This window comes from Telmatherina bonti, assembly GCF_933228915.1.
Source record: "Telmatherina bonti genome assembly, chromosome: 2".
NCBI classification, from domain to species: Eukaryota; Metazoa; Chordata; class Actinopteri; order Atheriniformes; family Telmatherinidae; genus Telmatherina; species Telmatherina bonti.
Genome location: NC_136620.1, coordinates 7460464 through 7603663, shown reverse-complemented (window position 1 = coordinate 7603663; position 143200 = coordinate 7460464). Strand labels below are relative to the sequence as shown.

General features: G+C 44.0%; 7 protein-coding genes across 11 annotated transcripts; 3 read left to right on the top strand and 4 right to left on the bottom strand.

Moving 5' to 3' along the window:
* Window positions 1-23991: 23991 nt before the first annotated feature.
* Window positions 23992-34033, top strand: actr6 (actin related protein 6). The gene is made up of 11 exons (XM_079247722.1): window positions 23992-24131; window positions 25146-25263; window positions 25333-25401; window positions 25485-25608; window positions 27149-27284; window positions 27367-27423; window positions 27502-27600; window positions 28230-28308; window positions 30811-30982; window positions 31327-31465; window positions 33768-34033. Exons 1-11 carry the CDS (start codon window positions 24064-24066, stop codon window positions 33895-33897), a joined length of 1191 nt encoding a protein of 396 aa, XP_079103848.1. The 5' UTR covers window positions 23992-24063; the 3' UTR covers window positions 33898-34033.
* A 21644-nt stretch (window positions 34034-55677) lies between these two features.
* fcsk (fucose kinase) lies at window positions 55678-75291 on the bottom strand (the record flags this gene model as incomplete). Its single annotated transcript, XM_079251980.1, has 23 exons — window positions 75158-75291; window positions 73908-74059; window positions 73751-73801; window positions 73560-73685; window positions 73384-73456; window positions 73198-73295; window positions 73037-73117; window positions 71955-72074; window positions 71036-71207; window positions 70760-70866; window positions 68833-68934; window positions 64252-64425; window positions 62983-63056; window positions 62038-62393; window positions 61733-61967; window positions 61490-61656; window positions 59455-59682; window positions 59201-59344; window positions 58975-59094; window positions 58716-58903; window positions 58473-58572; window positions 55877-56100; window positions 55678-55755 (listed from the first exon to the last, which is right to left on the bottom strand). The coding sequence occupies exons 1-23, from the start codon at window positions 75240-75242 to the stop codon at window positions 55678-55680; spliced, it is 3255 nt and encodes a 1084-aa protein (XP_079108106.1). The 5' UTR covers window positions 75243-75291.
* A 1097-nt stretch (window positions 75292-76388) lies between these two features.
* pclaf (PCNA clamp associated factor) lies at window positions 76389-78319 on the bottom strand (the record flags this gene model as incomplete). Its single annotated transcript, XM_079249710.1, has 4 exons — window positions 76389-76431; window positions 77097-77277; window positions 77358-77441; window positions 78274-78319. The coding sequence occupies 4 exons, from the start codon at window positions 78317-78319 to the stop codon at window positions 76389-76391; spliced, it is 354 nt and encodes a 117-aa protein (XP_079105836.1).
* A 4120-nt stretch (window positions 78320-82439) lies between these two features.
* nedd1 (NEDD1 gamma-tubulin ring complex targeting factor) lies at window positions 82440-103642 on the top strand. Of its 2 annotated transcripts, none has more exons than XM_079254914.1 (16): window positions 82440-82521; window positions 85915-86058; window positions 87502-87596; window positions 87785-87901; window positions 88895-89035; window positions 90617-90846; window positions 92105-92306; window positions 92402-92525; window positions 92607-92735; window positions 95507-95560; window positions 99893-99982; window positions 100216-100379; window positions 100460-100640; window positions 100713-100854; window positions 101152-101218; window positions 102877-103642. In XM_079254914.1, the coding sequence occupies exons 2-16, from the start codon at window positions 85923-85925 to the stop codon at window positions 102979-102981; spliced, it is 1977 nt and encodes a 658-aa protein (XP_079111040.1). In that variant the 5' UTR covers window positions 82440-82521; window positions 85915-85922; the 3' UTR covers window positions 102982-103642. The 2 variants fall into 2 exon arrangements, with proteins under 2 accessions (XP_079111040.1, XP_079111039.1); XM_079254913.1 differs by having other exon boundaries at window positions 92604-92735.
* A 2045-nt stretch (window positions 103643-105687) lies between these two features.
* On the top strand, window positions 105688-108365 carry lyrm5b (LYR motif containing 5b). Of its 3 annotated transcripts, none has more exons than XM_079248342.1 (3): window positions 105688-105869; window positions 106748-106804; window positions 108025-108359. In XM_079248342.1, exons 2-3 carry the CDS (start codon window positions 106760-106762, stop codon window positions 108229-108231), a joined length of 252 nt encoding a protein of 83 aa, XP_079104468.1. In that variant the 5' UTR covers window positions 105688-105869; window positions 106748-106759; the 3' UTR covers window positions 108232-108359. The 3 variants fall into 3 exon arrangements, with proteins under 3 accessions (XP_079104468.1, XP_079104469.1, XP_079104470.1); XM_079248343.1 differs by having other exon boundaries at window positions 105839-105869; window positions 106733-106804; window positions 108025-108362; XM_079248344.1 differs by having other exon boundaries at window positions 105853-105920; window positions 108025-108365.
* On the bottom strand, window positions 108256-114009 carry LOC306761984 (uncharacterized protein). 2 transcript variants are annotated; one of them, XR_013771488.1, is made up of 11 exons: window positions 113933-114009; window positions 113420-113635; window positions 111801-111858; window positions 111393-111723; window positions 111217-111314; window positions 111038-111133; window positions 109145-109214; window positions 108973-109058; window positions 108782-108900; window positions 108589-108681; window positions 108256-108470 (listed from the first exon to the last, which is right to left on the bottom strand). XR_013771488.1 is itself a non-coding variant. In XM_079248327.1 (11 exons), the coding sequence occupies exons 2-11, from the start codon at window positions 113551-113553 to the stop codon at window positions 108399-108401; spliced, it is 1164 nt and encodes a 387-aa protein (XP_079104453.1). In that variant the 5' UTR covers window positions 113554-113635; window positions 113933-114009; the 3' UTR covers window positions 108269-108398. The 2 variants fall into 2 exon arrangements, 1 of the variants encoding a protein (XP_079104453.1); XM_079248327.1 differs by having other exon boundaries at window positions 108269-108470; window positions 108589-108688.
* A 1347-nt stretch (window positions 114010-115356) lies between these two features.
* sycp3 (synaptonemal complex protein 3) lies at window positions 115357-119958 on the bottom strand (the record flags this gene model as incomplete). The annotated part of the gene is made up of 8 exons (XM_079247522.1): window positions 115357-115410; window positions 115486-115590; window positions 115973-116071; window positions 116216-116315; window positions 116451-116568; window positions 117692-117726; window positions 118198-118279; window positions 119832-119958. The coding sequence occupies 8 exons, from the start codon at window positions 119956-119958 to the stop codon at window positions 115357-115359; spliced, it is 720 nt and encodes a 239-aa protein (XP_079103648.1).
* Window positions 119959-143200: the final 23242 nt, after the last annotated feature.

Sequence of the window (143200 nt, the reverse complement as noted above, 5' to 3'; positions counted from 1 at the left end):
TGACAAGCTGCAGTTCCTGGCTGCAACCTGAAACGATCCCAAGCATTAATCCTGGACCCGCCCAGAACACGTCAAACAACCATGAAAACAGGCAATAAAAGAGTGAAAGTACATGCAATAAATCCAGTCCAGGTTAAAATTCTACCCGGTCGCCAGGCAGAGGTAACGGTGTGCAGCAGGAGAGCTCTAAAGAAAACAGATAAAACAGTTCCTGTGTAAAAATACTAGAACAAGTTAGACATTAAGTCACAATAAATACACAGAAAGGAAACCTCTGCAGGAGCAACCAGGGTGACTGACTGGACGTCGAGCTCTTCTTGTCACTTCCACCGTGCTTGCTCTCAGATCAGCCCCCCATCCAGGTAAACTGGACTGTCCTTTATAATGCTGCTGGTCCTGGTACAGGCTACAGGCTCGGCAGGAGGTCCAGGTAGAGCAGAGCAGGGGCAGACCAGCTCAGACCCGGTGTTACAGCTGTACATGGCAGAGTCCTCCTGTTCCCTGAAACAGATCTAAACTGCCTGCAGACTTTCTGACTCTGTGGGCCCAGCAGGGTTCCCTCCACTGGCTGCTTCTCTCTGCTGCAGTTCTGATGGCTGGCTTCAGGCTCTGGACCCGGACTCCCGGACTTCTCTCAGCAGGTTGGTGGTTGATGTTGCTACAAACCCCCCTCATCCAACCTCCTCTGGGTGGACTTCCATTTTCCAGCCATGCTGTTGCGCTTCAGCAGCTTTTCTTCATGTGCTTCAGTCCTCCAGGGTACTGGGGACCACCAGCTGTTTGCCAAGCAGTTTCCATTCGCACCAGCTGACCTCTCTCTCCACTGGTAAAGGTCCTGTTTGCTGTGGAACTTTTACTGGGATGATTTGAATAAATTCTTGGCTAATTTACCATCGAGAGCTGCATCAGGAATCTGTCCCTTAAACAGGAAGAACAGGCCCAGATCGCTCCCAGGTATGAGGGCAGGGCTGCCTTGTCATGTCACGCATGACTCTTATTTGGCAGTTGACATGACAGATAACAGAGCAGCGTTTATTACCGCTGCCTTAAACAGGATGTTTACAGAGATCATGGTTACATTCAAGCACTGAAAACTCCTTTTTATTTCCTTGATATTATTTTTCATACAGTGTAATGCTGAGGTCTTAACCTGCCCTTTTGTCCTGATGCGCTGTTTGGCTAATAGATTAAAAACAACAACAAAGATTAGTTACTTTTAACAAGGTTAGGAAGAGGGTGTAGGAAGATTCAAAAGGGCCTCTGACTTGATAGGGGCCCCTATAAGGTACATAAAATATATGAGAACAATGTTAAACCTAAATTATCCTGGCGCCTCAGGTATGCAGGTTTCCACCTAGCAGCTCTTTGGGAATCACCTTGTTGCTGCTAAAATCTGGTTTTCTGTCAGTGAAACTGTCTCACCTGCGCTGTTTTCCATGTATTGAGCTAAAACGTAGGAAATAAGTCCCAGCTGGACTAATCAGAAAGAATATTAGCTCTGGTCACACTGGTTGATGTTTCATCTCTTTCTTTTTCATGCTGGTGTTCAGAGAGGATCTGAAAGGTCTAAGAACTACAAAATCCTTCTCTTTATGGACACTTTCCCTCATTTTCATTTCATTCATCCATTCATTCATTCATCATCCTAACCACTTAGTCCGATGAAGGCTATCCCAGCAGTCTTTGGGCGAAGGCAGGGTACACCCTGGACAACTCGCCAGTCCATTGCAGGGCCACACAGAGATAAACAACCACTCACACTCACTCCTGTGGGCAATTTAGAGAAACCAGTCAACTTAACATGCATGTCTTTGGATGGTGGGAGGAAGCCAGAGAACCCGGAGAGAACCCACGTATACACAGGGAGAACATGCAAACACAGAAAAGCCACTGTCCAAGCCTTGCCCCAGCCGAGGATCGAACCAGTGACCTGTGCTGTGAGGCCACAGTGCAGCCCATAATCATTACATGTCCTTCTGATTTATCTCAGGCCTGGACACGGTAGTATCCAGAATGTTGTTCCTGTTCTGGATGGTAGTATCCAGAATGTTGTTCCTGTTCTGGATGGTAGTATCCAGACTGTTGTTCCTGTTCTGGATGGTAGTATCCAGACTGTTGTTCCTGTTCTGGATGGTAGTATCCAGAATGATTGTTCCTGTTCTGGATGGTAGTATCCAGAATGTTGTTCCTGTTCTGGATGGTAGTATCCAGAATGTTGTTCCTGTTCTGGATGGTGGTATCCAGACTGTTGTTCCTGTTCTGGATGGTAGTATCCAGAATGTTGTTCCTGTTCTGGATGGTAGTATCCAGACTGTTGTTCCTGTTCTGGATGGTAGTATCCAGAATGTTGTTCCTGTTCTGGATGGTGGTATCCAGACTGTTGTTCCTGTTCTGGATGGTAGTATCCAGACTGTTGTTCCTGTTCTGGATGGTAGTATCCAGACTGTTGTTCCTGTTCTGGATGATAGTATCCAGACTGTTGTTCCTGTTCTGGATGGTAGTATCCAGACTGTTGTTCCTGTTCTGGATGGTGGTATCCAGAATGTTGTTCCTGTTCTGGATGGTAGTATCCAGAATGTTGTTCCTGTTCTGGATGGTAGTATCCAGACTGTTGTTCCTGTTCTGGATGGTGGTATCCAGAACGTTGTTCCTGTTCTGGATGGTAGTATCCAGAATGTTGTTCCTGTTCTGGATGGTAGTATCCAGAATGGTGTTCCTGTTCTGAATGGTAGAATCCAGATTGTTGTTCCTGTTCTGGATGGTAGTATCCAGAATGTTGTTCCTGTTCTGGATGGTAGTATCCAGAATGTTGTTTCTGTTCTGGATGGTAGTATCCAGACTGTTGTTCCTGTTCTGGATGGTAGTATCCAGACTGTTGTTCCTGTTCTGGATGGTAGTATCCAGACTGTTGTTCCTGTTCTGGATGGTAGTATCCAGAATGGTGTTCCTGTTCTGGATGGTAGTATCCAGAATGTTGTTCCTGTTCTGGATGGTAGTATCCAGACTGTTGTTCCTGTTCTGGATGGTAGTATCCAGAATGGTGTTCCTGTTCTGGATGGTAGTATCCAGAATGTTGTTCCTGTTCTGGATGGTAGTATCCAGAATGGTGTTCCTGTTCTGGATGGTAGTATCCAGAATGGTGTTCCTGTTCTGGATGGTAGTATCCAGAATGTTGTTTCTGTTCTGGATGGTAGTATCCAGAACATTGCCGGGATCCACATCTATCTTTGATATCATGGAAAACTTGTTGGGAACTTTTTCCCAACCATTTATTGTGGAGTTTTATGCAGATATACGGAAAATGGTTTTATCTCACAATGAAGAAGAATTCCTCACAACATTCCTGCATCCAGATGTTGATCCGGATCACTGCCAACATTTACTGGATCTAAGTTAGACCAAGATTCGTTCTCTGAATCACATGATGGAAATCCCTACAGGAGTTTTTGTGTGAGGTTGCCAACAGACAGACAGACAGACAGACAGACAGACAGGAGAAGGTATTAGATACAGGTATGATGACCCTCACCACCTTCTCAACGGAGGTCACGATTTATCGGTAAAGAAGGTGAAAAAAATCACCAAAAAAGAGATTATAAGTGAAAGGTCTCTGATTCTTAGCTTGGCCGTAGAGCTGAAACCAAACCTGGGATTGTTCTGTTTGATCTGTGTGATTATCATACATTAATACATTTATTTATTTGCATATAGATCTATAATATTTATTCTACGCATTCCATGATGGATAGGCTTTTCTGTCCCAGAGGGCTTTCTGTTATCCAGCTTTCTTTTCAGACTGAAGGAAACACCCAAGAGGTCCTGCCTGCAGACCTCAGGCAGGTGCCTCTCGAAACACCTGCATGTCCGTTTCAGTCCCTCCCTCAGTGATGTCACTCAGCTTTCTGCTGCTGATTGGCTGCCTGGCAGCAGGCAGCAGAACAGGATCTGCCATGTTCACCATCAGAGTCGGTCAGTTTTTTCACATTTTATTACTTTAGATACTTGCTGAGCTCTTTTGGCGTCCAGCAGTCTGCTTACCTGTTCAGGTGTAACTCAGGTGGATGTTTACGTTGCTGTTGAAGGAGCTGCACTGCACAGGTAGTGTTTCTTTGCTCCTTTCCAGGCATTTTCTCTCTTTACATTCCAAACTTTTGCAGCAGCTTTGTGGCGTGTGCAGGTCTGTTGATTTTCTAACGTTTTATGTGAGATTTGAGGACTTTGTGTTTGAATGTGAGTTTCAGTTCCTGGAGACTTGCATGTGATTTGCTTTTACATGATAGTAAATTATTAGCTAATGTTCCTCGGGTGTCAAGTTTCGTTTTACAACTAACCAGCAGACCTCTTCTCTGCTTTTTCTGAAGAAAACTCAGCATTTGAGACGTTATTTTCCTCTTTCTGATGAAGCTGAAACATTTTGGAGACAACCAGCTGCTCTTCAGCATCAGTCACAAGTTAAGCTGAGAAGCTCAGCGTGGCTTTAAACATATGTCTGTGTTGGAAGGAGATAAACTTTGAGCACAACATATTTTGTCTCAGTGTCCTTGATGTGTTTTCCCCGCCAAGGTAAAAAAAAAAATAGTCTAAATATCAAAAACACATCATGGCAGAGGTCCAGGAGCTGAGAGGGAGAGCCATCCTCATCCCGTTTGCACCATTTTCACTGATTAAACTCACAGGCTTCCTCTTCTGTCTCAATAAGCCGTCTTAGAGTTGGCTTTCTGCAGGATTTAAGGCCTCTGTGAGTTTAGACACATCCCATCAGCATGGCCAGCCCGGGCACCAACGCTGAAGATGCTCAGCTGAAACAGCAAGTCATCACGCAGAGAGGAAATGGGTCACACATGCAGGACCCACGCTTGATAAACCAAACTGAGATGGATCACAGGTTGGAGTCTGCGTGTTACCGGTCCTGATGGTCCACGTTAAAACCACCTGAGTCCACCCTGGTCTGATGGGTGGTGAGTAAGAGCCAACCTCTTAGACGCCAAGCCTGGCAGCTTGAGTTACCTGCACAGTCCACACCTTTTCTTAGTAATTACCTTCCTTTCATGGGTTCAACCCTCGGGTTTTCTTTCTTTGTCACGCCACACAGTTTCTCTGACATGCACTTGAGCTTTTGTTTCGTGCTTTGTGTTCATGTGTTTCTGGTTCTGCCAGAAACAAAAAATCCTGAGTATTACATCAGCTGAGCTTTACCATTCAGTGAACTCATCTACATCTCCTGACCCTGCATCTGTAGCATTTGTTGGTGATTCAGCTCCGATGAAAAGAGTTTAGTCTCAGCAACAACTCTGATTAAAGTTGAACTGGTTTGGTTACATCTATGGAAAACATATTGACATACTATAAATCCAACCTGTTCTAATGAAAAGACTTGTGTTCTTAAGCTGGCTGCCAGATATAAAGTCCAGTTTCAGTGAAATATACATCTCACTGTAAACAGATGGAGAAAGGAAACTGTCCTGTGGCCATAGCACACACGCAACACGGGCAGTTTTCTGTCTAGAGGCGGTGGAAGTGTGGACCCAAATGCAGGACTGGAGGCAGGAATGCAGAATCAAGATGTTTAATTAAACTAAATGGAAATTCAGAAAGTGAAACTGAAGGCAAACTGACGCATAGACGCAAACAGGAGGAAAACAACTCAATGGACCAGCAAACTCAAGACAAAAACTGAGGGGTATAAATACACAGAACACAACAAGACACAGGTGAAACAAATGAACTGAATGAACCCAGGTGAACTAATGAACGCAGACAAAGGCAAAACAAGGCAAGCTTATTTCTATAGCGCCTTTCATGTACAAGACAATTCAAGGTCCTTTACATGAAACGTTAAAAGCATAAAAGAAAACACAAATAGAAAAATCACAATAAAATCATAAATTATGTTAAAATAATTAAAAGCAGAATTAAAAGTTACTGCAGATGTCATGCAGGTGCATGAGAAAAGAAATGTTTTTAACCTGGATTTGAAAGTTTCTACATTTGATGAAAGTTTAATCTCCACTGGCAGATAAATACTGCTTCTCCGTGTTTAGTCTGGTCTCTGGTCTGGACTCTGGTCTGGTCTCTGGTCTGGTCTCTGGTCTGGATTCTGGTCTGGTCTCTGGTCTGGTCTCTGGTCTGGACTCTGGTCTGGTCTCTGGTCTGGTCTCTGGTCTGGTCTCTGGTCTGGACTCTGGTCTGGTCTCTGGTCTGGTCTCTGGTCTGGACTCTGGTCTGGTCTCTGGTCTGGTCTCTGGCCTGGACTCTGGTCTGGACTAGTTGACTCGAGTCTTTGGACCGAAGAGCTCTGTTTGGTTTATATTCTCTGAGCACATCTGTAATCTGGTCCAGAACCATTCTGGGATTTGTAAACAATCAGCAGGGTTTTGAAATCTATCCTGTGATTGACTGGGAACCAGTATAAACTGGAAACCAGTGTAAAGATGTTAAAACTGGTGTGATGTGTTCAGACCTCTTAGTTGTAGTTAAAGCTTGAGCAGCAGCATCTGGATGAGCTGCAGATGTTTAATGCTCTTTTTAGGAAGTCCTGTTAAAAGACCGTTACAGTAATCCAGTCTGCTGCAGATGAACGTATGGATGAGTTTCTCCTGATCTTTCTGGGAGACTAAACTTTTAATTCTGTTGATGTTTCTCGGTTGGTAAATAGCGTCTTAGTGACAGCTTTGATGTGGCTGCTGAAAGTCAGATCTGAATCTATCAACACTCCAAGGTTACAGACTTGATTGGTGGTTTTAAGAGCTCGAGTCTCCAGGTGTTTACCAATGCTGACCCTCTTTTCTTTGCTACCAAACAGAATAATCTCAGTTTTGTCTTCATTTAATTGAAGAAAATTCTCTCTCATCCAGGTGTTTACTTGCTCCAAACACTGGCACAGGAAGTCTATTGGACTGTGGTCATCTGGTGACACAGACACATAAACCTGTGTGTCATCTGCATAGCTGTGATAATTAATGTTAAAGTTCTCTATTATTTGACCCAAAGGAAGAATATACAAGTTGAACAGAAGAGGTCCAAGGACTGACCCCTGAGGTACTCCTGAGGTTGATTGGACATTCTGGGTGGTCAGTAAGTTAAACAAGATACAGAGATGGTCTGACAAGGCCAAATGAGAAACTGCAGCAGAGGAAATATCAACACTTTTAGAAATAACCAGGTCCACTATGTGACCTCGAATGTGGGACAAAACACACGACTCAGCTGTTGGTTCAGGCTCTGGTCATCTCACGCATCGATTACTGCAATCCTTATTGGCAGGTCTGCCTGTATGCTCTGTTAAACCTCTGCAGATGATCCAGAACGCTACAGCAAGTCTGGTCTTTAACCAAACGAGCTCATGTCACTCCGCTGCTAATCGCTCTTCACTGGCTTCCGGTCGCAGCACGCATCAAATTCAAAGCTTTGCTTCTGGTTTACAAAACAATAACTCAAACGGCTCCGGTCTACCATCACTCCCTAATCCAGACCTACACTCCCTCTCCACAGCTACGTTCCACCAGTGAAAGCCGTCTCGTGTTACCACCAATACGTGGGACTAAATCACCAGCCAGACTCTTTTCCTCTGTTGTTCCACGATGGTGGAATGATCTCCCAAACTCTGTCCGCTCTGCAGAGTCCCTGTCTACTTTTAACAGCAAGCTGAAGACTCAGCTCTTCAAGAAGCACTTCAACACTTAGTACAGCTGTATTAATTGGAAAGTTGGAGAACTTAGCCCAGTTCTTTGCAACAAACTTTATGGGATTAATTCTTTGTATTATAACATAGGTGATATTATGGGGTGGGAAGGGAGTACAAAAAAAACAAAAGAAAAAAAAAGCCTGTAGCACTTCATGTAAGTACCTGCGTCCAAATGGACAGTCCACTTCCTATGATGTCCTCTACTGTTTGATTTCATGCTTGTGTTCTCACTCATATGTAAGTCGCTTTGGATAAAAGCGTCTGCTAAATGACTATAGTATAGAATAGAATAGAATAGAATAGAATAGAATAGAATAGAATAGAATAGAATAGAATAGAATAGAACAACAGCCAGTTTCTTATTATACCGTGAAGCAAAACATCACGTCGCGTCCCGGATGTAAAAGTTGTATAGTGTTGGTTTCTCAGCCTCGTGAAGAGCCAGAAATGCACATGATAGATGTCACTGTTTCATCGAACACGTCCAGAACGCAGAGTTATAAGGTCAGAAAGTTACGTAATGCCTCTTGAATGACACACTGTTTACACAACATTCACATATCACACTCTGCAGCTACGTCTCCTCTAAGTCAAAGTGACAAAATATGAGATGTCATGTGTAGTTTTCCAGATATTTTAGTTTGTTTGGCACAACTCGCTCTAAAAATATCAGTATCAGTTGATATCTGTACCTGAACTCAAGAGTCAGATGAAATTGGTAAGTGGGATATCGGTTATAAAGCCAATATTCCTAAATAAGACTTTAGATTCTTAATATAAATATATGACCAGCAATAAAGTTACTGGCTATACATAGCTACTTAATTAATTATTTATATAAGTGTGTAAATATAGGAAATAGATAAAATACTATTTATATATATTCTTGTCATTTGCATTTTATGTTATTTGCAAATAAAGATGCATTTGAAATGAGAAAACATGGAAAGCTTCTTTTCTCTGCTTTAGATTTATATTTATATGTTTATTGTTGTTTATTGTTGTTTATTGGACAGCTGCGTTAAAGATTCCTGCTTGTAATGGAAGCTGTACTGCTGCTGTCTGTCAGAACTGGTTATAAAACACATTTCATAACCTCACTGGGACTTAATTGCTAAAATAAGTATATATTCCTGTCTACCTCATGTAATACATAAATATATTTATCAATATTAGAATTTAAAGTGACCTAAATATACTGTATATAATCAGAGCAAACATAATAAAACAACAACAGCAAAAGTGACTGATATTAATAATGTGATATATCCAGCTGTTAAATCAAACTCACATCTGAGGAAGTTTCTTCTTCATTCGTTTCATGTTTTAAAAGCAAAATTAATTTAGAACACAGAAAAAGACATTTTAGGCTTGTTGTCGCTGAAAGAAGTTTTCTGTCCATCTCTCTTGTTTGGGAGCTGAACGAGCAGCTCTGCAGCCAAACGGGCAGCTCTGCAGCCGAAAGGGCAGCTCTGCATCCGAAAGGGCAGCTCTGCATCCGAAAGGGCAGCTCTGCATCCGAACGGGCAGCTCTGCAGCCGAAAGGGCAGCTCTGCATCCGAACGTGCAGCTCTGCAGCCGAAAGGGCAGCTCTGCAGCCGAACGGGCAGCTCTGCATCCGAAAGGGCAGCTCTGCAGCCGAACAAGCAGCTCTGCAGCCGAACGGGCGGCTCTGCAGCCGAAAGGGCGGCTCTGCAGCCGAACGTGCAGTTCTGCAGTCGAAAGGCCAGCTCTGCAGCCGAACGGGCAGCTTTGCATCCGAACGTGCAGTTCTGCAGCCGAAAGGCCAGCTCTGCAGCCGAACGGGCAGCTCTGCATCCGAAAGGGCAGCTCTGCAGCCGAACGGGCAGCTCTGCAGCCGAACAAGCAGCTCTGCAGCCGAACGGGCGGCTCTGCAGCCGAAAGGGCGGCTCTGCAGCCGAACGTGCAGTTCTGCAGTCGAAAGGCCAGCTCTGCAGCCGAACGGGCAGCTTTGCATCCGAACGTGCAGTTCTGCAGCCGAAAGGCCAGCTCTGCAGCCGAACGGGCAGCTCTGCATCCGAACGGGCAGTTCTGCAGTCGAAAGGCCAGCTCTGCAGCCGAACGGGCAGCTTTGCATCCGAACGTGCAGTTCTGCAGCCGAAAGGCCAGCTCTGCAGCCGAACGGGCAGCTCTGCATCCGAACGGGCAGCTCTGCAGCCGAAAGGCCAGCTCTGCAGCCGAACGGGCAGCTCTGCAGCCGAACAAGCAGCTCTGCATCCGAAACGGCAGCTGTGCATCCGAACAAGCAGCCCTGCAGCCGAACGGGCGGCTCTGCAGCCGAAAGGGCGGCTCTGCAGCCGAAAGGGCAGCTCTGCAGCTGAACTTCCCTGTTTGTCTTTATTACAGGAAAATCCAACATGGGGAGACGACCACATCTCAACAGCTGTAAGTTACCTGACACGCTCATTTTAACACAATGACCACTTTGTTCTGGGAAACGTCTGAAAATCCAATCCCCCTCCAGGGTGTATGAAGATCTGGATCCTGATGGTTCTGGTCTTGGTTCTTGTTCTAGTTTGCCTACAGCTGGAAATGGATCCTTTCAGAGGTTAGAATATTAATCTGTCCAGACAGCATCACATAGTACAGTACATAGTAGTACAGCGTAGTACAACATAGTACAGCCTAGTACAGCGTAGTACAGCGTAGTACAGCATAGTACAGCCTAGTACAGCATAGTACAACATAGTACAGCGTAGTACAGCATAGTACAGCATAGTACAGCGTAGTACAACATAGTACAGCATAGTACAGCGTAGTACAGCGTAGTACAGCATAGTACAGCATAGTACAACATAGTTCAGCGTAGTACAACATAGTACAGCGTAGTACAGCATAGTACAGCATAGTACAGCATAGTACAGCATAGTACAACATAGTACAGCGTAGTACAGCATAGTACAACATAGTACAGCATAGTACAACATAGTACAGCGTAGTACAGCCTAGTACAGCGTAGTACAGCATAGTACAGCGTAGTACAGCGTAGTACAGCATAGTACAGCATAGTACAGCGTAGTACAACATAGTACAGCGTAGTACAGCATAGTACAGCATAGTACAGCGTAGTACAGCATAGTACAGCATAGTACAGCGTAGTACAGCGTAGTACAGCATAGTACAGCATAGTACAACATGGTACAGCATAGTACAGCGTAGTACAGCGTAGTACAGCATAGTACAGCATAGTACAGCCTAGTACAGCGTAGTACAGCCTAGTACAGCGTAGTACAGCGTAGTACAGCGTAGTACAACATAGTACAGTATAGTACAGTATAGTACAGCATAGTACAGCGTAGTACAGCATAGTACAGCGTAGTACAGCGTAGTACAGCATAGTACAGCGAAGTACAACATAGTACAGCCTAGTACAGCGTAGTACAGCATAGTACAGCATAGTACAGCATAGTACAACATAGTACAGCATAGTACAGCGTAGTACAGCGTAGTACAGCCTAGTACAGCCTAGTACAGCGTAGTACAACATAGTACAGCGTAGTACAGCATAGTACAACATAGTACAGCCTAGTACAACATAGTATAGCATAGTACAGCATAGTACAGCATAGTACAGCGTAGTACAGCGAAGTACAGCATAGTACAGCATAGTACAACGTAGTACAGCGTAGTACAACATAGTACAGCCTAGTACAGCGCAGTACAGCGTAGTACAGCATAGTACAGCGTAGTACAGTATAGTACACCATAGTACAGCGTAGTACAGCATAGTACAGCGTAGTACAGCGTAGTACAGCATAGTACAGCGTAGTACAGCGTAGTACAGCATAGTACAGCGAAGTACAACATAGTATAGCCTAGTACAGCGTAGTACAGTGTAGTACAGCATAGTACAGCATAGTACAACATGGTACAGCATAGTACAGCGTAGTACAGCGTAGTACAGCATAGTACAGCGTAGTACAGCGTAGTACAGCATAGTACAGCCTAGTACAGCGTAGTACAGCCTAGTACAGCGTAGTACAGCGTAGTACAGCGTAGTACAACATAGTACAGTATAGTACAGTATAGTACAGCATAGTACAGCGTAGTACAGCATAGTACAGCGTAGTACAGCGTAGTACAGCATAGTACAGCGTAGTACAGCATAGTACAGCGTAGTACAGCGTAGTACAGCATAGTACAGCAAAGTACAACATAGTACAGCCTAGTACAGCGTAGTACAGCGTAGTACAGCATAGTACAGCATAGTACAACATAGTACAGCATAGTACAGCGTAGTACAGCGTAGTACAGCATAGTACAGCATAGTACAGCGTAGTACAGCGAAGTACAGCATAGTACAGCATAGTACAACGTAGTACAGCGTAGTACAACATAGTACAGCCCAGTACAGCGCAGTACAGCGCAGTACAGCGTAGTACAGCATAGTACAGCCTAGTACAGCATAGTACAGCGTAGTACAGCATAGTACCGCGTAGTACAGCATAGTACAGCATAGTACAGTATAGTACAGCATAGTACAGTATAGTACAGCGTAGTACAGTATAGTACAGCGTAGTACAGCGTAGTACAGCATAGTACAGCGAAGTACAACATAGTACAGCCTAGTACAGCGTAGTACAGCATAGTACAGCGTAGTACAGCATAGTACAGCATAGTACAACGTAGCACAGCATAGTACAACATAGTACAGCATAGTACAACATAGTACAGCGTAGTACAGCATAGTACAACATAGTACAGCCTAGTACAACATAGTACAGCGTAGTACAGCATAGTACAACATAGTACAGCCTAGTACAACATAGTACAGTGTAGTACAGCATAGTACAGCATAGTACAGCGTAGTACAGCATAGTACAGCGAAGTACAGCATAGTACAGCATAGTACAACGTAGTACAGCGTAGTACAACATAGTACAGCCTAGTACAGCGCAGTACAGCGTAGTACAGCATAGTACAGCGTAGTACAGTATAGTACACCATAGTACAGCGTAGTACAGCATAGTACAGCGTAGTACAGCGTAGTACAGTATAGTACAGCATAGTACAGTATAGTACAGCGTAGTACAGTATAGTACAGCGTAGTACAGTATAGTACAGTATAGTACAGCGAGGTACAGCGTAGTACAGTATAGTACAGCATAGTACACCATAGTACAGCGTAGTACAGTATAGTACAGCGTAGTACAGTATAGTACAGTATAGTACAGCGTAGTACACCATAGTACAGCGTAGTACAGTATAGTACAGCGTAGTATAGCGTAGTACAGCATAGTACAGTATAGTACAGCGTAGTACAGTATAGTACAGCGTAGTACAGTATAGTACAGCGTAGTACAGCGTAGTACAGTATAGTACAGCGTAGTACAGTATAGTACAGCGTAGTACAGCGTAGTACAGTATAGTACAGCGTAGTACAGTATAGTACAGCGTAGTACAGTATTGTACAGCGTAGTACAGTGAAGTAATTAATTTTGTTGGTTTTATCTCTTCTTGACTTCTATGAAACGTTTTGTTTGCCAGAAATATTCCTTTTATTTACATTTCGATGAGAAGTTCTCAGATCATGTCTGTTTACATACAAACATCTCTTTGTCCATATTGATATTTTTTAAACAATAAGAACAAATTAATTCTAAATAAATCAGTCGTTTCTGACTCTTGGTGTGGGAGTGGGATTCTTTCAGTTTGTTGAACTTTGAGACATTAATGGCACAATGTTGAACTTCCAACAGATTTTTAATCAGTTATTTAATTGTCACAGTCAAGGCGTTAAAGTTTAAAGAGAACCGAAACAAAAACAGCAGGAAATGAACGTGAAGAAACAGAGTTTTACTCTTCTTCAGCTGGTTTGTTGGGTCAAATATTTATGATCATCTTCTGTCTTCATTTGATTGATCCAGCTTTAACCAAGGACTCATCTGCGTCCAGTAAGACCTCCGACATGGACAGACCACTCAAGAAGCCTGGTTAGTGATCAGTAGAGCTGATGAGGAATTAGAGGCCATCTGATGGAGCTGTGGGAAGTAATCAATACTTTCTCCTGCAGCTGGATCGTGTTCGACAAAGAAAACCTGCCCCGAGGATCAGTTCAGTTTCTACATGAGGAGTGGAGCCGCGAACGCTGTGGCTCCGATCATCTGTGTCCACAACAAACTGTAGGTTCCTCTGCCCCTTATCGACATCTTTTATCATCATCATCATCATCATTATTATTTAGTTGTAGCCTGGGAGAGGGGAGGTTTCTGTAAACCTCAGATGTCCAACTGCAAGTGAATGCAGCATGTAAAGTACCTCACTGTGGAAATAAGATAAAAATATTCCAGCAGCTGGAAAAGTGAGAAAAACACGAACAAACTGCAACATCACAGTAAAACTTCATAATTAAAATACATTTTATAATTTTGCTTTGCAGTTTTAATGTTTATCAAAAGAAATTAGCAGATAAAAAGAATAAAAGTGATTAAGTTTCTTTATATATATACATTAATATCTCTTTTTTTTTTCTGCTCATTTGGCTTGTTTGTCCTTTCTGTCCTTCCATGTCATTCATTTAGTCTGTTTTCAGGTCGTGTATATTTTTGTTGTTGATTTTCATGCCTGTGCTGCTCTCATCAGGGTTCTTGGAACCGTCCTGAACAACGCTGGAACTGGAATAAACATCGTGCTGCTAAATGGTGAGTGTTGAAATGTCAACTGGTGCCAGTAAACCAGACCAGTCTGTTGATGTTTGTTGGGATTTTCTTGCAGCTTTTAGGACTTTTATCAAGGTTTTTATTGTGGTTCTTTTTTAAAAAAAAAACATTTTGTAAATGGTGACTGAAAATGAAATCAATAATTATAATGACTACAGGAGGATTTACTTTCGCTAAGATTTAAAAAAAAAAAAAAAAAAAAAAAAAAGAAATACAATATATTTTCCATAGGTTTTTCTTTATTAATTGAATAATTTAAAAAAAAAAAATCTGAATTTATGAAATAATTTTCCCCAAAACAAAATTCTTTCTGTTTTTCTAAATTTCCTGCAAATTTAGGCAAAAAAAATTTTTTTTCAAGAAAACTTACAAAAAGTTCTCTGAATAAATTAGTCGGAAAAAGGAAATTGCTGATTTTGCAAGATGGCGGTTTTCCTTCATGTCCTATTTGTTGACTTTGTGGTAATTTCTCAGCTCTGCAGTGAGACTAAAAGGATTTTTATCCTCCTCATTTTCATATTAATTTATATTTATGTTAAAGCAATGATTTATTAATAATAAAAGAGTTGGAACTGATCTGAAAGGAGAGTAAGATGCTCCAGTGCTAAAAGTTGATGATATTCTCCAGATCCCAGCCTGACTGCAGCTGAGGCTGGTTTACGCTGCAGTCTGATTCAGGTGGATGTTAGTTTAAACTACTCAGCTGTTCTCATGCATGCACAGTGCACGTGTCCTGTTCCCACAGGGATTGGCTGAGACGTGTGGGCATTGGAGGGTTTTGGATAAATTAAACACAGATAGAGGAAAATAAATGGTAAAGATCTGCAGCAGACTCTTCGACTCAGTCTGACATGTTTTCCTGCCGTTTTCCTTTTATTTATGTAAGAAATGACATAAAAGATGATTACAGTTTCATGGATTTATTCCTCACTGAAGGTTTTATGAAGGATTTCCACCACAAAGTCCATCCTGCAGGATTACATGCAATCACTGGGATTATTAGTCGCTTTTCATTTCTTGCAAATGGCAGAAGGTTTTCTTTACCTTTATAGTAAAACTACCTGATTATTTCAGAAAAACCAGAAGAAAATATTCTGTTTGCAAAACTATAATGTTAATTCAGGTAAACTCACTTATTGGTCAAATTTTGAGTTAAAATAACAACAATACTGTATTTATTTTGCCCTTCCTAACAACGCTCAGGTCACCAAAGTGCTTTGCAGAAGATAAAGCATCACTAAAATTAACCACAAAAAAAACAGTTACACTAAAAACAAGAAATGAGGAATAAAAAAAACATTAAAAAGTAAACAGAAAACTAAAAAATAAGATAAGAGTGTTGCCACAAACTGCTCAACAGGCTGGAAAAATAATCCAATCAATCAATAAATGTCCTCTTCGTCATCCTGGTAGCATGTAGACATCAGACCAGTAACAGTCACAGTCTGGTCTCCACACCACTGCTGGGTTTTTGTCTGACATGAAGGACATGACATAATTCCTCTGAAATGTCCTTCAGTCATGATGCAGCGCCAGTGTAGCTTCAGCTTTTTGTGTTTTCTGTAAATTCTGCCTGAAAGCTGAATATCCTCACCTGGTTATGAAACACAAAACTAGAGACAGAAGCAGGAAGGAATGAAGAAGAGGAGGAATAAAAGCTGAAAAGACACCGTGGCAGCGCAGACCTCCAGCAAGCAGCTCATATCCATACATAAACATCTGGATATGTGGGTATAATAACATCACGTTTCTCCATCTCGCAGAATGTTTTAAATATTCCTGTTTCCTTACGTCTTTCCGGACTGCTCCCAAAATATAATGGAATAAGATGAACCGAGACCGTTCTCAGATAAAACACCAAATTCCATCCTGCAGTTTCATGTAAAGTTGTTAAAAAACACCAGACGAACAAATAAACACAAGCTGCTTGGAGGAGGTCCCAATGAAGCAGCCAGAAGCTCTTCTTCCTCATCTTTCTAAGCAGATTAGAGGACTAAAAGCAGCCAGAAGCTCTTCTTCCTCATCTTTCTAAGCGGATTAGAGGAATAAAAGCAGCCAGAAGCTCTTCTTCCTCATCTTTCTAAGCGGATTAGAGGACTAAAAGCAGCCAGAAGCTCTTCTTCCTCATCTTTCTAAGCGGATTAGAGGACTAAAAGCAGCCAGAAGCTCTTCTTCCTCATCTTTCTAAGCGGATTAGAGGACTAAAAGCAGCCAGAAGCTCTTCTTCCTCATCTTTCTAAGCGGATTAGAGGACTAAAAGCAGCCAGAAGCTCTTCTTCCTCATCTTTCTAAGCGGATTAGAGGAATAAAAGCAGCCAGAAGCTCTTCTTCCTCATCTTTCTAAGCGGATTAGAGGACTAAAAGCAGCCAGAAGCTCTTCTTCCTCATCTTTCTAAGCGGATTAGAGGACTAAAAGCAGCCAGAAGCTCTTCTTCCTCATCTTTCTAAGCGGATTAGAGGACTAAAAGCAGCCAGAAGCTCTTCTTCCTCATCTTTCTAAGCGGATTAGAGGACTAAAAGCAGCCAGAAGCTCTTCTTCCTCATCTTTCTAAGCGGATTAGAGGACTAAAAGCAGCCAGAAGCTCTTCTTCCTCATCTTTCTAAGCAGATTAGAGGACTAAAAGCAGCCAGAAGCTCTTCTTCCTCATCTTTCTAAGCAGATTAGAGGACTAAAAGCAGCCAGAAGCTCTTCTTCCTCATCTTTCTAAGCAGATTAGAGGAATAAAAGCAGCCAGAAGCTCTTCTCCCTCATCTTTCTAAGCAGATTAGAGGAATAAAAGCAGCCAGAAGCTCTTCTTCCTCATCTTTCTAAGCAGATTAGAGGACTAAAAGCAGCCAGAAGCTCTTCTTCCTCATCTTTCTAAGCGGATTAGAGGAATAAAAGCAGCCAGAAGCTCTTCTTCCTCATCTTTCTAAGCGGATTAGAGGACTAAAAGCAGCCAGAAGCTCTTCTTCCTCATCTTTCTAAGCGGATTAGAGGACTAAAAGCAGCCAGAAGCTCTTCTTCCTCATCTTTCTAAGCGGATTAGAGGACTAAAAGCAGCCAGAAGCTCTTCTTCCTCATCTTTCTAAGCAGATTAGAGGACTAAAAGCAGCCAGAAGCTCTTCTTCCTCATCTTTCTAAGCAGATTAGAGGAATAAAAGCAGCCAGAAGCTCTTCTCCCTCATCTTTCTAAGCAGATTAGAGGAATAAAAGCAGCCAGAAGCTCTTCTTCCTCATCTTTCTAAGCGGATTAGAGGACTAAAAGCAGCCAGAAGCTCTTCTTCCTCATCTTTCTAAGCGGATTAGAGGACTAAAAGCAGCCAGAAGCTCTTCTTCCTCATCTTTCTAAGCGGATTAGAGGACTAAAAGCAGCCAGAAGCTCTTCTTCCTCATCTTTCTAAGCGGATTAGAGGACTAAAAGCAGCCAGAAGCTCTTCTCCCTCATCTTTCTAAGCGGATTAGAGGAATAAAAGCAGCCAGAAGCTCTTCTTCCTCATCTTTCTAAGCGGATTAGAGGAATAAAAGCAGCCAGAAGCTCCTCTTCCTCATCTTTCTAAGCGGATTAGAGGACTAAAAGCAGCCAGAAGCTCTTCTTCCTCATCTTTCTAAGCGGATTAGAGGACTAAAAGCAGCCAGAAGCTCTTCTCCCTCATCTTTCTAAGCGGATTAGAGGACTAAAAGCAGCCAGAAGCTCTTCTTCCTCATCTTTCTAAGCAGATTAGAGGACTAAAAGCAGCCAGAAGCTCTTCTTCCTCATCTTTCTAAGCGGATTAGAGGACTAAAAGCAGCCAGAAGCTCTTCTTCCTCATCTTTCTAAGCGGATTAGAGGACTAAAAGCAGCCAGAAGCTCTTCTTCCTCATCTTTCTAAGCGGATTAGAGGAATAAAAGCAGCCAGAAGCTCTTCTCCCTCATCTTTCTAAGCGGATTAGAGGACTAAAAGCAGCCAGAAGCTCTTCTTCCTCATCTTTCTAAGCAGATTAGAGGAATAAAAGCAGCCAGAAGCTCTTCTTCCTCATCTTTCTAAGCGGATTAGAGGAATAAAAGCAGCCAGAAGCTCTTCTTCCTCATCTTTCTAAGCGGATTAGAGGACTAAAAGCAGCCAGAAGCTCTTCTTCCTCATCTTTCTAAGCGGATTAGAGGACTAAAAGCAGCCAGAAGCTCTTCTTCCTCATCTTTCTAAGCGGATTAGAGGACTAAAAGCAGCCAGAAGCTCTTCTTCCTCATCTTTCTAAGCGGATTAGAGGACTAAAAGCAGCCAGAAGCTCTTCTTCCTCATCTTTCTAAGCGGATTAGAGGAATAAAAGCAGCCAGAAGCTCTTCTTCCTCATCTTTCTAAGCAGATTAGAGGAATAAAAGCAGCCAGAAGCTCTTCTTCCTCATCTTTCTAAGCGGATTAGAGGAATAAAAGCAGCCAGAAGCTCTTCTTCCTCATCTTTCTAAGCGGATTAGAGGAATAAAAGCAGCCAGAAGCTCTTCTTCCTCATCTTTTTAAGCAGATTAGAGGACTAAAAGCAGCCAGAAGCTCTTCTTCCTCATCTTTCTAAGCGGATTAGAGGAATAAAAGCAGCCAGAAGCTCTTCTTCCTCATCTTTCTAAGCGGATTAGAGGAATAAAAGCAGCCAGAAGCTCTTCTTCCTCATCTTTCTAAGCGGATTAGAGGAATAAAAGCAGCCAGAAGCTCTTCTTCCTCATCTTTCTAAGCGGATTTGTTGGCAGGTAAAACGGGAGCTGTTCTGAAGACGGACCACTTCGACATGTACAGTGGCGGTAAGAGCCGACAGCATCCCGCCCACTCTGAGTGGACGTGATGGGAAGTCTGAGACGTGTTTGTGTTGCAGAAGTAGAACCTCTTATCGCGTTCCTGAAGGACATCCAGGATGCTTCTGTGGTTCTGATCGCAACCTTCGATGAGCCTGCATCAAAGTAAACGTTTCTTCTTAAACACTTTGTACCACGATGAATCATTTCACCAGTTTTCAGCCAGTTGAACCATGAAAAGTTCCATTTGAAACCTCTGGTTTAGTATAAACACTAAACATGGTGTAGTCAGTCAGAAGGACTAGCATGTTGTGAAGGTGCAGTTTGTTTCTGGTGGTTTTCCTGCCAACAGACCCAGAGAGAGGCCGTCCTGAGAGTATAAATGTGTTCCAACAGGTTAAACGAAGAAGCCAGGAAGCTGATGGCGGCTCTGGGAAGCTCTTCGGTTAACCTGCTGAGTTATCGAGACAACTGGTTGTTCGTTGGCGGGAAAGGAACGGATATGAAGACTAACTTTGAGAAGGTGAATTCACCGCTGGCAGTTTTCACAAACAGCATCGCTTCTGCTGGTCATGAAACACTTTTATTCAGATTTTTCTCAGTAAAGATAAGGAATATTCCTGAGCAGGTCTCGCTTCTTCTCTGCCAAACCAAATTCTCTCCTTTATCTGTTTCAGTACATGAAGAACGATCAAGCCACAAATAAGTATGAGAACTGGCCGGAGCTGATTGAGCTGGAGGGCTGCATCCCCAAGTTCCTGGGCTGACCCTGCAGCTTCGTCCTGCAACCCGGAACCCGGAACCAGGAACCTGGAACCAGGAACCTGGAACCTGGAACCAGGAACCTGGAACCTGGAACCAGGAACCTGGAACCTGGAACCTGGAACCTGGAACCAGGAACCAGGAACCTGGAACCTGGAACCTGGAACCAGGAACCTGGAACCTGGAACCAGGAACCAGGAACCTGGAACCTGGAACCAGGAACCTGGAACCTGGAACCTGGAACCTGGAACCAGGAACCAGGAACCTGGAACCTGGAACCTGGAACCAGGAGCTGCAGGAACTGGACTTATTTTCACAACTTTTTATTGGACGATGTGTGAAAACTGTGCTGGACTGGGACACTTAGCACACCATTAAACCGGTTCAAGTGGACCTTCTTCCTGTGTGACTGGATGGAAGCTGATGCCACCAAGAGGGAATTAAGTGGCATTTTTCTCCATCAGGGTTTGAAGCGGGTTAAAAAGGACAACATCAGAGCCGTATCTGAGCTAACACATCTATTAAATCTAACTGTTTTTGTTTCTGTGTTGAAAAGTTGCCTTCAGATTAGTTTTGTTGGAGAAAGCTGACCCTGCTTACCCTGCTGACGAGCAGGACGGAGGCTCTGCAGCCCCTCTGCTCTGACTCTACATGGACATACTGTGATTCTACGTGGACATTTACCTTCAAAGACAACTTCATTCGCTCCTTCCACACGGGCGATCCACGGGAAACTCTTGGTGCTTGACAGTTCTTTTAGCTTCCATCAGCAGGTCAGCTTGTGAAAAGACATTTTCCTTCTTTTGAGGCAAGATCTAGAAAAGTGTCTGGTTTCATCACTGCAGCATCCTGCCTCATGGCCCCTATCCGTCCTGATCCGTCCTCCCAATGCAGCTTCTCCACGGCTTACAGAGGACAGGACGTGATCACATGATCACTCTGCACTGGCTTCCTGTTAGTTTCAGGAATCAACACAAAGTTTTTCTTGTTTTAAAGCCTTTTGTGGAACGACTCTGTTGTACGAGCCAGAGCAGCTGGACCAGCATGAGGTCTTCCTCCAGGCTCATCGTGCCGCTCCCAGTCTGTCTCTGGCTTTAAGTCCCTGCTTCAGACCCACTTCTTCACACTGTTTTTTGAGCATATTGAGCTTGAGCTTATTTTTATTGTCTTCATTTTATTGCTTTTGGTTTTTATTCTGGTCTCGTGTCATTTTAATGGATTTTATGGTTTTATTGTGGAGGTTTTATTGTGGGGTTGTAGCTAAACTGCTGTAGAAATAAAATGCAATTTGTGCTGAGAAATGAGCAAACATAACAATGTGGTATCGAAAGATATTTTCAGAACACACACACACACACGCACACACACAGAGACAACTACTAACCTAGAGGTGAGTGATAAAATGCCCAGCTTGTTGTAGCGCGAGGTGTCCGAGTGCGGTCCTGGAGATCAGCCATCGTACAGCTTTTAGATCAGGGGTGTCCAGCTCCGGCCCTCAAGGGCCAGAGTCCTGCAGGTTTTCCATGTATCCCTGCTCCAACACACCTGAAATTTCTGAAATGAATCAGTCATTGTGCAGAACGTCTTTGGCTGTTGGATCAGATTAAAGTGAGTCAGAAAAGCCATTCATTGGAAACCTGCAGGACCTCGAGGACCAACTGTGGTCACCCCTAGTTTCGATTTGTTCCTTCTTCAGTCGGGATTCAGGTGTGTTGGAGCAGAGATCCATCTAAAAGCTGCAGGATGGTAGATCTCCAGGACCGGACTTGGGCACCCCTGTTTTAGAGGTAACTCTACTTTAACAAACCTGAATGAAATAAATTACTCGCTAACAAGCTTTAAAGAACTTGTTGAGTTAAATAATAAGAATCAGGTGTGTTGGAGTAGGAACACATCTAAAACTTGCAGGGCATCGAGTCCCCAAATTCAACCTCTCCTGCAGGTGTTCTTCCAACATAAGAGATGATGAGGTGACAAAAGTCACAAATGGAGAATTCACACAAGATGTTACGGCTAGGTCTCGCTGTCCCGTTAAAGGACTCAGATGCAGACAATTTAGACAACTGGAGGAAAAAACAGTTTATTTTGAGAGACTGAAGCAGGATGGACGAGCTGGATGCTCGAGAGATGGTTACAGGAAGTTCCAGTAGGAAAAATGTCTCAGTTTGTCTGTTTCTTTCTGACTGGAGCCATGTTTAGTCCAGGGAGGGGGTGTTAGTATCAGGCTGTACCTCGTACCTACAGCTCTGAGACAAACCGCAGTGTTCATTGTCCATCATTCGTTGTCCAAACCGCTTTGTCCAGTTCAGGGTCGGAGGCTGAAGCTCGTTCCTATTAGCTGGCAAGACAAACCACAGCAACCATCACAACACCAGTAAGGCATCAGAGCTTCGCTGCTTGGACTTAAATGTGAATAAGATGAGATTCTCTGCAAAGACAAGACCTTTAAAATGAAACGTCACAACTGCAACGGATTCAGCTGCAGCAGATCAGCCTGTGATGTGATGTTGATGTACGGAGCAGACAGCGCCGTTGCTTAGATACAACCTCCCTTCCAAAGAGGTTGGGACGCTGTGAGAAATGTAGATAAAAATGCAACTCACAAATCCTGAACCTACATTCAATGTAATTCACTACAAAGGCCAGATATTTATTTATTTTATTTGTTTGTTTGTTTATATTTCAAATATTGACTCATTTTGAATGTAATACTTGCAACATGTTCCAGTAAAGCAAAGACAGGGTGGTCTTCACCGCTGTGTTGCATCACCTCTCCTTTTAACAACACTCAGGAGGCTTTAGGGACCTGCAGCTGGTAAAGCTGGTAAAGTTAATTCGTTCAGCAAAATTCAACAAAACAGTGATTCAAAGACTTCACAGAGACACTAAAACCGCAGAAAATAAGAAGCATCATTTACAACTAAAACAAGAAAGAAAAGGAAATAACAGATAAAACTATTAAAGTTATGATCAGTTCCTGCTGGGAGAAACATGGACTTTTAGATAAACCTGTTTCCATGCAGAGAACAGGAGGGTCTTTAATCTGGAAGATACAGCTGATCTGAGAAACATCTTCTGACAACGTTAAAACGCTGCATTTATCCCTGTATGAATAAAAACCAACACAGTTTGCATTTCTGTGTGTAACTGTGGTTATGGCACGTTCTTTTTGTTAGCTGAACAAACAGAGGATTTTATGCCTCATATCCTTCATTCACATCCTGCACACACTTCACTGCTCCTGTTCATTGTTTGGTTTAATTAAACACGATCCTGCACTTCACTGGAATACCACAATGCAAGTTCAGAAACGGATTTTCCCAAAAGGAAAATCAGTTTGTCCAGTTTTTTACCGAAGTAATAGATTACAGGGTCCCGGGGGAATTTTAGTCACTAAACATAGTTATTGAAACATAACATGACATGGCTTAAATTCTTACTGATTTAATATTTCCAGTATTTGTTTTTCTTATTTAGATTGTGGAAACAGTTTATAGTAACTAGTTTCCCTCAGTGAGAGAAAAGCTAAACATAAGTTTGTGTTTTGTAAAATAATGTTGCTTGTAAAATTTTTGTCTACAAGTAAATGTGGTATTAATTGATGAATTCATGTATTAATGATATATTCTTTTAAAATTCTTCAACTCATGTTTAGGTAAACATAACTTCTGCAGGATGTTGTCAAACTGCCACTAACCATACATTCTGCTTTTCTTTTTAATGCATCATTTTATATTTTATATGGTTGTTGTTTACATTAAATAGGATTCAAATATGCAATAACTTATAAACCAAGTTAATAACAATAAAGCAAATTTTTTTCTTTTTCTATAAAAAACCTGATAATTTAACTACAGTTTAACGTTGTTTGAATAAAACATTTTCATTTTATTTTGTCGTTATTTAGTGTTTAATCATTTAAAGAAAGAATTTTTATTTACATTTTATTTTTTTAGTATTTACAGAAAGGTGGAACAAAGAAACACACTTTGTTTCTACCGGAACCACTCTGTGAAAGGTCCCAGCTCTCGTATCTGATTGGCTAAACAAGTTAAAACGTGACCGTAAACAAAACTCTGATTGGTTCTTCATTCGCAGACTCTAAATAATGGTGACAGGGAAAGTCTAAAATGTGTTTTGTTAATAGTGAAATAAAATAATTTATTACTTTCATGTAATTAATTTGGGCTATAAAATGGCAACGTTAGTTTTGGACAATGGAGCTTACACAGCAAAGATCGGTTACAACCAGGAGAAAGTCAGGTAGGACGTGTTAGCATGGTGGCTAACGTTCCTGCTAGCTCTACTCTGCAAACTGTCCACTTATTTTTTTTTCTATTTTCTTTATATAAAGAACGGCAACCATAACTATTTATAAAACAAAACGATTTCGCGTTACTCTAGTGGAAAGTAAATTAGTCTTGCAAAAAAAGTATCCAGAATGTAAACTAAAATAGTTATGTAGTAAACGTGTTTAGTTTGATAAAAACCAAATTACTGAAGGAGAGGAGAGGAGAAAAGAGGAGGAAGGAGAGGAGAGGAGAAAGGAGGAGAAGAGAGAAGAAAGGAGGAGAGGAGAAATTTTATATTTGGGCAAAGATGTTTTTAAAATGACGTTTTTCAGACATATCTGTGTCGTTTCAGTACCTAAAATAGTATCATATTGTTTAGATTTTACACACACTTATCTATGTTTTCTGTTTGTTCTCTTGCATTTTTTTTTTATCTGTATAAGTTCATATTCATTATTGGAGCTAATTTAAGAAGATTCTTATTTATTTATTCATATTTATTTACCCATTTTATTTACACATATGTTGTTTTAATTTGTTTTAATGCTATTTTTATCATGTCTAATGTAAGGCGACCTTGAGTGTCTAGAAAGGCGCCAAACAAATAAAATGTTTTATTATCATTATTATTATTATTATAATTATTATTATTATTATTATTTTATTCTATATGGATTTAGTTCTGTTCTGCATTTTCTTAATGTAGAGTTTTTAAGCTTTGTGGCTAGAGGTGTGTTCTGTTTAGACAACAACTTCTCAGATCATTTAGTCAGTTTCCAGTAAAGGCCTGCCGTGTGCGGGAAATGTGCAGTCCAACGTCTTACACAATCTTTGGACTACTGTCATAATGCTGCTGCAGGTGAAAGGGTAAAATGCTACTTTGCTCTCTGTTAATCCACCTGTTTGTTCCACTGTTTAATCTGTTACTATCTGCATCGAAATGGCTTCTGTCTCTTATTGTCTAAATTTGTTCTTTCTCCTGCAGCGTCATCCCGAACTGCCAGTTTCGCTCAAAGACATCCAGACTAAAGACCTTTACTGCTAATCAGCTGGATGAGATAAAGGACCCTTCAGGTCTCTTCTACATCCTCCCCTTCCAGAAGGTGAGTCGGCATCAGCGGGTGAAAGCTCATCCAGCTGCAGCTCCTCCCTCATTTGTTCTCCCTGTGCAGGGCTACCTGGTAAACTGGGACGTCCAAAGGAAAGTGTGGGATCACCTGTTTGGAAAGGAGATGTTTAAGGTGTTGAACTTCTTCATTTTGTCAGTAAATGTTTAAATGTTTTTATTCCCCAATACCTTCGACTAACAGTTTTCTCTGTGCAGGTGGATTTTGCAGACACCAGCATCATCATCACGGAGCCGTACTTCAACTTCTCCTCCATCCAGGAGTCCATGAATGAGATTCTGTTTGAGGAATACCAGTTCCAGTCTGCTCTCAGGATCAATGGTGAGTCAGCTTTTGTTAGAAGACTGATCAGTACTTTTCCAGAAACGATAGTGTGTAACTCTGTTGGATAAATTGTGATGGATATGTGACCCTCCAGCTGGTCTACGGAGGTTTTCCAGCGTTTCTATCTGTCCAGGAGGTTTACAGTCCAGACACAACATGTAGTGTTTATTCAGACTCTAGACTAGGCCTGTTCAAACGGCGGCCCGTGGGCCACATGCGGTCCAGAACCAACCTCTATGTGGCCCAGCTCATGTAAAAGAATAAAGATATTAATCAAAAACCTTCAGTCATTCCTTCGCTGATTCAGTAGCCTACAATAGTTATGTAGACAATGAATGCAACACTTGGTTGCCTAGCAACATTAACCCCAGCATGTGTTGTTGAGAAGTTTAGTTTGATATGAACTTTTTCTGTTTAAAGTTAGGAGAAAAATTGGCTCTGACTGGAATCTTCATTATTTTATTTTGTGCATTTGCTTTTGTCATTGAATTTAAAATAGAAAAATTAATAAATGTAAATGTGTCTTTTCTCTAATTTTACTGATTTATTCTCCCTTACTTTATTTACTGGCTCTGATAATTTTTTTTAATTGTGAAAATCTGGCCCACGTGAATATCTAACTGAGTAGCCCTGCTCTAGATGATCCATCATAACACCACTATTTATCACATTTTCATCACCAGCACTACTAGGTTGCTCAGACACCTCCGAAATTGTGATGAAGTCTCTTCCTGTCAGACTTTCCACCAATCAGAGAGCTTAAACTGACGGTAACGTCCAATCAGGAGCAGCCAAAGATCAACAAGTGATGAAAAAAGCAGGAATAGTTGCAGAAATAAGGAAGAAATGGAAACTCTGTGTGTGTGTGTGTGTGTGTGTGTGTGTGTGTCTGTGTGTGTGTGTGTGTGTGTGTGTGTGTGTGTGTGTGTGTGTGTGTGTGTGTGTGTGTTTTAGACGTGAGAGAATGATGTGCAGAGGAGAAAAGGCTTGGTCATTGCTGATCTATGTGTTATTTCTACAAACTGTTCTCTTCTTCTTCATGCTGCTTTATCTGTTCATACATTCATTTTACATCATTGTAGCCCGAGAATCTGACAGCTGAGGCTGAAACAGTGGTTTGGAAACTGCTCTCTTCTCATTTCACACTTCAGTTTAATCCTTAGACATCATTTCTACGGCTCATTTATTTCCCTCTGTGTTTAACAAACTAAATGCAAAATAAAGTCACAATAAAAGCAAAACCAAAAGAATCAGAGCTGGTCTGCTTCTCATCAAACCGTTTTGTACGTTTCTGCTTCTTGAGTTTTGAGTCATGCAGGTGCTTCTGGTCTTCTGCTTATTCCTGGAAATTTGTCCCAGAAATGTGACAGCTGATATGACTCATACTTTAAATAATTGATCAAATCCAGTAATGGATGTAGAGAAGGTGCAAATTATTTGGACATCCAGGTTCCTCCGGTGTTTGTGACGTTTTCGCTGTTTTTCAGTACACTGGGATCAGATATCATCTCTTTCATACTTGTTGATGTTTCTCCAGCCGGCTCTCTTGGTGCTCATCACTACTTCCACACCAATCCCTCGGAGATCTGCTGCCTGGTGATGGACTCCGGGTTCTCCTTCACACACATCGCCCCCTACTGCCGCAGCAAGAAACTGAAGGAGGGCATCCGCAGGTCAGAAGAGCTCCTCCTGCTCCTCCTGCTCCTCCTGCAGCAGCAACATGTTAACAGCCTGTTGGTTAATTCTGCCTTTCAGGATCAATGTCGGAGGAAAACTGCTGACCAATCACCTGAAGGAGATCATCTCTTACCGGTAAACTACTGGTGTAACTTTGTTGCTCAAATAAAATGAAATAAGTCAAATGAATTAGAATTTGCTTGAATTTTCCAGCCAGTTACATGTGATGGATGAAACTCATGTGATCAACCAGGTGAAGGAAGATGTCTGCTATGTGTCGCAGCAGTTCTACAAGGACATGGAGATCGCACAGTAAGACAATCTGTTCTACGACAAACTGTTGAATTGTCTGGTTTGCTTCAGATTAATTTGACTTTTAGGTCAAAGAGCCATTTTCCCGCCATGTGCCCCTCATTAACGGCTAACTCAGCATCCATCTGGCTTCCTACCTGACCTGTTGGCTCTGTCCAGCCAGCAGGAGACGATCTTACTAAGACTCTTGTTTTGTCTCTTCCTCTCTCTTAATTTTCTTGCATTTCTTTGCTGAATCAGCGACGTTGTGTGTTCCGAGCAGCCGGTTTATTTTACCGTGAAGTGAAACGTCACGTCGCGTCCCGGATGTAAACGTTGTATCGTGTCGGTTTCTCTGCATCGGGGCGCTGCTGGGCAGCAGCGGCTCTAGGAATCCACATGATAGACGTCACTGTGTCATCGAACAAGTCCGGAAGGCGGAGCTTTAAGATCAGAAACCTGCGTAATACGTCTCTAATGTGTCTCTGAGAGTTTAATGCTGTACCAGGAATCTGTTGGACCAATAATATCACATGAATGAGTCCTTCCCCTCCCTCTCTACACCGTCATGTCCAGTTAACGTAACCAGTTTCTAAAATAAGAAGCAAAGAGCTTCTGGTCAGTGTGTGACGTCTCTTCTTCGTCTTCAGGATGAAGGGGGAGGAAAACACGCTGATGAGGGACTATGTTCTTCCAGATTTCAGCTCCATCAAAAAAGGCTTCTGCAAGGTGAGACATCTTCTGTCTTTATGTTGTTTCTTTCCACGTCTGATAAATGTTGTGACGGATTTAATCTACAAGTTATTCCTGACTTTATTCAGATGACCACATACACCACTCACACAAAGGGAGGCGATTGGGCTTTTTATATGATGTCAGAATGAATCTAAAATGCAGAATTACCTTTAGAGAATATTTTTATTGTCATTTTTTAATATAAATGTTGAAGTTAACTGGCTGATAAACACAGGATTTGGTGTAAAGTTTCACTATAATTATTTCTGCAGCAATAATTAAGGCGAAATGGTGAAAAACTTGATGAAAAAAAAAGATCTTTTATAAAATTTTCTTAATAATTTATATCTTTAATTGCAGGAGTCAAATATTCTTCAAATGCATTTTTTTCCGCATTTATTTTTTGTTTTTAAAAGTCATAATTTAATTTAAGTTTTCACTCCAGTCTGATTTCAAGACCCGTTTCTCCCCCCTACATCCACACCCTCGTACATCTGTGCAACTTTTACGTTGCCATGGTGAAGCCAGTTCATCCATCAGACTGCTGAGTGCAGTTTACTTGCATGTTTTGGCACCTGTTGGTGGCAGTAACACACGGCTGGAAAGTTGTTTCCAACCATCTGAAACACCAGGAGGAGTTTGAAATCTTCTGGTTCTTCTTACTGGGAGGCTTTCTTTCTTTCTTTCTTTCTTTTCATTCATTCATTCATTTTCTGAATCCTGCTACCCTGAATCCAATTCAGGGTTGCGGGGAAGCTGGAGCCTATCCCAGCTGGCTTTGGGCAACAGGCAGGGTACACCCTGGACAGCTCGCCGGTCCATCGCAGGGCCACACAGAGATGAAGAGTAACCAATTAACCTATCATGCATGTCTTTGGATGGTGGGAGGAAGCCGGAGAACCCGGAGAGAACCCACACATACACGGAGAGAACATGCAGACTCCACACAGAAAAGGCCACTGACCAAACCCCTCCCCAGCCGAGGATTGAACCAGTGACCCTCTTGCTGTGAGGCCACAGTGCTGACTACTGTGCCACCGTGCCGCTTCTTTCTTTTTTTCTTTCTTTTTGTGTTTGTTTGTTTCTTTGTTTGTTTGTTTGTCTGTTTCTTTCTTTCTTTCTTCCTTTGTTTGTTTGTTTATTTCTTTCTTTGTTTGTTTATTTCTTTGTTTGTTTGTTTGTTTCTTTCTTTCTTTCTTTCTATTATCATCCTTGGAATGCCAGGAATGTAAGATATAAGATTTAAGTAAAAGAAAACTTGAATTATTGAGCCAATGAACACAGAATAAAATGAGAAAGCAACTTCAGCTCCCTCCCTTCTAGTTTCCCTCCATATATTTTAGTGGTTATTTAAGTGGTTTTAACTTCATAATCTCTTTGTTTATGGTTGTGACGCTTCATTTGCCGATAATGTTTCCTTTTACCTGTTCTTCTCTGACCCCGTTTGATCTTGTTTTGTCTGTTTATCTTTGTTTAAATTGTTGGGTCCTCCTGCCAGTCATGAGAAGTTGTTCTCAACTGATTTTATTTGGTTAAAGTTTGAATAAAAATAAAAAAAAAGCTTAGCTCCTTGAAAACAGGCAAAATTACGCTTGTAACTGACACAGAAGACAGACGACTCTGTCTGTCCGTCTACGTATCCGTCCTCTGTGTTGAGCGTAACTGAGCTCTCAGTCCATCCAGCTAATGGCTTCGTCCAAACAATTTCAGAATTAAGTCAAGAGAAAGTCCAGTCAGAACAAAAACAAGCCATTTTCTTCCAGATCCATTGAACATGGGATATGATGAAGTGGCTGTAATATTAGTCATGAACGTAAGCGGGGAATACTGGAAGTTTTTCCAGATAAAACCACAGCAGTGAAGCATAAACTTTTTACATTTTCTATCAGTTTCATGCTGAAGCTGAATATCCCAGACTTTCTGTGACTGGTGCACATTATATCTGATTAATATTATAAATAAATTAAACAACCATTTGATCAATCTCTCTTAGGTACTAATTAAGGCTGTGACGATATGCTTTTGTCCCAATTCGATTCTGATTTTTTTGGGTGCCGATTCGATTTAAATTGCGATTCTCACAATTCTTCCATATTGCTGATTTTTGTAGATTAAAATAAAAAATATGCAAAACTTTTTTGCTCGTCATTTTTCTTAATTTCAATGAGGAGAAAACAAGACAGAAGCCAGACCATCATTCTGCTTCTATAATGCCCAGTGATACAAGTAAAAAGATCAATAAATACAATTAAAATGACAAAAAAATTTTAAAGGATTATTTTTATTCATTTGAAGAAAAAAAAATTTTTTTTAAACAAAAATTTGATTTTAAAATTGTGAAGCAAAAAAATCCAGATATTCAATTTTTGATTCGATTTCCCACCCCGAGTAATAATGTTGAAGATATTTAAAGATGAAGATCTTGTTGTATTTTGTTGGCAGTCTGTTGCATCAGCTCAAGTCTGAGCATCTTCTTGTCTGGTCTCTGTCCATCAGCCCCGAGAGGAGATGGTCTTCAGTGGCAAGTATAAGACGGGCGAGCAGATCCTGAGGTTGGCCAACGAACGCTTTGCCGTTCCTGAGATGCTCTTCCACCCATCAGACATCGGCATCCAGGAGATGGGCATCCCAGAGGCCATCGTTGACTCTGTCCAGTCACTGCCACAGGGTTCGTTCTGCAGCAGTGGCAAAGAAAAAACCAAAACCCAAATACTGATGACAGGATTTTATTAAACAGGATGACAGGGAAGAATGAGCTGGAAATTCTGTCGCTAATCGGCCACATCAGTCCTGTTTCAGAGCTGGGTTTCATGGTGTTCAGTGATTTACAGAAATACATTCATATTAACGGTGTTTTAGTTTTAAAGTGGTGCTCAGATTGCAGAAAATATAAAGCTGTATTTTAGTTAAAAAGTCTAATGAGAATCATAAGGATAGACATAAACATAAAGAATTCTTTTCCTGGTTTGTTGTGTGTTCATCTGACAGCTAACACTTCCTTCTGTCCATCAGATATGCAGCCTCACTTTTACCAGAACATCGTCCTGACAGGAGGGAACACGCTCTTTCCAGGCTTCAGGGAGCGACTGGAGGCGGAGCTACGATCCCTCGTCCCCGCCCACCTCCCTGTAAAGGTGCTTCTACCTGCAAAGTAAGAACCTTTTTCCACCACAGAGGAGCGGTCTCACATCACTAAAGACGTCTGTTCCAGCAGCATTCGTGAGGTTTCAAGCTTCTTGTAGTCGTAGCAGAATCATAGTTGCTGATTTTTACGAGGATGTTGTGTGTGGTGTTGTCTTTTATGCTGGGGGGGCTGTGGGACAGACTGGGGGGGAGGGTTGGAGCTGTGGTGGGCACAGCTTACCTGCTCCAGAAACGCGTTGAACTCTGTCCCCCATGTCCAGTAGACTGCACAGCTCTTCAGAGGGTGGCTGGGGAGGGTGTGTTCAGGTTCATCCCAGGGCTCTTCGCACACAAACGCTTGGTTATTTGTCACATTCACATAGAAGTAAAACACATTCGTACATCTTCCAGAGGGTGTGCACAACCATTTCACACCAAAGACAACACAAAAATAAACTGAAAAGATACAAAGTAAACAGCACTGCAATGGTTGTGCAGTAATGTGCATGCTGCACACAGAGTGAGTAGTGCATGTTAAAGTGACATGATTAAATGGCATGACTGACTGCATCATACCATTCATACTGCTTTGCACTATTAATACTAACCTGCTTTTAACCTACCTTTTTCTGAGTACAGGAATTTCCCTCAGGATGAATATTTTCTAATAATCAAACCATGAAAATGCATCATAAATGGTAGATGTGAATGTTGCTGTGAGCAGAACATATAGAATTCTTTAAGCCAGCTTATTTTTTACCTCTATTGGCTGGTGTAACCCCAAAGAGTCACAGTGGAAAGAAAAAGAAACCAGTGTTAAGCCTTGATCAGAGAGCCTTCATTATTGTGTCCCGCAGGAGAGAATTAAAAAAACCTGAGAGGGAGGGGCTGAAACCTTTGAAAGGCTTGCATATGACTGTAAAGTAGACATGATTCATGTTTAGTTTTTGGAGATAAAGCTTGCAGGACCTGATGGACAAAATTAATCGACAGAATCAGCGTGACATCATTTACTGACTTTATGGACCAAAAGATGGTATGTCTCAACTGGGAAAGAAACAGTTGTTTTTCTTGTTTTTTTTATAGCATAGAAAGAGAAAATTATTTAAAATTGTTTCCAACGTGAATGTGCTGTATTAAATTCAAGTAGTTTGATAGTTTTTTTTTTTGTTTTTTTTTTTTTACCTTGAATCTAAAGCTTCTGACTTGTTTCAATGGTGTCCTGTGGCTGAAAAACCACACCTCCAAACATTTATTTTTGAGGCGATGCATCTTTTTTGCAGCAGCTGTTTCTCAAAAAACCAAAGAAGACATTATCACAGGAAGTGTGTGGGGTGGGGGGACAGAGGAAGATATGAATCATGCTGACCTTTTCTAACTGGTGAGATCTCAGAGAAGAGACTGGATGAAGATGGATGATGGATTAGCGCAACGTTTCTCAGTTCTGGTCCTCAGGCCCCCCTGCCCTGCCTGTTTGAGACATGATCCTCCTCCAAAGCACCTGAGTCAGATTCTTGAACTTCCTCATGAAATTTTTGCAGCCTGTTGATGAGCCCTTTATGTCATTCAGGTGTGTTAAGGTAGGGTTGCCTATAAAACATGCAGGGCAGGGGGGGCTGTTGGGGAAAATTGTTATGACTTTGGTTTGTATTAAGTATTAGACATATATGCATTGATTTGCTGTGATCCTGCTGTGTTTTGTGTCTATGCACAAAGCTTTCTTTAAGTCATATGATCCTTGTCTGGAATGTGCAGACAAAGTCTGAGACAGGAAGAGTTTCCTGCAGGGCATCTGTTTTTGTCAACTGCTTGGTTGACCAGTTGTCTAAAGGTTAGAGGTTAAAGGTAATAAAGTAATATAGTGAGTGATTGATGCTTAGTGAGTTCAGTTTAGTCTTAAATAAGAGATAATGATTGTTTCATATGGTCTGCCCAGCAACTAGGAGGAGTTAAGCATGGTTTATAATTGGGTGTTACTTCAGCATCTGCAGAGAGAGTTCTCTCTCCAAGCTCCAGCGTGTGCTTGTATTAGTTTATAATAAAATGTTCATTGTAAGAAGACAGTTGACTCTTAGATGTATTACAACTTCTCAAGACCAGAGTATTTTCCACCACAGGGCCTGAGGACCGGATTTGAGAAACACTGGATACGGGAGGCATTAGGGAGTGCTTCAATGAGAAAATGTGCTAAAGTTTAGAAGTGGGACTTGATAATATAAAAATAACTCCAGAAGAATGGGACAGGCTATGTAAACAATGGTTTGATTAAAAAATATATATATATATGTATTTGACTTCTCCACTCCTGGTAACTTTTTTCTTTTTTACAGTCCAGTCTGCTATTCATGGGAAGGAGGGAAGCTACTGGCTCGCGCCCCCGACTACGATGAGATGGTGGTGACGAGGGATGACTATGAAGAGAATGGACACTGTATTTGTGAGGACAAGTTTGATATTTGACTCAATGGGACATTTTTTGATGTAGGTTCTCTTAATCACCAACATGCTGAGATGATCATTAACAAACCTGCTGATGGTTTCCTGGAGAAACGACGCAACAAAGGTGTTTCACAATTTATAAAATAAACTTTGTGTTGTTGTCTTTTTTTATTGCTTTTATATGAACTTCTCCTGGAGAAGAACTTCCACATGACTTCAGTATTACAGCCGTTAAGAATGCAAACGGATGATGAAAATAAAAAAAAAAAAGTAAACTTTGCATCTTTGTTGTTTTGTGGCTTTTAGTGTTCATCATACCAAATGAGGACGATGATAGATATCAAAATATTTTCACAGTGAGTGGCAAAAGGTACAAACACAGCAATGTGTGTTTCATTAAATCAATGGACGATAATGACTCAGTTATCAACAATACAAGCTGGGAGCTGAAGAGGACCCTCCCACTTGGAGCAGTATAGCAAAAAATCGGAAAGTTACAGCTTCTTGATGACAACCATTGTTAAAAACTTTCACATTACCCCGGTTCTCAGAGTAGCATGAGTGAGATGTCTCACGATCCCTGCGTGTGTAGCACCTATCTTATTAAGCCAATCCTGATTAGCAGGTGAGTGTCAGGCTACCGATAAGTAACCTGCACTACACCGAGGTATAATCCCTCCAGCATGAAATTAAATGAAAAATACTTTATTAATCCCCAAAGGGAAATTCAACATTGTAGTATATAATAATAATAATTAACTAGAGGAGGTCTTGTTCCGGAGGCTGATGGCTGCTGGCAGGACTGATCTTCTGTGTCTTTCAGTCTTAGATCAGACCTGAAGAAGCCTCTCAATGAACACACTTTGTTGTTTCATCACTTCATTCCTTGTGGAGAGGGTGTGAAGAATCCTCCATCATCTTCATCAGCTTGTGCAGCATTCTTCTTTGGACAATCAGCTCCAGCGGCTCCAGAGTTACTCCAAGCACAGAAGCAGCTTTCTGGATCAGTTTGTTGATTCTCTTCAAGTCTCTGGTTCTGATGCTACTACCCCAGCAGATGCTGCAAAGCTGACTGCACTCTCCACAACAGACTTATAGAAGATATGCAACATCTTGGTGCAGATGTTAAACCATCTCAGCTTCCTTAAGAAGTACAGTCTGCTCTGACCTTTCTTGTAGATGTAGTCAGTGTTGCATTTCCAGTCCAGTTTGTTGTCCAGCTGAACTCCAAGATACTTGTATTCCTCCACCACCTCCACCTCCTCTCCCAGGATGGAAACAGTGCTTTGTTTATTCTTGTTCCTCCTGAAGTCAACAATCATCTCTTTTGTTTTGCTGCTATTTAATATGAGATGATTGTCACCGCACCATTTAACAAACTGACTGACCAGTTCTCTGTACTCTGCTTCTTGTCCATCCCTGATACACCCCACAACTGCAGAGTCATCAGAGTATTTCTGCAGATGACAGGACTCAGAGTTGTACTGGAAGTCTGAGGTGTACAGAGTGAAGAGGAATGGCCAGAGTACAGTTCCTTGTGGTGCACCAGTGCTGCTGACCTCCATCTCAGACACACAACCTTTCAGTCTCACAAACTGGGGTCTGTTTGTGAGGTAGTCATAGATCCAGGTGGTTGTGGAGGTATCCACCTGGAATTTATGGAGCTTCTCACATAACAAAGCAGGCTGAATGGTATTAAAAGCACTGAGAAATGAAAGAACATGACCCTCAGAGTGCTGCCTGAATGGTCCAGATGAGAGTGTGCTCTCTGGAGCAGGTATATGATGGCATCTTCAACCCCAAGTCCATTACGATATGCAAACTGGAATGGGTCCTGAAAGGTGTTTACTTGCTTGTTGAGGTGAGCCAGTAAGAGTCTCTCCAGGACTTTCATGATGTGAGATGTCAGGGCAACTGGTCTGTAGTCACTTGGTTCAGCTGGTTGTGTTTTTTTAGGCACTGGAACAAGGCAGGAGGTTTTCCACAGCACTGGGACTCTATTTTGTCTCAGACTGGTGTTGAAAAGGTGCTGGAGAATCGGACATAGTTGTTTTGAGCAGGTCTTGAGAACTCTGGGACTGACACCATCTGGACCTGCAGCTTTGTTCTGGTTCAGTTTCTCAAGTTGCTTCTTAACCTGATTGCAGGACAAACAAGGTGGAGGTCTCAGGATGTCCTGATGTGGAGGGAGATGAAGCTGTGTTCTGGTCCATGACTGAGCTGCAGGGTGACAGATTGGAGGCGTGACAGGAAAGCAGTGGGCTTATGGAGGGTGTGTGGTCTGTTGGGCTGGAGGTAGGGGGTGAACTGAACCTGTTGAAGAATATGTTCAGCTCATTAGCTCTGTCCAGACCTCCATCAGGCTGGTCCCCCTTTAACTTGAAGCCAGTGATCTTCTTCATTCCAGACCACACATCCCTCAGGTTATTCTGCTGGAGCTGACTTTCTAACTTCCTCCTGTAGTCCTCCTTGCACTTCTTAGTTTGTGTTTTAAGTTGTTTTTGTGTTGCCCTCAATAACTCCCTGTCTCCATCCCGGAAGGCTTTCTTTTTGATGTTCAGCAGCTTTTTCAGGTCACTGGTGATCCAGGGTTTGTTATTGGGGAAGCACCTCACTGTTCTTGTTGGGACGATGCTGTCCACACAGAAGTTTATGTAATCTGTCACACACTCAGTCATGGCGTTGATGTCGTCTCCATGAGGTTCACAGAGGACGTTCCAGTCTGTAGCCTCAAAGCCTCCTCTAAGAGCATCTTCAGCTTCAGCAGACCAGATTTTGATAGTCTTTGTGATGACTGGTTGCTGCTGAACGATGGGCTTGTAGGTGGAGGTGAGAAGAACCAGATTATGGTCAGATCTTCCTAAAGGAGGCAGGGCAGAACAACTGGATCCATTATTCATATTTGCATAAAATAAGTCCAACATCTTATTTTCTCTGGTGGAGCAGCTGACAAACTGCTGGAATGTTGGTAGAGTTGCAGAGAGGGAGACGTTGTTGAAGTCTCCGGAGATCGCCATGAATGAGTTTGGATGCTGTGTTTGTAGCCGAGCAACGACGGAGCTGATGACGTCACAGGCTGTGTCTGGTGCGGTACCAGGTATTATATAAACCACTACCAGAATAACACAGGTAAACTCTCTGGGTAAATAATATGGATGGAAGCTCACAGCTAACAGTTCCATGTCCCTTGTCCATATCTTCTCCTTGACAGTAACATGTCCAGGATGACACCAATGCTGGTTAACCAGCACTGCAATTCTGCCACCCTTTAGCTTTCCGCTGTGTTGTCTACTGCGGTCGGCACGGACTATTTTAAAGCCCGGTACAGACACATTACAGTCAGGGATGTGTTCATGCAGCCATGTCTCGGTGGCGCACATAATACTGCGCTCTTTCTGATACCTTGTTAGCATCTCAAGCTCGTCCATTTTGTTAGCTAGCGATCTCACATTACCCGTTAAGACGGTTGGGAGAAATGGTTTAAATCTCCATCACTTTGTCCTCTGTCTCACTCCAGCTCTGCAACCTCTTCTCTTTCTTTTCAACTCTATGGGGATTTGATGTGTTGTTTTGCTAATAATCCTGATTTGGGAGAGGTTAATCAGTTGATCCCGATTGTAAGCAAGTCTTTCTTTACCATGGAGACTCATCATAACAAATCTTGAAAGAGCCAAAAATATGCAGAAAAATCTTCCTTGCAGCACACCCTCCGAACCAGCATGAAATCCTCAGAAAAAAATACCTAACTTGAGGTCATATCTATGTGAGAAGAGTTTGTACTTTAAAAAAATCAAGATAGCAAGTCAGTGCTACTACAATTTGCTGCCAACAGACGGCGCAATCTATAATGGAATGATACGTACAAATACAAGAAGTTAAATCTGAAATACAGCAGATTACCTGTGGGGTTATCCAGTGGTCAGTGCTGGGGCCTTTCCTGTTTATCTTGTACATAAATAACTTAAACAAATCATGTTACAACCTGAAACTCATATTATTTACAGATTACACTAATTTATTTTGCAGTGGGGAAAATCTGCAAATACTCCTAGAGACAGTGAAGAGAGCACCTTAACTTTAAAGAGATAGTTTGATGACAATAAACTGACATTGAATTTAAATCAAACTAAATATATTATTTTTGGAATATTGTCAAACTCTTACTAACAAAAAATTGAAAATAAACAAAATGGAAACAGAATAACTACTATTTGGTCACATTTTAAACCTACATTTTTCCAACTAAAATTTTAGCTTAGAAATGCTAACCACTATGTCACAAGTTCCTATATCATTTATTGTTATAAAATAAAAGCCTAAGACTCATAATAAATAATAATACAGTTTATTTATAATACACTTTACATTTGAAAACAAACCTCAAAAGTACTACAATGAGTAGCATTAAAATGACAATAAATAAAAAGAAACAATAAAAAGTAAAAACAGCAACAATTTCATCAGTAATAAAAATAAAGAATGCTAGCTATAAAACACAGTAGGTGGTTACTGGTGGGTAGCTAGCTAGCTAGCTAGCTGGCTAGCTAGTTAATCATTGTGGTGGAATGAGATTCCTCCCTCCCACATTGCACCTCCAAGCTGCAGCGTGTCAGCAATAATTACTGAGCGGTGCAGGATGCCTTCATATCCAGCCAGGTGGTTTCTCCTTGAGCGCATCTTTCCTGCCTGGATTGAGACAGACTGGTAGCTGTTGCCAGCGTTTTGCTGCACACTTGACAAGGGTGACTTGACTAGTGTGGTTTTTCATGAGCTTTTAGTGAAACGATTCTCCGCTGTAAGTAGACGTAGCACCAAGTTACATGTCTGTCTGGGTGTATACGTCCTCTAACTCACCCAGGCAGTTAAGTGTTTTTTTGGTGGTACTAACACCAAGAATCATAAACAAATAACATGTGATCTCATTTCCAACTCATATCCCCATGATAACAGATAAGCATGAATGCAACACACTCCTTATTGCGCCACAATATCCCCGTGAGGTCTCTACGTTTCTTTGCAAAAAAACGTAGCTTTTGCAAACTAACTAAATATCGGTAAGCGGCCAACTCCCACATTTCTCCTGAATCTTGTGACTAATATATCACACTTAAGTGTTGCTTTTGATCCACAGCTTACCTGTAAGTAGACATAGCACAAAGTTACACGTCTGTTTGGGTGTATACGTCCTCTAACTCAGGGATCCCAAACCCTGGTCCTTGAGGACCGGTGTCCTGCAGGTTTTTCCAAGTGTCCCTGGTGAAACACGCCTGACTCAGACTCAGACAAGCTCTGCACATGTCTGCTAAATACACATTGATTTGAATCAGGTGTGTTGCAGCAGGGACATTTGGAAAACCTGCAGGATACCGGTCCTTGAGGACCAGGACTGGGGATCCCTGCTCTAACTTACCCAGGCAGTTAGCAGTGTTTTAACCATCTCACCTTAGGGAACACTCGCTCTGGTGATGAGGCATAGAAACAACGCATGCTTTTCAGTGATGTCTATGGGGCTGGGATTACAGTTTTGAACTAACATTTTATAACAAAGAAACACAGTCACAGAACAATAAAATATTAAGAAGGGGGAGGGGGTAGCTGGCTCATCTTCTTCTTACACTAGCCTGAATTTCAATCCCACTGCTCTGCATTCCACTGGCAGCTTAATTGTGCATCAGTAGAGTTGGGCAGCTTCACTTTTGAGGTTTATGGACGGCTGATTTAGAGCTGGTGCCGGGACAGCGGTATTCCTGGTTCTCTACCCTTTTCCTCCTTGTGGGAGAGGCAACATTGGGTAAGGGCATGTTTTTCCTTATAATGAACCTGTGGCGAAGCCATCATTTTAAAAGTGAGGGGGACAAATTGCTAAGATCTATAGAATGATTTATCATCCTCTCGCATTCAATCAATCAATCAAAACCTTATTCGTGGAGCACTTTCACATACCACAAGGTAACCAAAGTGCTGTACAGGTAAAATGAAATAAAATCAACATTAATAGCATAAAAATAAAAACAGTTGAAAGACAATGAAATAGTTCAGAAGACAAACAAAGAAAAGACCTGGTGGTCCTGATCTCTGGAGTTAAAAGTCAACATAAAAAGATGAGTTTTTAAAGGCAGAGTATGTAAGATTTCAAGGCGATTCTTTCCACCACCAGGTTGTGAGCAAAACCACAAAACTGCTACCTCCACAAACGACCACAGATTGGCAGTAATGAGCAAAACTCCCCCCTCACCCCTCCTCCTTGCCAGCTCCAATGAGGGCAGGAATCGCTTGTGAGCTGTAGCTGAGAGCCGCTCTGCAATAAATGGGCTTACACTCCCCCTACTGGTGGAAAAAAGTACTTTTCTTTTTATTGGTCAGAAAACAGTCAAGAAGGGTCTTTGTCATTATTTAAACTTGTAATTTAATAACGCATCAAATATGGACAGACTGGAACCTACATGTTTAAAAAACTATCTAATTATGATTGTTGTTATTTTTTTAGTTAATTTATTTTGAAAATATTGAAAATCTTACATACTCTACCTTTAAAAGAGACTTCAATTGCATCTATCCTTAGCGGCTACAGAACCACATGAATACAAACAGCACAGGACCCGGAAACCAACTTTAGTTCTTTAAAATGATAAACTATCAAACTCTAAAGTCAAAATCTAAAATCTAAGGCTGCTAAACTGGTTGAGTTGACAGAGAAGGACCCTGAAGCGTCTACAGGGAGAGTAGGCAGATTATTATGAGCCAAATGACGACACTGAAAACAAAAAGTTTGGTAAAACATCTTTCTTGTTTAAATATTCATTCATTCATTTTCTAAACCGCTTAATCCAATTCAGGGTTGCGGGAAGCTGGAGCCTATCCCAGCAGGCTTCGGGTGAAAGGCAGGGTACACCCTGGACAGCTCGCCAGTCCATCGCAGGGACACATTCTTTAAATATATCAGTGTAAAATTAATCACTTAAACAGAATATTATGACCAATGCCTGCTGCCTGATACAGCAGTCAAATTGTATTTGCAAATAAATGACTAATAAACAAGTATTGTCTTTGAGATGACAGTTAAACTGCATCTGTGTAAGTATTTCCTTATTGAACTAAGGGAAGCAAAGACAACAGGCTCTCCTAAATAACTATATTCCAAAATAATATCATGAGCTCTAAATTTCATTTTACACTCAAGCAGAAACAGTAATATAATCAAAATAAATAACATTTTATGTTAATGTTTGAGTGGGGGCTATCCATAAATAAATTAAAAATTAATTGTTGTAGAATTTAATCCCAAAATCTCTTTGATGCTAAAAATATGATAAATATTTCCTCTTAGTCAGTTATAACAGAGATGTTCTATGGCAGGACTTTAGTTATAATTTCTCCTGCTGTGAAGAACGTCCATGTCCATCCCTGCTGCTGGTCTCTGGACCACTGTCTCCACCATGCTGGTCTCTGGACTACTGTCTCCACCCTGCTGGTCTGTGGACTACTGTCTCCACCCTGCTGGTCTCTGGACCACTGTCTCCACCCTCATCCTGCTCTTTCTGTTGGATAAAGATAAAAAAAAGAGATATTCTGTGTAGAAATGAAGAAGGAATGGGTTCATTCCTGGGGGGTAAATTAGCAAAAATTCAACAATGGTATTGCTTCTTTAGAACAATGTTGCTTCCATAGAAGTAAAAAGTACCCATCCAAATAATTACCTGAGTAAGAGTAAAAAATGATCTAGAAAAAAAACTAACGAAATGCTGTGTAGCCTGACATCTGATTTTATTATCAAATAACATTATTCCAATTATTCAGTCAAAATATTAACCAGCAGTCATAAAACTCATTTCCTTTAAACTTTAACTACCACAAAACTTAATTAAATCTTTTCACAAATATAACAGTCAAAAGGAAGACAAATAAATTTATATTATTTTATACCCAGAAGTGAGTCATCTCAGAGCTGCCTAAATAGTAGGGGTTGGAAAATCGAATCGAAAAATCGAAAATCGGGATTTTTTTTTGTTTCACAATTTTAAAATCGATTTTTTTGTTGAAAAGAAATTTTTTTTTTCAAACAAATGAAAATAATCAATTATAAAAAATGTTGTCATTTTTATTGTTTTTATTGATCTTTTTACTTCTTCTGGGGCGTTATAGCAGCAGCATGATGATCTGGATTCTGTGTCATTTTTTTCTTATTGAAATCATGAAATATTACGAGCAAAAAAATAAGTTTTAGACATTTATTTTGTTTTTAATCTACAAAAATCAGCAATATCAAAGAATTGTGAGAATCACAATTTAAATCGAATCGGTACCCAAAAAATCAGAATCGAATCGAATCGGGACAAAAGCATATCGTCACAGCCCTACTAAATAGTAGCCTGACTTTACTTGAGTAATAGCAGCTTATTATTTTAGAATAATTATTTATTTTAGAATAATAATACTCAAGTAAAAACATTTTTCCAACAAAATAACTCCCAAGAGTACTATTTATCCAAAACGTTATTAAAGTAAGAAGGTGAAACTCTATTAGAGTTCTCCCTGTCATTAATGGCCCTGATGGAGCAGGTTAAGCAGTGTGCTCCTGATGGCTGTCTGAATACTGAAGTATTGCTTGGGGACCAGTTTGTCGAACATGTGTTGGACAACTCCCTCCGTTGGGAAATAAAGCAGTATGTTTGAGGTCATCCCTCAAACATACTGCGTACGTCGACAGTCCAGTCATTTTGCCAGGGAGTGTCAGGATCAACGGGTTCGTGGGCATGTCAGCCCTGCGGCTGAACAGTCCCCTGTGTCTGGGCTCGCTAATGTTTACCAGCCAGGAAACTAGGACCCACTGAATTGCAGAGCCACAGCTCAGAGGGGGAAGTTCCAGGCTCACAGAAACTGGTGGCCACTAAGCTAATGGCACCCTGTCCACACATTAAGGTTCTTATGGGTGGTCTTACAGTTCCCTGCTTGGTCAACACTGGGTCTATGGTGTCAACTGTTACAGAGAGCTTCTTTAAAGAGCAGTTTGCTCCTTGAGGCCATGATCGCCTCCAGTCATGTCATTGGTTACAGCTTCAAGCTGCCAATGGTCTCGCTATTCCTTACATTGGGTATCGAGAGTTGGATGGGGTCCTTTGTGATAAGGTCATCCCAAGTTGTGGCATTCTGGTTGTAAAAAGATCCCCCAGGCTCTGAAACTAGGGTCCCTGTTATTCTGGGAATGAACGTCCTCAGGCGTTGTTATCACGCCCTCTTTAGTGCCCATGGCACCACTCTTTTTGACCTACCTTCTGTGGTAGAGTCTCCTGGTCAAGTCCTTACTGCCTTACAGCACTGCCATCAGGTAGTCCCTCAGCACCCAGGAAAATTTACTGGCTCAGTGAGGGTTCGAGGCCCTAAGGTGGTGCGGATACCAGGAGGTGCTATGAAGCTGGTGGCTACCACCTGCACCCAACAGCTTGCAAATCAGACAGTGCTCTTTGAGCCTTCAGAGGCTGGTTTGCCAGCTGGGTTATTGACCTCACCATGTTTGGTTAAGGTTGATAGAGGCACAGCTTATGTTCCTGTTGTAAATGTTGGAACCACAGCAGCTGTCGTTTATCCACGCACTTGCCTTGGTTGCTTAAGCACTGTAAGCATGATTAGCCTTCCTCCAGGGGTCAAAGAAGTCAGACCTTTTGCAGCAATTACTATTCAAGAGCCGAGGGGAGGTTGATGTTGACTTGGGTGCTTTAGCAGAGTCAGAGCAGAGGGAAGTCCAGTCTCTGAAGAGATTCAGTTCTATCTTTGCTGCAGGGGATGGTGATTTGGGGTTCACTAACCTCATTTCCCATGACATCCCCCTGACCGATGAGGTCCCAGTCCGACAAAGGTATCGGCATATTCCACCCTCGGAATATGAGGAAGTAAAAGCTCATCTTAATCAGCTCCTTGAGACGTTGGTAATAAGGGAAAGCACAAGCCCTCATACCTCACCAATTGTCCTGGTCAGGAAGAAGGATGGCAGTTTGTTCTTATATGTCAGTCGTTAGGAACATTGCAGATCTTGTTCTGATAGAAGTCTATCTTGGCAGCTTTTAGGCTGGATGTGAAGAGTGAGAGCTGATGTCTGTACTCTGACAACTCAGTGAGTTTATTAGATTTTCGCCACTTTCTTTCTGCTGACCTGAGACCTACTCTGTGACGTCTTAGAACCTCAGTAAGCCATGGACTGGGTGGATTTTTTCTGGCTGGTTTAGACAGCAGAGGACAGAGTTTGTCGAGAGAGGAGGCCATAGAGGAGCAGAGTGTTTTTGTAGCCTCATTAACAGACAGTAAGGAGAAGTCTGAATCCTTCAGATCCTCCTACCTGTAGTTCTAAGCAGGAAATATTGCAACAGCTTTATCAGGAACATGGGCACCAGGGTACTGAACGCACCACAGAGTTAGTGAGACAACGCTGCTACTGGCCTGGGATGTCGTCAGACATAAAGCAGTGGGTCCAGCAGTGCGAGCATTGCCTGGTGGCCAAAGATCATGGCATGGCACCCAAAAGCTACATGGGTCATCTTTTGGGACACATGTAGCTATAGATTTCACAATGTTAGAGCCATCCCGGAATGGGCTGAAGAACATTTTGGTGATGACAGAAGTGTTCAGCAAGTATACAGTTGCTGTCCCAACCTGGGACCAGAGGGCGCCTACTGTTGCCCAAATCTTGCTGACAGAGTGGTTCTTTAAATTCGGTGTTCCAAGCCGAATTCATTCCGATCAAGGCAAGAGTTTTGAAAATGCCTTAATCCAACAGCTTTGCACTCTGTATTGGGTTTCAAAGTCATAGACCACCCCATATCATCCAGAAGGCAATGGACAGTGTGAGGGGTTTAACCGCACCCTCCACAACCTCCTGCATACATTGCCAGTAACCCGTAAATGGGACTGGGTGGGTTACCCTTGAGCGCTTGCAGGCAACTGCAGAGTGTCATGAGCAACACAATGATCAGCAGGTCCGGGATGACCCTCTGCAGGTGGGCCAACTGGTTTTCCTGTGTGATCATAGTGTAAGGGGTCGTCATAAAATCCAAGACATCTGAAGCCCTATACTGTACCAGGTGCTGAGGATACCATCTGCGTGAGGGGCAGTTTATTCTATTGCTCCACTGGACGATCTACAAAAGGTGAGGAATGTGCATCGGGGAATGCTGAAGGCCCAAATTGGACCACAGACTGCTCTGCATTCTATCACTCCTCATCATTTGGCCTCACTGACTGATTGAGGTGAGAGTGATCTTGTGTTTATGGTCCCTGATACCCCTATGCCATTAACTCGTGCAATGCCATGCACCTTAGTCCAGCCACAGCCTCCCACAGGGTCTTTACAGGACCCGAGAGTGGTGCATGAAACGCCTACAGCACGGACTTAGATCCTGCAGGTAGTCCTTTTTCACCAAGGGAAGCCTCTGAAGTTGGTTTGGTGACACTGTTGCGTACATCTTGCTCTAACGCAGGTCACCATTCCAACGTTCACCATCTTCCATAATCTGTAAATGGTAGGGCATCAACAAATTCCATAGATATATACATACATATTATATATATATATATATATATATATATATATATATATATATATATATATATATATATATATATATATGCTTTTTTTCTGCTGTGTAGTTGGTCTTTTTAACATGGGAGTCTAAATGGATTTGCTCAGTTTTGGAGCCCCTAGTGGTTGAGGGGAGACCTGCAATTTTTTGCACTTCTGCATAGACTTCACTTTTCACCACCCGAGGTTGCTGCTTGGTTTTGACACCTCCATCCCTAAAACCTGTGTTAAGGTGCCATCTCGGGGCAGAATGGGGTCACGACAGCTTGTCAACACTGTACATGCATGACACATCCGTGAGCCGGCACAGTAGATGTTTGTCCCTCCCAAGAGGGGTTCTCTCACTTTTCACTTATGAGTGTGTGCTTGTGCAATTCAGATATGGAGCAGAGCCCTCTGTCCCAACAACAAAGCCTTGGATCCCTCTGGTTGGCGGAGGTTTGCGCTGCTCCAGGACCACATGCAGCGATGAGGATTCGGGGAAAACAATTCCCGACAGCACATTCAGAACAGGCGAACAAGAAACAAGAAACATCCAGCTGACTTGTCGTTAGGAAGAGCAAGGGCTGTAAGGCTGCCCTTTTCTCCTTCCTGGCCTGCTGACTGATAGTCTGCACAGGTTGTCCTGGCGGGGTTGCTGTCAGTGTCGTGGCTTTGTTAGACCAACAGGGCCTGGCCTCCTGTCTCAGCGGAGCAACAGGGGCGGACTCGAGTTTTGTCGCAATGTCCTTGCAGAGCTCCTCTTGGTAAGCCGAGAGCATGGAGGTGACATGGCCTTGAGGGCTCTCTCAGTCATAGCAGATGGAAAACGGTCAGCTTTTGACAGTGTGAGGGTCCTGGAAGACACAGTTGACAGCAATGGATGCAGATGGGCTGCAACTAACGGTTCCATAGGAGGCATGTGGTGCATGCAATGTTTTTCCATGTTTTCAAAGTCCAGGGTGGAAGCCCCTTGAATTGGACTCTTGTCAGTGAAGGGATGGTCTTTCCACGGGACCGAGACCTCTTCCGACACCTCTGGTAAAACAGGGAATAGCTGTTTTGCTGTTCTCCTACCTTGGGGCAATCTCTTTCCCTCATAAAGTGACCAAGTGGTCTCTGTTCCAACAGTAGGCCAGGGGATGTTCAGGCTGGACGCAGTGCATCTGCACAGTGCATGCATGTCCAAGCTCCTCAAATGATCATTCATACACGAGGTTTGACTACTGTTCACCTATTCATAGCCTATTCACAGCCTATTCACCTGCCTTAACAAGAAAGCTTTGGCTCATCTTCAGACAGTCCAAAACTCTGTAGCAAGGCTTTTGAACAGCACCAGCAGGAGAGCCCATATAAAACCAGTGTTGCAGTCTCTTCACCAGCATCCGGCTGAGTATCGTATTTGATTCAAAATCTCTTTCCTAGCCCTATATAGACAGGGCCCTAGTAACATCAAGGACTTAATAAAGCTCTACAGCTCCGTTCAAAGCCTGAGGTCATCCATGCCACACCTGTTGATGGTCTCACAAACCTGCTTTAAAACTCTGGGAGACCGATCTTTTAAAGCTGTCGCAACCCGTCTTTGGAATGAGCTTCCCCAGGATCTGCGCTGTCTGGACTCAGTATACGCTTTTAAAAAGCTCTTAAAAACCTATTTGTCCAAGCAAGCATTTTAGTTCCAAATAGACTCAGTGCTGCTACTCTTCTGTATCTATATTGTTATGTTTTTCTGTATGTTGTATGCTTTAATGTTGTGAAGCACTGTGTGACCTTGTGTCTGTGAAAAGTGCTGTGTAAATAAAGTTTACTTACTTACTCCTGCTTATCATCGCGGGTGGCGGGCAACCCAACAGCAGACAAGCAGAGGTCTTGGCCCGACAAGCTAGCCTGGTGTACTAACCGTCGTCAGAGACTCTTCATGGTGTAACAAGCACAGTGCGTGCATGAACCACCAGGGGCTTGGACAGCCACCTGGACGTGTTCCAGCACAAAGCAGTTCAAGCAGACCTGATGTGGATCCTGGCTCAAGATTTTATTCCCATAGATGCAGGAACGAGCCCCAGAGTCCCCATCCCCTCTGGTGTGAAGGAGGTTGTCATCCATTTCGAGCTTGCAGGAGTGCTAGTCAAAATGAATGTTTAGCTGGTGTAGGAGCCAATTCACACTGGGTCATAGCTGCCTTTTATATTTTGCCTTTTATATGTATTTTAATATTACAATTAGACTCTGTTTTAGGTCCTGCAGTTTAGCATATTTAGTAACAAAATGTTGCTATGTTCTTATTTTTATTGATATGTTCAACTCTTACATTTATGGATATAGACAGGCTGATTAAAAATGTAGTTTGTGTTAAATGAGAGTCAGGAAGATGATTTATTTTACTCATGACATTCGAACATTTAGTGCAGCTGTCCCTTTAAGAAAGTGGCAGATTTCCGACAGCTAGGGGGCTCCAACGTGAAGTTGAAGTTGTGTTGGTGGAGAGTGAGCGCCTGAAGCTATATAGTTTCCTTACCGTAGCTGTATCAAATATGGTAATATTAACAAATTGTATTTGTGGTGTCATCCTATCATCACTCCTGTAAGAGGACTGCCTTAACAAAAAATAAAGACTGGTTTGTATCTCGTTACATCGGAGTACTGTGGAAGTTTACATTGTACGTAAAGAAAACAACCTGTGGACTGTCAGCCCTCACAGCTGGAATATTAAACAATAACATGGTGTTAGCTAGTTTGCCAAAGCCGAGCAAATATAATCTTACAGTAAAACGTCTCCGTATATGGAGAAGACAGTGCAACTAGCGCAATGGAAAACCTGGAGGAATTCATCCATGGACAGTTAAGCTAGCTAACAACTGAGACAGAGTAGCACAGGCTACTTAAAGGTAGCGTGAAATGAGCGTCACGCTTGCCAGCCAATCAGGATTGATGTAATGAGATAGGTGCTTCTGAGGAACATGCAGGGAGGAGTTTCCCCATTGTGAGACATCCAAACGAATGTTATAATTGAGAACTAAAACATAGGACTGTGTTTTGGTGTTTAACATGTGGCATGGTGAGAGGTATATCGGCTCTCACAATGCCACCCTGGGAATTTCACCCAGGGAAATATTTCAAACAAGGCACTAAAGTTTCTTTAATAATACGGGAAACTTGTTCCAATTTTAAGAAGTTTTGACATTTAAAATATGTTAAGACTAAAACAAAGCACCAGTTAAAAACTTGCAGGTGAGTCTGTGGAGAAGGGGGCGGGGAGGGGGACATCTCAGACAAGCTAAAAATCCCCCCACAACACATGGACAACTCACACAGTGCCACCCCAACCGCAAGGTGCAGAAGACAACACACAGAAGGAGATGTCACCACCTGGTGGACCCGACCACCATCAGCTCTCGTCTGCTGAAAAGAAAAATACAAAAAATATAAAAAGCTCCACAAATACAGTCACACTGAGAGAAACAGTGATCAAAAGCCTCCCTCAGTGGTGAGTTAAAAAGATAAGTTAAAATGTTCTAAAAAGACAAACAAAAAAAAACCCACATTAACATGGTGGCTTCTCCGCAAAAATGACAAAGCAGAGGGAAAGAATCGTTCTCTTGCGACTGGACAGGGCAGACAATGCACCAGTCAATTTCTTCCACGCAGGTGATAGCCTGCAGATTCCTCTTGATCCAGTCTCAGGTGTAAAACAGGGGAAAAGCAGCAGCCACGTTCCAGCGGCCCACCTTAGAGCCACTGCACAGGAACTCACTTGCTAGGCCATGATCAGCCAGGCCTTCAGTCCCGATCAGACATTTTCCCCAGTCACCCAGAGAGCAGAGCAAAAAGCTTGATGCTTTTTCCCCACGATGAATTGACCAGCAATGATCTGGTCATCAAGGGTGAAGGAGATCCACAAGGGCTTTATCTGCAGGAGCAAGGTCGGCCAGCAGAAGTGTGCACTAAGGTGTGTTCAGCATGACACTGCTGTTTGCAGCACTGCCTTTATTCCACAGTAGATCAGCCAGGTGCAAATCACAGGTTGATCACCAATTGCTAACACCTGGAGAGGCGTCCTCTCACCACAATCTACACCCCCCCCCTTTTGCATCGTTGGCCCAACGATGAGTCAGAGAATAAATCTATTCCATTACCAAGGCCAAAAGAAAGCTGAGACGGAGCTTGACACACTGTGCATCCCTGCACCTTTAACGAGAGGAACCTCCAAAAAATTGCCCACAGGCGAGGGCGTTTTAGACCGGTTTGGCACAGTGGGAACCAGATCACTAGGCAAGGGAACAGATTGAGTCTGTGGAGCTATTACTGTTGGGGCCTCTGACCGAACAGGTGAGGCCACCAAAACTCGCAGAGGAGTATCCTGTCTTAAACACAAATTGTCATCATATGATAACTCTGATTGTGAACGAAAGTCTCAAGTTGAAAGTATACACTGTGCCGGGCTTTATGGCTTTAGGACTTTATGCACTAGAGGGTTCCACATATCTTGTGTCTTATGAGGCCCTCTTGCACTAAAGTCACAAACCAGCACCAACTGCCCCTCAGCCAATGGTGCATCTCTGACATGTTGATCATGATTTCTCTTTCTGCGGTCAGCAGCCACCTGTAGCAGCTGTCTGGCCCCACTAAATGCCAGCTGCAGACGAGCTTGATGCTTGTGAATCCAGTCATGAACACTCCCAGCAACAGGCTCTTGCACTCTACCCAGCAGAAAGTCAACTGGTAGTCTTGGCTCCTGACCAAACAGGAGAAAGAATGGTGACACCCCAGTCACTAAAAGTTTTCTTTTAGCTTTTATTATGTCTTAAGTTAAACTGCTAATTCTGTCCAGCTCACAGTATGGCTTAAGGAAAAAAGAGCTTGATCTGTACGGATACTTCTAGACCTTACTGAAGAGATTAATGGCGCAGTTGAACAAAGAAATTATGCCAGGAAGGTAGGCTGGTGTAGCTGTAAAAACTATGATTAAAGTTGTTTTAAATGGCTTCTATGGCAAGTTAGAATAACATCTGACAATCTCAAATAATTGTCTTTTCTTAAGCGTCTTTAAATCAGCTTCTATATGAGCCATTCTGCTGTAATTAAAAACAAAACTATTTTCAATGTGAAAATACAACGCAAATAAACTCTTTTGGCTGCCTTATACTTACAAGCATCCGTGAGTGACGTAAGCCTATGCGTGAATTACCATCTCAGAGACACACATTAATTACTGTAATGTGATTTTTATCTGAAAAGATTATTCAAATTGTTTCATGGGTCGAATACAACGCCCTCTCTCCTTCAGTTCGGTCATCCATAAAACTAATTCTGTAGTGTAGGCTACAAACTTATTCTGGTATGTCCCCATTTGTCCCTTCTTGCAGTGAAGCATGGGTATGATACCAAAATAAATCTATGTACTGGTAAAAAATAGGAAAAGAAAAAAGATAATTTAAAAGTACCAGCTTGTCCTTTGCATGCAGAGATCTGAAACAAGCTCCGTGAGAGTTTGAAAGTGGTGAAGTCCCACTTGCCTTTCAAGAAAAAACCTAAAAATGTTTTCATTTCATCAGTTTAATTCTTATATAGAGAGACAATCAATAGTAAACTGAATGTAAATTTTATTGCTAGCTGTCTCAATGATTAGTGAAATTAGTAAGTAGTGTCAGTGACGATGAAAAGAACTCTTATTTGGTCTCTACATATACTTAACTGCAATATTTTGCCATAAAGTAATGCCTGACGCTTAACGTGTTCTAAGTAAGTTCTGTTGGTGTGTATGGGGATCCTGACTGTTTCTGGTCTGGAACCTGCAGCTTCAGAGCCGCAAGTGGCTCTTTGAACCTTCCATTATTTGTAGCTCTAAAAGAGTTTTATTTAGCTGGACTGACGGCGAAAAGTTGCTCTTTGGATTGTAAAGGTCTCAGAGCCCAGGTCTAGTGTCTGTCAGTGTTTAATGTAGTGTTAGCTCACACACAGGTATATGAATCCACTTCAGTTTAATGATGACCGTTTTTATATGTCAGTGTGTGTGTGTGTGTGTGTGTGTGTGTGTGTGTGTGTGTGTGTGTGTGTGTGTGTGTGTAAATAAACTAATTAGAAATCCCAGTTTTTTATTCCATAGCCAGGGCTATTTCTGGAGCGATACTGTTGTAATTTTCCCAGGCCTCGCTAATTACATTCCTTAAAGATTTCCAAAACCCTGGTTTTTCTTCTTCATTTATGTGCTTTCTGAACGTATCCATGATGATGACATCACATATGGGCTGATTGATATTCATCACTGCAAGGAAGATAGCGCACGGACAGGCCAAGCGCTTAACAAGGTCGTTGTAGATGATCCTGTCGAGCTTTTTAAACTTTCCTGGTGAAACTTGAAAATCTTTAGACTGGACTTCAGCCCTAATTTTATCAAACAGCCGTCTATGGAGGGCTTTGGTGTCTATTTGGACACATTTTATGGGACCTCTTCTGAGGTAATTGTTTACTAAACTGTTTACAAGAGCGCCTACAGCCTCTATTCTTTCTCTTTCCTGACATTTATTGCTTTCATCGTACTTTAAGGAGGTCTTTGTGTTTTGGGACGTTGAATTGGAGCCAAATTCGGACCTACAAAACTCAACATGGGCCAAGGACACATCATGAATACAGTTTTCTGATCTCAAATGGAGAGGTACACAAATATATTTGCAGGCACTTTTGGCTTTTTTAAACATATCTGATAACTTTGTGAAAAAGGAGGGTTTTTTTGTTACATGCTTTCTGAAAGACCATGCAATTATTTCATCTGCGAGTGGCTTCTGTGAGCCCATAAATATGTCCTTAACAACTTGTGAAAAGGACATGCTTTTGCAAAGGTCACTGTAAATGTCTTTTTCAAGCTTCTTAAACTTCTCTGGAGGGATACCGAAGTCCAGCTTTTCAGCTTCAGTCCAAAGTCTGTCAAAGAGACGTTTCTTTAGGGATTTAGCCTTGTGCTGGAAGGATGACATGGTTGCTTTTCTAAACACAAGATAAATAAGATTGTCCACCAGTTCCTGCAGCAATAATTTGCACATTTTTTGTTTTTCATACTGGTCCTCGTCATATTTTTCATCCAGTATAGAATCTGACTCCAGTCCATTTGAAGATGCCTTTGACTTGTTGATGGTAACTACTGAAAGCTTTTCCACCGCAGATAAAGAGTCTTTGTTGTTGATAGATGGAGGTTCATTCCAAGGAAACTCTTTGTTGCCTGAAACGATTTTCTTCCCCTCATTCCTTCCTCTTTTTGAAGTCGTTTTTTCTTGGTCATTGATTAGAGAAGCCGTCTCTTCCACACTTGTGATAACTTGAACTTTTTCTGTCTGCATAGAGGATGCAGGTTCTTGCTTCACCTCTGTAGATGATTTATAAGCAGATTTAACTAATTCACCGTGTTTCTGGTCAGCCATCTTGTTTTGGATCGTGTCCCTGTCTTCTTTGTGGACAGAAAACAAGTTGTCCACATCCACACATACATGCTGATTTAAGTATTCCTGCACTTTGTCGCGTGACAATATTTCCTCAAACATTTGTGCTCTTCTTTTAACCCTTTTTGTTTTGTCTTCATTGAATAGAGAAGCGGTTCCTTCCAAGCTTGTGATACCTGGAACAGCTGCCTGCAGAGAGGAGGCAGGATCCTGCTTTACCTCTATCGCAGATTTATCAGGAGATCTTGCTAATTCACCACATGTCAGGTCAGCTGTCTTCTCTTCATCCTCTTCATCAGAGGTCTTGGCCTTGGTCCGATTAAAAATATTTGGCATGGGGCAGCAGGTGCTCCCTGACCCCATTTCCCTGAGAGCTCTCCTGTGACTTTCAAGTTTCTCAGTAATCACTGATGCGGTAACTGAAACCAATTTAGTTATCATTTCTGCTCCAACCCTTTTTGTTTTTTCATCTGGGTTACCGAACCACAGTTGCAAGCACTGGCTCTCAGTAATCCTAGAAAAACAGGAACTGATCACTGGTCGAAACCAATCTGCTAAATTTGACTCTTGGGATTCTGTAGTCTCTAAATGGTTCATTTTTTCCATGGCGAATGGTATTCCTGCAATGTAATAGTAAAAAAAACGTGTGTAAAAACTGGTTTAGTGTATTTGTAAATGCTAAGAAATGCTCACGAGTGCAAACAGAAGCTCTCAGCAGAAGTGACGAGTGAATGACGAAAGGTTCTCTTTACACTACAAAGCTACTATGACATCACAAAGATTAAAGGCAGTTTTTGTTAAGCCCCGCCCTCTGAATATTGACGTCTGTGTTGCTAAGTGATGCCACCACATCAAAGCAATCTCATGTTCTATAAGCCCCACCCCCACCAGGTTACCGTTGCCATGGTAGCGACACGTTCCTTATTTGAATGTGATGAACAGGGTGTGTAACTAAGATATTTAAAGCAGCTCTGTAGAAGAATTACTCCTATCTAACGATGAAATCGTGTATCACATTCAAATAAAAAGCCTTGACTACACTTTCTTTATCGTTTCAATTTTTATTAAGTTTTCAGTTTACATTGTTAACACATTTGTTTGTTGTACAGGGTTGCTGACATATGCATCAGTTTGTTACATCATAAAATAATGAGTCACTGGGTCAGAGGGGTTAAGATAAAGGTGACTGAATATTTAGTCCACAATGGAACAATGTCTTGTCATCTAAATCTGATTTATGATATGAAGGACTATCCTAGGCTGGTCCAGCTTACAGCTGGCTTTATCCCCTAAAATATGTCCAGCTTGTCACAGAACAGACATGTTATCCGACCACGACGTTGGTGTGAGTGTTTAGCTTCTTTGGACTTTTAAGCCAGGGGGGTCCAATAGATATATATGTATATGTTATGCATAAATATATATTATATTATATATTAATATATTACATTTATATATTTTATATACATTTTTCATTATATTATATTATATTATATTATTGAATTTCTCTTTATTGAATTTCCCTTTGGGGATTAATAAAGTGTTTTTTTATTTCATTTCCTTTAATTTCATTCAGACATGTTTTTGTAAATTCTTTCCGAAACAACTCGTTGCAATGAGACCCATAAAGTTTGGCTTGTCACCTGAAACAGAAAGGACGTCTAAAATTTCACTGTTCCTCCACTGGTTGAATCCATCATCTCCTTTTCTTCTTACTTTTCTGCATGAGACGAGTGTTTTACTGATCAGGTGCGCCTATTGTGAAGCTCTGCAGGAGGAATTCCAAACCTTACACCTTCTGCAGGGAAAGTTCTCTCCATCCCAGCGTCCAACACAGCCAGAGAGAGATTTTTCTGCTGATTCAGGATGAGAGGACGTCTGGAACCAGGAACTGATGATCTGGTTTACGCAGCATTCAATTATGAAAAAGTGAAGCCCACACAGCAAAAACTGCTCTGAAACTGTTTTAACAACGATGTTTCAGGCATGCCCAGGGATGGACAGAGGTTTAAATAACTGCTGGGCGTTTTTCCTCTACCTTTTCCTGTCGAGCCACACCCACGTTTACTGCTTGTAATAAAAGCTTCATCTTCGATTGTGCCTGAATGGATCTAAGACTTGTGGATTTACATTCAAGCTGATGCTTTAATGCCGTTTGTATCATCACAGTTTCTGAGACCATTTGCATCTCTTTGTGGTAAAAACGTTGTCAAAACCCTGTTTAACAGATCACACATTTACCTTCTGCCTGCAGAAAACTGCACATTTCTGACATATCCGATGGTTAAAAACTAAATAAACAATTAAATAATAAATAAAATAATAAATATCCAAAAAGAATATTTTTAAATTTTGTTTTAAATTTTGTTAAAGACCAAATAAATTCTAGAGATGAAAGTTTTGCTGACCTGAGATCTTCCTCCTCTAAAATATGAACTGGTTTATGGGAACTGGGCTGTAAAAATAAGTTTGAAAGTGGTCCGTAAACTATTTCTGGCTTTAGTAAGGATCCACATGGTTTAGTACCAAACAAATAAAACTGTTGGACACAAACACACTTCAAACATTAAAGTTTTTACTTGATCATATCATAACAGATTAACACACCTGATCACAAACTGGACAAAATAATTCAGGGAAAATCTTTTATTATTATTATCAAAAATAGAAAAATGAGAAAAAAGCAACCGCGTCAAGTAAAAAGAAAACGGAAATCCTTTTTTCATCATTTCTACAGTTAGCATCACCATGATTACGTCCCTCATTAATCTCTGTGAAACCAGTTTATTCCATCAGGAGTTTCCAGCTTCTTCTCTGTTTCTGTCAGGTGAAGGATGGCGGCAGGACTGTGATCCCGTCCATGTCCAGCTCCACAGAGTGAACGCTGAAGTCTCCCAGACCCTGAAACAAACCAAAAGCATGATGGGACATCGCCTGAACAAAGTATTACCATCCTGATGGGACAACGTTAGACCAGAAAACGTCTTTCATGACAAAGTAAGGAGTTTGTGTTTTCTCTTACCGGCGTGTTGCTGAGGACCTGCAGAACCGCCTCCTGTCCTCGGGGTTCCCGGGTCAGCAGGTAGAGGAAGCCGCCCCCTCCAGCTCCAGCCAGACTCTGACCCAGAACCAGGGGGCTCAGGGCCTGCATCATCGCCCTCACTGAGGCAGGTTCACAGCCGGGAGCCATCAGCTTCTTCTGCTGCCACGAGCGGTCCAGACACCGACCCAGTCTGGAGAGAGACCCTGTAGACAGCAGCTCTGTTAGTCTGAAAACCCGTCTGAAGGGCTGCAGCTGGCAGTAGCTGACAGGAGCGACTGCACGGATGAACCTGGAACAGAATCCACCAATCACAACCTCTGAAAAGAACTGATTAGTGTGTTATCAGCTGCACTTATCACTTTCTACCCGGCTGTGTCTGAAATGGAGGTTTTATGTCCAGTTTGTCTTTTATTGTCTCTGAGAGCCACACTTCTGTTGATGTTCTGTCAATAAAGATAAGTTAGTCTTTCTTATTCTGATTTATCTGTTATAGACTAGACTAGTGGTTCCCAACCTAGTTCCCCTGTAGCCGTAGACTCCCTGCTGAAAGGTTTATGCCTCTTTTCTTTGCCAGATTTTCACCATTTTCTGGCTGAATCCGGTCCTGTAATGAAGCTACAGATAAATAAATCAAGATATAATCTTATTTTTTAAAAAATAGGGACAAATCATCTGCTCTGTGGTGTCCAGGTTATCAGGACAGACATTAAATGCTCCACTACTGTCCCCCCACCTGCCTCCCTAAACCACTGTACACGGACGGAAATGGACTGGATGCAGAAGTTGTAGCCTCATGAGGGGCTTTTATGTTGCTGCTTACAGAGTATTAAAATATTGTACTGCAGATTCTGTCCTCTTCCCCCCACACAGCAGAGGCAGATGGCTGCCTGTCCTTGAGCCGGATTCTGCCGGAGGTTTCCTTCCTGTTAAAAGGGAGTTTTTTCCTTCCCACTGTCACCATGTGCTTGCTCAGGATGGGAGATTGAGTTGGACTCAACTCAATCTGTTGGTTTCCTTATATAGGCTGTTATGAATTGACTTTCATTATGTTTTCTTCTCTGTCTGTAAAACATCTTGAGATGGCATTGCTGTGATTTGACGCTATATAAATAAAGTTGAATTGAATTGAATTTTGATAAACTCCTTTTATTCACTTTGGGAACTGGTTTAGAATGTTTGGGTTTTTCTGGCTCCCAAAACACCAGTTTCATGTGAACAAAGTGTCCAAAAGATTAAAAAACTTGTCTCACAGTCTTCATTTGTAATCCCAATGGTTCTGACTGGTCAAAGCCTCTTTGGGGGGTTCCCAGGTTAGGAACCACTGGACCAGTCTACTGTAATGCTGTCCTTACTGGTTTCCATCAGACAGCTGCAGATAGTCCAGAACGCTGCTGATCCAGTCCTCTCTAAGTCTAGAAAGTCCAGTTCCCAGATCTCAGATGTAAGTCGCTTTGGATGAAAGCATCTGACATCAGAGCCCAGGTTGGGAACCACTGGACCAGTCTACTGTAAAAGCATCTGACAAATGACTGTAGATAGAATAGAATAGAATAGAATAGAATAGAATAGAATAGAATAGAATAGAATAAAATATAATATAATAGAATAGAATAGACACCTAAATGCTGCTGATAGTTTATAAATCGCTGAATGGTTCAGGACCAACATCCGTTCAGGACCTACTGGTTGGTCGTGAACCAACCAGCTGCTTCTGGTCATCGGGGGGGAAGTTCCTCCATCACAAACTCGCTCCGCCATGTCCCATACTTTTGACAATATGATGCATTTCAGCTCATTTCACAGTGTGATTCAGTGAGATACAGATTATTGTTTACAGCCTGGTTCAAAAATCCATTTTAGGTTTAATAGGTCAGGTTTACCTTCATGACAACTGTGGGGGGAGTGAATTTTTTTCTAACTCGCTCGTTTTAAAGTAATTTAATCTCGAAGTTCGGCATATTTAGGGGCGTGTCCTTTTGATTGACAGGTACCCGATCTCCCGCTTCAAGTGAGCAGAACGTAGAACAACCGCAGTTTTTAGCCGGTTAACAACATGACTTAGCTTTAGCCTGCTTACCTCCGTTAGCTGGTTAGCTCCTGTTATCTCGGGATTAGCTCCGTTAGCTCTTAGCTACAGAAAGCTTGGAGTTCGCTCGATGTCAATCATCCGCCATGACGCTCACAGCCCCCCTCTCAGCTCCACCTCTTTGCCCATATTTGTATTTTCTGGGCGAGACGACACGCATGTCCCTGCCAAGATGGTGATGGTAGGAACCGCCCACCGAGCTTCAATTCAGCTCTTCAGAAACCTACGGGTGACGTCACGGAGGCTCCGCCCATCTTTTATATACAGTCTATGGTTTGAACCAGTAATTCTGTCTGCTAAACTACAAAGTTTTCTCCTGAACCTTAATTTGTTTTAACTTTACAAGTAACTGCAGTGAGATGCAGCAGGATCCAAGTGAAAGCACCAAACGCCATGAGAGAAACCCAAACGCCTGTTGGTTCCTTTCCTCCATCCTGTCATGAGGCGAGGACACCTGACTGGACTACAAGCTGCAGCCCTTCTTCTCACCGTCTGAGCAGGCTTGGGCGCACTCCTCCGAGTTGGCGACCAGCTGCTGAGCGTTGAGGACCATGGACGGCAGGCGGCTGTACCAGCTGCGGACCACGTCCTGCAGACACCATCGTCATCATCGTTGTTTTCAGCTCTGAACGTCACTCATCAGCTTTACTGTCTCAAAGGTAAAATCTCCAGCTTTTGATCAGGAGTGGAGCGTCTTCTCGTAGAGAAATCTCTGAACGTGACGGTACCAACCTGCAGCAGGTTTCGGGCCAACCGGGTCTTCCCGGTGTAAACCAGCAGGAGGTGCTGCTCCAGAGACGCCAGGAAGTCCTCTGGCAGACGGAGACGCTCCACTTCCACCTGCAGGGGCAGAGACGCTCCAGAACGACCCACCTTGACTCCGCCCACCAGGCCTCCCACCTGATCCTGCCAGCCCCCACCTGGAGGAGGATGAAAGGCGATGAAGAAGCGGAGGAAGAGGAAGAGGAAGATGTTCAGTGTGGAGGAAAACCTGTGGTGAGAATCTGCTCCAGGTACAGGACGGCGTGGATCAGGGAGTCTGTGTCGTAGGTTCGACCGGTGCACCTGTAGACTGCCGCCAACAGCGCCCCCGCCAGGATACTGCTGGTACCTGCAGGAGGAAGACGAATCATCCTCTGAAGCTCTCCCATCATCGTCAGCTGATTCTGTCACACGTAGAGCTATGTGACGTAGAAATCATCACGTAAAACTCTCACCCAGTCCGGATCCGGTGGGAAGCTCCGACCAGCTGTGAAGCTCCACCCCTCCCCCCCACCGCTGCATCAGCTGATCGTCCAGAGGATGCTGGGAGGCCAGCGACACCAGACCGCTGCACACACACACCACCTTCAGTAGGGCTCCTGCAGCATAAACACACACACACACACACACACACACACACACACAAGCAGACCTGAGACATCAAGCTTCCCAGTTCTCCCAGTTAAGCCAGAAACCGCCGCTGCACTACCAGGAGCGTGAGGCTGACAGTAGTCCTTCAGGTCCTCCAAGGTGTCGCATATGGTCTCCGTGGAAACGCCACTGTCTCGCCCTCCAGCGTAGCTGACCAGCCGGAGGCGGGGCTCCCTGATGCGGCGTGCCCTGGCTCCGATGGGACGCTTCCCATCAACCTTCACTGCGACGTTGGTTACGGAGCCGCCGTGCTCGAAGGCGATCGGTGGGGTGTCGCTCCAGCCGCCTGAAAAACAAAGACATGTTCAGTTCAAGTCTTATTTTTCCAGAGTTTAAACCTGCACATGAACGCACCACGTCAGCCTGTCGGGAGTCTCGTTACGAATGTTGGAAGATGTTTCAAGTCCAACAAGACAAACGGGACAAATTTACAACCTTTCAGGTCATTCGGCACTAAAACATGACAGACTAATGGATTTACATTTAAATCAATCAACTTTGCTCAATAAAAAGTATCAATTTTTAAATTATTTCAATATTAAAATGATTAAATGACTATGTAATCAGATGAAACAGCAATTATGAGAAAAAATCCATTTATGAAATTAGTTGTTTTTTTCCATGTGTACTTCAGAAAGATGGGAATAATATTTAAACTAATTTTATTTTTAGTACATTTAACACCTGTAAAATATCAATATTTACTAAAAAAAAGTTAAATTGTTTTATAAATGATAATTATAAAGGATTAAAAAAATTATTTTTATAATATAAAAATTATTATTATAATTTATAAATTCTTATAATTTTTTAGAGGCTTCTTGTCCCACAATGACCTTAAAGTGTAAAAAAAACAATATAAAAGACAAAAAAAGAACAACTTAAAATACATAAATAGCAAATTAGTTTCTAATTTCTAATCCAAAATATAAATTTATTAAATACATAATTTTATTCAGTATTTTTTTAAACTGGAATTAAAAAAGTGAAATAATTAGAATAACTCCATATTTGGTCGTTTGATTGAGACTAATTGATTGAAAGATTCAAGGAAGAAAATTAAAAGATATGTAAAGTTTTATAGCAGGTTTTGTGGAAGAACTTTTTTGTCCTGACAAGAACTAAAAGTGTATTAAAATATAAATCTGACACTTGAAATTTTATTTAAATGGAAGACTAAATAATATAATAGACACAGATTTAATAGTAAACTCCAGCTCTATTAATGTCTGGAAAATACATTTAATTTAATTTTATTCAATCCAGTAGAGAAAATATAAAATATCCCAGGTCCAATTGGAAGAGACCTAAAATTAAAATGTCATTTAACAGCTCCAGTCTCCACCATGTTCCAGTACTTTTAACTTTTCAGTGTTTGGTCCGCATTAACATTAACGCTTCGTTAACAGACATGAACATGTGACCGTGTGGCTTCAGTCTAGTCCTGCAGGAGGAGGTCATCACCTCCTGCTCTGCTCTGGAAGCTGCAGGAGGTCAGAGCTCCGGGTTCTTCCAGGCGGGGAGGGGTTTACGCAGCAGCTGCTGCTGACACAGTTACATGCTTTCACGTTACCAAACATCTTCAGTAACACCAGAAAACGTCTTCAGACCTTTTCTTTGTCACTTCTTCTTTAATTCCAGTTACTGGAGGCGTCTGAAAATCCCTCCATACAGCTGATACTGATATAACTGCTAGCAGAAGAGTACGGTGTGTCAGGAAATTTAACACTGAGAAGCGTTGTGTAATTATATGCGTTAATTTATTTGTAAATAAATTGTAATTAACATGTAAAAGTCCCACTTCTACTTTTACATAAAATCCCAGGAAGTCATATTTAAGGAAAATAAATACATTTTGTTGTATCCAGAAAACAGCAGCGTTGTGTTATTGAATTAGCATTAAAATGATAAAATAATGAAATAATTACATATTGGGTCATTTTAATACAGACTGATTGAATGATTACAGAAAAAAGTGTGAAGGATTGTTTATCTGTGATGTTTTATAACAGAATTTTTTCTCCTCTGATGACTTAAAGGGGTTAAAGATGCATTCAGGGACCATCCGAACAAAACCTGAAGCTCTTTTTTACCTGCCAGGTCCAGCCGTGCCGGACACTGCACCTCCTGCCACTGCTCCATGGGCGGGGCTTCCCCCTGTCCAATAGAAATGAACCTCTGCGATGACATCACAGCCTGGCGGAGCAGCACCTGTCCAGCGCCCTCATAGTGCCGCGCCGCTCGCACCAGCAGGTCCGGCCTGTAGGGGGCAGCAACACGGTTCATGAAAGCTCCACCGCGGCGGCTCGACGTCAGACACGGAGCGCGACGCCAACCTGCTGAGCCAGAGCCGCCGCTGCATGGCGAGGGCGTGGACCCCTGCCCTCAGGTTACTGTCCTCCAACAGAAGGTAGGCGGAGCTCCAGGCCTCGTTAGCAGCCGGTCCACTTCTCAGACCGCCCTTCCCCCCCGCCATGCACACCAACACGTCGGCGACGCAGGAGAGGCAGCGAGCGGCCACGCCCAGCTCCGCTCCAGGCTCCGCCCCCTGCTCTGGACTTCCAGCTGCGACTGGAAACAGATTTTATAAACACCGTCAACCTGAAATCCTCTGAGGAGCCCGAACCGGATCCAGACTTACTGGCGTCCAGAGTCTCCAGCAGCGCCCCCTGCTGGCCCCCCAGCACTGCAGCCCTGAAGCAAGGCAGCAGGCAGACGTTGGTGCGACTCCGCAGGGCGTCGCTCACTCTCCTCCTCCCCGCCAGCAACAGCAGCTCCTCCCTCCACTGGAGCTCCGCCTCCTGGTGAGTGAGTGACAGCACCTCCTTCAGAGAGAGTCTCCACGCTTCCCTCCACCTCTGCAGACATCCGCGGCCCCCCAGCAGCCAGCCAGTGCCCCCCTCCAGACCCACAGCACCTCCTCTGGGGTGGAGGACGGGGAAAAGACGAGCCTCCAGGAGGGAGCGCTGCTCTCCTCGCACCCACAACTCCTCCGGCCTGACGGCAGAGGAGGAGAAATGAGAGGAGAAATAAGAGGAGAAACGAATGAAATGATGGTAAAACATCAGAAAAATAAAGAAACTAATCGACCAAGTCAAACGGAAGAGACAGAAGGACGTAAAACAGAAAGAAAAGAGACGAATCCTTCAGAGTTGATGAGATGAAAGAAAACGGAAGAACGAAAAGAAAAGAAATGAAATAAAAAGGATTCTAGAAAACTGTAGAATTTGTGTTTTATCTTGCATTACATCCTCCAACCTGCAGGATTCCAGTGTCTCCCTGCTCCAACACACCTGACATGTTGGAGCAGGGAGACACCTACGCTGCCCTTTACTCTGCATGTCAGTTCCCCGTCATCATGCAGTAAAGCAGCCAAAGCACATCAGATGAAAATTAGCCTCTATGCTAACCGTAGAACAGATTTTATGTGTATTAGTTGTTAAATGTCCATTTGTCCCTTTTAAATCAAATTAAAAAATAAATAAATAAATGATAATCTGGGTTCTTGTAGTTTGCGTAAGCAGCAGATAACAGTCACACGAGGCCTGATTGCAGTGATGGATGAGCGTTAGCGTTGTTGTCCTACTGTATTCCTGTTCTGCTGTAGAAGTCGCTCCAGCTCCCGTTGAGGAAGGAGGCGCTGCTGCCATCAGAGGAAACCTGAGGAGGAGGAGTTTGTTTAATTTGGGATGTTTCACATTAAATATCATTATTTTGACATTTGAACCTCAAACTTACAAACTAATTCAGGACAGGTTCTTAATATTACTGAGTTTTAATTTAAAATCCTCATTTTTTACTGACACTAACCCTTAAATGTAGTTTTTTTTCTTTTGAAAGGAGCCACATTGTTTTATACACAATATTTGACTCCTACACAGATGTACAATAATGTTTTTTATTTATCAATCATATTTTACTTGTTACATTTATTTATTTTTATCAATTTAATAAATTATTTATGACACATGATCTTTATGTGATAAAATATTCTCCAAAATATAACCATGCTATTTATTTTTACTTATCACAAATTCAAAGTTCAACAATTATAAAACAATTATGGATACAGCTGTGTTCATATTTATTCATACCATTTCATTAAAGAAGAAAAAAACAGCTGCCTGTAAAATAAGCTGAATTTGACTAAAGTAATAATAAATAAAAATTGTATGAAATTCATTACATTATTTTCTAATTCTGATTCGATGTAATTTTTTTAAAGCAAACAAATAAGATAATTTATTACATGTTACATCACTCATAAAGTAATATTTAGTAGAACAATCCTTTAATGTTTCCGCTCCAGTCAGGTGTTTTCTGTTCCTCTCAGTCAGACTTCTGCACCTGTTGACAGGTATTTTGTCCCACTGCTCAACAGAAAAATGCTCTAATTTGTCCAGGACCAATTTGTTTTTTTTTTTCTTTCTTCAACTCAATTAAATGAAAAAACAGTGTCTTATATTACTAAGTTATATTTATGAACATTTTTATTTATTGTTCGTTTTTTAAGTCTCCAGTTATTTGAGTGACTGTTGTAAATTCAGCCTTTCTTTAATGAAAGCGGATGAATACCTATGAGCACAACTGTATGTATTATTCTACGGTATATTGGATGACCTAAAATCTAAAATCTGTCCACATTTAATATTTTAATACTTTTATTGTTTAGTTTAAATCAAACTAAATTAAGCAGAAATCAACTAAAACATCAGAAATGCAACAAAACGACAAATACAGACGTTGATCTGGAAAATAAATCTGATGGCTTGGACTCATCTCGTGGTCCATCACCATGGCAATGCAGCTGGGTCCCTTCCTCCAAGAAAGATGCAACTGTAAGCTAATGTTTTACCTGCAGGTCATCGTGTGAGCCCACCACCGTGTACACCGTCAGCTTCAGCTCCCCCAGCTCAATCCGGTGTCCCTGGATGATGATGTCTCTGCAGAGCGCCAGCTGCCTGATGGACGCTGCTGCCGAGGAGTCCAGACCGGACAGCAGACAGCCTGACGGGACGTCCAGAGGACCCTGAAGGACACGAGCAGAGACTTGTGTTTCCAAAAGTCATCAGCTTTATTTGACTAAAACTCATTTAAATCATTTTCATTTTTAAAATGAAAGAAACTGAATTGTTTCTAAACTTCTCAACAATACAAACAGAGAAGAAACAATTCACATTTGCACCTTTTTAATGATTTTCCTTCATTATGTGAATCATTTCGCAGAAATATGAGCGTTGTAGCTTTAATAAACCACATTACTGCTGCATGATGCAGCAAAACAAACTCATCCCCAGACGCTAACAGTCCACCTAGCGCAGCTCAGGAGGAAACACCAATAATTATATCTTATTTTTAAGCTTATTTTTCCTTTATTTAGCCAAATATTCACATTGAGATTTCTGACAACTATATCAGCTTTACACCAAACTTATAAAACATTTAATTAACTTTAACAATCAGCATTTTATTAATAAAACTTTACATCAAGTTAATGTTAAATTCTTCTATATTTGTTGCTTTTTTTGTAAAAGATACTCTTTATTTCACCTCTGTATTTATTTATATTGTTTATATATAGTTAATTTAATGTATTTTTCATGTTTCCTGCATCCTGTGTGATGCTTTTAACCTGTTAAGACCCAACCAGAACAAAGAGTAATAAGATTTTTATTTGGCCCAAACGGGCATATTTACCATTTATTACCATCTAATATGTTAAAAGTATTACTGTAGTAAAATCTTCTGCCTTCTGGTATCTTCTATGGGGCAGAAGAAAAGTATCAGAATGTGTTTAACAGGGTTTTTAGCAAAGTTTTTACCATAACGTGATGCAAAATGTCGCAGAAACTGTAAGAATTACGCTGGGCTTTGCAGGTATAATCTTCATCTTCATCTTCAGCCGCTTATCCGTGGTCGGGTCGCGGGGGCAGCAGCCTAAGCAGGGAAGCCCAGACTTCCCTCTCCCCAGCCACATTTGCCAACTCTGCGGGGGGGATCCCGAGGCGTTCCCAGGCCAGCCGAGAGATACAATCCCTCCAGCGTGTCCTGGGTCTTCTCAGGGGTCTCCTCCCAGAGGGACGTGCCTGGAACACCTCACCAGGGAGGTCCAGGAGGCATCCTGACCAGATGCCCGAGCCACCTCAATTGGTTCCTCTCGATGCGGAGGAGCAGTGGCTCTACTCTGATCTCCTCCCGGATGACCGAGCTCCTCACCCTATCTCTAAGGGAGAGCCCGGCCACCCTGCGGAGGAAACCCATTTCAGCCGCCTGTATACGAGATCTCGTTCTTTCGGTCACGACCCACATCTCATGACCATAGGTGAGGGTAGGAACGTAGATCGACTGGTAAATCGAGAGCTTCGCCTTCTGGCTCAGCTCCTTCTTCACCACGACAGACCGGCGCAGAGCCCGCATTACTGCAGACGCCGCACCGATCCGTCTGTCGATCTCGCGCTCCATCCTTCCCTCACTCGTGAACAAGACCCCGAGATATTTAAACTCCTCCACTTGAGGCAGGACCTCACTCCCGACCCGGAGAGGGCAATCCACCCTATTCCGGCTGAGGACCATGGTCTCAGATTTGGAGGTGCTGATTCTCATCCCAGCCGCTTCACACTCGGCCGCGAATCGCTCAAGTGAGAGTCGGAGATCACGACCAGATGAAGCCAACAGGACCACGTCATCTGCAAAAAGCAGGGACCCAATCCTGAGGCCACCAAGTCAGATCCCCTCAACCCCTCGGCTGCGCCTAGAAATTCTGTCCATATAAGTTATGAACAGGATTTGTGATAAAGGGCAGCCTTGGTGGAGTCCAATCCTAACCGGAAACGAATCCGACTTACTACCGGCAATGCGGACCAAGCTCTGACACCTGTCGTACAGGGACCGGACAGCTCGTACAAGGGGGTCCAGTACCCCATACTCCCAGAGTACCCCGCGCAGGAGCCCCCAGGGGACACGGTCAAATGCCTTCTCCAGGTCCACAAAACACATGTAGACTGGTTGGGCAAACTCCCATGCTCCCTCCAGGACCCCAGAGAGGGTATAGAGCTGGTCCATTGTTCCACGACCAGGACTAAAACCACACTGCTCCTCCTCAATCCGGGATTCGACTATCCGGCGGACCCTCCTCTCCAGGACCCCTGAATAGACCTTACCAGGGAGGCTGAGGAGTGTGATTCCCCTATAATTTTTTTTTCTTATCACAAATTCAAAGTTCAACAATTATAATACACATATGGATACAGCTGTGCTCATATTTATTCATCCCCTTTCATTAAAGAAGGAAAAAACAGCTGCCTGTAAAATAAGATGAAATTGACTAAAGTAAAAATAAATAAAAACACACCCTCCGGTCCCCCTTCTTAAAAAGGGGGACCACCACCCCAGTCTGTCAATCCAGCGGTACTGCCCCCGATGTCCACGCGATGCTGCAGAGGCGTGTCAGCCAGGACAGCCCCACAGCATCCAGAGCCTTAAGGAACTCCGGGCGGATCTCATCCACCCCCGGGGCCTTGCCGCCAAGGAGCTTTTTGACCACCTCAGCGACTTCAGCCCCAGAGATAGGAGAGTCCACCCCTGAGTCCACCAGCTCTGCTTCCTCATGGGAAGACGTGTTGGTAGGATTGAAGAGGTCTTCGAAGTATTCCTTCCACCGACCCACAACGTCCCGAGTTGAGGTCAGCAGCTCCCCATCTCCACTGTACACAGTATTGATGGAGCACTGCTTCCCCCTCCTGAGCCGCCGGATGGTGAACCAGAATCTCCTCGAAGCCGTCTGGAAGTCTTTCTCTATGGCCTCGCCGAACTCCTCCCACACCCGAGTTTTTGCCTTGGCGACAGCCAAAGCCGCATGCTGCTTAGCCTGTCGGTACCCATCAGCTGCCTCCAGAGTCCCACAGGCCAAGAAGGCCCGATAGGACTCCTTCTTCAGCTTGACGGCATCCCTCACTGTTGGTGTCCACCAACGAGTCCAGGGATTACCGCCACGACAGGCACCAACGACCTTACAGCCACAGCTCCGACTGGCCACCTCAGCAATAGAGGCACGGAACACAGCCCATTCGGACTCAATGTCCCCCGCCTCACTCGGGACATGTTCCAAGCTCTGCTGAAGGTGGGAGTTGAAGCTCGCTCTGACAGGGGACTCAGCCAGACGTTCCCAGCAGACCCTCACAACACGTTTGGGCCTGCCAGATCTGACCGGCTTCCTCCCCCACCATATGAGCCAACTCACCACCAGGTGGTGATCAGTTGACAGCTCCGCCCCCCTCTTCACCCGAGTGTCCAAGGCATGTGGCAGCAGGTCCGACGATACGACGACAAAATCGATCATCGAACTGCGGCCCAGGGAATCCTGATGCCAGGTGTACATATGGACACTCTTATGTTGGAACATGGTGTTCGTTATAGACAATCCATGACGAGCACAGAAGTCCAATAACAAAACACCATTTGGGTTCAGAGGAGGGGGACCATGCCTCCCAATCACTCCCCTCCAGGTCTCAGTGTCATTGCCCACGTGAGCATTGAAGTCCCCCAGCAGAACAATGGAGTCCCCAGAAGGAGCACCCTCCAGCACTCCCTCCAAGGACTCCAGAAAGGGTGGGTACTCTGAACTGCTGTTCGGCGCATAAGCACAGACAACAGTCAGGACCCGTCCCCCCACCCGGAGGCGGAGGGAAACTACCCTTTCATCCACCGAGGTAAACCCCAACGTGCAGGCACCAAGCTGGGGGCTGATGAGAATGCCCACATCTGCTCGGCTCCTCCCACCATGAGCAACTCCAGAGTGGAAGAAAGTCCAGCCCCTTTCGAGGGTTCTGGTTCCAGAGCCCAACCCATGCGTCGAGGTGAGTCCAACTATATCTAGCCGGAACCGCTCAACCTCGCGCACAAGCTCAGGCTCCTTCCCCACCAGAGAGGTGACGTTCCACGTCCCTAGAGCCAGCTTCTGCAGCCGGGGATCGGACCGCCAGGGTCCCCGCTCCTTGCTGCCGCCCAGCTCACATTGCACCCGACCCCTATGGCTCCTCCCGCAGATGGTGAGCCCACGGGAGGTGGGGCCCATGTAACCCTTTCGGGCTGAGCCCGACCGGGCCCCATGGGCGAAGGCCCGGCCACTAGACGCTCGCTCTCGTACCCCACACCCTGGCCTGGCTCCAGAAGGGGGCCCCGGTAACCCGCGTCAAGGGAACATTTCTGGCCAGGTTTGTGTTCATCATAGGGGTCGATGAGCCGTGCTTGGTCTTGGTATAATGTTTTATGGAATAACTCTCTTGTAGACTTTATCTGCTGTAAATTTGTCATGAAATTAAAGTTGTAATGCTAGTATAAACGTGAAATTTAACGTTTTAATAAATGAAATAAAAATGGAATAAGTAGAAATGAAAAAGTAAAACAGTGCAGCCTGAACGTCTTTCCGTCTCCTCACCTGCAGGCAGCAGTGCTGCACCACCGCTCCGGTCGCCACGGCAACATTTCCCTCCAGAACGCTGTTGATCACCTGACCTCCACTGCTGACTGAGCTCTCCGACTGCAGGACGACAGAGAGCAGAAAAAACCTGTAACCTCAAACTGGAGGACTGGAGTCAGGAACCGGGACTGAAAGCCTCAGAACGTTTTGGACTGTCCTGGTTCAGGAACCGGGACTAAAAACCTCAGACCGTTCCGGATTGTCCTGGTTCAGGAACCGGGACTGAAAACCTCAGACCGTTCCGGACTGTCCTGGTTCAGGAACCGGGACTGAAAACCTCAGACCGTTCCGGATTGTCCTGGTTCAGGAACCGGGACTGAAAACCTCAGACCGTGCCAGACTGTCCTGGTTCAGGAACCGGGACTGAAAACCTCAGACCGTTCCGGATTGTCCTGGTTCAGGAACCGGGACTGAAAACCTCAGACCGTTTTGGACTGTCCTGGTTCAGGAACCGGGACTGAAAACCTCAGACCGTTCCGGATTGTCCTGGTTCAGGAACCGGGACTGAAAACCTCAGACCGTTTTGGACTGTCCTGGTTCAGGAACCGGGACTGAAAACCTCAGACCGTTTTGGACTGTCCTGGTTCAGGAACCGGGACTGAAAACCTCCGACCGTTCCGGACTGTCCTGGTTCAGGAACCGGGACTGAAAACCTCAGACCGTTTTGGACTGTCCTGGTTCAGGAACCGGGACTGAAAACCTCAGACCGTTCCGGATTGTCCTGGTTCAGGAACCGGGACTGAAAACCTCAGACCGTTTTGGACTGTCCTGGTTCAGGAACCGGGACTGAAAACCTCAGACCGTTTTGGACTGTCCTGGTTCAGGAACCGGGACTGAAAACCTCAGACCGTTCCGGATTGTCCTGGTTCAGGAACCGGGACTGAAAACCTCAGACCGTTCCGGATTGTCCTGGTTCAGGAACCGGGACTGAAAACCTCAGACCGTTCCGGACTGTCCTGGTTCAGGAACCGGGACTGAAAACCTCAGACCGTTCCGGATTGTCCTGGTTCAGGAACCGGGACTGAAAACCTCAGACCGTTCCGGATTGTCCTGGTTCAGGAACCGGGACTGAAAACCTCAGACCGTTCCGGACTGTCCTGGTTCAGGAACCGGGACTGAAAACCTCAGACCGTTCCGGACTGTCCTGGTTCAGGAACCGGGACTGAAAACCTCAGACCGTTCCGGACTGTCCTGGTTCAGGAACCGGGACTGAAAACCTCAGACCGTTCCGGACTGTCCTGGTTCAGGAACCGGGACTGAAAACCTCAGACCGTTCCGGATTGTCCTGGTTCAGGAAACGGGACTGAAAACCTCAGACCGTTCCGGATTGTCCTGGTTCAGGAAACGGGACTGAAAATCTCAGACTGTCCTGGTTCAGGAACCGGGACTGAAAACCTCAGACTGTCCTGGTTCAGGAACCAGGACTGAAAACCTCAGACCGTTCCGGACTGTCCTGGTTCAGGAACCGGGACTGAAAACCTCAGACCGTTCCGGACTGTCCTGGTTCAGGAACCGGGACTGAAAACCTCAGACCGTTCCGGACTGTCCTGGTTCAGGAACCGGGACTGAAAACCTCAGACCGTTCCGGACTGTCCTGGTTCAGGAACCGGGACTGAAAACCTCAGACCGTTCCGGACTGTCCTGGTTCAGGAACCGGGACTGAAAACCTCAGACCGTTCTGGACTGTCCTGGTTCAGGAACCAGGACTGAAAACCTCAGACCATTCCGGACTGTCCTGGTTCAGGAACCGGGACTGAAAACCTCAGACCGTTCCGGACTGTCCTGGTTCAGGAACCGGGACTGAAAACCTCAGACCGTTCCGGACCGTTCTGGTTCAGGAAACAGGGACCTAACCTGTGGTAGATCAAGTGTGACAGCGTCTAACCTGGATGTGAGACAAAGTGTTCCCATTGGTCCAATCGCCAGTCAGACGGTCGATATGTTGCTTTCCAGATAAAGTCAGGTAGTCATAGCAACCGCCAGAGACGTACACTGTGAGGAAGAACGTAGATTTATTCGCATGAAAAAGCTGGGAAGCGAACATGTGAGCAGCCTGCGGCGACATGGACGTTTAACTCCATCATGGTGGGAGGGGCTGAACATGGAGTTACATCTGACTTTATATGAATGAGGACAGAAGACGGGAGGAGAAGACGCTGACCCAGGCTGAGAGGACATCCTCTCAGGATCCTCCACAGCTCGGCCCTGCCGCTCCTCACCGCCGCCCCCTGTGGTCCAGCCGGGGAACTGCAGCCAGCTCTCTCCTCGCTCACAAAGCGATCCTGGGTCAGGTCTGAGCAGAGACACTTCAGCAGGTCCAGGAACAGAGAGACCTGAGGACGGACCAGAGGGTTGGTTAGTCCCACCCTGCCAGCACACATGATTCAGTTTCACTCTTCATCTGGTTCTTTGCCCCTGGACCGCTACAACTACACACTAAGGTTGTCTTGTCTTGGTCCATCTGTTGTTGTTTGTTTGTAAAACTGCATGTAGAAGCTGAATCCTTTTAATCCCAGCCGGCATGATGACGTGAAGTTTTCTGATAATTCTTTCTAATTTAGCAGGAAAAGTCAGTAAATCAGTGTGAGGTGGATTATTTCTCTGTTTTAACGTTGCTTCTTATAAAAAACGTTGTACTGTGGAAAAGCCTGATTATTTTCCTTTGGACTGAGGAAAATGCAACGTTTTCATGGACACGAGCCACAAACTCAGCTCTGCTGCTCATCCTGCAGATGTGGCTCCATTTAACCAGAAAACAAACAGACTGTCCAACAGGGCAAGATTTATTACCACAAAGCTTTCCTATCATAAATAAAAGACAAATTTCCTCACTTTATATGCTAAAATTATGCTTTTTATGGTTTAACTCAAACATTTTGTAAATCATGACGTTTTTTTCTACTTTAAAATTACTACTACTTTACTTTAATTCGATATTTCTGTTTTATAACTTCTTTCCCTTTCATCTTCTTCTAATCTACAACTATAAAGGATAAATTAGCACGTAATAAGACCCTCCTATTGAGATAATCACACGTAATATCTTCTGCTGGCAGAAATGGGCTGATATGTGGAGGTACCTGGAGGGGCGGAGCTCCAGAGTCCAGGCCCAGGTAGGTGCAGCCGTCCAGAGGTGGAGTGACGTGAGTCTGCAGCAGCTTCTCTGATACAGATCTGCTGAAGAAAACCGGACCCGACACCTACCGACACAGACGTCTTAGTTTCAGTCTATTGATCTGAAATCACCCACACTATTGATTTTCAGCTGGTTTCACACATCATGTTGACGTGTTTGCTGCTTTTCACCTGAGAAGCAAACCAGGTTTATTCGTATCAAATGTTTTATGTAGAAGAAACGACATAAAAAGCATAACAGCATGTGAATAAAAACCAATAAAACTCAGATTAATAAAGAATAAATTAAATAAACAACTAAAATAAAGAAGATTTGATTTTTACCATGAAGTGACGGCAAACGTTTCAGAAACACAAACAGCATTAAAGTTTTAAACCAGCTGAGTTTTGATCCTCCAGATGTTCAACAACGAGCCGACTTCCCAACCGTCACAACAAATCACTGAAATTCAGGTCTGAGTCCAGAACCACGCCCACATTTCTGGCTTTGTTGGTTCAAACGACATTATATCAGTTTTGTCTTCATTTACCAGAAGAAAGTTTGGATGCATCAGATCTTTAACGTCATCAATGCATCTGATCGGTGGTGGGATCGGTCTACATTCTCCTGGTGAGATGTTGATGAAGATTTGAGCGTCATCAGCGTAAATAATTATATTTAGTTGTTTTTAACCATTTGAGTGAGTGGGAGCATGTAAATGATGAACTGCAGGGGCCCCAACACGTAGCCTTGGGGAACTCCACAGCCAAGATTTAGTTCCCAAAAGACACAAAGCAATCCCTGCCAGCTGTGCCAGCAAGTCCTTCCCAGGTTTTTCAGCTGGTCTGGAAAGATGTAGATCCAGTAGAACCAGAGCTGAAATGTTGCTGCCCTCTGGGTTTGTTTGTGATTGGTCGAAATTAAAACACTTTTTTAGTGCCAGTAATTTCCTGAAGAAAGGGAAGGTTTAATATCGAAGGGTCTCAGGGCAGTAAAGGTGGTTGTGTGGCACCTGGAGGGAAAGAAAATAAAGAAGAGGCGGCGCACCAGAGGCACTTTCCCATCATGCATCACAGCTTGCAGGATCTGCTCTCTGCTTCCCCTGTAGATGATGTCCCGAACACAACCCTGCAAACAAACATCACTCCATAACCAAAACAAGGCCACAGCAGGGGGCATCATGAATAAAGTCCTAATGAGGCAGGCACCTGGGAGTCGGACAGGTAGACCCCGTGATCGGATGCATACGAGACGTCGCCTGGTAACGCCAAAACCCGAACACCAGAGAAACCCTCCCAGGACAAAACTGAAACAGAGTCAGGTTTTAGCTGAGAATCCGAACAAACAGACACAAGATTGTTTATCAGGGCTTCACGATGATACTTTAACCTCACCAAAGTCAGGCGGTACGGTGAGGATCATGTCGGTGCTGCAGACCCAAACACCAGGCGGAGAACCAGGACAGACCTGAACCACAAAGACAAACGCAGCAGATTTTAGCCTTCATGTTCGGATCTCAGAGACCCCATCCGCTCCAGAGCGTGAAACTCCTCGCTTGGTTTGAGCAGACCTGAGTGCTGAGGCAGTCCAGAAGCAGGTCCAGACAGCAAACCGGGGCCTGGACTTTCTGCTCGGGCTTCTCCTGAGGCAGCCAGCAAAACGCCCGGCTGCAGGAGCTCCAGGGAAAATCTCGACCCTGCAGGAGGGAGAGCATGAAGGTCTGCCTGAAAACAGACAAACAGACCACAGAGCCAGACTCACTGTGTGGAGGATGAGGATGTGAGCTTCATCCAGGACGTCAGCTGTCACCACCTGGGCAGAAACGAAACGAGGGTGCAGGTTGATCAGTAACCAGAGATTTATCCGGCAGCTTTCAGACGTGCTTTCTGTGCCGATGTGTGCAGTCAGTGGGACTCACGGTGTGTCCGGCTCTGCTGCTCAGGTGTTCAGCAGCGACCAACAGAGCGTTCAGCGTGGCCCCTCCGCTGCCCAGTGGCTCCTGGCGGTCCCGCACAGTCAAAACTAACGCACCCTGAGAGAGAGTGCCACACTGCTGCCGCAACTCCAGCTCTGACACGATACGAGACATGTGAACCATGAGGTACCGATCCACAAACACACTCAGTTTCCATGGTAACTCATCCGAATGATGAAATAAATTGTTAATTCTGTTTTTTCATTATTCTAATTCTAATAATAATGATAATAATAATAATTATTATTATTATATTAATAATCATATTATTATTATTATTATTATTATGATTATTATTAATAATCATAATAATAATAATCATAATATTATTAATATTATTATTATTATATGTGTCTTCAAACAGTTGTATTGTTTGTGAAAACCTGTTTAGGTCTTTATGTAAAGTTCTGAGACTGAGACCGACCTTGGACCATGAAGTCCAGTTCTGTAACAGTAAAACAATACTTTAGATTTTCCTCTGAAAACTACAGAATGGATTAACTTTATTGGTGGTTAAAATGAACAACATTCCTATTTTTACCTTTGAGGATGTTATTTATTTTATGGCCAACATGGACACAAGCATCTCAGATGTCATTAATCTTATTTTCATGCTTGGTAAATATCACATTTTTACCTGTAAATGGAAATGATGTATTCAATCATTCAGTGGGTTTATAAATGGCTTCACCTGGTACTTTAAATCGCTTAAACATATAGTCCAAAAGAACCTAAAGGCTAACCAAATCTATACTAGTATTCGTAAGTCTTTGCTTTTTTGTTTAATGTGATTTTTTAATATGATTTGCTAGCTGTTTTTTCTTGTTTGTTCTTTTCATATCATACTTGTAATGTACCATGTTCATACAGCTCTCTAACACTAATTATTTACTTTGTTTATTGCTTTTTGTCTGTACTTGTTTCATCTTTAAATGTTAAATTAAGAAAAAAAATACTGGCACCTGTTCCCACTATTATGTATATGCTTTTAAATCAGAAGCCCAGTTTAAATATGGATATATCTTTCTAAATGTGTCTCATTGATCAACTTGAGAGGATTGTTTTGACAGTTTTCTTCCTCATATAGTTTCAACACAGAATCATTGTCCTTCAGCGACACCTTCCGGCCGCTCGGTGTACTACAACGACTAGCAGTAAAGTCAAAGATCGTCTAATGAGCAGATGATTCTCACCTCTCTGAAACGAGTAAACGCTGTCTTTGTGTTGGCAGGTGAGGACGACCACCGTCCACTGGAACCTGCCGCTGTCCGACATCATCCGACAGTTCGAGTCCGCTTGTAAACGTCCTAAATCTCGCAGGAAGTCATAACCGACTCAGCAGCCTAGGGAAGAAGCTGTTTAACCGGTTTATCCGCCACAACTTCGTTAGTTAAGAGGGATTACCAGCGACTGTCAGAAGTCAACCAACCAACCAAAGCGTGGCGGAGTTAACCGAGCAGGAGGCGGGTGAAGGTGAAACTAACGAACCTGCTAAACTAATGTCGACTGAACTTTCTTTGAAACTAAACATTTAAGCAAAGCTATAAATTCATGTGATGGTGTCCGTTTTCTTTTGCGTGTCATCTGCGTGATTTGAGTGTGCGGGCTGCCGTAGACGAAAGAAACGTTCGCGTTTGATTTTAACCTTTGCACATCCCGGTGGGAGAGGCGGTTAATTAGTAAACAAGGTTGGTTTTAAGTGCCTGCTTAAACGTGGTCCCTTCCTAAATGTTAAAACAGAGGTGAGCATGAGATGAGAAGATAAGATAGTTAATAGGATTTTTAGCAGCAACAAGGTGATCTGAAAGAGCCTGAAACTGAAAATTTGGCATTTCTCTGCTTGATGTTTAGAATCTGGACAAGCAGGACAAAAAATGTGCCAAAAACTACAAATAAAACAGCTGATTAACTGCTCTTTAAATGCAAAAATCAAACTACAAGTTGAGGATATTTGGTGAAACAAGGATCAAGAATAAAATTGTTGAAAAATCTCTAAAAAAAAAATAAATTAAAAAAAAAAAAAAAAAAATTCTAACATTAAATGATTGAAAATGGATTTTGTATGTTAAAAACAATTAGAAAACATCAATGTCATGCAAAGAACGCCTGAGCTTGAGGTAAACATGAATGTGAATGATGCAAACATTGATAAATTTACCTTTTAAAATAAGAACAAAGGGAAAGAATGTAAACAAGATTATTTACCGTTTTTTAAAATGTGTAGAAAGAAAACATCTGCCGTGATTTGTTTTGAGTAAGTTTTAATAGAAATGAAAGCAGATAATGAAGCACAGCGAGACGTTACAGACATGCTGCAGGATAAAAACATTTAAAAACAAGTTTAATAAAACTATACAAAATGAATTCAATGGAAATTATATACAGATGTACATCAGAAAGCCAACAAACGGATCCGTCAATCATTCAGTCATCCTCCTCCTCATCCTCAGCAGGCAGAGGTCGGGATCTGCAGGAGGGCAAATACAGAAAGATGAGAAACTATGAATGATTTAAAGCTAATAAAAGATAAATCTTTCATGTGAAACGAGCATCAAGCAAAGTTCTGCACGAAATCACACGAGTGAATTATTTTACAGCCGTTTTAACCCGACGGAAGCAAAATGCTCGGTTTAGCTGCGAAGACAAACATTTAGATCATAAAAGGGGACGAATAAGCTATTAATAAATTAATCTGTATTAATACAGATATCTTGAAACAACCAAAGTTTCAGCAGCTTCACTAAAAGATTATTAAAATTTAAATGTTTTTGCTCCAACTTCCACATTTCTAACCCAACGAATGTACAGAAACAGACCGATGTGTAGCTCTGCAGCACGACAAGTTTATCTGACCAACATGTGACCTTCACGGCCCAGAGGTCAGAAACGGCAATGTGTGACATTCGCCTGCCTCCCAAACAGAAAACATTTGTCCATCTTTACATCATCAGCACATTAACCACTACATATAAAAACCAGCTTGTTGACCACTGCAGGATGGAAGAGATGATCCCGAACTCGAGTCAGTTCAGATACCTCCACCACTGCTCAAAGAACCTAAATCTAGATTACATTTAAGATCAAAGTGACAAGAGTTTCAAACTTCTGGGTGTTTAAATGAAGCAAACGTACTTCCTGCTGGCCTTAGACATCCCGCTGCCTCCAGCTTCTTCATCATCCTCTACCTCACCAGGCCTCTGATTCTCCTTCTCTGGTTTTCTGGGGGATCCGCCAAAGAAGTCCCCGATGCCCTTCTGCCATGTGGGAGTGGGGCGAGGACACACTGGGTTACCCCCGGCGTATTTGTTCTTTGCTGTGAATCACAAACCACATTATTAAAGAACCAGTCAGACTATGAGAGAGGCAGTTGTGTTGGTGTTTTATGGAACTGACCGGGAGTGGAGGAAAGGCTGCTGGAGGAGGACGAGTTGGCTGAACTGGAGCCCAGAGACTTCCTGGGTGCAGAAGCTGCAACAGCTGCAAAACCAGAGCAAACAGTCTGATAAGAGATAAGATGGCAAAGCGGATCCAACACAGCAGGAAGTATCTGCTCAGTTCAGGATTCCATTCAGCCATGTTTAGTCATATCACTGTTTATTAGATACTGACTTGGTTTATGTTTCAAAAAGTTAATAAAGACTGCAATGAATGTGTACAAGCAAGGCCTGTAAAATAAGTCTTTAAACCAGGTTTCCTGATGGCGATCAGAGGGTCAAATGTGTGCCGAATTTCTCACAAGACTCCATTAAACAAGAAAATATAGTTTAGAACAGCAAACCCTAAACGTGCCATCTATAAACGCAGGAACAGATAAATGTGCTTTTTTTAACGTGGGGTTTGGTGCAGGTTGTGCCTACAGCCTCGCTGCGGCGCTAAAAACTGGCGCCAGTTTACAGAAAGCTACTAGTCATAAACCGTGAGACTAAACAGACACATTGTCAGACAGATCAGGTAAAGATATTTCTAAAGACAAAGCGAGTTTTGACAGGTTAAATCTGGTTTATCGTTCAGAAAAGCAGCAGATCCAGACAGTGTTGGCGGGACGTTGCTCCTTCACACAGCAGCTGTGGATTTAATACATTTAAACCTTACATAACCCACGACCTCATGACTATGTTATTTGGAATATATATATGTGTGTACTTAATATGACAAATCACCCAAGAAGAACACATTTATGTATCTTTATATGACCTGTGTAGTCAAACACTCCAGCCCGCCAGACTGCGTGGAAATACAGTGATATTCTGGCACAACCAGACTATTAAAGCTTTATCTTTGATTAGCTGTCTTTAATTCATCACTTTACCTTTTCTGTAGGACGCAGGGACACTATCGGCTTTAGTCCTCACCATATTGGCCGCGACTTGTGGAGTTTAGAGGCTTTTCAGCTCCAACATACAGACCGCAGTGAATGAAAAATCCCGCCTTGGTTTAAAACAGCAGCGGATGGGGCGGGAGTTTTCTTCTTCTCTTCTGCAAATCTCACACGTTCTGACGCAAAATGATGTGATTCTCCCCCCTGGTGGTGAGAGAGTATTACTGCAGTATCTGGATAGATAGCTATTTCTGCATTTCAGACAAAATAACCAAATTTAATTAACAGGTTAAAAAAGTAGCAATTATTATCGTGTCCGAAAAGGAGCAGGATGAAGCAATGTTTATGTATTCTTGCCCTCCTTTACAATTATAATCTCTTCTTCCTTGCAGTTGTTTAAATAATCCCTTAAATAGTCAGTTTTCTTTTTTTATGGAAAAGAAAAAACTAAATGCAAAAAAAAAAACAAAAAAAAAAACTATAGACATGTACACATACATACTCGTACACATCTGCATATATACATACATACATACATAGACATATACTTATGCACATATACTCACATGTACAAAGCACATATTTACCTTTATAGGTGATCATATAACTCTATATATTTATACTCTCTCAGAAATCTCCATATATGCACATATATTTATGTACATATCCACATTATACAACTACAGACTTGCAGTTATAATACCCACACACTTGTGCATATACTCACATACATTCAGTATTATTAGATGTTTAGCTTTATGTACCTATTTATCCTGGTTTACATATGTTCATTTATATTTTCCAATGAACATTTCTTTGACTTTTTCTGATCTATTGATCTACTGCGTTTCTAACAGATAACAGAGAAGATATTATTCTAATAGTGAGACTTTTGCTCAGAAACATTGAGATTCTGGAATAATTACTGCAGTGATGTAGTAAAATACTATCAAAGAACAATCCTGTGGAAATATTTTAAAAGTCTGGTCTGCACACACCTTAGTTCATCCTCCATGTTTTTTGTAATGAGATAAATTACAGTTTGACTTTAGTTTACAATTATTTTATTTGTTAGACTCTAGGTTTATTAAAAAGTACAAATATATTTTCACATAGCAGGCTGATATCTCACAGTACAGGCTTAGTCAACATCATTGTAATTGCATTGCATGAACTGTTGAGTCGACAGATAAATCTTCTTAAACAGAACATGAAAACTGATCAGTTATATGTTGCAAAAAAAGTACATGTGCGCTGTAACATCTTAGTTCATATGCAAAATGTGCAGACAATCATAGGCAACCTGAAGTTTTTGGATACTGGCCTTTTTAAAGTTACTCCACAGGGGTGGAGTACAACAAAGAGTACAGAAGGCCATGAAGAGACCCACTTTAACCTTCTCTGAATGCCTGAATTTGTCTGCATGTATAAAATACTACGCTGTCTATTCATGGCATCATCATCATCATCTGCCATGTCATCCGTGATGATGCGACCCAAATATTTAGTTTTAAAACAAGCAGCACTTGTTCTGTCAGGTAAAACGATGGAAAGGTGAGGAGCTTGTTTACTCTGTAAACAACAGAAATGTTGCTGTACTCGGTGCTCTCATTGTTCAGTAGAAGTTCTCTCACATATTTGACACTTAATGTTATTTTAGCCTAGTTAGGATTAATTCACTAAGCTTAGTGTGTGTTTATAGGCTCGTAATTAGAAGTGCGCTACTGTTTTATAATATAAATAAATATTTGATGGAAATATTTCATGGTGTTGACTATTTTAGACTATTGTGACACTGGATCATTTATCTTAGTTTTATTACTTTAAAGCTTTTTCGCAGTTACAAAATTTTCATTTTGAAGACTTTTTGGTATTCGTTTACACACTGCACTAGTTAAAGTTCATTTTAATTTTCCTGTATTAGTGCATCATCACTCTGATAAATATAAATATAAGCATAAAATAAAATAAGCAGACACACTCATGATCTATTTTGCTTGATGATCTAAAGAGCTTTATCTTTGCAGGAGCAATTCTAAAGTACTTTGGAGCCTCAGACATTGATCCTGCTCTCTGCCTGCCTGTGGCCTCCGCACAGAGCAGCTCCTCAAAGCTGAAGCTCATCAAGACCTGAAGTCATGCACGCCACAGAATCGCCTCACTGGTCCTGCAGGACTCAGGGTCAGCCATGAGACGGGAAAACAGTGGTCATATGAAGACATCTCTGATGACTTTGCAAGTAAAAATGCCAGGGAGCAGACTTTTAGAGGATGACACACTGTTACTGTGAATAATGTGTGTTATTGTTGGGTTTTATGCTGATAAGCGTAAGACTAAAGTAATTAAACATTATTTTAAGTGTTGGTCTGTTAGATTTTCTCATTTAAAGTAAACATTTTTTTATAAATACTTGATATTTTTCTGTTTATTGACATATAGACAATTCTTTTACTTGTATTGTAGTGTTCTTTTTAAACAGCTTAACTTGTCTGAGTGGCTCAACTTAAGATGTTTAATGTTACCTGCAGCCTGATTTGCTCATGAAGTATAGATGGTGCCAGCGCCAGCTTTTGGTCTCGAAGACGAGGCTTAAAACTCGGGAGGACGGGGTCTTTTCAGGGCCCCCATGTCAAAACGGCCCCCACCCTGCAGTGTTTTAAGTCTCTTAAGACTTACTTTTATCCTCTGGCTTTTAACACTGCGTGAGTTGTATGGTCCTCTGTGTCTTTTTTAATGGAATTTTATGTCATTTTATTTCATTATTTATTGCCGACTTATTGTGACGGATTTTAGGCTTATTTGTAGTTATTGCTATTTTAGCATAGTTTATATTTTGGTATTGTAACATCGTTTTTCTTTTACTCTGCAGCACTTTGGAAACTGTTTATGTTTATAAAATGTGCTATATAAATAAAGTGGATTGGATCTTAACGGACCATCTAAAGGGTTTGGAATCTCTTCATCACAGTTTGACAAACTAGAAGCCTCCAAACAGCATCTTGCCTCAGGCCCCCATGAAGCTGGAAAGCCCTGGCCCTGCACAGCCTCTGCAGATAATTAATTATCTGAGCCACAAGCTTTGTTATCAGCAAACTGTGAGATGAAAGACTTCCTCGCTGTAATTTGCATATTGTCAGATTTGACAATCTCAGCCACTTTGTAGCGGCTGCTCTTAACACAGTTAAAAAGTACAAAGTATTGTTTCCACAGTTCAGCTACGTTATCACAGCAAGAGTAAAGATGTGGAGATTGTGTACATGCTCATACATCATACATGTATAATATCAAAGCAACATGGAAGTCATTTTGATTTCAAGTAAAAGTGAAGAAATGTCTGGTGTTGATAAAGCATGATGAGACTCTTCATCTCAGAGTCGTGGGTTCGAGCCCCACGTTGGGCGCACACAAAATTATTTCATTAGATCTGGGTTTTTTTTTGGTTTTGTTTTGTTTTTTTGTCACAACGGTGCCGAGCAATCGGCGAGTCAGTTTTAGTTCCCTTACCCTAATATAAATGTTGCATTATGACATGTGCAATATTATTTAATTTACTGGACAAATTGCCTGACCTAGAAAAAATAAATAATCATAATCATTTTCATTTCCATTTCTACAAAAGGACTAGTCCTTTTTTTTTTTTTTATAAGACAGTGAAATCACCTGGAAATACTGGAGCACTGCTCATTGTGCCTTTAATCTTTCTGATAGTCTTTCAGACAAAGTTGTTTTTGGTTGTGTGTTTTATTCATAGACTGTATGGTATTAATAAGTAAATTCAGGCTGGGCAGATGTACTTTCAGACTGGCTGAAGGCATGTTTTTTACCCCAGTTTTATCCGTTTTACAAAGTAAATTGTTCTCCCCGGATTAAATGACCAGAGCTGTGAAGTGATATGTGGTGACTGAATCTGTTAAAGAAATTTAGTAGTAAGTATCTTCTTGTGTATTGCCAGTCGGTGGAAATCTAAAGTTTAGAATGATTCTGTAATTTAACTTTAAATTATGCACATGATACAATATAGAATGAACTTTCTCAGTTTAAAGTCGGTGAATAATATCTAGTATGACTAAAATTAATTATACTAAACTATTTTATAGAATGAAGTTTTACCAAAATCGCTGCGGTCTTTTTGTTCCTCCTGCTTTCCGTAGTGGCGGTTTATTAGCAGCAGGCATAAAAACCATCATCTTCATCAGATCATCTTCTTCATCAGATTCAACAGCTTCTTCTTCTGTCCGGGTTTGTATGACGTCTTTTGCAAAAGAACAGTTAAACTCTCCAGCAAGTTTCTGCTTGTTTCGTGTAGTTTTGCGGCAGTCTGGTTACTTTGAACCCGCTCGCGCTGTAGCGCGTGTTGACTAGTAGCTAGTTAGCGTTAACCAGCTGTTGCTCCATGGGTTAGTTTAGCTGGTTTAAGTCGCGTTGAGGCTGTTTTGCACCAGTTTCATGGACTATTTTTGAGTTTTAGAGAAACGACTAAAGAAAAGTTTAAATGTTTAAGTTCATGTCGCTGATCTGAGTTCAGTTTGGTGTAAATAAATACTTTGTGTCATCTTTTAGTTTAACATGATAACAACTCCCAGACCTGGAAACACAACAACACACACAACAACTCCCAGACCTGGAAACACAACAACACACACAACAACTCCCAGACCTGGAAACGCAACAACACACACAACAACTCCCAGACCTGGAAACACAACAACAACACAACAACTCCCAGACCTGGAAACACAACAACAACACAACAACTCCCAGACCTGGAAACACAACAACAACACAACAACTCCCAGACCTGGAAACACAACAACACACACAACAACTCCCAGACCTGGAAACACAACAACAACACAACAACTCCCAGACCTGGAAACACAACAACAACACAACAACTCCCAGACCTGGAAACACAACAACAACACAACAACTCCCAGACCTGGAAACGCAACAACACACACAACAACTCCCAGACCTGGAAACACAACAACACACACAACAACTCCCAGACCTGGAAACACAACAACACACACAACAACTCCCAGACCTGGAAACACAACAACACAACAACTCCCAGACCTGGAAACACAACAACTCCCAGACCTGGAAACACAACAACACAACAACTCCCAGACCTGGAAACACAACAACTCCCAGACCTGGAAACACAACAACACACACACAACAACTCCCAGACCTGGAAACACAACAACTCCCAGACCTGGAAACACAACAACTCCCAGACCTGGAAACACAACAACACAACAACTCCCAGACCTGGAAACACAACAACAACTCCCAGACCTGGAAACACAACAACACAACAACTCCCAGACCTGGAAACACAACAACTCCCAGACCTGGAAACACAACAACACAACAACTCCCAGACCTGGAAACACAACAACACAACAACTCCCAGACCTGGAAACACAACAACACAACAACTCCCAGACCTGCAAACAGGAAGGAAAACTGAAAAATTACCTCCAGTTTGACAATAAAACTTTTGCAAGAACAAACAAAGCAAAAACAAATTCAGTTTCTCCTGATTTACTGCAGACAATCACCAGACTAGTTAGTTACAAATCACTTGAGGTTGTTAAGAACTAGATGGAGTCGGTTATCCATCATTATAACCATCATCACCAGGGTTAGGGTTACTCTCACTCTCCCACCGATCCTGACTGCGACTCCGAACCCAAACGTTTCTCTCTACAGTTGTTGCTGCCACAGCTCCACAAAAGACCAAAACTTTTACTTTCCTCTTCTGTCAACGTCTCCTTAAAACGAACTCATTCACAACGTTGTGGCTGCGGTTGGACAAAACTTTTAACTTTTATTTAACTTTTACGGTTGGATAAAACTTTTAAAATAGCAAATGCTCTGCTGCCGTCAATATTTACTTCTGCTAACACAAAGACGTCACACGCTCACTGCTCGTCGCGTGTCTTCTATGCCTGCGGGACGCTTCTGGTGCGCAGGAGGTCACATACAGGAGATCACATACAGGATGTTCATACAGGATGTTCATACAGGAGGTCACATACAGGATGTTCATACAGGAGGTCACATACAGGATGTTCATACAGGATGTTCATACAGGAGATCACATACAGGATGTTCATACAGGAGATCACATACAGGATGTTCATACAGGAGGTCACATACAGGATGTTCATACAGGATGTTCATACAGGAGGTCACATACAGGATGTTCATACAGGATGTTCATACAGGAGATCACATACAGGATGTTCATACAGGAGATCACATACAGGATGTTCATACAGGAGATCACATACAGGATGTTCATACAGGAGGTCACATACAGGATGTTCATACAGGATGTTCATACAGGAGGTCACATACAGGATGTTCATACAGGATGTTCATACAGGAGATCACATACAGGATGTTCATACAGGAGGTCACATACAGGATGTTCATACAGGATGTTCATACAGGAGATCACATACAGGATGTTCATACAGGAGATCACATACAGGATGTTCATACAGGATGTTCATACAGGAGATCACATACAGGATGTTCATACAGGAGGTCACATACAGGATGTTCATACAGGAGGTCACATACAGGATGTTCATACAGGATGTTCATACAGGAGATCACATACAGGATGTTCATACAGGAGATCACATACAGGATGTTCATACAGGAGGTCACATACAGGATGTTCATACAGGAGATCACATACAGGATGTTCATACAGGAGGTCACATACAGGATGTTCATACAGGAGATCACATACAGGATGTTCATACAGGATGTTCATACAGGAGATCACATACAGGATGTTCATACAGGAGATCACATACAGGATGTTCATACAGGAGGTCACATACAGGATGTTCATACAGGAGGTCACATACAGGATGTTCATACAGGATGTTCATACAGGAGGTCACATACAGGATGTTCATACAGGAGATCACATACAGGATGTTCATACAGGAGGTCACATACAGGATGTTCATACAGGATGTTCATACAGGAGATCACATACAGGATGTTCATACAGGAGATCACATACAGGATGTTCATACAGGAGATCACATACAGGAGATCACATACAAGTCAGGTTTGATCGGAAATGTGAACGAACTTTCAAAAAACATTCGGATTTCACAAAATCATCCGATATGAGCGGCGAGCCCTGCAGTCTGACCGTAGCCTTAGAGAAAGATCCCTTCAGCTGCATGTTAACGTTCCAGAACGATCTGGGTCGGGTCAGGGTTCTGTGCTGGTACCAGGTCGGGTCAGGGTTCTGTGCTGGGGTCGGGTCGGGTCAGGGTTCCGTGCTGGTACCGGGTCGGGTCAGGGTTCTCGGATGGATTCATGTCGGCGAATGAGAGGAAGCGTGAAACATGATGATTTAATCCGAGGAAGATAAAAGATAAAACTAGAGGAGAACTCGTCACATTGTTCTGCTCAGGTCCAACATGTCTGCTGAAAGTCGGAAACATCACCGCTGCTTTTATTGATTGATAAATATTTGATCAGTAAATAAAATAGTCAGAATCTTAAGTTCCGTTAATTCTTCGTTCAGATCCACTTCCCATTTTGCTGATCATGTTTACATAGAGTTGTTGTTGTTTTCATCTCCAGCCGTTGCCATGGAGGAGGTGACCCGCCTGGTGTCGACAGGAGACTGTGTGAAGATCTGGGATGCGGTTTCCATGGCGCCACTGGAGCAGTTTAACCCACACAGCAGCAGCCACCCTGTCACTCAGGCCTGCTGGAGCTCCAACAGTATCCACATCAGTCCTGGTGACGACAAAACACATAAAACGTTTAGAGTTGCACTGAAAGGGATGCTGTCTGTGTAGCTGCAGGTGTCAAAGCGTCTAGCATCACATCTCCATCGTACCTGGAGTCGGTGTCCAGCTGTGACTGATGACTGGTTACTCAGGTAGACGTTTGAGGTGAGGTTGGATCTGGATCTTTCCATGTGACTGGTTCTTCATTGTTCCCATGTTTCTAGGACGCAACAGGCAGCTTCATATGTCTTATAGATCTGGTGTCAGTTTGCATGACGAGTCGGCTCAGGTGGTCAGGGTCACTACACGCGTGTGTGAAAACGTACATGTATGTACATTTATAATAAGTTGGGGCTTGTAACAAGTTAATAATAATAGTTGAAGATGTGTGTTTTTCAGCTCCATACGGCTGGAAATTCATCCACAATCTGCCGCATCGGAACAGTTGAATGTGGAACAAGTAAAAAAAGGAAAATGTGTTAAATGTAAACTAAAAATGCAATTATGAGAATAGATCATTTTGTCTTTTTAAGAAATTATGTTTGATAAAAAAATGTGGTATTTAAAAATATCATCCATGAAAAGAATTAAAATGGGATTATTATATCATTTAAAAAAAAAAAAAAAAAAAGATTAACTTTTTTTAAAAAAATCATTTAGTTTTCTAAAAATATATATATATCTTAATAAAAATAATCCAAAAAATTATTTTCAAAATTTAATTTTGAAAAATTAAAGATTTGTATCTAATTTAAAACTAAAATATTAAAATCCTTAAAAAATTAGATATTTATATAGAAGTATATATCAGAAAAACAAATATATTTTGTTTTTATAATAAAAATGTTGAGTAAAACAAATGTGGAAAAATAAAGTGGTTAAAAGTCTAAATATGATTTAAACAGAAGTTTCAGGTTCTTCATCATGTTTTCTGAAAGGTTATTTCATTCATACAAACATCCTGATGACGTGTTTGTTGTTGTTTACACTAGAATAAAAAGAAAACGTGTAGTTTTCTTTATTTCCGATCGTGCTGTTTTACTGGTCCGACCCCCACTGGAGACCAGATTATGGCCCCTGAGCTGAAATGGGTTTGGCCGTCCGGGTATTTCACAGCTAGTTTATCCTCTTCTCAGTGTGATGTAAACACACTCAAACCAGTTTAATTCTCTCTCTCCCACCAACCAGAGATGACTACCAGTAATAATACTCAGCTTCTAGGTGGAAACCGATGTGTTAAAATGTTTTACTCTTATTTTTACACAGAAATATGAATCCATGACTTCAGAAAAGACAGAGCTGTTTATTATTTTATGTTTATTCTGATCACCCGTTTCATGACCTAAAGCTTTTTATGGACAAATCTGAATAAAGTGGCGTCTTTGAGCCGCGTGTTGGCAGATAAAAGCTTAGCCGCCTTGACCAGTTGTCCCAGATCAGTACCTGGTCAGCGCCAGCAGCAGCGGAGACAAACTGGTTCTCTTCAGCCTGAAGTCCACTCCGGTTCCTGTGGTGGAACTGGCAGAGGGGGTGAGTAACCAGTGGGGGAGGGATGGAAGGCGAGTTTCTGGGTGATAATCTGGTTCCAGACGATGTGTTCATGTTGCATTCAGAACGCTGTAAATCCCAGTTTCACCAGCAGAAGGAGAAACCTGCAGCGTGGTGTTCCTCTTTCTGATGGTCTCTCACCAGTAAGCTGACTCTGTGGTTATGTTCAGAAAAGGCAGACGCGTGTGTGTCTGAGTTACTCCTCCCAGTTCCTGGTCAGCGGGGGTCTGGATCACTGTGTCCACATCTGGGACCTGAAGTCCAAGAGACTGCACCGCTCCCTGAAGGTAAGCGGCGCCAGCATCAGGCGTCCGTTCAGCCTCGGGCGTCCGTTATGCATCGGGCGTCCGTTATGCATCGGGCGTCCGTTATGCATCGGGGCGTCCGTTATGCATCGGGCGTCCGTTATGCATCAGGCGTCCGTTCGGCATCGGGCGTCCGTTATGCATCAGGCGTCCGTTATGCATCAGGCGTCCGTTCGGCATCGGGCGTCCGTTATGCATCAGGCGTCCGTTCAGCCTCGGGCGTCCGTTCAGCCTCGGGCGTCCGTTCAGCCTCGGGCGTCCGTTATGCATCGGGCGTCCGTTATGCATCGGGGCGTCCGTTATGCATCGGGCGTCCGTTATGCATCAGGCGTCCGTTCGGCATCGGGCGTCCGTTATGCATCAGGCGTCCGTTCAGCCTCGGGCGTCCGTTCGGCGTCGGGCATCCGTTCAGCATCGGGCGTCCGTTCAGCATCGGGCGTCCGTTCAGCATCGGGCGTCCGTTCAGCATCGGGCGTCCGTTCAGCATCGGGCGTCCGTTATGCATCGGGCGTCCGTTATGCATCGGGCGTCCGTTATGCATCGGGCGTCCGTTATGCATCGGGCGTCCGTTCAGCATCGGGCGTCCGTTATGCATCGGGCGTCCGTTATGCATCGGGCGTCCGTTCGGCATCGGGCATCCGTTCAGCGTCGGGCGTCCGTTCGGCATCGGGCGCCCGTTCGGCATCGTTCAGCATCGGGCTTGCGTTCGGCATCGGGCGTCCGTTCGGCATCGTTCAGCATCGGGCGTGCGTTCGGCATCGGGCGTCCGTTCGGCATCGTTCAGCATCGTTCAGCATCGGGCGTCCGTTATGCATCGGGCGTCCGTTCGGCATCGGGCGTCCTTTCGGCATCGGGCATCTGTTCAGCATCGGGCGTCCGTTCGGCATCGGGCGTCCGTTCGGCATCGGGCGTCCGTTCAGCTGTCTGAAATGTGTGAAATGTCTCCTGACGCCAAACGATGAATCTGTGTCTCAGGACCACAAAGAAGAGGTCACCTGCGTGTCATTCAACGCCAACGACAGCTGCATCGCCTCGGGCTCCACCAGCGGGGATCTGGTCCTCCACAGTCTGGCCACCAACCTGTCCAGCCGGCCATTCGGCCACGGCAGCAGCCAGGTGAGAGAAGCTCCGCCCGTTTCCAGCTGTATCGACTCGCCTTAACTCGACTCGGCTCGGTTTGGAGGGTTTTCCACTCGGCTTTTGGACCCGCTTACTTGTACTCTTTCTGTAACTCCTCAGTCCAGGTTCTAAGTGAGTTGAGTCGGGTTGTGTGTGACGTCACCAGACTGCATGCCTTCATTGGTCAGGGGCGCAGCCAATCAGAGGTCAGGGTCAGGGAGTGACATCACTGGAAGAGCGACTCCAAGTTGTTCACGTTACGTAACAAAGTCTGTTCTGTGGTCTAGACTGAGACCAGACCTGGGGTCAGACTAGACCAGACCAGACCAGACCAGACCTGGGCTCAGACTAGACCAGACCAGACCAGACCAGACCTGGGCTCAGACCAGACCAGACCAGACCTGGGCTCAGACTAGACCAGACCAGACCTGGGCTCAGACTAGACCAGACCAGACCTGGGCTCAGACTAGACCAGACCAGACCTGGGCTCAGACCAGACTAGACCTGGGCTCAGACCAGACCAGACCTGGACTCAGACCAGACCAGACCTGGGCTCAGACTAGACCAGAACTGGGCTCAGACTAGACCAGAACTGGGCTCAGACTAGACCAGAACTGGGCTCAGACCAGACTAGACCTAGGCTCAGACCAGACTAGACCTGGGCTCAGACCAGACTCGACCTGGGCTCAGACCAGACCAGACCTGGGCTCAGACCAGACCAGACCTGGGCTCAGACCAGACTAGACCTGGGCTCAGACTAGACCAGACCTGGGCTCAGACCAGACTAGACCTGGGCTCAGACTAGACCAGACCTGGGCTCAGACCAGACTCGACCTGGGCTCAGACCAGACTCGACCTGGGCTCAGACCAGACCAGACCTGGGCTCAGACTAGACCAGACCTGGGCTCAGACTAGACCAGACCTGGGCTCAGACCAGACTCGACCTGGGCTCAGACCAGACCAGACCTGGGCTCAGACCAGACCAGACCTGGGCTCAGACCAGACTCGACCTGGGCTCAGACCAGACTCGACCTGGGCTCAGACCAGACTCGACCTGGGCTCAGACTAGACTAGACCTGGGCTCAGATCCAGGACAGTAAGGCGTGGCGCTCCTCCTTCTGAATGATCTCCTGACAAACGAATCATTTGAAGCCTTGTGGAGATGTTTCATGACGATTCTGTCAGTCCTGAGAAGCTTCTGGAGGCAGCAGATGGAAACAACTTGATCTGACAGTTTATCCTGTCACAGAAAACCGCTTATCGGTACCTTTTGGATCATCTATCAGCTGTTCCAGTTTGTACCAGAAAACTCAGGTTCCTGCGTTCAGCCCTCAGAGGGTCGGCCGTGCTGACAGAAGCAAATCCAGATGTTTGCACATAAACAGCGCGTAACAGAGCTTGGACCAGCTGGAGGCGATGAAGGGGACCGGTTCTGGGGTCCGGTCTGCAGGGCTGGTTCATGAAGCTGAAAGCCAGAACGGTTAGGGATAAAAATCTCTTTCTGGACTCCTGATGATGAAGCAGAACATCAAAACAAGAAGATGCTAACATGAGTTCCATGTTGTGCTTCCTGTGCAGCCCGTCCACGACCTGAGGTTGTCCACGGTGAAGCGCTCCCTGCTGGGCAGCGTCTCTGACAGCGGCACCGTGGTGCTGTGGGACTCCAACACCCAGAAGGAGCTGCACGTGTTCGACGGCGCCCACAAGGCCCCGGGCTCCGGCTTGGCCTTCTCCCCCACCAGCGACCTGCTGGTGGTCAGCGTCGGCCTGGATAAGAAGATCGTCTGCTACGACACGGCCAGCAAGATGTGAGTTACTTCCAGCCAAGCTGTTCGCTTCCTCTCGTAGCTGCGTTGTCGCGACATACTTCTCAGTCCCACGAGAAGAAAGATCTGATTGGATGATGTGTTGGGAGTAGGTCTGGGCGATGAATCGGATTTTAATCTCAGTACGATCTGGGTTTTCAACGATGATAAAAATAAAAGGGTGTGATTATTTTTCTCTGCATTTTCCTCTCCTGCTGTCTTCAGCTGCTAATCGAGCGTCTCTGGCGTTGCAGCGCTGTGCTGTAAACTCCTCCCACAGCCGCTTTGCTTTCATTCAGACACTGTTGCCAACTTGGAGACTTTCTCACTAAATCTGGAGACTTTTTTTGTTAAAAGCGACAAATCTAGCAACTTTTACTGAAGTTATTAGAGACTTTTCTGGTGTTTTGGCGACTGACTTGAAGACACATATTGTTCTGCAGTTACTGTAAGGAAGGAGCAGCGGGAGCCTCTCCCGTCCTAAAGCACTCCCAGGCGGCCAGTCTCAGTCGGCTCCGGCTGCAGGTCAATGTAGAATAACTGCAGTAGGTTGTGGAAGTTCACCTAAACATAGTTTATACCATTGTCAGTGACAACTGGCTGCATTATTTTCCTATACATAGTTCGGCCAGTTAAACACTAATATCCCTCCGTTACGGGGCGTTACCATAGCAACGCGTTAACCAGCTGGTTCAGATCAGCCGTCTTTTAACAGGTGGATGAGAGAAACGCGCTGCAGCCTGACAGCGGTTGTTTGGTATAAAACGTAAAATAGTTCCTATATAAGCGATAAAAGTGGATTAAACAACCGTACATTAGACGGTTATAATGCACGACACGGAGTCTAGAACACCACGACGCGCAGCGCAGTTTATAAATACTGGATGATTGTGTTAAATTATCGAGATCTCAGTTTCAGTCAAAATAATCATGATGTAATTTTTGTCATAATCGAGCCGCTCTAATGAGAGGAAATTTCAGCGTCCGACCACGACGACACGCCGTTGTTCTATTCTCACCGCTCTGGAACGGGCTTTACTCTGGACGGCTGTGCGCTGGCGCTCTTGGTGCGTCGCATGTCTGGCGGGTTTCCAGGACCTAAACGTGACTCCGGCAGTTGTTCCGACCACCAGATCAGAGTTTCTGCTTTTGATCCGGTCTCCGTTAAGCTTCCCAGACGGCGCGGCTCCTTCCCATCTCCAGAGATTCTAGTTCAGGCGAGTTTCCCGACTGCTTGCTGAACGTTTGCTGTGTGTGACAGAATCCTGAGGTCCATCCGCGTGGAGAGTCCTCTGACCTCGGTGGACTTCACTCTGGACGGTACCGGTCTGGTGGCTGGGTCCACGCAGGGGAAGGTCTACCAGTACGACCTGAGGAACTCCAGCGCCCCCACCAAGATCACCGTAGCGCACAAGACCTCCGTCACCTGCCTGCGTTTCCAGAGCAACGCCAGCAGACACAAGGTGACCCCCCCACCCCCCCACCCCATCCCTAAACATGTGAACTAAAATGTCCAAATGCAACATGTCTCCTCTCCTCTGTCTCTGCTCCACCTCAGTCCAGTAAACTGGGATCCACCAGGATTTCCAGTATAAAGAGGTCCACCTCCAAGCTGACCAGCGGCCCGGCAGACCCCACCCCCAGCACAGATCCCCCCCCCCACAGGCAGGCCATGGACTCAGGTGGGTTACGGTGAACATGTGTCCCGGCGGCAGCAGGAAGGCGTGTTGATCAGACGGGGCGTGGCTTTCTCCATCCAGCAGGAGGCGCCGCTGCGACCATGATGTGTCGGGAGGCGGAGGGCCAACAGGGGGCGGAGCCTCAACCCGGCCTGGAAAAGTTCAGCAACGTTGGACGCAGCAGTCTGGACGTCTTCTCTCCTGCTCGAGAAGGTCTGACTTGTGATTGGCTGGGAGGAGAGTGGGCGTGGCCTAAAGATAAAATCCCCCAACGAGAACGTTTTCTTTTACGTTTGACGTTTTTAGTAAAAAACAGGCGTAACCACGACGTACGTCGGACCTGGGACCAGACCCGGGCTCAGACCAGACCCCACCCCAGTCCGGACCCGGGCTCAAACAAGACCCGACCCCAGTCCGGACCTGGACCCGGGCTCAGACCAGACCCGACCCCAGTCCGGACCCGGACCCGGGCTCATACCAGACCCGACCCCAGTCCGGACCCGGACCCGGGCTCATACCAGACCCGACCCCAGTCCGGACCCGGGCTCATACCAGACCCGACCCCAGTCCGGACCCGGGCTCATACCAAACCCGACCCTAGTCCGGACCCGGGCTCAGACCAGACCCGACCCCAGTCCGGACCCGGGCTCAAACCAGACCCGACCCCAGTCCGGACCCGGACCCGGGCTCAAACAAGACCCGACCCCAGTCCGGACCTGGACCCGGGCTCATACCAGACCCGACCCCAGTCCGGACCCGGGCTCAAACCAGACCCGACCCCAGTCCGGACCCGGACCCGGGCTCAAACAAGACCCGACCCCAGTCCGGACCCGGACCCGGGCTCATACCAGACCCGACCCCAGTCCGGACCCGGGCTCATACCAGACCCGACCCCAGTCCGGACCCGGGCTCAGACCAGACCCGAGCCTGGGTCGCACCTGACCCCAGACCAGACCCGGGCTCAGACGTATGTAGCCAGATTTAACGTGAAGGTCTCTCTTCCTCCTGGAGGAGGACGTGGAATCCATCCAGCGTTTCGCCATGAGATCGTTCAGAGGCGAAGACGAGGTCGGCTACGTGTCCACATTAAACGCCGTGCGACGGCATGACGTCGCATCGACTAACCTCAGCGATGACTCGATGATGACGGGACAGAGACTTCCCACCTGCTTGCTTTGCAGGTTCCTCTGAGTTTCCACAGCGGTGAAGCTTCAGCGCCTGTTAACGCTAAAGTCTTGTCGGTGGACATGGGGAGCGGGGAAGAAGCGCACGTTTCCACGCCAGAAAGCGTCTGAATCTTCCGTCTCGGACAGGAAACGTTTCTTACATGAACTCTGACCAGAGATGAAACCGCAAAATAAATTTCAGTTTTGGTCAAAAGAATCTAGATTTTTCCCCAGTGCACACTGGGGTGCGACCTGGCTGCCGCTAGGTGGCGGTCTGGTGATCCTGGTCCTCCGTCGGTGTGGGCTGTACCCTCTGCCTGCGGGGACGGGGGGCTGCTCTCGGGCTCTTGGGGCCCTGGGGCCCGTGCCCTGTCTGCCCTGGGTGGCCGGTGCCCGGCGGGATCGGCCCTTGCCGGCCTGACTGCGGGGGACTCTGGTTGGGGACCTCCTTCGCCACCTCCTGGGCGGATGCATGGCTGGCTCCGGAGTGGGGTGGTTGGGGTCTGTGCCTGGGGGTGACTGCCGGTTACCCGGGTCTCTGGGTTCTCCTGGCCTGCCTCTAGCCGTGGGCGGGCGGGGTCACATTGGCATGATCACTCTTCTCTGAACACGTTCCACTCTAAATGTTCTGCATGAATGTTCTGCATGTGTCACAGTCACTGAGTCATCCAGCAAGTTTATTCATTAACAGCAGGTACCTCTCTTTCTGTCTTGTTGATTTAACTTGCTAGTTTCTGGTCCTCATGATTGTCAATGGTTTTGTTCTCCACAGGGACCATGAATCTAGAGTTGGCTTGTGTGGGTGTATATATCTATGTGTGTGGGTGGGTATGTGTGTGTACATATGTATGTAGGTATATGTCTGTATGTATGTGCATGTATATGTATGTGTATATGTATGTGTGTATGTATGTATGTATATACTGTATGTGCGAGTGTATATACATATATATGTAGGTGGGTATGTATGTGCATATGTGTATGCATTGATCTCTTTTTGTTTTTTATGTTCTCTTTTCTGTTCCCTTTCTGCCCCTTTCCTGTCCTTTCCGGTCCAGCAGCATAAACTCTGTAATACAAACTATTATCCAAAGCAAATAGAAAAATAAAATAAGAATCAAGAAATACAAGGGGATCATTACATCTATCCATCCTTGGCAAAATAAATTTGCTCAGCAGAACACAGCATCCAGAACATCAGTCTGCTTGCTTAAATGCTGGACAAGACAAAAAAAAAAAAAAAAAGAATCTAGATTTTTCCTGTATGGTTGAGGCGGTGAGGCGAGTTCTGCGACGCATCAGTCTTCGGCGTCCTCCAGCGTCCCGCAGCGTCCTCCAGCGTCCCATGGTGTCCTGCAGGATCTACTGTGGAAAGGATTCCCTGATGATGGCGGTCTCTCAGCAGGAGTTTGCATCGTCTTCCGCGTCTCGTGTACAGCGTTGCTTCTCACTGCGAGCAGCTTTACTGGCTGTCTTAGTTCTGGTTCTGGTTCCAAACTGGTTTGTGTTTACACCAGTCTAACCAGTGGGAGGCCTTCAGTCTGTGGAACTGAGCCATGGTGGAGATTTGTTTCCATCCCAACCAACAGTTTCTGGAATAAACGATGGATTTATACGGCCGAGGATTCTTTCCTCCCAGTCCGGGTCCGGCGAGGAGACGGATCTTCGGTTCCTTTAAACTGCAGCTTGTTCTGAATCTGAGGGAGTAAAAACCTGAACCTGAAACGCCGCTTTCAGTCTGTCCGTCTGTCCGTCCATCTATACAGTCCGGCTTTCAGAGTTCTGCTAACCTCCATCTTTCTGTCCTGGTGCTGACAGGTCCAGACTGCAGCAGAGGCGGGACCGCAGAAACCCCGACTGCCAGAACACAAAGTAGGATGCCGAGACACTTCTGTTTAACTGGTGCTGCTGGTTTCTGACTAACTGGTGCTGTGGTTCTGGACTAACTGGTGCTGTGGTTCTGGACTAACTGGTGCTGTGGTTCTGGACTAAGTGGTGCTGCTGGTTCTGGACTAACTGGTGCTGTGGTTCTGGACTAACTGGTGCTGTGGTTCTGGACTAAGTGGTGCTGCTGGTTCTGGACTAACTGGTGCTGCTGGCTCTGTTTAACTGGTGCTGTGGTTCTGGACTAACTGGTGCTGCTGGTTCTGGACTAACTGGTGCTGCTGGCTCTGGACTAACTGGTGCTGCTGGCTCTGTTTAACTGGTGCTGTGGTTCTGGACTAACTGGTGCTGCTGGTTCTGGACTAACTGGTGCTGTGGTTCTGGACTAACTGATGCTGCTGGTTCTGGACTAACTGGTGCTGCTGGTTCTGTTTAACTGGTGCTGCTGGTTCTGGACTAACTGGTGCTGCTTGTTCTGGACTAACTGGTGCTGCTGGTTCTGGACTAACTGGTGCTGTGGTTCTGGACTAACTGGTGCTGCTGGTTCTGGACTGACTGGTGCTGTTGGTTCTGGACTAACTGGTGCTGCTGGTTCTGGACTAACTGGTGCTGCTGGTTCTGGACTAACTGGTGCTGTGGTTCTGGACCAACTGGTGCTGCTGTGGTTCTGGACTAACTGGTGCTGTTGGTTCTGGACTAACTGGTGCTGCTGGCTCTGGACTAACTGGTGCTGCTGGCTCTGTTTAACTGGTGCTGCTGGTTCTGGACTAACTGGTGCTGCTGGTTCTGGACTAACTGGTGCTGTGGTTCTGGACCAACTGGTGCTGCTGTGGTTCTGGACTAACTGGTGCTGCTGGTTCTGGACTAACTGGTGCTGCTGGCTCTGGACTAACTGGTGCTGCTGGCTCTGTTTAACTGGTGCTGTGGTTCTGGACTAACTGGTGCTGCTGGTTCTGGACTAACTGGTGCTGTGGTTCTGGACTAACTGATGCTGCTGGTTCTGGACTAACTGGTGCTGCTGGTTCTGTTTAACTGGTGCTGCTGGTTCTGGACTAACTGGTGCTGCTTGTTCTGGACTAACTGGTGCTGCTGGTTCTGGACTAACTGGTGCTGTGGTTCTGGACTAACTGGTGCTGCTGGTTCTGGACTGACTGGTGCTGTTGGTTCTGGACTAACTGGTGCTGCTGGTTCTGGACTAACTGGTGCTGCTGGTTCTGGACTAACTGGTGCTGCTGGTTCTGTTTAACTGGTGCTGCTGGTTCTGGACTAACTGGTGCTGCTTGTTCTGGACTAACTGGTGCTGCTGGTTCTGGACTAACTGGTGCTGTGGTTCTGGACTAACTGGTGCTGCTGGTTCTGGACTGACTGGTGCTGTTGGTTCTGGACTAACTGGTGCTGCTGGTTCTGGACTAACTGGTGCTGCTGGTTCTGGACTAACTGGTGCTGTGGTTCTGGACCAACTGGTGCTGCTGTGGTTCTGGACTAACTGGTGCTGTTGGTTCTGGACTAACTGGTGCTGCTGGTTCTGGACTAACTGGTGCTGTGTTTCTGTTTAACTGGTGCTGCTGGTTCTGGACTAACTGGTGCTGTGGTTCTGGACTAACTGATGCTGCTGGTTCTGGACTAACTGGTGCTGCTGGTTCTGTTTAACTGGTGCTGCTGGTTCTGGACTAACTGGTGCTGCTTGTTCTGGACTAACTGGTGCTGCTGGTTCTGGACTAACTGGTGCTGTGGTTCTGGACTAACTGGTGCTGTGGTTCTGGACTAACTGGTGCTGTGGTTCTGGACTAACTGGTGCTGTGGTTCTGGACTAAGTGGTGCTGCTGGTTCTGGACTAACTGGTGCTGCTGGCTCTGTTTAACTGGTGCTGTGGTTCTGGACTAACTGGTGCTGCTGGTTCTGGACTAACTGGTGCTGCTGGTTCTGGACTAACTGGTGCTGCTGGCTCTGGACTAACTGGTGCTGCTGGCTCTGTTTAACTGGTGCTGTGGTTCTGGACTAACTGGTGCTGCTGGTTCTGGACTAACTGGTGCTGTGGTTCTGGACTAACTGATGCTGCTGGTTCTGGACTAACTGGTGCTGCTGGCTCTGTTTAACTGGTGCTGTGGTTCTGGACTAACTGGTGCTGTGGTTCTGGACTAACTGATGCTGCTGGTTCTGGACTAACTGGTGCTGCTGGTTCTGTTTAACTGGTGCTGCTGGTTCTGGACTAACTGGTGCTGCTTGTTCTGGACTAACTGGTGCTGTGGTTCTGGACTAACTGGTGCTGCTGGTTCTGGACTGACTGGTGCTGTTGGTTCTGGACTAACTGGTGCTGCTGGTTCTGGACTAACTGGTGCTGTGGTTCTGGACCAACTGGTGCTGCTGTGGTTCTGGACTAACTGGTGCTGCTGGTTCTGGACTAACTGGTGCTGTGGTTCTGGACTAACTGATGCTGCTGGTTCTGGACTAACTGGTGCTGCTGGTTCTGTTTAACTGGTGCTGCTGGTTCTGGACTAACTGGTGCTGCTGGTTCTGTTTAACTGGTGCTGCTGGTTCTGGACTAACTGGTGCTGCTTGTTCTGGACTAACTGGTGCTGCTGGTTCTGGACTAACTGGTGCTGTGGTTCTGGACTAACTGGTGCTGCTGGTTCTGGACTGACTGGTGCTGTTGGTTCTGGACTAACTGGTGCTGCTGGTTCTGGACTAACTGGTGCTGCTGGTTCTGGACTAACTGGTGCTGTGGTTCTGGACCAACTGGTGCTGCTGTGGTTCTGGACTAACTGGTGCTGTTGGTTCTGGACTAACTGGTGCTGCTGGTTCTGGACTAACTGGTGCTGTGTTTCTGTTTAACTGGTGCTGCTGGTTCTGGACTAACTGGTGCTGCTGGTTCTGGACTAACTGGTGCTGCTGGTTCTGGACTAACTGGTGCTGTGGTTCTGGACCAACTGGTGCTGCTGTTTCTGGACTAACTGGTGCTGTTGGTTCTGGACTAACTGGTGCTGCTGGTTCTGGACTAACTGGTGCTGTGTTTCTGTTTAACTGGTGCTGCTGGTTCTGGACTAACTGGTGCTGCTGGTTCTGGACTAACTGGTGCTGTGGTTCTGGACCAACTGGTGCTGCTGGTTCTGGACTAACTGGTGCTGTTGGTTCTGGACTAACTGGTGCTGCTGGTTCTGGACTAACTGGTGCTGCTGGTTCTGGACTAACTGATGCTGTGGTTCTGGACTAACTGGTGCTGCTGGTTCTGGACTGACTGGTGCTGCTGGTTCTGGACTAACTGGTGCTGCTGGTTCTGGACTAACTGGTGCTGTGTTTCTGTTTAACTGGTGCTGCTGGTTCTGGACTAACTGGTGCTGCTGGTTCTGGACTAACTGGTGCTGTGGTTCTGGACTAACTGGTGCTGCTGGTTCTGGACTAACTGGTGCTGTGGTTCTGGACTAACTGGTGCTGCTGGTTCTGGACTGACTGGTGCTGTTGGTTCTGGACTAACTGGTGCTGCTGGTTCTGGACTAACTGGTGCTGTGGTTCTGGACCAACTGGTGCTGCTGTTTCTGGACTAACTGGTGCTGTTGGTTCTGGACTAACTGGTGCTGCTGGTTCTGGACTAACTGGTGCTGCTGGTTCTGGACTAACTGGTGCTGTGGTTCTGGACTAACTGGTGCTGCTTGTTCTGTTTAACTGGTGCTGCTTGTTCTGTTTAACTGGTGCTGCTTGTTCTGGACTAACTGGTGCTGCTGGTTCTGGACTAACTGGTGCTGCTGGTTCTGGACTAACTGGTGCTGCTGGTTCTGGACTAACTGGTGCTGCTGGTTCTGGACTGACTGGTGCTGCTGGTTCTGGACTAACTGGTGCTGCTGGTTCTGGACTAACTGGTGCTGCTGGTTCTGGACTGACTGGTGCTGCTGGTTCTGGACTAACTGGTGCTGCTGGTTCTGGACTAACTGGTGCTGTGTTTCTGTTTAACTGGTGCTGCTGGTTCTGGACTAACTGGTGCTGCTGGTTCTGGACTAACTGGTGCTGTGGTTCTGGACCAACTGGTGCTGCTGGTTCTGGACTAACTGGTGCTGTGGTTCTGGACTAACTGGTGCTGCTGGTTCTGGACTAACTGGTGCTGTGGTCCTGGACCAACTGGTGCTGCTGGTTCTGGACTAACTGGTGCTGCGGTTCTGGACTAACTGGTGCTGCTGGTTCTGGACTAACTGGTGCTGTGGTCCTGGACCAACTGGTGCTGCTGGTTCTGGACTAACTGGTGCTGCTGGTTCTGGACTAACTGGTGCTGCGGTTCTGGACTAACTGGTGCTGCTGGTTCTGGACTAAGTGGTGCTTCTGGTCCTGCAGTTCCCAGCCTGGAGATGCTGCCCAGAGAAGGAGAGGGACAGCAGCTGATTGGCCGGGCCAGTTTGGATATCTTCTCCCCCGTCCGAGAAGGTCAGAACTCCATCGCTCTGCTGGTTCAGGACCTGTTGGCAGACGTGGACACACACACACACACACACACACACACACACACACACACACACACACACACACACACACACACACACACACACACACACACACACACACAGCGTGCAGAAACTACTGGCTCCTCCTACTGTCACATGTTGCTTGTGCGTGCTGTATCAGTGTGTGTCATGGAGACGGGTGCCATCGTGTCTCAGACTCTCTGTCAGGCGGCGGCTCGCAGCGGAGGACGCCTCTGGGGGTCCAGCTGGCGTCTGGCGGGCGATGTTACAGCCCGCTGTCAGTCTTCCAGTCGCCACTTCCCATTAAAGAGGAGGAGCCAATCACAGCGGCCGCTGTGGAGCCATGTGACTCCAGGAAGGTGATGACGTCATTAAAAGTGTTCAGCGGGACGGACAGTGTCTCACTCTGAATCTGAATAACACGGATGCCTTTTGACAGTCTGACCAGACCAGCAGTCCCAGTCTGGAGGAGGAGGGGGGTCAGACCACCCAGGCCGGCCTCAGCCAGCCAGCGCCGCCCTTCTTCACGCCAGAGCCCAGCCTCCGGCGAGCCAACGGCGTTCCAACTCAGCTGAGCTACGACTCGCCGCTCCACGGAGCCCCGCCCACCAGCGCGGCAGGTACACGCCGGTATCCATGGAGACGCTAGCTCTGTTGGGGTTTTAAACTGATGATCCTGGTTGAACCCTCAGGTCCAGCGGCGACGGCGGCTGTGTCCTCCTCGCTCTCCCAGAACATTGCGGATGTGGTCGGACAGGGAGGAGCTGCTCCTCTCACCTCCCTGCAGATCCACTTCATCCAGAACATGATTCACGAGACGCTGGAGGAGTTCAGGTTCGTCCAGCAAATGTCTGAGAACCTGTCATTTCAGACTCCCAGCAGGGGAACCCGGTGCTGGTCCACACTGACCGGACCAGTCAGCCAGTAGCAGCACCAGTAACTGCATCTTTACTCCCAGTACATCCAGCTCTAAATGTTCAGATTCCAGTGGGACGGATCTAAAGCCAGATTCCAGAGGAAAACCGGTTTTGGGAAGATCCCAGACATTCCAGCGGCGCTGAAAGGGTTCATCTGGTTGGACTTTCAAGGTTTAGAAAAACCTCTTTTCTTCTTCTTCTTCTTCTTCTTCAGGACCTCCTGTCATCAAGACATCATCAACCTGCAGGTGGAGATGGTGCGACAGTTTTACATCCAGCTGGTACGTAGCTCCACGGACGAACGTTCGCTCGGTGGTGACAGTGGAACTTTAGATGTTTACCTCCCAACTTTCTACCTATAATAGATCTACGTGTGGTGGCGGGTTTGACAGAATCAGCTGATGATGGGAGATCCTTAAAGGATGGGTGTTTCTCAGTTCAGGGTCTGCACACACCAAAGTCCGCAGACTGCATAGGCAATGAAGTGTTCTACGTGGTCTGCACACACCGAGGTGCGCTTCCTGCCAGTTAAATGAGATGGCCTTTCTAGTGGACGAGAATTACCCATAGTGCTCCAGTCCTCCGTTGCCTAGCAACCACATATGCCAAGTTTATCTAGTTACTGATCCCATTCTTCCACAAAAAGACACAAAAATATTTTTAAATGAGAGAAAATGGTGCCAGTAATTTAACTTTAATTTATTTTCATTTTCCTTTGTGTGTAAATGAGCAACATGAGGCGGTTTAAACGAGCTCTCCTCTGGCTGACGGCCCATCCTGTCAAGCTGACGTTAACTTCAGTGGAAAATAATCCTTGTTAGATGCCTATACAGTCGTCCTCATATGTATTCATACCCTCCCATTAAAGAAGGAGAAAACAGCTGCCTGGGAAATAAGATGAAACTGACTAAAGTAATATTAAATAAATATTTATTAAAACCATGACATTATTTTCTAATTCTGGTTCAATAGAAATATTTTTTAAAAACCAAACCAATAAGATAAAATAATGTTACATCACTCGTAATGCCTAGATGTTTCCGCTCCAGTCAGGTGTTTTCTGTTCCTCTCAGTCAGACTTCTGCACCTGATGACAGGTATTTTGTCCCACTGTTCATCAGTAAAATGCTCTAATTTGTCCAGGACCCATTTGTTTGTTTGTTTTTTAACTCGATTAAATGACAAAACAGTGTCTTATATCACTGGATTATAATTTAGCACATTTTATTGTTCCTTATTTCAGTCTCCAGTTATCTGAGTGACTGTTGTAAATTCAGCCTTTTCTTAAATGAAAGCTGACATCTGAAGACGACTGGAATGGAATTCATTTGTGGTTATTGGACACAATTATGTGTGTTTATACATAAAAATAAACGGTCTGGCTGGTGTGGTACCTACACCAGCACTCTGCTGCTCAATCTTTTATATCAGGCGAGCAATGAATTGTGGGATAGGAGAGGATAGGATGCTTCTCTTGTATCCTTCATTTTAAGTTGATCTGGAGCCAAATGAAGGACGGATTTGAAGGCTGGACTCGAAGGAGCCTCTGAATTGAGACAGGACTTGGCGCGCCACGATGACGCATTCAGCAGACGGATCCGCACTTGGAAGTGTACAGAACCTGAACTGAGAAACAGCCCACGGTCTAATTCCACGTTGGTGCCGTTCGGCCGTTTGACAGCCGTAGTTTCAACATGGCAGACTGTCGTGGCGCTTCCCTACCAGTTTACGTGGGTTTAATGTGTCCGGAGGTAGAAGTACTCTGATTTACAGACGGGAATAACGACGAATGAATTAAGGGAATCTGCCTGATAAGCAGCAGGTGATTCTGGATTTATCGGTTCAGTCGCACAGCTTTTATATCAACCAGAACTGTTCACTCTGATTTTTCACATCTCTAACTGTATGTTCTGGGTCACATATATGTAACGTGTTTCAGACTGAGATCCACGGTCTGATAGAGAAATACTCCGTTAACGAGTCCCTGGTGGAAGAGATCGAGAAGCTGCGAGAAGAAAACCGCCGGCTGAGGAGCAACTACTGACGTCAGGGTCCGGGTCTGAGACTGCTGCCAAAGCGCTCAGGACCTCCTGTCCTCGGCTGGACATGCAGGACCTCCTGTCCGCGGCTGGACATGCAGGACCTCCTGTCCTCGGCTGGACATGCAGGACCTCCTGTCCGCGGCTGGACATGCAGGACCTCCTGTCCTCGGCTGGACATGCAGGACCTCCTGTCCTCGGCTGGACATGCAGGACCTCCTGTCCTCGGCTGGACATGCAGGACCTCCTGCATAGCGTGTGTGATGTGTGTGTGATGTGTGTGTGTGTGTGTGTGTGTGTGTGTGTGTGTGTGTGTGTGTTCTGTATGAGGCCAAAGTGTCCTGAAGTCACTGACTTGATAAAGCTTAAAAACATTTGCTCAAACCTATTTTGTTATTGTAATTTAATAAATCTGTAACTGCATGCTGCAAGTGTGAGCGGATGACTCGTATGTGCCTGAACTGATTTTTGATTTACAGATTTCTGTAAATAAATAAAAAAAAATCAAATAAAAATGTCTTAAAGAGGGAAAAAAAGCTTTTTCTATCTTCTATACTTGGTTAAATGCAAATTAACTTCAGTTGGATGCAAGTAAATTATATAATGACAACACCTTAAAATGCCAAAAAAAAAGTGTTACAAATATCAGGGTAACAGGAAATGAAGGATTAAACTTAAAAGTTTCAGAACCAGTTAAATACTGTACATGTATTTTATTATTGTACCATGCAAAAACATAAGTCTAATAAAACAGTCGTAAATTAATTGATTGATCGGCTTCTCTACCCAAAAAGTCTATATATGTTTTTTGTTTTTTTTCTCAAGAAAATTTAATGTAGAATTAAAGCCGCAAGCGGTGATATAGGCCCTCGCACTATGGCACCGCTCGGCCTATTGGCTCCGCCTCCCCTGGCAACATCCTTCCCATGATGCTTTTCTCACCTGCAGCCAGCTAATTTAGGCTTTAAAGGGGGCGTGGCCATGGTGGTTATGTCATATGGACACGGTTTGTGGTCAGCATTGCAGTTTACTGACCCAAGGTCTGATTGGGTCTGATCTGGTGTTGTAGACCAGGGATAAAATGCGACCATGCCCTTAAAATGGGACACTTCCTGTTGCTGATGGGCGTGGCTTATTTGTAAACCAATTGCTGACATACAGTTTTGTTCAGGATGGGACTGGCATCATACATATCAATTTAGGTGAAAATAAGTTTATTTTTGTCACCTTCTTTCAAAATGGCCGACTTCCTGATTAATTTTGCTAATCGGTCCAAGAGGGTCTTTTGTAGGTCTTCATGTAGAGTACTTGTGTGTTAAATTTCATGTATGTCAGTCACTTGAGTGGGCGGGGCTAATCGATTGAAATATTCTAGGGGGCGCTATTCAACCATATTGGGACTTTTTCAGCATTTTGCTACATGACTCAGTTGATACTATCACTGTCATCGAACTTGATAAGTTTGGTAGCGATGAAAGGTTTTATGGCTTGGTTACACCTACTTCCTGTTTCATGGCGTTGGAGCATCATTCGCCATGGTTACCTTTGGTGTAGCAACTTGAGCTTTTTATTGTTGCATCGTGAATGGATTTGACATACTGTGAACAAGTTTCAAGTGTTTCGACTTGATTGCTGAGAAGTTGTACCACTCTGTGAAAAAAAGAACTTCCTGTTGAAAGTGGGCGGGGCTTGGGCCTAGACCGGAAATGGTCATATCAATCAGATAAGTGATTTATGATGTCAGAGGGTGTTAGCCACGGCGGTACGGTCACACCTGCAGCGTAGAGCAACGCTTTTTGCCGGATATCTTCCCCAACATGTTTTCTGCTGGCTGAGCCAATTTGAGCTTGGTGGTGTACACAAAGCCAGAGAAATATGTGTCTGAGTAAAAAACAACACTTCCGGCCACCAGGGGGCGTGGCTAATCGATATTCCAAATATTGACTCTTCAGAATGGGACTGGCATCATATCTAGCAAATTTTGGTGCAGAAATGTTGTTTTATGTGGGAGCTATATCAATTTCGTTTTTCACGACGAGACATCAAAGTTTGAAGCCCCGCCCCTCCTATGCCGTAAGATTTATTCAAACAATTAGCACAACTTTTAATCCCACATGCCTCCTGAGCATCCTCATCAATTTTGGTGTCAGGTGGATGAAAGCCCTAGGACGAGTTCGTTCAAATACGAGGTGAGTAAAACGCCAAAATGGCGACTTTGACCTAAAATGGCCGCCTTCCTGTCAACATTAAACCATGACGTTAAGAGGATTTTTTGTTCGCCCTGTCATGTAGAACATGTGTGTCAATTTTCATAAAGATTGATGACATGCAGTGGCGGGGCTCTAAAAATAGGTGGCGCTCTCGTTCAATTTCGCCCGAATTGTCCCGAGCACACTAGAATACATTCCATTGAGGGGGGGAATTTGGTGAGTTTTGGGGCATGTTCAGTCCCCCAAAAAGGCAATTCATTTGACACAATAATAATAATAATAATAATAATAATAATAATAATAAAAAACGCTTGCATTTCAATAGGCCTTCGCACCGCCTTCGGTGCTCGGGCCTGATAAGCGCAAAAGACGGAAGGCGCTTCGGACGTTTTGGTCCACTTGGCGTTCCGTACTGCTTCGCCTGCTAGGCGGATTATCATCTCTACCTGCGAGACTCTTTGGTTGTTTTCCTTTTAGCAGCTGCAAATCCACCTAAAATGTTATCAGAACTTTTACTAAATGTATTCAACAAGCTCTCTGACTGTGTTTCAGATCATTTAACTACAGAAACCAACGAAACAACTGACTAAGCAGCTTTACCGGGTTAAAGTTCGTCAGTTAGCTAACGGGTCAGAGTTCACCGGAGAAGCACCAGCTGCCTGAACGGGAAGTTACCTGGGCAGGTGAGCAGCTGCTGTTAATGCGAGTATTTAGTTTTAAACCACAGAGGAAAGGTGAGAGAACATTTAGTTTGTCGTCTTCAAAAATAAACAAACAAAAAAGCTTCTTTTTTTTTTTTTTAAATCAGAAAGAGATGTTACCCAGCCTGTTACAGCTGTTAGCAGAGTTAGCTTCACTGTGTGAAGTTTAGTGAAAGTTTACAAAACTTTGCTTCGTTTCAAAAAGAACAAAAAAAAAGTACTTTTGTGTAAATAATTAAATCCATTGTAGAAATTGCTGTTATATAATTACAAATTTATAAATGAACCAAGAGCACGAAAAAACATGTAAACTGATCTGACAGAACAACCTCACTAAATATATTTACTTTTAAACTCTTTTAGCTCATAAATTTAGTTTTTTTTCCCCCTCTTAAATAAATGTATTTTATATGCAGGAACCAGTCTAAAAAGAGTTTTTCTGGCTGTATTATCCATTTACAGCCAGTTATTGATGAGAAAAGCTGCAAATCACGGGATGAATAAAATGCAGAAATCTATCAAACTGGAGTCAAATGAGTTAAATCCAACAGCAAAGTCAGAGTTTAAACTTATGGGATAAAACTGAGAAAACTTGACATTATAAAGAATTGTGACGCCACAGTTCATGTCTGACATTATTTTAATATTTACAGAAATAAAAAATATATATATTTACCGCCAGATTATGAAAATTTAGCAGAAATTTGCATAAAGATGCAGTTTAGGTGGTAGAAGTTTGGATTAAGGGACATTATTTCAGCTTGAATTGTTCTTTTCTGTTTGCCTGTAAACACACTGTTCATGATGAAAGCTCCTGCTTTGTGTGTTTTTCTGTGTTAATGCAGGACTTCTGTCTGCAGGCCCGGCTCAGCATGGCGAACCTTCTCAGGCCTGAAGTGGTCCGACTCTACAAGAATGTGAGTTTTCTGCTGAAAACTGGTCCACTGATGTCTGGAAGGACTTCCTCCTTCATGTCTCGGCTGCTCCACACCAGGACATGCCTAAGTTTTCTCCAGATGCAGTTTTCTTCTTTGGCTTCTCCTGATATGTTGCGGTTGACTTGTTTTTTTCTTTCCATGCACCGCTGTGTCCAACGGTTTCCTGCTTTTAGATGTGCTTTATGAATAAAGTTGCTTTAATCAGTTGTTAGATCAGCGAAGAGGAAAATCAGCAGCGCTCTGCATCTTATCTGATTATGTTGGTTTTTTGGAGATTTTTGGGCTTTTGATTTGAACAATCGTCTGATTTTTTTCATGTAATTCGTGTAGCTCAGTGAGATATTTCACCTTCACGTCTTCCTTTGGACATTTTAGCCCATTTTTCTTCACTTTTCCTTTTTTACTTGATCATTTCCGCTGTGTTGCTTCGAGCGCCGTGAAGTTTTTTTTAGACAATCTTTTAAAAACCAACTAAAAAAACCCAAAAATCAAACGTCTTTTATACGCTGGTGATGAACTTACCACCCTCTGGTGACCTTCATGCCCCAAAGCGCCCACGCACAAGAACTGCTATAAAATCTTTTTTTCCTTATCTTCCTCCAAAATGTTTGTTGCTCAAAAGGACCAAACATCAAATCATTTAGAGGATTTTAACCCTTTAGACGCCAGTTTTATCACCCCGATCGTGACAGAAAAACTACAACTAAATTATTTTCCAATATAAGAACTACTAGAGGGATTAGCGGCGTGATCGGTGGCGGGGATCAGACGGCTGCAGGTCAGAAAGAACTTTGATCTGAAACAGTTTGTATTTTTTTATCTCTCAGAAACTCGTGGCAAAAAAATGTCCATGCAGAAAAAAGCTTCCATAAAATCACAAAGTATTTTATTTTTAAATAAAAAACATGGAATATTTAGTCTAAAATGGATGTTAGTGGCGATCAGATGTGTTTTTATACGTCAGATGTTTCCTCTGATGTTGGCGAACGCGTCCCGCCAGTAAAACCGGTTTTAACCTCCGTCAGGACACCAGAACTACTTCTGTCATCAGCGTTTTGTTGTGAAGGTCACCAGAAGGGCAACAAAGGGTTAATCTTCATCTTATTTAACAGAATGAGAATTTCATCATCATCTTCGGTGGCCTGGACCACGTTTGTTGTTACCATGACGATGTACAGCTTCTGTTCCTCCCTCTGCAGCTCCTCTTCCTCGGCCGGGAGTACCCGAAGGGCGGCGACTACTTCAGGGACCGCCTGAGAGCCGCGTTCACCAAGAACAAGTCGGTCCAGGACCCGGAGCAGATCAGAGCCCTGATCGCTCGGGGGGAGTTCGTGGCCCGAGAGCTGGAGGCGCTCTACTACCTGAGGAAATACAGAGCCATGAAGAAACGCTACTACGAGGAGTGACTCCTGCAGACACGCCACCGCCGTGGAAAAAGCCTCTTTATTGGATCTGAACGTGTGCGAGCAGCGGAACACCACACCGGGTTTGGATCGGTCACAAAGATGTCAAAATAAAAGTAGAAAATAGAAAAGTCGAGCCGAGTCTTCCTTCAAGCTCCCTCCAGCCGTGGTCAGAGTGTGGGCGGGGCCAGGCGGTCTCCATCGGCCAGGTCCACCCTGCAGATCGGGCAGGTGGGGTTTTCCTGCCAGCAGGGACAACAAAGAGTTTCCTCTGAGACAGAGCTCTCACTCTGCGCAGAAAACAACAGACCAAGCTGCTACGAGCCGCGTTGGCAGCGGCGATTTGGCGCGGCGGCTCACCTTCAGCCACCGGTCTATACACTGGACGTGGTAGTCATGGAAACAGGGCAGCATCCTCAGCTTCTCTCCGTTGGCGTAGTCGCAGAAGCAGATCTGACACCTGCCGACCAATCAGCAGAGGTCTGAGCTGAGCAGCGGCGGACAGACGGGCAGTGAACGCAGCGGACCGGTTCGGACCGGATCCTGGACTCACCGAGTGTTCCCGGCGCTGCTGGCGGACTGGAAGTTCTTGGTGGGGAACCTCTGGATCTCCCGGCGGCTGAGTTTCTTGGACACGACGGCGCCTTGGCGCTCCTCAAACGCCAGCAGAGCCTGGAAGACGAGAAGAAGCTGAAGCGTGATGAAGAGCTCGCCGCGTGCGCCGGACCTCCTCCTCTTCCTCACCTCGTAGTCGTTCCCCTGGAAGTCGTCCGACAGGTCCGGTAAGATGCTCCTCCTCCTGCCCCGCCCTCGCCGCTGGCCAATCACATCTTAGAAAACACAGCAGCTGATGAGGCGAGCCGAGGTCCCATCAGTTCATCACACGCAGGAGAAATGTAATCAGATTACTTTGTACCTTCTTCCAGGCCGACCAGCGGAGAGACGGCGGCCAGCACCTGGGACATCCAGCCGGGCTGCATGTAGAACTGCAGGACAGAACAGCGTCAGAGATCCGCCCAGTCTGGACCCAAACCCGATCGGGTCCGCATGAAGACCTGGATCCAGTTCTGGAGCAGAGATCTGGTTCTGAGGCTGCTGAAGCTCCAGATCTCTGCTGGTTTCCAGCAGGAGAAACGTCCGAGTCCCTGACCCGCGAAGCTTTGCGCTCTGCCGGCGACTCGACAACGTGAGAATCTCTCCGTGTTCCGAACAACCTGCAGACGCAGAGAGAGGTCTGGACCGCCTGCAGCCGGGGCCCGGTTGGCCCGCGAGCCAACCATACGGCGACCAATCAGGACGTTCCGTCCGCCAACCGCATGAAGAAGAAGGAAGTGATGCAGATTATTGTTTGGACCTGCAGGGGTCCAGTTTTACCCACCAGAACCAGTTTCTGTAGAACCCGACCCGACCCGCATGTTATGAATCCACCTCGTCCCGCCTTCATTACATCACTTTCCTTTATTCCTGCGTAGATTTATTCTGATCCATGTAAGCAGTACGGCCGTGACGACACGCTGTTGTCCTGATTCCATTTAAATTCTGATTCTCACAATTCTTTGTTGCTGATTTTTGTTTATTAACAAAATAAATGTATAAAACCTTTTTTTACTCGTCATTTTCTTGACTTCAGTTTGGAGAAACAACCGAGCAGCCAGACCATCATTCTGCTGCTGTAACGCCCAAGAAGACAAGTTAGAGGATCAATAATAAAAATTAAAAAAAAAAAGATTTTAACAAAAAAATTTATTTTAAAATTGTGAAACAAAAAGTCCTGATTTTTTTAATTCGATTTTCTCTTGTAAATTTATTAGAAGGTTTATTTTTCTATCCTAAGATGGTTTTAACTTGTATGACACCACAGTCAGAGCCGACCGGGTCAGAGCCGACCTGGTCGGAACCTACCGGGTCGGAACCTACCGGGTCAGAGCCGACCGGGTCGGAACCTACCGGGCCAGAGCCGACCGGTTCAGAGCCGACCGGGTCGGAGCCGACCGGGTCGGAACCTACCGGGCCAGAGCCGACCGGGTCGGAACCTACCGGGTCAGAGCCGACCTGGTCGGAACCTACCGGGCCAGAGCCGACCGGTTCAGAGCCGACCGGGCCAGAGCCGACCGGGTCGGAACCTACCGGGTCAGAGCCGACCGGGTCAGAGCCGACCGGTTCAGAGCCGACCGGGTCGGAACCTACCGGGCCAGAGCCGACCGGTTCAGAGCCGACCGGGTCGGAGCCGACCGGTTCAGAGCCGACCGGGTCGGAACCTACCGGTTCAGAGCCGACCGGGTCAGAGCCGACCGGTTCAGAGCCGACCGGGTCGGAACCGACCGGGTCAGAGCCGACCGGGTCGGAACCTACCGGTTCAGAGCCGACTGGTTGCATCGTGTTCGTTAGGGGTGAGAAAATTGTATCGACAAAAATCAGCAATGTTGAAGAATTTAGAGAATCGAAATCACAACTGAATGGAACCCAGTAAATGGGACAACAGCGCATCGTCGCAGCCCCGGTGTTGGGACAGACGAGACGCGGCGTTGTGCGCCATAGGAGCTCCTGCAGGACTTCACGATGAAGAAAACACTCGTCATGTCTGACCAAACGTGCTGCAGCGTGACACAATCCGCCACTCTGTCCGCCCCGCAGAGAACGCTGTTTTTGTGACGTCGGAGTGAAATCTCGCGCCTGATTGGTCGGAGACGGCGGACTGTCCTGCAGAAGCTCAGGAAGTGGAACCACAAGGGTCCAAGCGGACGTAACGCTGCCGAACATCGGCGTGGAAACGGCGATGCGCGTTCCTTTGGCCTTCAGGACGTCTCACCCTGTGGCGACTCTGTTGATGATGATGATGATGATGGTGGTGGTGGTGATGATGATGCTGGTGTCTGCTTCCTGACTCCTCCTGGTCAAACTGGGCCTGAACGGACAAAGCGGACCGGACATTAGCGTCTGGATCCCGGCGAGGCGTCGGCGTGCGAGGCGGAGGAGGAAGGCTTCTACCTGCAGGCTGCGAGCCAGCGCCTCGTCTTCCTCCAGCTGTAACGAGCGAACGGCGGCCTCCTCATCGTCGCTGATGACGATCTGCTCCGCTGCTGCCGCTGTGGGAGAAATACGCAGAAAACTACAGTAGAGACGGGAGGTGCTGAGGAGGAGGAGGAGGAGGAGTGTCTGCAGACCTGAGGAGGCGTTTTCACGTTCCCCGTTCAGCCATCTCCGTTCCTCTTCGGTGAGGAAGGACAGCGAGTCTGCTGCTGCTGGAGGCGACGCCGACGCCGGCGTCTCCATCTGCTTCATCCGCAGAACCGAAACGGAGGAGAGGTAGGAGGAGGAGGAGGAGGAGGAGGAGCAGGGAGGCTCCAGCCAGCTGCTCAGAGGAAAAGCCCTCAGAGAGGAAGCCGGGACGAAGCCAGCGCCGGGGTCCGCTAGCCGCCTGCGCTTGGACTTGTGTGAGAAACCTGGTTCCGTAGCAGCCGGTTGTTCTGGTCCTGGAGAGACGCCGAGCCCCACCTGAGGACAGAAACACGCGTTCACAGCAAGACGGCGAGAGAACGCACGACATGCAGCAGCAGCAGCAGGCGACTCACGGCGCTGAAACGCTCCTCCGCGGCACGCCGACATCTCCTCCGCTTGCCGAGGTGCGGGCTGAAGAAGCAAACAGAAAAAGTCTCAGCAAACCGGACCAGAACTTTCCTGCTGAACAGGAACCAACGCTGACCGAGGGCTTTCCAGCCAAGATCCGACACGCTGCGTCAGAGTTCTCATTAAATTATAATAAAAACATCTCATTTAGAGTCACTTCACTTTGTTATCGCTGGATAAAAATATGTTTGGCTTTTATTCAGGCTCGTAAAGAGGCAACCCGGATCAGTCTGTTCTGCCTGCTGATGGAAATGAAGGCGCAGTCCTGGTTCTGGGACAGGCGCTGACGGAAAGTCCTGGACTTTTAGCCGTGGAAGTGAAACCAAAGTGACAAAAGCCAGATTCTCTGTGTTTACTTACATCTGCCGTTTAACCAGAACAAAACCAGGAAGCAGGTTAAAACACACTTGTTCCTACGTCTGCTGCCTGGAATCTGGGTGTCATGGTGGACGACCAGTTGACCTTTAAGGTCCATGTTGCCTCGGTTTCCTGTACCTGTCAATATGCTCTCTACAACATCAAGAGAATCAGACGTACCTGACAGAACATACGACTCAGCTGTTGGTTCAGGCTCTGGTCATCTCATGCATCGATTACTGCAGTTCCCTACTGGCAGGTCTTCCTGTGTGCTCTGTTAAACCTCTGCAGATGATCCAGAACGCCGCTGTGCGTCTGGTCTTCAACCAACCCAAACGAGCTCATGTCACCCTGCTGCTAATCGCTCTTCACTGGCTTCCGGTCGCAGCACGCATCACATTTAAAGCTTTGCTTCTGGCTGAAAAAACAATAACTCAAACGTCTCCTGTCTACCTTCACGCCCTAATCCAGACCTACACTCCCTCTCCACAGCTACGTTCCACCAGTGAAAGCCGCCTCGTGTTACCACCACAACGTGGGACTAAATCACCAGCCAGACTCTTTTCCTCTGTTGTTCCACGATGGTGGAATGATCTCCCAAACTCCGTCCGCTCTGCAGAGTCCCTGTCTACTTTTAACAGCAAGCTGAAGACTCAGCTCTTCAAGGAGAACTTCAACACTTAGTTTAGCTGTATTTGTTGGAAAGTTGGAGAACTTAGCCCAGTTCTTTGCAACAAACTTTATGGGATTAATTCTTTGTATTATAACATAGGTGATATTATGGGGTGGGAAGGGAGTAAACAAAGAAAAGCCTGTAGGACTTCATGGAAGGACCTGCGTCCAACTGGACCGTCCACCAGCACCTTCCTACCATGTCCTCTACTGTCTGATTTCCTGCTTGTGTTGTTCTCACTCAGATGTAAGTCGCTTTGGATAAAAGCGTCTAAATGACTGTAAAATAGAATAGAAAAATAGTTGGGTTTTTTTAGAGTCCTGTATAAAACAGACAAAGCTACACCTTGGTCAGAAACTGGGACAACATTTAGCTCCCAACATTCCCATCAGACTGACTCACACAGCCTGTCTTGTCTTCATGTAACCCCCCAGCATCCATCTTTTCTGTGAGATGTACCTCTACCTGTATCCAGGCATCAGATAAAGATGTAAACATGTCTGGAAAGTGTCCCAGGTCAGTGGGAGAGGGTACCTCGGGGTTTCTGGGACCATGATGGGCAGATCTGGGTAGGTGACGTCCTCTGGTTCAAGGAGGCAGCCTCGGTTCAGACCAACAGGACTGTCCGGTTCTGATGAGCAGGGGCTGGCTGCGACCCTCTCAGCCATGGTCTCCTCTGGTCCGGACACACACCTGGTCCAAACAGAATCAGCTGTGGTTCTGTCTCATAGCAGCCTCTGATGGGAGCACCTGAAACACAAAGGATGGGAAGCTACCAGTCCGGGGTTTAAGTCCACATGAAGCCAGGATCAGTCAGTTTAGCTGAAACTAAAAGCGGGAATGTTCCACCATGTGAAGAGAAATGAGAACATTATAACCCAGCTGGCTGCGGTGAAAACAGCTAATGTGTTAGCTCAGTTAGTTCACAGGCACAACTCCAATTATAGATGATAACGAACAAACAAGACGGAAAAATCAGGCCGAATAAATGAAACTTCACTTTTTCTAGTCGTGACAGGAGAAAAACATAAGCTCAAACCATTTTACCTGAATAATGATGTCTTTTAGCCGTAAACTGCAGTCTTGACTAGAGACTGCGGTTGGACGCGAACGGAAGCGACCTTCAAAATAAGAGCATCCACTTCCGGTGTCGGGGAAGTACCAAAAAGTCCTCGCGCGGGTTTTTCTTTCACTTCTCTTAAGACATTAAATAATGACACATGTAAAAAGAAGAAATGAGGAAAAAAGTCACAAACAATGCAATACAGTAAAATATTTGTTTTTTATATAATAATTTTTAATGATAATGAACGAATTTTAAACAAATTTGTGCTAATATTATTTAATGTCCCCCAATATGTATATATATATATATATATATATATATATATATATATGTGTGTGTGTGTGTGTGTGTATACATATATATATATATAGCCCTGCGATGGACTGGCGAGCTGTCCAGGGTGTACCCTGCCTGTCGCCCAAAGCCAGCTGGGATAGGCTCCAGCTTCCCCGCGACCCTGAATTGGAATAAGCGGTTCGGAAAATGAATGAATGAATGAATATATATATATATATATATATATATATATATATATATATATATATATATATATATATATATATATATATATATATATATATATATATATATATATATATATATATATATTAGGGGTGGGAAAACCTAATATCAAAAATCGGGATTTTTTTGTTTCACAACTTTAAAATTGAGTTTTTTTTGTTTTGTTTTTTTTTGTTAAAAACACGATTTTTTTTTCAGTTACATAAAATGAATCCACTATAATTTTTTTGTCATTTTGGTTTTATTGATCTTTTTACTTGTCGTCTTGGGCATTATAGCAGCAGAATGATGGTCTAGTGACTCTGTTGTTTTCTTCTAACTGAAATCAAGAAAAAATACTAACCAAAAGAAGTTTAATAATTTTTTATTTTATTTTTAATCTACAAAAATCATCAATATTGACAAATTTTGTGAATCGCAATTTAAATCAAATCCGCACCCAAAAAGTCGGAATCGAATTGGGACAAACTGGTCCTGGATAAATTAGAGCACTTTTCTGATGAACAAGGGGACAAAATACCTGCCAACTGGTGCAAACATCTGACTGGGAGGTGCAGAAAACACGTGACTGGATTGGAAAGGGTTTCTTCTAGACATGAAAATTTCCTGTATGAAGTGAAACCTAAACCTCAAACTAAAACTAAAAGCTCAGTAACACACACACATCTGGAATGTAAACAAACTTCGTGTTTTATTGAACGTAACGACTCAAAAACAGCAGCGTAAACTTTGTTTATATAAGATCCTAAACAAATGAACATAATAAGCAGAAGAATAATACGCCACATTAAAATGTTCATAGTAAAACTTGTTATTGTAACAAAAAACTAACATTCAGCAGAAACTTCTGGGAGGAAGGGGTGGTTGCCGTGGTAACTGCTGGCTAGAACAACATTGACTGCAGCGATTTGCGGACTGTGGCCATCTCCTGCTGTTGCTGTGGAAACAAACAGTTGTGTGTCTGTAAAAGCAGCAGGTGTTTCTGCGTCGTAGTTTCTGCTGCTGGACTCACCGTGTCCATGAGGATCTTCTTCTGCAGGGTGGCCATCTCCTTCCTCAGCTCCTGCTGCGCCCCCTGCAGGAACATCTCATGGCTCTTCTCCATGTCGTCCATGTTCTGGAGGAAACAGCAGGTCTTCAGTTGCATCAGTACCGTTCAAGACGCGTGTTACTGGGTTACTGGTCAAAAGGTTGAAGCCAGTTCTGGTTCCAGACTGGAACCAGTTTATTATCGTCTGCCGGAAGGGACCCAGTTTCAGCTGCAAACTGGAACCAGTTTAAATATTCATTTGTTCCCATTTCCATTTAAATATGAAGGATTTCAGTGTTTTTTCAACAGCATCTTCTGTCTGATGTCCATCTAATGTTACCCACAGCGTTGTCATGGTGATACACCAAGGAGGAGATGCATGAGGACAGACAGGAGGAGCAGGAGGAGGAGAGACCTGTCCAGAGGAGGCGTGTCCTCCTGCAGGTCTGAACCCCCTCGGACGTCTCACCTTGACAAACTGCTCATAGAGCTCCCGGACTGTTTTCAGCTTCTGGTTCTGAACAACCCGGGCCTGCTGCAGGATCTTCTGCTGCTGCCGGAACAGGTTCTGCAGACACAGGAAGCATCGTGTCAGTACGGGGGGGGGGGTGTCCTCGGTTATCAGGGAGCACCTCCCCCCTCTCCCCCCTCCTCCCTAGACAAAGGTGGGAGGAGGACAGTCATGTAGTGTAGACGATGTCATCAAACTAACGTTGAGCTTCTCCTCCTGCTCCTCCGCTCGCTGGGCTTCCACCTCCCACTGCTGCAGAGCTGAAGACACCTGCTGGGAGTACTGCTGAGTCATCTTCTTCCTGCACACACACACACACACACACACGCACGCACGCATGCACACACACACACACACACACACACACACCACGCACGTTTATCACCGACTGCTGTTCTGTTCTTCTCACATCCATCAGATTTAACCAGTTATAGACCTCTGGCCATGATAGTTGCTCCACAGCTGCTCCAGCTTCTGCTGGCTCCCCCTCATGTAGCTCTTCGTCAGACACTCCAGACGTTTCCTCTTGGCCTGCATCACCTTGCTGATATCAGCTGGAAAGATAACCCACATTTCTTTACTCTGCTTCATCACAGAGCAGCCAGACACACCGGATGAAGAGTCTCTTTTCTATAATTACTACTTCTACGTTGACCTCTCAGTCTGAGTTTATCTGCATGTTAAGAAGCTGCAGAGAAACATGAAGTGTGAGGGTTTAGTTTTCTCAACTAACAATCAATTTCTCTGATCCTAACCAACTCTGGCTTTGGTTAACACTATTCTATTTTATTCTATTCTATGGTTATTTAGCAGATGCTTTTGTCCAAAGCGGCTTATGAGAGTGAGAACATGAGGCTGATTGGTTTCGTATTAACGTAGGTCTGAGACTTCAGACATGACGTAACGCCGCCGTATGTATTATCATGGAACACATGCTTGTTTTGTTCCTTTCTGTTTTTAGTTTCTAAATAAAAAACAAAGGGAGTACCGACACCAACAGGCTATAAGTATGTTATGACATATGCTCGTGTGTCCAACAAAATAAGATCAAAAACATTTAGATAAACAGTGCCAAGTTCATTAACAGGAGCATTAGTCTACATTTACAGAACGTGCATGAACGCACATCGTCCTGTCAGTGGAGAGCAGAACTTATCAATAAACTCAGCAAAATATCTTTAATTAATCAGTATTAACTCCTTAATGCCTGAATTTATTCATAAATTAAATAAATAAATTGGAAAACTAACTACAAAAAGACAAACAAAACAAAATACTGCTTAATATAAAATAAATCATTAACAACATACAAATAATGCAGAAATAATTTCATTAAAAAAGTGAATAAAAGCAAATAAATAAATAAGAGAGAAAAACTACAAATAAAAAAAGTAAAATAAACAAAGACCAGCAGTGGTTTGATGTAACTTTGTGACATCCAGAGTTAATAGTGCTGAGCAGGAACACGTTCAGAGTAACTCGTTTATTCAACACGTCGAAGCGAATGTACATAACGAGATGGTGCGTCCACAAAAACAGCTTGGCATACCTAGATATTATCTGGAGTAATGAATAAGTTCTGATTAAAATATTAGTACACACGATAAGACTCATTTTACGTAGACTTTTATATAACTTGTCGAGAAATCTGACCCTTAAAATATTTCATCATCTTACCTCCAAACTTCTCCAACATCGTCTGCACTTCGTTCCTGAGGCGAGAAAAGAGAAAGATTTGTGTTGAACATGACACAAATGCAGAAGCTCCTGCTGTAGCAGCTGCACAGCACATCAGCATGAAGCTTCACTTCGGGGGGGGGGGGGGGACCCTGGTCCTAGAAGACCATAATCCTGCAGGTCTTGCTTGTATTCCTGGTCTAGCACACCTGATTCAGATCAAATAGATCCAAGAGATTTTCCAGATCTGGGTGTGTTGGAACAGGGAGACATAGAGAAGTGTCAGGATGAGGTTTAACACCGCCTCTGCTCCTCAGACAGCTCCTGTCTGAAGCCTCTGCATGATCACCGTGTATTGATCAAGTCACATGCAGAAGCTCAGCTTGTTATGGTGTCAGACTGCTGGTGAGATGTAAGATATTTAATGTTCTCATCTCAAACTGGGTGAAGGATTTTAATCATGTTTCTGCCATCCTGTAACGTTGGAGATGAAACAGAGACAATACCCAACACCACACGGGACGCCCTCTTCCTCAAAGTCAGCAGCGGGTCTCTTTTTAGCCACCTTGTCCACTACCGGAGTTTCATCTGTGGATCAAAGACAGACATCACAACTCGAGTTAATATCTCACACGCAGCTCCAGCGTATACAATCACAGACACATGCTATGATCACAATTTTCTGTACTACAGAGTGTACTATAATAGTACTACGGAGTTTACTATAACAACATTTTTTCCAGTACTACAGGGCTGTTGCAGGAAAGGTGTTTTGCAGGTATGTGTGACTTCTCTTCACACAGACTTTTGTTTTAAGGACTGTTTCTTTATTCATCCCATAAATATTCATATGAGGGTGAGAAATGTGTTCTCTGCATCTCCTCACTTTGTTTCGTTGTGTCCTTGTTGTGACAATCACTGCAGCCATGTGTGTAATTATGCACACAGATACGTGTTAAATATATGCACAGTTTCTATTAGCAAAACTGCTCTCAGGTTTGACAGATCACATCGCAGATACCGACATCAACACACGCAGAACAGACTCATATTAAATATTACGCTACATGTACTAACTCGATATAGAAGGCATTGGTTTTGTGCCCTTTTAAAAGACAAAACCCTCAATGCACACCATTACTACATTAACTGTTTTTTTTTGTTTTTATAGGTGTGCAATTACATTACACAGGTTTTAGTACACACAGACCTTTAGTAGATTCAGCCGTAAGACTTTGACTGCACACGATAAGCCCACTGCGTTTTTATCGAGTAGAAAAATCAGCATAGTCGGGATCAGCGAGGACTTTTGCAATTCATTTTAAAAAGAAAGGGAGATCATCTGTGAATGGTGTTAGTTTTGGCCACTTTTCAATCATAACATTTTCATTAGAACTTTACTCAACAGTGCAAAAAAACTACTTACAGAAAAAAATGTATATAAGATTACACATGTAGTAATAATTATTAATATTAATAATAATAATAATAAAAATAAAAATAAAAAGAAGCAGTGCCCTGCGATGTACTGGCAAGCTGTCCAGGGTGTACCCTGCCTGTCGCCCAAAGTCAGCTGGGATAGGCTCCAGCTTCCCCGCGACCCTGAATTTGATTAAGCGGTTTAGAAAATGAATGAATGAATGAAAAGAAGCAGTCTTGTTTTAAGTGTGAGGCCACCTCGTGGCGCAAGGCCCTGTGTTGTCACACCGTCCGACAGCCCTGTCTAGTAACACAGGGTTTACCATAATAACTTTTATCTGGTACCACAGGGTTTACTATAATAGTAATACATAGTTTACCATAATAACTTATCTGGTCCCACAAGGTTTACTATGATAGTAATACAGGGTTTACCATAATAACATTTATGTATTACCACTGGGTTTTCTCATAATAATGCTATAGGGCTTACTATAATAACATTTATCTATTACTACAAGGTTTACTATGATAACCGTAATTTATATTGGAATGGTTTTTACCAGTACAACTAATTTCTTAAACACATTTTGCAGCCTCTTGCCCTGACCAATATGGCGGACGAGTTTCCGCGTCGCGGCAACGGGCTGATTGTCAATGCGGTGGTTTATACATGTCTGCTATTACAACCATGTTATAGCCATTAGGTCAATTAATATACCTTCTCTTGTTTCGTCCTCTGAAGCACTCAGCTCTTTCTTTCCGTCTTCTTTGGTAAAATCAAACACAGTTTTATCAGGTTTCTCCTCTGGATGCTTTTTCTTCAATGGTCTTCTCCCGCTTGCCATTCTCTGCACCCAGATAGGAACATGTGGTTAGTTAGCTTAACTACGACAGAACATGTGGTTGGTTAGTTTAACTACACAGAACATATGGTTAGTTAGCTTAACTAGACAGAACATGTGGTTAGTTAGCTTATAGCTAGAGAACTTATAGCTAGCATTAAATTCTGCTGCTAAAGGAGCCTCTGAAAAGAAGGCGTTGAGATTAAAGCGAACATACCGACATAATTTACTAAGTCCTATAATCATACTGACCTCTGTCTACTTATAGATCAACTTTCCGTGCGAGTTGATCCCAGCCGAACACAGACAAACCTAAATTTAATGAACAGACGAATTTGTCAGATCACGCTAGATTCCCGCCATTAGAAGTGTAACGTCAAATTTTGTCACCCTGATAAAACTGAATGTCCGTACAACGTGATGACGTCCAATCTACGCTGCAAGCCTTATTCATTGTTGCAACCGTGTTGTTCCTACACATTATAAATGTTTTGTTTTTTTAAATTAATATTATACTTATATTGTTTCCAGACTTGTTTGTTTTTTTGTTTTTTTTAATTTTTTAAAAAATTATTATTATTTGTAATGTGAAACACACATTACTCAGATAAAATGGACCAGGTTTCTCTTGTTTTGAAAAAATACATCAGAATTTCAGCTCACTAAAAAAGTAAAGTAATGAAACAGAAAACAGTCATCTGTCAATTCTAAGTTTATATACAAATACATGTAATGTTTATTCAAATTAAAATAACAGAAATAGCTGGAATGCAACATGATTTACCAAATGAAATTAAATTAATGGATAAAATGAAATAAAAATACTTTATTAATCCATAAAGGGAAATTAAATATTATTAATAATAACAATAATAAAATTATAATGATGATGATTATTATTAATCAGATTACATATTATTATTAATATAATAATAGTAATAATAATAGCAATAACATTATTATTATTATTATTATTATTATTATTATTATTATTATTATTATTATTATTATTATTAATAACTGAAAACACCACTAAGTTTCCTGATAAGCTGCCTTAAGAATCAGAAACTTTGTGCTCAGCTTTCTGTCATCCTGGACCACATTTTTAGCCAGAGTTTGACTTATCCAGCTGGTCCCTCATTCAGCTTGGTTGCTCTGGCGCCACACACCATGAAGATGCTAGAGAAACTGGTCCTGGTTTATTTTAGACCACAGCGATCTGGAGTTTAAATTAGGAAACAAACACTGTTTTATTTATTTTTAGTGTGTAACCTGCTTTTTGTCCTCACATGAACTGTCTCTGCTATATTATCAGAACTGTAATCATAGAATGATCTCATGTAAATGTGGGATAAATAAAGGCTGAAGGATCATTTCAGCCATCATTAATAAGATAAAGACTTCAGAATCAGAACCATCTTTATTATCATTGTTGTTCAACAACAGCATTTGAGCAGCTGCTCCTTAAAAAGGTATGGAATAAATTTAATAGTAAAAAAAAAACAGAACTATATTCATACGTACAGTGTAGTGAACAGAAAGATAGAAAAACCGGATTCATTGCATGTTTTTAAACAGTTCTTACAGCTAATTATAGCTCTCAGACAGAAACTGTGTGCTAGCTCATACCTGCTTTAGATATGCCAAGATGTTGTGTAATGGAGCTGGTTTTAGTCCAGCTGTTTCATGGTAACGTATTAATGCAGGCTGAACACAAGAAACAGACACATATTTCCAATATTTACCTGCTAATCCTGATACGTCATTTACTGATTCCCAGTGACACTCAGAAGGATGCTGCCAACCCTGAAAAACGAGATGCATCTCATGCTTTCCATTAGTTCTGTAAAGAGAGAGAGGGATCTGTGAAAGCTGGAGGTTGGATGGCCGTCAGCGTCGTCGTGAATGTGGATCCAGGACAAGCAGATATGAAATTTCTCAGTCTAAGGTAATAAAAGCATAAGTTATTGAAAGTAATTTTCTGTTGACCTTTAGCTGCACACTGAGGTGACATTTCAGGCCAAAATCAGAGAGGAGCAGTTCTGCTGCCACAAGGTGGCGCTACACCATCTTCAAACCTGAAGCAGTTTTCCAGAAGTCTGCGGAGCTTTTATTAGAGTTGGACTTAGAGAAAGGAAGGACACTCTTGTTCTGGATCCGTGCATCACTTTACATAAAAAATCGATAAAACTGAATGATTTCTGCAGAAACGTTACAATGGAGGATTAACATGACTGTTAATCTGACTTTTCCTTACAGTCTTGAAAAAAACGAGAGATGAAACCACACAGACGTCTACATGCACCACTTGTCTTGCTGCTTGTCACCTTTCTGAAACATGCACACAGTAAATAATGCAACTATATTTACTGTAAGCAGCTTTATTCTTCATCAGTCTGAACCCTCTCAGACAAGCTTTCTGTCTTTCAGGTAGTCTTCAGGAATAGTTCTCCAGAGCTCCTCCTTCATGTTCCTCTCTGAAAAGCACGTTTTCACGCTAAAACCACAGCTCTGAATGGGACGATTGATCAATGGTTTGAAATTCTTGGTTCTTCCTCCGTCCAAGGCCATCCCAGGTGGGTTGTTTAGACATTTAACGGCGTTCTGCGCAGAATGTTTGGATGTCGGTGGTCTTTGAGATTTCATGTTTTCCTGTTTGTTCATCATCAGCGTCAAAGGTCACAGATGGAAACATAAACTGAGGATAAAATAATAATAGTCTAAAGTCTGGAACATAGCTTTATTAACTATTCAGTTTCTTAAATTTAATGACAACACTAGAAGCTCGGTCCTCACGCAGCATCTAGCTTGATGTTGCAGTCAGAGCAGGAGTGGATCATCTCTGCTACAGGACCAGACTGAAGCTACACCTCAGTCTGTTTGCATTTATTCATTATTCGTACCGCTTAGTCTGATGAAGGGGAGCTGGAGCCTATCCCAGCAGTCTGTGGGCGAGAAGCGGGGTACACCCTGGACAGGTCGCCAGTCCATCGCAGGGCCAGACTGTTTTACTGTCACATATTAAAGCTGGGGTAGGTCATGTTGGGGAGCTAGCAGGATGTGAAAGTGCCTTGGCTCCTCCTCCTGGCTTGGCTCCTCCCCCTCTGGTTCTGCTCCTTGCGTGATCCGAGGCTTTTTTATTCACAGCTTTTTCCACCAACAATTTTCTCTTTCTTGGCTGTTTAGCAAATAAACCGAGCCAGGTCGGGAAATCCTTCCTGCATTTTCTCAGCCATGTTTGCCTTCTGAGTTTCTTCTTCACTACTTTGTATTTTCATCCTAAAACGCTGTTTATATGCAGGGTGTGGCGATCAGGTATGCACTGCTGGAGGGGGAGGAGGGGAGCCGGGAGAAGAAGCTTACGGAATATAAGAAATGAACAACTCCTTTTGGGTCGGAACGTTTGGATTGGTCAGAGTTTTTACAGATTCACAGTAAACTGAGGGGTCTAACTATATTTCTTATTGATCATGATTACAGAATGTATAGACTACTATCAGGATGAGGAACCACTTCACCCAGAGGAACATGTCTCTGAGGAACATCACATACTAGAACTTTAATATCTCATTGGGGAAGTGAGAAACATTGAAGTTGTCTGCTGAGTGCTGTCATGTGCACGTAAAACTGTGGTGCAAGCAGGCCTGAACTGGGACAAAAAACTGGCCCAGGTAATTTGAACTGAGACCGGTCCTCCAGGTATTGATGGATAAACAATAAAGGTTAAGAATGAAAACAAACCTTCTTATGAGAGTGCTTATATACTGCTTTGATTATGTATATGTACTTGTCTAATAAACAAAAACTAACACCATCCTCCCAGTCCCATTATTCCATAATGTAGCTGTCATATTCTACGACTTGGTGGAAACCAAACCTGGGACCTTCCTCAGCTTCACCAACCATCACATTATGCAAATGTTAAAATCACCAGTTCAGATAAAATGGGGAATAAATCAAGAGATAAACACCAATAATTCTGAAAATTCATCAATGAAACTTCCACAGTGTCCTGGATCTCAGTAGAAAATTAAAAAATAGAATTTTAGGATCACCACTGAAAATAGGAAGATTAAGAACCCTTCATTAGTCCTTTGTTGGAAAGGTACAGGTGCAGTAGCAGAAGCATGCAGGTGATATCAAAAAGGATATACACAGAAAAATATTAAGTAATAATAATATATATAATAAATTACATGACAGGTATTCAAATAAAACAAAAGTACCAAATCCAATGTCTTTAAACTGGAGCAAATATTTAAATAAGGCAGCTTCTCCTCCTCCTTTTCCTTCTATTTCAACATTTAATTAAAAACCTAAAAAAGGCTGTTACTACCTTAATAAAATGTCTCGCAGCAACAACACATCTGGCATGTAGCTTATCATTAATATAGGCTAGGATAGCGGCATTATATGCTACTTATATAGGCTAATGTAAAACAGTTTACTGTCAAAGGTGATTCTGAGGACGAATATGGTGGCGCCATCAACATACGAAACAGGATCCAATATTTCGTCTACATATATGTTTACGACAAACTGCCCAGCAGTAGAGAAGGGCATCATGCTAACTAGCATGCATAGCTAGCTAAACTCGTAGCCTGACTTGAGTTAGGAAGCAAAACCACAAGAGACTCCACACAAACTTGATATATATCTAATCCAGTATACAGTTTCTCCACCACTGGCGTCAGCGGCCACGTCAGGCCTCTCTTCCTGCCTCCCTTTACCAACATCGTCCTGCCGGCTACCTCCGTCTCCTGCGGTTGCTGAGGAGACTCTACCATAGCTGCCAGTAAACATTGTGTTATTTTAACACAATTTGCTGCATCTGCCTGAAGGCCTTGTCTGTTTTTATCTAAATTTTTTTCAGTGGTTCCTTTTAGATTTTTGTTCTCTATCTTGATCTCCTTTCTGACTGATTGACTGACATGACAACCGGCCCAGGAGGGAGGGGGCATCCGTCATTGTTTGGAATTGGTCCCACACAGGATCAATCAGGACTTATCGGTATTAGTAATGGCCATCATTGCTAATACCTTTATGATTGGTACCATAAGGTAAAAAGGAATAAAAAGCTGCAGACCTGCCCAAAATCACCACACTTGCCAGTCCAGCCATGGGTGAAGGCTGGTCCTGCCCTTGTAGGTTCTTGTTCAGAGGGTTTAGATGGTCTGCAAGATCGACCAAAATGCCAGGTCTACCAGCTGTAGAGGGTCACTAACTTCATGAAGAGGTTGGCCCTTCACTTTCAAAATCTGGTCAATTTCTGTTCTCAGTGAATAAAACTGTTGCAGCACGGTGACTTAGCAGGTGCGCATCAGAGTGGTGGAGAACACCCCCTTATTCAGCATCAACATCAGAGAGGAAAGCTTGAAATTCTCTGAGGCAGGGCTGGCAAGTCTTCGATGCGCCACACAACTGTGTTTCTGGACAGGCGGACGTTGTTCAAGTCGTGCATTCTTTCCAGGCGCATTATTTCGGCGACTTTAAAGTGCAGTTAAGTCTCCATCTGAAAAAGGCTTGCCATGTCAGGTGATGAGTTCTGCGACCTCATAGCTGGCCATTTTCCTGCACTTTTTTAGCAAGGGAAAAATACTGTTGCTGACTGCAGGATAGCTGCCCTTTGCTTCCCTTCCTGGTCTTTTTAAACACCAGTGTAGGACGCGTAGGAGTGATGTTTGGTGTCATCGTGTCTGCGTGCATCACACTCAGCGCCACAGTTTCACTGCAACTCAAACAATCACACTTCTTCCCCTTTGAATTAGCTGAAAACATGTTCATTTTCCCACTGTGTCTGAACTTTCTGTACTCATCATCAGTGTTAAGCTTCTTTGGTTCTGCCATGGCCGGTCGCCTGGGGTCAGTTTTTGCAGTAATTTTGGTGGAGCAACAGTAGCGTCATCTGGTGGTAAAACTAAGAAGTGCAATACACCCAGGCAAAAGTTTCAAGTGCGGCCACATTCTGTTATTTTTACAGAATTTGTCCCGGGGATCATAGTTTGGACACCCCGGATAAATAATATCTCACTTACTTTATGTTAAAAATCCTTTCAGCTAAAGACGTTAGATGTAAGCTGTCTGATGTGTTTAATGACACTTTTCTATCTGTGCCAGAGGTCCATACGGATTGATTTTAGTGTTTCTCTCCCTTAAAGAAAAACCTGTGTCTTGGAATGAAAATGCTAAGTAAATAAATAAATAAATTGTGCTCAATCAAATCAAACCTGAAGGATTTCAGAATATTAACATTAAAAAAAATGAACAACTTTATTCAGTCAAAAACCATCATAAACGAGAATCGATGATCACTAATGTGAGGTCTGTGGGACCGTTGCCACGGTGATCATCCTCGTCTGGTTGGCTGATTCCAAGATATCGATTCCTTACAGCCAGATGTTTATTTTTATTCAGCTGTACGACTACGTTTAGGTAAGAGACAGAAAAAGCAGACTGATGTTTGTGTAAAATAAGTGTGTGTGTGTGTGTGTGTGTGTGTGAAAGAGGCTAGAATGAAGTGTGTGTTTTTAAATAACTATATTATATAATTTGGTGCCTGGCTGTCGGCCAATGATTGCTGGGATAAGCTCCAGTTTCCTCACCGCGACTTTAATTGGAACAGGTGGTTAGTAAAATGGATGACTGGATATAGTTTGGTGTGTGTAATACTTTGTATCTTCTTTATATTTAATCTGGATAACTAGTTTTTACTGTGGAGATCACTTTATGTTGAGTTTAGCATGAAAACTCAACTCAACTCAACTCAGCTTTATTTATAAAGCCCTTTAGAACAACCAGAGTTGAAACAAAGTGCTGGACACAATCGGCAAAAATAAAAACGCCTAATAAATAAAGTTTGATTTGTCATAACTTACATTTTTTTAATCAATCGTGTCTCCAGTTGTTCTTCCCCATAACAATCAATAACTGAACCCTCCCACATGACACATGAAGGATTTTTATCATATAGAATATGTTACTTGTTCAGCGAGGCTTTGTTTTATTTTCATTCTTAATTAGTTTCTATCTTAAGCTATTTTATAAATAACTTGTAAAATGACATTTTTTCAATTTTATATCATATATCCTGTTTAATTAAAGTTGTATGATTTTCTTTTCCTGATGATTACACTGTATTTGAAATTGTGAAACTTTATAATGTACTTATTTATTCTTCTGTGAGTTGCAGTGTATTGCATTAATGTCCACTACAGAGGTCTTTTTTGTTAAAACAAAGATACCATGTTGTCCAAACACCATGGTAACAATAATAATAGCTGCATCCCCCACACGTGCTGAACTCTTGCATCTTCCTTTAACCTGATAATCAGTTTTATCAGAGTCCTGCAGAGATAACCACAAGGCCAGGTGCAGATATACTCTCTTTATTGTAAAACTATAAACCACTCTAACCAGCTTACTGGATTTTATCATGAACTACAACTTTATATCAGGAAACATATCTCTGCGAAGACAATAAAGATAATTCTATTGTTTTTATTTTGTTTCTTTCTCCACTCCAACATCTGTTAACTCCCAAAAAGCTGAACACGATGTTCATAAATGCCTCTACCTGAAGTGAAACTTGAAGTCATGTTGCATATAAACCTTTAGCCTCCCACCATAAAGCACATTTACTGTAGCTTCCATCACATTCACCTGAGTTACTTATCCTGTCTGCAGGAATGTGGAGGAAAAAAACAGTGGATGTATTTAAAAAACTGATAAAAACATCAGAAAAAGAAAATAATTAAACAAATCCATATCTACTGGTGGAGAATTTCTCCTGTATGTAAACATTTAACTGGATTCAAGCTGGCTTTTAACTCTGCAGTTCTTGTGAAAGTAGCAGGATAAGACGGAACTCAGAACAACAGGAGATCAGTGTTGTAATGGTTTGGAATACCTCGTTGGAACAGTACACCATAGCTTTGTCTGTCAGGTTAGACTACGTCATCAACACGCCATACTATCAAAACATTATACTGCTAAAAAAAAGTAAAGGGAACACTAAAGTAACACGTTGTAGATCTGAAAGAATTAAATATTTTTATTAAATACTTTGTTCTTTCCATAGTTGAATGTGCTGTCAACAAAATCACACAAAAATTATCAATGAAAATCAAACATATCAACCAATGGAGGTCTGGATTTGGAGTTCTACTCCAAATGAAAGTGGAAAAACACACTACAGGCTGATCCAACTTTGATGTAATGTCCTTTTAACAAGTCAATATGAGGTTCAGTAGTGTGTGTGGCCTCTGCGTGCCTGTATGACCTCCCTACAACGCCTGGGATCTCCTCCCAGACCTGGACTAAAGCATCTGCCAACTCCTGGACAGTCTGTGGTGCAACTTGCCGTTGGTGGATGGAGCGAGACATGATGTCCCAGATGTGCTCAGCTGGATCCAGGTCTGGGGAACGGGCGGGCCAGTCCATAACATCAATGCCTTGGTGTTGCAGGAACTGCTGACACACTCCAGACACATGAGGTCTAGCTTTGTCTTGCATTAGGAGGAACCCAGGGCCAACCGCACCAGCATATGGTCCCACAAGGGGTCTGAGGAGCTCATCTCGGTACCTAATGGCAGTCAGGCTACCTCTGGCGAGCACATGGAGGGTTGTGTGGCCCTCCAAAGAAATGCCCCCCCCCCACCATTACTGACCCACTGCCAAACCGGTCCTGCTGGAGGATGTTGCAGGCAGCAGAACGTTCTCCATGGCGTCTCCAGACTCTGTCACATGGGACTAGTTGGCACAAAATACATTTCACTGTTTTGTACTATGTATAACTATCTATGTGACCAATAAAGGTGATCTTATCTATCTTATCTAAAAATAACACAGTAGTAAAGAATCATTTTAAAAATTCCTGTGTTCACCAATGTTTCCAGAACACTCACAAGTCAGACTTGTTCTCAGAAAAAAAATATGGCCAATGATTTTTGTGTAAAATTTGTCGAACAAACAGATGATGTGATAAAACTATAACCTTGACGGAAGTAATAATACACAAAAAATACAGCTAGTGGCTCCACAATCAGCTGAATGCCGACATAATCTCTGTTTATTCTGTCGTATGTTGAATTGATGGGTCCTTTGCAAATTTCTGTGCCATGCGTGTACATTACATAAAGGTATGCTAAACTGTTCAAACACTGGCAACAGTAGCCACAAGGAATCATGTGCAACAGAACAGACAGCCTACAGTGTTTATGAAGTGCTAGCTAACCCACAACATAGTACCATTCATGCATCCATCCATTTTCTTTACCACTTAGTCCAGTTAAGGGTTGTGAGGAAACTGGAGCCTATCCCAGTAATCATTGGTTGAGAAGCAGGGTACACCTTGGAAAGGTCGCCAATCCATTACAGGGCCACACAGTGAGACAAACAACCATCCACACTCACTCCTTGGGACCATTTAGAGACACCAGTTAACCTACCATGCATGTCTTTGGATGGTGGGAGGAAGCCAAAGGGAACCCGAGCATACACGGGGAGAACATACAAACTCCACACAGAGAGATCACCGTTCAGCCGAGGCTTGAACCAGCAACCTTCTTGCTGTGAGGCCACAGTGCGAACAACTTAATACCAATTAAAAGCTAAATGGTTCTTCGGATTGTTTCGGGCCAAATTAAAAGCTAACTGTGTGTTTAGACATCATTCATTCAATGCACTGATTCTGTAATGGCCTGCAGGAGCAGCAAGCACGTTCATTGAACTCTGTATGGAAACTTATGTTCAAAACTGTTGCTCTGCATGGCTGGTTGTTACTGCTGAGCACACAGAAGGTTGAAGCGTTGCTGATGTGCAGGTGAGAGTAGTCTCTGGAAAACCGTTGGGACTGACCTCAGTGGCACACTCAGTGTTTTATTGTGCAAACTCACGTGCAGACTCTGACTTCTGGGTGGTTGTAGTTTACAAAAGCTAAATTAACACATTTAGAGGGCAGTGAGGTGAGAAAAAACAGCTGAGTACATAGATTAGTAGCTCGGAGTTTAAGAGCCTCTTTCAGGAAGTTTCAGTCCTAAGAAGTTTTAAAAAATACAAACCTTGGTAAGAAAAAGAGGACAGCAGTTTCTAGTTGTTCTTCTTTTTGATGAATCATAGTGACAGTGTTGTAAAGCAGAGATATAGATCTGAAGAATAGTTCAGGCGGATCCCATTACTGATTTACAGCTGCAAAACCATAAAATAAGATTCAGAACATAGCAGGATTATAGAAAGATGGTTTTCTGTTAAAATCTAACTTAGACTGGAACAGCAGGTAAATCCGTCAGAGATTACACGCTGGCAGGTACAACTTATCCACAAATACTGTAAGGAAAAAAACAATTTTTCAGCTGCTGCAGATTCACACGATGATCCTAGTGTTGTGGTTCCAGTATGCACTGGTGACCAGTACAGGATGTAACCTGGATGTAGTGGTCCTGTTGTGAACTGGTGACCAGTCCAGGATGTAACCTGGATGTAGTGGTCCCGTTATAGACTGGTGACCAGTACAGGATGTATACTAGACGTAGTGGTCCCACTATAGACTGGTGACCAGTACAGGATGTATACTGGACATAGGGGTCCCGCTATGGTCTGGTGACCAGTCCAGGATGTAACCTGGATGTAGTGGTCCCACTATAGACTGGTGACCAGTCCAGGATGTAACCTGGACATAGTGGTCCCACTATAGACTGGTGACCAGTCCAGGATGTAACCTGGATGTAATGGTCCCACTATAGGCTGGTGAAAAGTCCACGTTGTAACCTGGATGTAGTGGTCCCACTATAGACTGGTGACCAGTCCAGGATGTAACCCTGATGTAATGGTCCCACTATAGGCTGGGGAAAAGTCCAGGATGTATACTGGACGTAGTGATCCCACTATAGACTGGTGACCAGTCCAGGATGTAACCTGGATGTAATGGTCCCACTATAGACTGGTGACCAGTCCAGGATGTAACCTGGATGTAGTGGTCCCGCTATAGACTAGTGACCAGTCCAGGATGTAACCTGGATGTAGTGGTCCCCCTATAGACTGGTGACCAGTCCAGGATGTAATGGTCCCACTATAGGCTGGTGACCAGTCCAGGATGTAACCTGGATGTAGTGGTCTCGCTATAGACTGGTGACCAGTCCAGGATGTAACCTGGATGTAATGGTCCCACTATAGACTGGTGACCAGTCCAGGATGTAACCTGGATGTAGTGGTCTCGCTATAGACTGGTGACCAGTCCAGGATGTAACCTGGATGTAATGGTCCCACTATAGGCTGGTGAAAAGTCCAGGATGTAACCTGGATGTAGTGGTCCCACTATAGACTGGTGACCAGTCCAGGATGTAACCTGGACATAGTGGTCCCACTATAGACTGGTGACCAGTCCAGGATGTAACCTGGATGTAATGGTCCCACTATAGGCTGGTGAAAAGTCCACGTTGTAACCTGGATGTAGTGGTCCCACTATAGACTGGTGACCAGTCCAGGATGTAACCCTGATGTAATGGTCCCACTATAGGCTGGGGAAAAGTCCAGGATGTATACTGGAGGTAGTGATCCCACTATAGACTGGTGACCAGTCCAGGATGTAACCTGGATGTAATGGTCCCACTATAGACTGGTGACCAGTCCAGGATGTAACCTGGATGTAGTGGTCCCGCTATAGACTAGTGACCAGTCCAGGATGTAACCTGGATGTAGTGGTCCCCCTATAGACTGGTGACCAGTCCAGGATGTAATGGTCCCACTATAGGCTGGTGACCAGTCCAGGATGTAACCTGGATGTAGTGGTCTCGCTATAGACTGGTGACCAGTCCAGGATGTAACCTGGATGTAATGGTCCCACTATAGACTGGTGACCAGTCCAGGATGTAACCTGGATGTAGTGGTCTCGCTATAGACTGGTGACCAGTCCAGGATGTAACCTGGATGTAATGGTCCCACTATAGGCTGGTGAAAAGTCCAGGATGTAACCTGGATGTAGTGGTCTCGCTATAGACTGGTGACCAGTCCAGGATGTAACCTGGATGTAATGGTCCCACTATAGAATGGTGAAAAGTCCAGGATGTATACTGGACGTAGTGGTCCCACTATAGACTGGTGACCAGTCCAGGATGTAACCTGGATGTAGTGGTCCCGCTATAGACTGGTGACCAGTCCAGGATGTAACCTGGATGTAGTGGTCCCACTATAGACTGCTGACCAGTCCAGGATGTAACCTGGATGTAGTGGTCCCGCTATAGACTGGTGACCAGTTCAGGATGTAATCTGGATGTAATGGTCCCACTATAGGCTGGTGAAAAGTCCAGGACGTAACCTGGATGTTGTGGTCCCGCTATAGACTGGTGACCAGTCCAGGATGTATACTGGACGTAGTGGTCCGGCTATAGACTGGTGATGAGTCCAGGATTTAACCTGGATGTAATGGTCCCACTATGGGCTTGTGAAAAGTCCAGGATGTAACCTTGATGTAGTGGTCCCACTATAGACTGGTGACCAGAACATGATGTATACTGGACATAGTTGTCCCGCTATGGTCTGGGGACCAGTCCAGGATGTATACTGGACGTAGTGGTCCCACTATAGACTGGTGACCAGTCCAGGATGTAACCTGGATGTAATGGTCCCACTATAGGCTGGTGAAAAGTCCAGGATGTAACCTGGATGTAGTGGTCCCACTATAGACTGGTGACCAGTCCAGGATGTAACCTGGATGTAGTGGTCCCGCTATAGACTGGTGACCAGTTCGGGATGTAATCTGGATGTAATGGTCCCACTATAGGCTGGTGAAAAGTCCAGGATGTAACCTGGATGTAGTGGTCCGGCTATAGACTGGTGACCAGTCCAGGATGTAACCTGCATTTCAACATATAAATGTAGTTTTGTGTTACAAAGAGACTCATCTACATGACTTTTATCTTCTGATGGTTCTAATTTTTAATATTGTCCCACCCTATAATGACTGATCCTTCCACAGGTTCTCCAGTTGTTCTCCTGTTGACCTGTAAGATCCAATATATGGATGAAAAGTTGTTCTGATGTCTTTCTTTCTCCATCTCGACAGAAAATATTTAAATTTCTGCTGTCATCCTCTCATTACTCTCTGAACACATCAGATTCAAGGTTATACAAGTCGTTTACATTAAGTTGTAATTTCTCACATCGAATCTGATTGTCATCCTGGGTATTTGACCTTTGGTTCAGTGATTGTTCTCATGGATAAGATTAGATTTATCATCAAACAGCTCAACAGAAAGAGCCATTTCCTGTATCTGTGTCACGTGTTCATTTTCATTGATTCCTCCTGTGCTGTCCTCACAACACGTGGCTTTATGCTGCTAGACAGCCAGCGAACCATTTAAGAAAGACTTCGGACACAAGGCTTGCTTATCTTGTTTTTAGTGAAGTTTTCTTGTATATATGTGTATGGTAACTGCAATAAACAACAAAAAATAAAAAATACAATTACAATGGTGCACATGGGTAACAGCACCTAGCTAACATTAAATGTGACTGCTAGCCTCAAACTAATTCAAGATAATATGCCCTGAAATAGGTGCTTTGCATACATATTAATACTTACAAAGACGATAAATCTTCCTAGGTACAAAACGTGGAGCAAAAAACGAAGTATATGAGCTGTTCAGAGGGTCTCTTTTCTCCGTGTGCTTAGCTTTCACCGAGAGGAAAAACACATAGATTGACTATGGACGAGAGGAGCACCCACTCTGTTGCAACAAAAACGATCTCTTCTAGGAGATGATGTCTCACTCTTATATTTTTTAACGTTAGCTTTTTAAACACATTATAATGACATATTTTAACTTATTTATGAGAAACAATTAACTTATTTATAACTTTTAACTTATTAACATAAAATGACAGATGTCTTTGACCCAAAGACATGACACTCCCTGCTTGATATAATCACATTATATCACCACAAATACCATAACAACACAATAAACATTTCAAGTGTTACATGACATTAAATACCTCACTCAGTCTCTGAAAGTAAAACAATAACCTCTGAAATAGGTCTCAGAAATACTTTAGCAGTCCCTTCTTTCACGATCCGCACCTCAACTTTACGGACTTTCTTGTCACTGCTGGGTAAAGTTTTTACAACAAGTCCCATGGGCCATTCGTTCCGATTTACTTGAACATCCTTCAACAGAACAATGTCCCCTTCCTTGATATCTGGTTTGTTGTCTGTCCATTTTGTACGTTTCTGTAAAGTTGGCAAATACTCTCCTTTCCATCTCTTCCAAAACGTATCCGCGAGATGTTGTACTTGTTTCCATTGTTTTCCAAACAGCTGTCCTGAGGAGAAGTTGCCAGATGGAGCCGAAACTGTGCTCGACTTTTGTGTGAGCAACATCGCTGGAGTGAGTATTGCTGGGCAGTCTGGATCGGTGGATATAGGCACCAGAGGCCTCGCGTTAATAATAGCCATTACCTCGGCCATAAACGTGCTTAAAACCTCCTGAGTGAGACATGTCTGGGTGTTTTTCAACAGCATTGCATCTAGGAGACGCCTGGCCACCCCTATGAGACGTTCCCAGGACCCACCCATATGCGATGCATGTGGGGGGTTAAATGTCCATGAGCACCCCTTCTCTTGGAGGTACTTTCCCACTGGAGAGTTGTTAGTGTCCAATCCCAGTTCCTTGCGCGCTTCTACAAAATTTGTCCCTCTGTCTGAGCGCAAAAGTTTAGCTGGGCCACGAATAGAGAAAAACCTTCTTAATGCATTTATAAAACTGTCTGTGGACATGGTTTCGATCAGTTCAATGTGTACGGCCCTGGTTGACATGCACGTAAAGAGGACAGCCCATCTTTTACTCTGAGCACTACCCCCCCTGGTACGACGCGTAACAATAGTCCATGGCCCAAACACATCTAAACCCACAGTAGTAAAAGGAGGTTCAGGGTTTACACGATCTGCAGGCAAATCTGCCATTTTCTGGACCTGCATTTTGCCTCGCAATTTGCGGCAGGTGACACATTTATGTATGATAGATGACACAAGTCGTTTGCCTCCGACTATCCAAAAGCCAGCACCGCGGACAGCACCTTCCGTAATATGACGTCCTTGATGTGCTGAGTGTTCATGGAAGTGTCTTACAAGAAGAATGGCAATGTGGCTGGAGGACGGGATGATCAGAGGATGCTTTTCATTGTCTGTGAGGTCGGCGGAGGAGAGGCGTCCACCAACCCGTAACAGTCCATATTTGTCCACAACTGGATTTAGCTTTTTAAGTTTGTCACTTTTAGAGTTTGTCTGTTTTCCTTCTTTGATATGTGTGAATGTCTCTTTGAATGCTTCCTGCTGGGCTGAGTGAATGATAACATTTTCAGCTTGAGTAAGTTCTTTCACATTTGTACATTCTTTAATACTTTTCCAACCCTTTTCTTTGTTTGGTGTTTGTTTGAATGATGCAGCGACATGAATAAGTTTGGCTACTGCTCTGCATAGTGTTGTCCAGCTTGAAAATCTCTTGAAGCGTTCTGAGCTTAACTTTGACTCTGATACTGCCATTGACAATGTTTTAACTTCTGGGCGTATTTCTTTATCCTTTTCAGGCTCGACTAGAGAAAATGAACTGTCACTGTGTGACTTATCAGCAGGCTTGTCTATGTATAAGAAGTTTGGACCTGTGAACCAGTTACTGTTTTTAAGTTCACTGGCCGGAATAACTCTAGTTGCCTGGTCAGCTGGATTCAACTCAGTTGCTACATAGTGCCATTGGTCAGGTTGTGTGGATAACCTAATGCGTGTGACACGGTTGGCTACATACATGTAGAATCTTTTAGAGGTGTTGTGAATGTATCCCAACACAATACGACTGTCAGTGAAAAACTTTACACCATCTATTTGAACGTCTAACTCGTCTCTGATTAACTCATACATTTCGACTGCAAGTACCGCAGCACAAAGTTCTAAGCGTGGTACAGTGTGAGCAGGACGAGGAGCAAGTTTAGACTTTCCCATCAGAAAACCTACATGGTACTGACCATCACTGTCTAAAGAGCGCAAGTAAGCTACAGCTCCTATAGCAACAGTAGACGCGTCACAGAAGATACACAGTTCATTACCTTTCATAGCGCTTAACGAACCTGGACTGTAGCACCTTTTGATTTGCAGGTCTTCAAGAGCTTTTAAAGAGTCTTTCCATTTGACCCAAGCTTCCTCTTTTTCTGGAGGAAATGGTGCATCCCAGTCTCTCTCTTCAGATGACAGCTCTCTCAGTAGTGCTTTGCCCTGCATGATTATGGGAGCAGCAAAGCCCAAAGGGTCATACAGGCTATTGACTGTTGACAACACTCCCCTGCGTGTGAATGGTTTGGTCACATTGGATACAAGGTAAGTGAAGCTGTCGGTCTGGAGATCCCAACAGAGTCCCAGGCTCCTCTGCACTGGGAGAGGGTCCACACTGAGATCCAACTCTTTTAAACCCTTTGCGCGGTCCTCGACAGGAAACGCTTCCATAACTAAGTTACAGTTTGATGCAACTTTGTGAAGTCTCAGATTAGATTGAGCTAACATGTTTTTGGTTCTCGTTAACAGATCAACAGCATCCTCTGGTGTGGCAACTGATGTGAGTCCGTCATCAACATAAAACTGTCTCTCAACAAACTGTCTTGCATCAGTGCCGTGTTCCTGCTCACCCTCTTGTGCTGCCCGTCTCATACAATAAATGGCAACAGCGGGTGACGGGCTGTTACCAAAAACATGAACTTTCATTCTGTATTCGACTATACTCTTGTTAATGTCATTGTCCTCAAACCAGAGATAGCGAAGATAGTCTCTGTGCTCTTCACAAACCTCAAAGCAATAAAACATTTGCTGTACATCTGCTGTCAGCGCTATAGGCTCTTTTCGAAACCTCATTAACACCCCTAAGAGAGAGTTGTTGAGATCGGGTCCACTAAGGAGCACTTGGTTTAGGGATATGCCATCACACTCTGCGCTAGAATCAAAAACGACCCGTATTTGATCCGGTTTCTGCGGATGGTAGACACCGAATGTAGGCAAATACCAATGTTCTTTATCTTTGGGCAGAGGTGGTGCAAGTTCAGCTTGGTCGTTATCCAGCATTTTCTGCATGAACTGGACGTAGTGAGCTTTCATTTCTGATTTCTTTTCTAAAGTCTTTTTTAGAGAATACAGACGCTTTAGGGCTTGCTCTCTGTTGCTTGGAAGCCTTCTCCTTGGGCTCCGAAAGGGCAGAGGAGCAACCCAAGTGTTTTCTTTGTTTTGACTAGCTGCATTGTCCATAAGAGTTAGGAAGGCTTTGTCATCTATAGACAGTGCAACTTTATCATCTGACTCAGATCTCTCAAACACAGAGTGACCTTGTTTGTCTGCGTTGTGCGAGTCAAGAATGTCTTTACATTTTGTAACTGACTGAATGCTTTGTTGTGGCATGACACTATAGTTCTCTCTAACTGTAATGACGTTTGGACATGGTTCAAAATACGATACACGACCACTGTCTAACGTGTGTGTCTTGTAAACGTTCACATCTGATTTGCTGTGAGTCTTCCCTAAACACACCTCTCCCACGATAACCCAGCCCAAGTCCAGCCTTTGTGCATATGGAGCGTTATTAGGCCCATTAATCTGCTCACGTACCTTGTGCACCCTGAGGATGTCCCTTCCCAGAAGTAACAGGATTGGAGCATGATGGTCGACTGGTTGAATTTTGCTTGCAATGGGAAGTAGGTGGGGATGACGTTGTGCAATCTCAGGTGAGGGTATCTCAGTTCTGTCATCTGGCACTGAATCACATTCAATCAAAGGAGGCAGCCGCATGTTCGTTTTTCCATCCATGGATTGTATGAAAAAGTTCACAGCTCTCCTGCCAGTAGTTTCAGCTTTACCAGAGCATGTTTTTAATGTATATGGAGCAGGTGTGGCTTTAATGTTAAACAGGTTAAAGAAGTCTGTCCTGGCCAAGGACCTGTTGCTTTGTTCGTCGATTACTGCATACATGTTAACTGCTCTATCTTTCTGACCTTCTGGGTAAGCTTGCACTAAACAGATCTTAGAGCAAGAGCGTGGACTATTACCTTGACCACATACCTCCGTACACTTCGAAACAACTGCAGGAGGGTTCTCGTTTTTCTCTTCATCTTTATTTTGTTCGTCATGTTCTGGCATGTCACTTCTTGCCGAGTCACTTTTTGGTGTAGGACTAGGACCTGGATGAAGTGCCGATATGTGCTTGGGGCTGTTGCACTCACTGCACTTAACTGCCACTTTGCAATCTTTTGCCATGTGCTGAACTGAACCACAACACCTGTAGCAAATGCGATGCTCTTTGAGAAAGGCTTGACGTTCCTCTATGGGCTTATCTCTGAACATCTTGCATTTTTTGAGCGGATGTGGCTTCTTGTGGATCGGGCATTGGCGATCTGGTTCCTCAATTTTCTTTGTCTCAAAACTACTTTTCTCTGCTGCATCTGTTTTGTGTACAGAGACAGTGGCTTTGCGATTGTATGAAGTAGACTTTTCTGAGCGTGTGAAAACTTGGTTGCTGCAGTTAGCAAAGCTTGGATCATTTCTCATTTTAGCTTGTTGCTGAACAAACTGTACAAAAACTGAAAAAGGAGGAAATGACACACTATGAGTCTCTTTGTATTTTGTCCCCACAGCTGTCCATCTTTCCTGCATGTTGAAGGGAAGCTTTTCAACTATTTGTCTCACCCCTCGAGCTGTGTCTAGGTACGAAAGTCCTGGGAGTGCACCATCTGCTTTAGCACACTGTAACTCTAAGAGAATGTCACCGAGTTCTCTCAGCCTACTATTGTCTTTGTTTGTTAGTCTTGGAAGGTCCTCTATCTTTTTTAGGAGTGCATCCTCAATGGCTTCTGGGGAGCCATAACACTCCTCAAGGCGCTGCCAGACCATCTTCACACCTGCCGAGGGATTGAGAGTATGCACTGCTCGGATCCTTTTTGCTTGTTCTGAGGATTTTGGCCCTAACCACTTTGTGAGCAGGTCTAGTTCCTCTCTAGCGGACAGGTTTAAGTCTTTAGTGGCACTAACAAACGAGGCTTTCCATGCCCAATAGTTTTCAGGTTTGTCATCGAAATGCAGTAAACCTGCACTAACTAGTTCTTTCCGAATGAGATACTTTGCAAAATCTTGTGCTCCGCTAAACTCAGCCGAGTTGTTGTTTGGAGGTAAAAAGGTATGAGCTAAAGGGTTTAACAGTTGAGTATTTATAGGGCCCTTGGTTACCTTTTGTTCTTGTTTAATACCAGTACTTGTTGGAGGAGGTGCGTACTCGGTAGCTGTTGTTAGCTGATCAAGAGACTGATGTGTGACTTGCACTCCTACTTCATTATCTCTTGTTTCAAGGGGATGGTGTGACCTGTCTGAAGCTTCTGAAAGGAGCAACTCACGTTGTTGTGCGACATATTCACTAGTGCGCTGTGCTGCATCAAGAGGCTCAGCTTCAGTAAGAGGCCCTACGCTTCTCTCCCCGCTCTGATTCTCTGCTTCTTCATAAGCTGCAGCTTCTGCTTCAGCTGCTGCTACTTCCTTTTGACATTTTAAAATGTGGAGGCTAGCATCTAAGTCTGCCTTTTGTCTCATCGTGTCTGCTTCTAAATCTGCTTTTTGTTTCATCATCATTGCCTCCTTTTCAACAAAGGCAAGTTGAGCTCTGGCTGCTTGCGCCCTGGCGTAGGCCTTTGCGGCTGAAGACCCGGTAGATGATGTCGTGTGGGACCGTCTGCTGGTTGCCTTGGACCTGGTGTCGAGTGGTCGTGACAGTGGTGGCTGGTCCGTGGCGTCTGGCTGCTCGGCACCCACGTCTGGTTTTGGCGTGTCTGCATTGCTTTGAAGCTCATAGTCTTTTAAATAGTTTTTTCCTGAACGTAAGCTCATGTCTGCTGAATGTAGCTCTGCGTTGTTTTGACCCGCTGGAAAGACATCTGCTTGCTTCGGATGTCTTTGTCGTCTTTTTACTGTGCTGTCCTCACAACACGTGGCTTTATGCTGCTAGACAGCCAGCGAACCATTTAAGAAAGACTTCGGACACAAGGCTAGCTTATCTTGTTTTTAGTGAAGTTTTCTTGTATATATGTGTATGGTAACTGCAATAAACAACAAAAAATAAAAAATACAATTACAATGGTGCACATGGGTAACAGCACCTAGCTAACATTAAATGTGACTGCTAGCCTCAAACTAATTCAAGATAATATGCCCTGAAATAGGTGCTTTGCATACATATTAATACTTACAAAGACGATAAATCTTCCTAGGTACAAAACGTGGAGCAAAAAACGAAGTATATGAGCTGTTCAGAGGGTCTCTTTTCTCCGTGTGCTTAGCTTTCACCGAGAGGAAAAACACATAGATTGACTATGGACGAGAGGAGCACCCACTCTGTTGCAACAAAAACGATCTCTTCTAGGAGATGATGTCTCACTCTTATATTTTTTAACGTTAGCTTTTTAAACACATTATAATGACATATTTTAACTTATTTATGAGAAACAATTAACTTATTTATAACTTTTAACTTATTAACATAAAATGACAGATGTCTTTGACCCAAAGACATGACACTCCCTGCTTGATATAATCACATTATATCACCACAAATACCATAACAACACAATAAACATTTCAAGTGTTACATGACATTAAATACCTCACTCAGTCTCTGAAAGTAAAACAATAACCTCTGAAATAGGTCTCAGAAATACTTTAGCAGTCCCTTCTTTCACGATCCGCACCTCAACTTTACGGACTTTCTTGTCACTGCTGGGTAAAGTTTTTACAACAAGTCCCATGGGCCATTCGTTCTGATTTACTTGAACATCCTTCAACAGAACAATGTCCCCTTCCTTGATATCTGGTTTGTTGTCTGTCCATTTTGTACGTTAACAACGTTAGCTTTTTAAACACATTATAATGACATATTTTAACTTATTTATGAGAAACAATTAACTTATTTATAACTTTTAACTTATTAACATAAAATGACAGATGTCTTTGACCCAAAGACATGACACCTCCCCTTTTAGATGTCAGCCGAAGATCCAAAGTCTGGTCATTTAAACAGAAGATGGCAATGCCAGCTCAAATTCCGATCAGTTGTTTGGGATTCAGTTAATTAAGGAAGCAGATGTGAAAATTCTGAACAAAATGGTGTTTTTCAGACCCACGAATCACATGAAATCTAGTCTTACTGAAGGTTTGTGTCTGTCAGAGATAATCAGACATCTAAAGCTCTTCCTTGTTTGTTTCTGCCTTTTGTTCTTTTTTTTTTGTCAAGATGATCCCAATGCTCCTTCAGCATTGCTAAGGTCCAGTTCTGGGCAGGATCCAGTCCTTCTTCGGACCTGTTAAGGTCTTGGTTCTGGGCAGGATCCAGCCCTTCTTCGGACCTGTGGAGGTCTGTGTTCTGGGCAGGATTCAACCCTTCTTCAGCATTGCTAAGGTCCAGGTTCTGGGCAGGATCCAACCCTTCTTTGGACCTGTTGAGGTCTGGGTTCTTGGCAGGATCCAGCCCTTCTTTAGACCTGTTGAGGTCTGGGTTCTAGGCAGGATCCAGACCTTCTTTAGACCTGTTGAGGTCTGGGTTCTGAGCAGGATCCAGCCCTTCTTTAGACCTGTTGAGGTCTGGGTTCTAGGCAGGGTCCAGCCCTTCTTTAGACCTGTTTGGGTCTGGGTTCCTGGTAGGGTCCAGCCCTATTTCGGACCTGTTGAGGTCTTGGTTCTGGGCAGGATCCAACCCTTCTTTGGACCTGTTGAGGTCTGGGTTCGGGGCAGGATTCAACCTTTCTTCAGCATTGCTAAGGTCTGGGTTCTGGGCAGGATCCAGCCCTTATTCGGACCTGTTGAGGTCAGGGTTCTGGGCAGGATCCAGCCCTTCTTCGGACCTGTGGAGGTCTGGGTTCTGGGCAGGATCCAGCCCTTCTTCGAACCTGTTTAGGTCTGTCTCGGCAGGATCCAGCCCTTCTTTAGACCTGTTGAGGTCTGGGTTCTGAGCAGGATCCAGCCCTTCTTTAGACCTGTTGAAGTCTGGGTTCTGAGCAGGATCCAGCCCTTCTTTAGACCTGTTGAGGTCAGGGTTCTTGGCAGGGTCCAGCCCTTCTTTAGACCTGTTGGGGTCTGGGTTCTTGGCAGGGTCCAGCCCTATTTCGGACCTGTTGAGGTCTTGGTTCTGGGCAGGATCCAGCCCTTCTTCGGACCTGTGGAGGTCTAGGTTCTGGGCAGGATCCAGCCCTTCTTTGGACCTGTTTAGGTCTGTCTAGGCAGGATCCAGCCCTTCTTTAGACCTGTTGAGGTCTGGGTTCTGAGCAGGATCCAGCCCTTCTTTAGACCTGTTGAGGTCAGGGTTCTTGGCAGGGTCCAGCCCTTCTTTAGACCTGTTGGGGTCTTGGTTCCTGGCAGGATCCAACCCCTCTTTGGACCTGTTGAGGTCTGGGTTCTGGGCAGGATTCAACCCTTCTTCAGCATTGCTAAGGTCTGGGTTCTGGGCAGGATACAGCCCTTATTCAGACCTGTTGAGGTCTGGGTTTTTGGCAGGATCCAACCCTTCTTTAGACCTGTTGAGGTCTGGGTTCTGGACAGGATTCAACCCTTCTTCAGCAATGCTAAGGTCCAGGTTCTGGGCAGGATCCAACCCTTCTTTGGACCTGTTGAGGTCAGGGTTCTTGGCAGGGTCCAGCCCTTCTTTAGACCTGTTGAGGTCTGGGTTCTAGGCAGGATCCAGCCCTATTTCCGACCTGTTGAGGTCTTGGTTCTGGGCAGGATCCAGCCCTTCTTCGGACCTGTTGAGGTCTGGGTTCTGAGCAGGATCCAGCCCTTCTTTAGACCTGTTGAGGTCAGGGTTCTTGGCAGGGTCCAGCCCTATTTCGGACCTGTTGAGGTCTTGGTTCTGGGCAGGATCCAGCCCTTCTTCGGACCTGTGGAGGTCTGGGTTCTGGGCAGGATCCAGCCCTTCTTCGGACCTGTTTAGGTCTGGGTTCTTGGCAGGATCCAATCCTTCTTTGGACCTGTTGAGCTCTGGGTTCTGGACAGGATTCAACCCTTCTTCAGCATTGCTAAGGTCCAGGTTCTGGGCAGGATCCAACCCTTCTTTGGACCTGTTGAGGTCTGGGTTCTTGGCAGGATCCAGCCCTTCTTTAGACCTGTTGAGGTCTGGGTTCTAGGCAGGATCCAGACCTTCTTTAGACCTGTTGAGGTCAGGGTTCTGAGCAGGATCCAGCCCTTCTTTAGACC

Coding starts and splice junctions, on each gene's coding strand:
- actr6 (XM_079247722.1), top strand. CDS start 24,064: ATGGCAACGTTAGTTTTGGACAATGGAGCTTACACAGCAAAGATCGGT. Junction 25,264..25,332: donor ACATCCTCCCCTTCCAGAAG/GTGAGTCGGCAT, acceptor CTCCCTGTGCAG/GGCTACCTGGTAAACTGGGA. Junction 25,609..27,148: donor GTCTGCTCTCAGGATCAATG/GTGAGTCAGCTT, acceptor ATGTTTCTCCAG/CCGGCTCTCTTGGTGCTCAT.
- nedd1 (XM_079254913.1), top strand. CDS start 85,923: ATGGAGGAGGTGACCCGCCTGGTGTCGACAGGAGACTGTGTGAAGATC. Junction 89,036..90,616: donor TCGGCCACGGCAGCAGCCAG/GTGAGAGAAGCT, acceptor CTTCCTGTGCAG/CCCGTCCACGACCTGAGGTT. Junction 92,526..92,603: donor CAGGCAGGCCATGGACTCAG/GTGGGTTACGGT, acceptor TTCTCCATCCAG/CAGGAGGCGCCGCTGCGACC.
- lyrm5b (XM_079248344.1), top strand. CDS start 106,760: ATGGCGAACCTTCTCAGGCCTGAAGTGGTCCGACTCTACAAGAAT. Junction 106,805..108,024: donor TGGTCCGACTCTACAAGAAT/GTGAGTTTTCTG, acceptor CTCCCTCTGCAG/CTCCTCTTCCTCGGCCGGGA.
- LOC306761984 (XM_079248327.1), bottom strand. CDS start 113,553: ATGGCTGAGAGGGTCGCAGCCAGCCCCTGCTCATCAGAACCGGACAGT. Junction 111,134..111,216: donor CGCTGGCTCGCAGCCTGCAG/GTAGAAGCCTTC, acceptor TTGTCCGTTCAG/GCCCAGTTTGACCAGGAGGA. Junction 108,901..108,972: donor TCCAGGGGAACGACTACGAG/GTGAGGAAGAGG, acceptor CTCGTCTTCCAG/GCTCTGCTGGCGTTTGAGGA.